Source organism: Musca autumnalis, unplaced genomic scaffold (assembly GCF_047663935.1).
Source record: "Musca autumnalis isolate F117 unplaced genomic scaffold, ASM4766393v1 scaffold_5, whole genome shotgun sequence".
Classification (NCBI taxonomy): Eukaryota; Metazoa; Arthropoda; class Insecta; order Diptera; family Muscidae; genus Musca; species Musca autumnalis.
This window is the reverse complement of record NW_027412088.1, coordinates 154,808,116-154,948,415: the sequence shown is the minus strand read 5'-3', so window position 1 is coordinate 154,948,415 and position 140,300 is coordinate 154,808,116. Positions and strand designations below refer to the sequence as shown.

Genomic DNA, 140,300 nt, shown 5'->3' with positions numbered 1-140,300 from the left:
AACCGGTGTCATAGGGGTTTTGTGCAACTTTCAGGCTATTTCATCAGGAAGTATGGACTTGCCCCTGATGAAACTTGTACCCTCGTATGGCGGGCAGTGAATACAAGTTACTAACACAAAAATCAAAGCGATTCGAGAGCAGGTCCTAAACTAAACTTATACGAAATTTTGTGTGGGAGGTACCCGAAGGAGTGGACCGATTGAGTCCATATTGGAACCTCATCTAAGTCCGGAAGACATTTCACGATGTGAAATGTATGGACCAAATCGGTTACTTCCTTCAAGAGTTATCATACGTACAAATTTTGCGAACATTTTCGAACTTTTGTGGGGGAGGTACCGGAAGGAGTGGACCGATAGCATAAATGCTGAGGGTATAAAAATCAGTCAGTTGGCGTCTTCTTTCAGAAAGGGTCTAACTTTCAGAAAGGGACTATAGAAGCAGCCATTCTTTCAGAAAGGGACTATAGAAGCAGCCTTTCTTTCAGAAAGGGACTATAGAAGCAGCCTTTCTTTCAGAAAGGGACTATAGAAGCAGCCTTTCTTTCAGAAAGTGTCTATCGAAGTACCCTTTCTTTCGGAAAGGGTCTATCGAAGCACCCATTCTTTCGGAAAGTGTCTATCGAAGCACCCTTTCTTTCGGAAAGTGTCTATCGAAACACCCTTTCTTTCAGAAATGATCTATTGAAGCACCCTTTCTTTCAGAAGGGTCTATAAAAGCACACTTTCAGGAAAGTCAATTGGTTCCTTAGGATCGACAATTTGGTAAAATGCTCTAGGATTTGGGGAAGTAAGCCCTCGGGTGTCTTTGCTATTGGTGAGAGCCAAGAGATCGGCCAGTAAGATTCTCCTTTATTCGCATCTTTCCCAGGTTTCTGTAGCGGGAATACCACTAATTTCTAAGCAGAAATCTTTGCAATCAGGAAGGCGGCAGGTCTGATAGAAAGTCTGGGTCCTGAGATCTTTGAGGCGATGGCAAACTTTTTTGAGATAGTCAAATGGCTCTTGAAGACTCCAAATCCATCAACATCACACCTGAAGAATTGTATATTGAAATTGGGGAAGCTGAAATGCCTTTCGACTATGTTGGATATCCAGACAGTGATATATCGCTGTAAACAAAGACGCTAACTAGCCACCCTCAGATAAACATGATAAAACAGCAGGGGCTATTACTGACCACTGTAATGGGCGTACGATGTAGACTCTGTGAAGATGTAGACGAGATTGAAACTATTGAACACCTACAATAACGGCGCCCAATGCCATGCTGCAAAAGGTAAAACATTTTGGAGTTACACTTCATTGAACGCTTATTTTTCTGTCCCAACGTTGATCCTACAACAGAATACCCTATTCGCCGTTAGATACTACTATAAAATAGGAGACCCCCGTAGGAGGCTCCTATAAAATGGGAGACTTCCGTTGGATACTACTATAAAATAGGAGGCTCTTATAACATAGACCTCTGTAGGAGGTTCCTATAGAATAGGAGACCACCGTAGGAAGCTCCTATAGAATAGGAGACCGCCGTAGGAAGCTCCTATAGAATAGGAGGCTGCTATAAAATAGGTGACCTCCGTAAGAGCCTCCTGTAAAATTGGAGAACACCGTAGGAGGCTGCTATAGAATAGGAGACCTCTGTAAGAGCCTCCTATAAAGTAGGAGACCACCGTAGGAAGATCCTATAGAATAGGAGACCGCCGTAGGAGACTCCTATAGAATAGGAGACCTTCGTAAGAGGCTCCAATAGAATAGCAGACCTTCGTAAGAGGCTCCTATAGAATAGGAGACCTCCTTAGGAAGTTCCTATAGAATAGGAAAACTGCAGGGGATGCTCCTATATTAGAGGAATTTCTTATGGAATAGGAAACCTCCGTGGGAGGATCCCTATTTTCCAATTACACTCAAACTTTATTTAACCCTCAATAAAATGTCAACATCCAACCCATTCCCATTTACCTACCTTAAGTTTTGTAAAGCATATCCACAGGCAAGCAGCGTGTAATCCCAAATATGATTCTCAGCTGTAATTCTATCCACTAGGTAGTTTTTATTTTATAATTTTTTTTCTTGTTGAAATCGAACACCAAACATCAAAAACATTTATTCACACATTAAAAAAGGCCACACAAATTTTGAAATTCTCAAAATGCCACTGACACACTAAGATAGCAGCAAAAAGCAGCAGTAGCACCAAAATCGGTTATTGCAAAAAAAATATTTTTTATATTTTTTTTCACTTTTTTCTATTCAAAAAACGTAACGTTCTGTTGACTCAAAAGAAGGTGTTGTTGTATTCAAGTAAAAAGAAAACCGAACAAATATTTCAGATATTTATTGTTGTATTGATTCTTGTTGTTGTCATTAATTTAAACAATAAAGGTAATATAATTAACTAGACGCACACACATACACTTTAGTAAACTAACATTCAAACATTCAAAAACTATTTTTTTTTGAATCATCAAATGTTTTGCAAGGCGCCCAATGTGAATGGGGGATATGGGGAACAGGGGGCAAACTACCAAATTATTGCATTGCTAAAGCTTATCAATTGTATTTTTTGTTTGTTTGTTTGTTAATAACAATTTTAAGGTTTATTATCACTTTTTTCTTTATGCTGCTATTTTTCGTGTATTTCAAATAGGTATTTTTTGAAATAATTTTTTTGTGCAATTATCTTAAAGATATTTTTTATTTTTCTTTGTAGGTGTTTTGAATTTATTTTTTTATTTGCATTCAAGTGTATTGTGCACTATTATTGTTGTTGTTATGTGATTATTTGTTGCTAAACAACCCAACAAAACAAACAAACGACGACGACTTGATTTTGTGTTAAAGCGACCGTAGTAACGTAGTAACGACCGTACTGAAATCTACTAAACAACTGAAGTTCGTTCATTATCTCCGTTCATCGTGCACATGGTACACATAAGGTGGTGAAGCGATTAGTCCAGCTGGTTTCACCCAATCTGTCAAATTCATTGTTATTGTGAATTAGTCGTATGAAAACATAAACAAAAATTATGACAACTTGAAGCACTTTCAATCAAAATAATCTTGTTGTTGTAGTTTCTGGTTCACATGGTCGTGTGCAAGCAACCAACGAACCAAACAACCAGCCAGTCCACTAGCAAGGTAACCAAACAACCAACATCTAACCACCAATATTGGTTAAAATAGTGTTGCCACAGTATGCAAGGTTTTTAACTAAACTAGGGGAATTGTTTGGCCAAGAATAATTGTAAAACTAAAAACACCTAAAAAGTCGACTTTGTCGACAGCTATAGAACAGAACCCTAGTTTTAAAAATAACTAGAATTTTCGTAGGTGACGGAAGGAAGATTCTAGCATAATTTATCGTAGGAGCCTCATATAGAATAGGAGACCTCCGCAGGAGGCTCACATAGACTAGGAGACATCCGTAGGAAGCTCCCATAGAATAGGAGACCTCCGTAGGAAGCTCCTATAGAATTGGAGACCTCCATTGGAGGGTCCTATACGAATAGGGGAAGTCCGTAGGAGGCTCCTATAGAATTGGAGAAGTCCTTAGGAAGCTCCTATAGTATAGCAGACTCCATAGGAGGCTTACATTGAATAGGAGACCTCCGCAGGAGGCCCCTATAGAATAGGAGACCTCTGTAGGAAACTCCTATCGAATAGGGGAAGCCCGTAGGAGGCTCCTATTTTATAGCAGACCTCCATAGGAGGCTACCATAGAATCGGAGACCTCCGTAGAAGGCTTCCATAGAATTGGAGACCCCCGTAGGAGTCTCCTATAGAATTGGAGACCCCCGTAGGAGTCTCCTATAGAATTGGAGACCTCCGAAGGAGACTGCTATAGAAAAGGAGACGTTAGCAGGAGGATCCTATAGAACAGGAGACCTCAGTAGGAGGCTCCTATAGAATTGGAGAACGCAGTTGGAGGCTCCTATAGAATTGGAGACCTCCATTGGAGGGTCCTATACGAGCCGTAGGAGCCTCCTATAGAATTGGAGAAGTCCGTAGGAAGCTCCTATAGTATAGCAGACCTCCATAGGAGGCTTACATTGAATAGGAGACCTCCGCAGGAGGCTCCTATAGAATAGGAGACCTCAATAGGAGGCTCCTATAGAATAGGAGACCTCAATAGGAGGCTCCTATAGAATAGGAGACCTCAATAGGAGGCTCCTATAAAATAGGAGAACTCTGTAGGAAACCCCTATCGAATAGGGGAAGCCCGTAGGAGGCTCCTATTTTATAGCAGACCTCCATAGGAGGCTACCATAGAATCGGAGACCTCCGTAGGAGGCTACAATAGAATCGGAGACCTCAGTAAAAGGCTTCTATAGAATTGGAGACCCCCGTAGGAGTCTCCTATAGAATTGGAGACCTCCGAAGGAGACTCCTATAGAAAAGGAGACGTCAGCAGGAGGATCCTATAGAACAGGAGACCTCCGCAGGAGGCTCCTATAGAATAGGAGACCTCAATAGGATGCTCCTATAAAATAGGAGACCTCTGTAGGAAACTCCTATCGAATAGGGGAAGCCCGTAGGAGGCTCCTATTTTATAGCAGACCTCCATAGGAGGCTACCATAGAATCGGAGACCTCCGTAGAAGGCTTCCATAGAATTGGAGACCCCCGTAGGAGTCTCCTATAGAATTGGAGACCCCCGTAGGAGTCTCCTATAGAATTGGAGACCTCCGAAGGAGACTGCTATAGAAAAGGAGACGTCAGCAGGAGGAACCTATAGAACAGGAGACCTCAGTAGGAGGCTCCTATAGAATTGGAGAACGCAGTTGGAGGCTCCTATAGAATTGGAGACCTCCATTGGAGGGTCCTATACGAATAGGGGAAGCCCGTAGGAGTCTCCTATAGAATTGGAGACCCCCGTAGGAGTCTCCTATAGAATTGGAGACCTCCGAAGGAGACTCCTATAGAAAAGGAGACGTCAGCAGGAGGATCCTATAGAACAGGAGACCTCCGCAGGAGGCTCCTATAGAATAGGAGACCTCAATAGGATGCTCCTATAAAATAGGAGACCTCTGTAGGAAACTCCTATCGAATAGGGGAAGCCCGTAGGAGGCTCCTATTTTATAGCAGACCTCCATAGGAGGCTACCATAGAATCGGAGACCTCCGTAGAAGGCTTCTATAGAATTGGAGACCCCCGTAGGAGTCTCCTATAGAATTGGAGACCTCCGAAGGAGACTCCTATAGAAAAGGAGACGTCAGCAGGAGGATCCTATAGAACAGGAGACATCAGTAGGAGGCTCCTATAGAATTGGAGAACTCAGTTGGAGGCTCCTATAGAATTGGAGACCTCCGTTGAAGGCTCCTATAGAATTGGAGACTTCCATTGGAGGGTCCTATACGAATAGGGGAAGTCCGTAGGAGCCTCCTATAGAATTGGAGAAGTCCGTAGGAAGCTCCTATAGTATAGCAGACCTCCATAGGAGGCTTACATTGAATAGGAGACCTCCGCAGGAGGCTCCTACAGAATAGGAGACCTCAATAGGAGGCTCCTATAAAATAGGAGACCTCTGTAGGAAACTCCTATCGAATAGGGGAAGCCCGTAGGAGGCTCCTATTTTATAGCAGACCTCCATAGGAGGCTACCATAGAATCGGAGACCTCCGTATGAGGCTACCATAGAATCGGAGACCTCCGTAGAAGGCTTCTATAGAATTGGAGACCCCCGTAGGAGTCTCCTATAGAATTGGAGACCTCCGAAGGAGACTCCTATAGAAAAGGAGACGTCAGCAAGAGGATCCTATAGAACAGGAGACCTCAGTAGGAGGCTCCTATAGAATTGGAGAATTGGAGACCTCCATTGGAGGGTCCTATAAAATAGGAGACTTCCGTAGGAGGCCCCTAAAGAATAAAATACCTCAATAGTAGGCTATTTTCGAATAGCAGACCTCAGTAGGAGGCTCCTATAGAATAGGAGATCAGTAGGAGGCTCCTATAGAATAGGAGACCTCCGTAGGGGGTTCATATAGAATAAAATACGTCCGTAGAAGGCTCCTATTGAATAGGAGACCTCCGTAGGAGGCTGCTATAGTATAGCAGACCTCCATAGGAGGCTCCTATAGAATAGGAAACCTCCGTAGGAGGCTACTATAGAAGAGGAGGCCTCCATTGGAGGGTCCTATAGAATTGGAGACCTCCATTGGAGGCTCCTATTAAATAGGAGACTTCCGTAGGAGGCCCCTAAAGAATAAAATACCTTAATAGTAGGCTCTTATCGAATAGCAGACCTCAGTAGGAGGCTCCAATAGAATAGGAGACCTTAGTAGGAGGCTCCTATAGAATAGGAGACCCCATTAGGAGGCTCCTATAGAATAGGAGACCTCAGTAGAAGGCTCCTAAAGAATTAGAGAGCTCCGTTGGAGGCTTCCATAGAATAGGAGAGCTCAGTATGAAGCTCTTAATGAATAGAACACCTCAATAGGAGGCTCCCATAGAATAGGAGACCTCTCGCTGCTATAGAATAGCAGCCATAATATGGAGGGTATAATTAAATTTGTCATTCCGTTTGTAACACATCGAAATATTCATCGGAGACCCTATAAAGTATATATATTCTTGATCAGGGTAAAATTTTAAGTTGATATAACAATGTCTGTCTGCCGCCCGTCCGTCTGTTGAAATCAAGAATTAGCTCTCAATTTTTGAGGTAGAGCTTTGTAATTTGGTATAGACGTTTCTATAGAACGGTACCTCCCGATTTGCGGTATTTTGAGGGTTGTGGCCTCAATATTCCTCCGAAAGGGCTGAAATTTGGTATTTAGTCTTCATTTGGGGTACACAATTTTTCTTATGAAATTTATCGGTATAGGTCCACGCCTTCATATAGCCTCCACAGAATGGTACCTCCCGATTTTCGGTATTTTGAGGGTTGTGGCCTCAATATTCCTCCAAAAGGGCTGACATTTGGTATTTAGTCTTCATTTGGGGTACACAATGTTTCTTATGAAATTTATCGGTATAGGTCCGCGCCTTCATATAGCCTCCACAGAATGGTACCTCCCGATTTTCGGTATTTTGAAGGTTGTGGCCTCAATATTCCTCCGAAAGGGCTGAAATTTGGTATTTTGTCTTCATTTGGGGTACAAAACTCTCCATATGGATTTACCGCAAAACAGGATGTACCTCATAAAACGGTACATCCTGATTTGCGGTATTTTGAACTTTGTGGCCTCAATATTCCACCGTACCTGGCGGTACTATCGCGAAGCGAAGCAAGAGAAAAAACCATTGTGTTTTGGCTTTTAGACCTCACATTTCTCAATTTCACAAACGATTGGCGTCTCCACATATCGACGCCTCCAAACAATAGTATGCTAAGTCGACTTAGCATGTTTTTAAGTTTTTTACATTTTTATATTTAAAGTACTTTAACTTAAATTCTGTAAAATTTTGGTAATAATCGGACAATCCGAACAGAAGTTATAAACAAATATTTACTTAGCATAGTATTGAAGGTCAAAGAAATTTCCAAACTTTTAGAGCTTGTCCTGCAAAACTCACTGTTCAGAATTAGCAAACTATTACCTGGAGGTGTCGAACGTCCTTTAACTTAAATTCTGTCAAATTTTGGTAATGATCGGTCAATCCGAACAGAAGTTATAAATAAATATTGGCTTAGCATAGTACTGAAGTTCAAAAAAAAGTCCACACTTTGAGAGCTCCTCCTGCAAAACTCACTTTTTAGACTTAGCATACTATTATTTGGAGGTGTCGATATATGTAGTTGATTGTCCAACGTTTCAAACGCGGCTGGAGGCAAATAGTTTGATTGAGGGTATCGAAGGTTAAAAGCCACTATGATTGTTCAGTCGTATGGTCGGTTCTGGTTCAATCCTCTACTCATATGTGTGGATATAGCGTGTTATGCTGTTGTAGTACTATGCATTTTCCAGAACGATGTTGATGTTGGGCAACTGGAAGACTGCTTCTCATCATGGGATAAATTGAGGACATTTATCAAATATTCAACTCCGTTTTCGTTTATACTTGTCCTCACCAGTCATTATACCCCCAGCTTTTAGGCTAACAACGAAACAGAGGTTTTAGACCCCTAGTAGGTTTGAACGAACGAAATCAGTTTCAGACAATTTTGAGTCGATTTACCCCGTCTGTCTGGCTGGAGCGCATGATCACCGGAGTAAATAAAATCACCCCTGCTTTCAACCTTTGGATATAACAGCTTTTAGACTTCGAGAGTCAGAATCAGTAACGTGGCAAATTTCACACATTGGACATGCGAAGGTCTTGAACTTAACTCATAGTCAGCTTGGGATTGGCGTGAAACCTCTTTCAGGTTTCTATTCTATGCCGATGCATTTGGGTTGAACGTAATTTATTAATCTGTTAAGCCACTTATGTGCTACTACATCAGCAACCTTCGTATAATATACCTTGAGAAGACCCACCGCAGATGGCTTAAGGAACCTGGATGCAGCATATCCAAAGCAATCTAGCCAGCGATCTTCCAACGTATAACCTTTTGCCTTCTTCCGCTTGATAAATTAGAAATGAAAATCACTGGAAGATGGTGTCGTCGACTAGTGTAGATTATAAAATGCAGAGGACCTTCAACAACAAATAACAATTAATGGGTCGATTCCGTATTGCGAGGCGAGTCATGTCGCGTCGTCTATCGTCTCTGTGACAAAATTTAAAAAATGCACTACATAAAGCGATGGAAAATAATCGTCGATAACAAGTTATCGGTATGTAACGGAGCGTTTTTTGTTTTGGTTTCAATAAATTAGAAGAAATATCAGAACAAGTTGTACACGAAAGTTATACAGGTATGTGATGGAAAACGATTCGACTCGTTTTGCTATAAATCGAAATCGTATATCTCTAATTTCGGTGAATATTTTAATGAAATTGAAAATGGATTTTAAAAATATTATTCAAATAAGGGGCGTTTGCGAAGAAAAACTATATATATCATTAACGACACTCCGATTATATACCATTTCGATTCTGCAAATCGAATCGAATCGGTTTTCATCACATACCCGATAGTTTTCTAAAATGATAAGCTCAGTGCATGGTACAATTTGAAAGGTAGATGCCTCAGCCCAGCTGATCGAATCTAAAACGTCAAAAAACTAGGAATTCGCCATGAAAAATCAAAACAAAAAACCATATGATTCGGTAAGTAAGAGATAGCATGTCTACACTTTATAGGCAAACACAAGCGATAAAAAGAGACAACAAGAGACCATTTGGCGAAAATTTTGACAGTTTACATTACAAAAAAAGTTGCTTTTTGTAGCAATTCGCCGATGCATCTACCTTTCTTATTGTACCATGGCTCAGTGGAACTATTTTTTGATGATAGTGAAGAAGATATAGTTAACGTAGCATCTATCAGACGACACTTAAGAGATAAATTTTCCCAATGAAGTGCTTACAGGAGTAGAGTGTTATGAATCCTTTCTTCGTTCGCTCGTTGGGCGCCATTTTTTCTTTGTGTGACAGGGTTGAAAAGCACAAAAATACTCCTTACGTACATCCAAATTTCTTTCGACTGGTAAGTTGAGGTCATTGTTGTCTTCTCGAATAGTTACCCCTTTTAGAATAAAGACTATTGTACGTTATTCTGTCCTTAGAAATCGAATGGTCCTTTTCGCATGATCTAATACCTTTTTCACTTGTCTAGTGTCTTCGTCCGATCTTTGAAGCTTTTGGCTGACCCTTACTCCTTTTATTCTTAGGTTAGGCACATTATCACTCGATTAACTAATTTGGGAGAGATGAATTCCATCCATCAACAGAATGTTGGGTTTCTTCTCCTTATTAAAAGAGATTATATCAAAACGCATTAATGCAAAAGATTTCAATTATTTTACATTCACTATTCAGGTATTTATGAAAAAATCGGTTTTGACAAATTTGGTAAGCCAATGTAAACCAGTCGTAAAATGAGCTCTAGACCCGACAATGCTCATGTGTTAGATGACGGGAGAGCACGTAAAACCAGTGGCGTTATTATGTCTGCTACGGATTTTGATTTGGATGTGCATCACACAACGTTAATCATCAATCAATGCTTGATTGGATTCTCTCTCGTTCTTTCTTAATGTGGATATTCAATTGCCAAAAATTACAAGCCAAGCCACCACATATGTAAATGGCGTGGGAGTTTCAAGTAAAACAAATGCTGCCATTCAAAAATTGAGTTCATTCATGTTTATGAAAAGTCGTAGTGGACGCAGCGAGCGGAACAACAAAATACGTGTCATACTTTAAATGGCAGCAACAGCTTTTGTTGTGGTAAGGCAAGTTTACAATATTCGTCGTCGTAAGAAATAATGACATAAATTTAATGAATGACATTTCATATTTATAGGGTTGTAATTTGAAAATATTATTTTTTTTAAATTGGTACATGTGTTAAAAATACTCTTCATAAAATCAGAATTGTAGCTCTACTGTCGCATCATAAATATTGCTAAAAATACTACACTTGACCTTCAAATTCTCTAAATTTCTACGATTTTAGTCTTTATAATCCTCCAAAAAATATTGTTGATCAGTACTCCAAAAATTCACATAAAACCCCTGTTTAATACTCAAAGAAAAACTCAGTTTTATTTTTAAATTTTACAAAAATATATATGGTAGTGTATGTATATTTGTTCAACAAACTTTCAAATACATTTAAAGAAAAAAAAAAAAACAAGACGCTTAAATACATTACATTAAGATAGGAAATAACAAAGACAAAAAATAGTAATAACTTCTTTTATAAAAAATAGGCATATGTTTTGTGTTCTTTTGCTTCTAATGAATCATCATCTCCCGTTAAATCACATTATCACATTCTTATTCATTTCTTCGATGGAATGGAATACATGCTGTTAAGATAACAACGGGTGACTTCGCCTACAACCGAACGGTCGGGGATAGCTTGAGCCATACCGTACAATGCCATTTTACCAGACACAGGTTGCTGAGGATCCTTCATAATTTCACCAACAGCTTCACGTACATCGGCAATAAAACGATCAGCAACACCGGGAGCTGTATGCATATCGGTAATGCAAATGTGAATGCTGAAATGAAGATAAAGATATATTAAGTGGTTTGTAAGGTAACAGGAAACATTATACAATATTAAGCAATTTTAAATGTGAAACTATTGGCGCTCTACAGAAAAATCTACTGGTGTTCTCTGAAAAGACCAATTGGAAAGAACCTATGTTCATCTATAGGAAAAAACCTCTTGTATTTTAAGGAAAACATCTTGGTCATCTGTGAGAAGAAACTTTCGTTCTTCGAGAAGAATCAATAAAAAATCTATAGACTAGTCTTCTACAATAAGACCTCTAGGTGTTCTATAACAATACCTCTAAGTCTTCTATAAAAGAACCCATCGGTATTTTCATCAATAAGAATACCCTTACGCTTTATTTAAGAAGGAGACTGTTTGACCTTCTGTAAGATTTCCCGTCAGTCTTCTATAAGAATACCCTTTTTTTATTAGAAGAAAGTTTTACTTTTCTGTAAGAAAATAAGAAGAAAATTTGGTCTTCTATAAGAAGACTTCTAGGTCTTTTTATAAGACGCGTAGTTCGTCTATAGGATTCCCTTTTGTCTTCTGTAAGAAGATCCTTTGATCTTCTATAAGGAGACCTCGAGGTCTACTATAAAAACATCCTTAGTTCTTCAATAAGAATGCCCGGTATGCTATAAGAATACTCGTAGGTTTTCTATAAGAAGACCCCTAGGTTTTCTATAAAGAGATACAAAGGTCTTCTTCTCTTCGCCTCTATAAGATTTCCTTTGATCTTCTGTAAGAAGATTCTTCGGTCTTTTATAAGAAGACCTCGAGGTCTACTATAAAACACCCAGAAGACCTATAGATTTTCTATAAGAAGAAACCTATGTCTTATATAAAAAAAAAACTTCCAAAAAACACACAGAACTCGTAGATCTTCTATAAGAAGACATATAAGTTTTCTATAATAAGGTCCATAGCTTTTTTATAAGAAGTCCCCTAGGTTTTTTGTTTTATAAGAAGACGCGTAGGTCTTCTAAAGAATTCCATTTGGCCTTCGAAGATCCTTTGATATTATATGTATAAGAAGACCTCGAGGTCTACTATAAAAAAATGCATAGCTCTTTTATAAGGGACTTTGATCTTCTATTTGAAGACCCTAAGGTCTTTTATAAGAACTCCAGTCGGGTTTCTATGAGAACTCCCATAGGTTTTTGTATAATAAAACCCTAGGTTTTTATAAGAAGACCCCTAGATTTTCTATAAAGAGATAAAGATCTTCTATAAGAAGGCCTGTGGGTGTTCTATAGGATTCCCTTTGAAGATTCTTCGATTTTCTATAAGAATTCCTCATGGTCTATAATAAAAACCTTAGGCCATCTTTAAAATGATCCATAGGTGTTCTATAAGACCATTGATCTTTCATAAGAAGACCCGTAGGTCTTCTATAGGATCCCCTTTGGTCTTCTGTAAGAAGATCCTTTTATTTTTTATAAGAAGACCCCGAGGTCTACTATAAGAAGACATATACATTTTCTATAAAAAGATCTTTAGGTCTTTTGTAAGAATATCCTTAGGTCTTCTTCTTTCGTTTAACCTTTCGTCTTCGTTGGCAGTTGTTTCTCAGGCAGTCCAACCACCTTAGCTTCCCTACAGCTTGTGGACATTCTGACGTCCGATTGTCCTGCAAGGGTAAAACTGTTCGTCGTCTCAGCCTTCTTAAAAACTTTGGCTTAAACTTGTCCATGTTCTGGAAAGAAGATGTGATCCACATGAAATCAAAGGACATGTCAATGTCTCGGTTGCATCCTGCCTCGGAAACTCTTTATCAGTACGAGCTGATATAGTTGTTCATCTGAGCCCATAACCCCGTCTTTCACATTACCCTCATCTCCATCAGCTGATCATCGGTCAAGATCAGAATATGTAACATGTCTTCTGAGAATATGACCTGTTCTGCTCTTTTTAAACCTTTCAAGATAGTTGAGCTCCCTACTCTGTTTTTCTATATTATACCCAATAGTTTTGAGAGTCGTGTGTACCTGCGCGTAGGTTCCTGTCATCCAAAACTGGTTTGCACCATTCTTGGTAACATAATTGCCCAAAAAATAGCCGGTTCGTAATCATCCTAAATGCGGCTATAGGTGCCAAGGCGTCCACACCTAATTCCGCCGGATCAAAATCGATTGATATCGACGACACATGGCTCGTAATCACACAAAGGGACACCGTCGAGTTATTTATGCCCTGCAGCGTAACCTTTTTCGTTTTAATAGGCTTTCCCATTATAGTTTTTGTAAAGGGGGTCGGAACTACCCCGATCCATTTTTTGGTCCACGGGGGTCTAAAATGTCACAGGTATTGAGGGAAATGTAGAGCAAACATTTTTTAGAAATTGCTCTCTGATACATCTGTTTACATCTACGACTGGAAGAGATCTAAAAAAACATTTCTGAAACTCGAAAGGAGAAACTTCTTTCCGATTATGTTATATCAAATTTTACATACATATGTATGTCCCTGACGAGTTTCCCAAAAATTCAATTTTACCTGTTTCTGATCTAACGCATAGTTTTCTTCATTTGCTATTAATCGAACAAAAGGTGTCATACTCTCTACAAACTCTTGCTACATTACGTACTGCTGAAGTGAGCGGGTAAATGAATTTACAAAATTTTCATTAATATTGCTGTATAAAGCTCCGTGCAGTGGAATTGGTTTCTACATATTCGAAAGAAACTGTAGTACAGATTTAACATAATTTGTTTTTGGCGAAGCCATTACCTATGACCTACGGTTGTGTCCAGCGCTGTCCACATCCAGCCCTCGAAAATAAATAATAAAACAAAAATATATTTATTAAAACATTGTTCTTACCCGGAGGGGAATTGCAGGGTATTCAAATTCCATCCTTTTTTACACAAAACATCGGACAGTCGGAATATATCGAATACAGTTGAGCCCATGGCAATAACGGAGGTAGCGGGTTTGCCAAAAATAAAAATGCCATCAATTTTACGGAGACTGAACAAAAGAAAAATACAGAAACAGAAACAATAGTTATCCCTCTCAATACTCAAAACCATTCGTGTTACAGCACTTACGCCATTTCAATATAACGTGAGGTATCCAAGATGCGTTTTGTAGCCTCCAAATAGCCATTGAAACCGAAATTCATCATGGTAGCCCAACAGGCGGCAATAATACCACCAGCTCTGGAACCATTAACGGTGGGTGAACCATAAACACCGCCGGGCCAATCGGTGGTAACGGTATATTGATGATTCAAATACTTGACATCGGAATATAATACTAATGAAGAACCTTTGGGAGCAAAGCCGTACTAAAAGAAGGAAAATGAGGTGGATATTAAAATAGTATTTAAATTTGTTTCCTTCAGCTACCACTTACTTTATGTGTATCTGCAGACATACTGGTAACACCTTTTACGGAGAAGTTAAAAGGCTTAACCGAGTAACCTGCGGTGCGGGCCAAGGCAACCACAAAACTGCCCAAACAAGCATCAACGTGAACAGGAATATCATATTTCAAGCCCAATTGAGCAATGGCCTCAATATCATCCATGGTGCCGTAGGGGAAATTGGGGGCAGAACCAGCAAGCTAAAAAACGATAAAGCAGAGAAAAGTCGAGGAAAAGTTTACACTTAAGCTATTATGTTATCTTACCATAATTGTATTTTTATTAATGGCCTTTTTGAAGGCTTTCATATCAACTTCATAGGTCTGGGGATCAACATCCACATAATTAATGTGGATATTGAAATATTGGCCAGCCTTGTCAAAGGCAGCATGAATCGTTTTGGGTACCACCATATTGGGCTGGGTAATACCTTTGTGCTCACGGGCATAATCACGATATGCCTTGCAGGCCATGACAATTGACTCGGTGCCACCAGTGGTCATCTGAAAGCAAAAAAACAAAAATTCATTAAATAAAAGGGATAAATGAAAATCCAAATCTCTACTCACCGTGCCACAACATTTCTCATTACCCTGGAACAGAGCCAAAGCCATTTTAACAACTTCTGCCTCCATTTTACAAACCCCGGGGAAAATATCAGGATGCAGGGGATTTGTATAGGATGCCTTGCCATATACTTGTGTCACAAGTTCAGCCAAATCTTCTTTGTAGCCGTAGACAGCACCCGATACATGACCATCACGCCAATTGTAGTGGCCCAACTTCAAATGTTCATCCATCAATTTAAGAATTTCTTCCTTGCTCAAGCCATTTTCAGGCAATTGTAAACAATATTCCAGAGTTCCAGTCAACTTGGCGATTTCACCCTCGAAATCTTGATTGGCTTTAGATAGTTCAGTTTCGATTTTGCGACGTACGGCAGGAACTTTTTTCAAATAACGGAAGAATTGCCTTTTGCCGCGGGTATAAATGCCTGCAAAAATAGAAAGGGGAATAACATGAGTTATTTGTCGTTCACCTAATGGATAGAATGGTACTGGAAATTTCTCTATAACACGGGTATTGCGAAAAGCCAAGATGTTCGATTTTTGATTTTTCAATTTACTTTGGTTTCCTATAAAAAGACATTTTGGCCTTCTACGAGAAGAACCATCGATCTTCTATGAGCAAATACTTTAGTTTTCACTTGGAGGGTGTATAATAAAGATAAGGTGTTGTTACGCAGTCTCTGGAGATATGACTGAACCTGGCGATCTCCCTATTTCAGTACACGTAGTTTTGAATTGTTCCGCATACGACTGACGTCCAAACAACCTTGCAAACATGGTATTATTTTTTATATATAGACATGGCCTGTTCTGGTTAATTCTTCTACTGGAATACAAGGGAGTGTTGTTTGTAATTTATACCCCAGCACAATTTCAGCGCATGTGAAATCATTGGATGGGGAAATATTTTTGAAGAGATACTCGTCGTATTATTTTCGTGTAACTCCAGGTTCAAAAAATGAACTCCAGGTAATAATCATCGCCAGGATTAACAATGTTGCGATGCGAGGTCTTAAGGTTACAATTTGAAGAAAATTCTGAGCAAACTTTAGGTTTTCATGGTCCTAGTGGCCATTGCTATTGGTGTACTATGCTGATTGCGGCATCCATGTTGGTGTGCGATAAGCGAACTGCCTCCTCCAATGCTGCGGAGAAGGATCTTCCCTAATGGCAACAAAAGTAAAATCTTCTACTTCTTATTTCTCATTTTTTAAGTTTAACTAATCTTTTCAATTTTCCATATTTCGCGTTGAGAAATTGAAAATCCCCCCTTGTTGACCCTCTCGAATATTTCTTTAATAACTCTTCAAAAAATTTCCTAAAAATATCTTTCACTGATAAAGAAATTCTCATGCACTGGAATTTTAGTTGCCATAAGAGGCATTTGTTCGATTTCTATTTGGTTTAATTGAAATTGTTGTCAAATTTTCTAATCTCTAATTAAATTCAATGCACTGCAATCCATCACAACGCGTATGTGCTGTTTTTTTTATCAGTTACGGTCATTGTAGTTCCACACCTTGAAATAATCTTCCAAAAAAAGTGGGCTAACAGATAACGATGAGTGTTTGCTAGTTATGATTAAGAAAAACTTTCTTCACACAAGCTTTGATAGGATTTCAAAATTAAACAACAATAAAAAATAACGTAAGAGTAGAGAAATTAAAATTTTATCTTTCAGCGTAATGAAACTGTGAAAAAAAAACAGTGAAATGACTCATTTTATTGGAACTTGGACTTTAAACAAAATTTTTATTAATTCAAGAGACCCGTGACTAGAGTTATCTTAAGTTAATAACCGGGCCTATTATGCAATATGCATATACAATTATTGAAAATAGAAAGCCGAATAGTGGCCAAATGTAGAATTATTCTTGAACTTTGCTTTTGTATCTTCATTATTCTGTACATAAAAATAACAATTTTAAAAATCCAGACAAAAAAAGGGGTTTTTGTTGCTCTTTTTTATCTAAATTATACTTCAAATGACGAAATTCTACTCGATAAACAACATATTAACATGACTCGGCTTGAATATATCTACACATCAACATGTACCTTCACCCAAATACCCATGCTAGTTCTGTTATTAGATCCTCTGTCGTTCTTATCATTTCTCCTGAATCATAAATCATTTGCTTATTACTTGGTTTTTGTTGTTATTGCATTTTAAACAATTTCAAGTTCGTCTAATTGATTAGATTTTGGTCAAGTACAACACTAAAAAATGGGCTACACCGGGAATAGCTAAATTTTTGCTATAGAACAACTTTAATATTTTTATGACAACCTGGTAATAATGATTAGTGTAGATTGACTAAATTTCGTACCTCGACAATTTGCCACAATGTGGTTTAACAAATGACCTAATATTGGTGCGGATTGCGCCTCGTTAGGATTCCTAACTTAAGAGGGGCTTATATTGGTGAAATTTTCTCATCATGATGGTAATACCCATCTATCTGGCTTTGCTGTACATATGCCAAAAGAGAAACTTAATTCGCTTTTCTCTATCTAAAAAGTATCTAAATATTTGAAATTATTGCCATGTGAAACAAAGTTAACCGAACCTGTTGAACTGAATTCATCAGACAAAAATAGATTTCTATTTATATTATGGATGCATCTGATCTGGATTTGACATATAAGAGTTCTTCATCAGTTGGCGGTTTCAAAAATGTCTATGGCCGTATGTCCGCGGGCATAGGAAAGTTGTTAAAGCTTATACAGTATGCAAAGTTCATATTCGTACAACCTTAACAAATGAATAAAATCGTTATTAATTTCAAAATTTATCTGCAAATATTAAACAGAAGAATAACAAAACAAAATTTTAATTTATTCTGTCATTTAGGTATAGATGGCGCCTTTGTGGGTGGCAAAGTTCGTATTCGTACACCTATGAGCACTATATATTTTTGGGGTTTTTAAGGACTTTAAAAGCAAAATACCGCCAATTTTTTTCTTTACTTCTTTTGGAATGCCTCTTCTATGGAAATATGTAAAAATATCGATAATTTAATTAAAAAATTTGCATGAATAACAATTCGGACGAATATTTCAAATACTTAAGAAAAATGTGATAGACATGATTAACTATGACAATTAATTCCCGAATTTTTTACGAATATAGCTAATAGCAGGGGACCCCAAAGTAATTACCCTTTAGCAGCTTTCGTAGTGGGTATATAAAATATTTTTTTCCAAAATCTGAATATGTTTAGAACTTTCTGAAAGATATAGGCTAGATGGACATTCGATATGTAAAAAGACACACCTATTATAACGAATTTAATAGTTTCATTCTTACAGACTGTTTCACTATGTCGAACGAAAATGAAAACGAAAGAAAAACAACAAAACTCGTGTATTGTTTTTTAATTTTGTAGTTGTTTTAAAGCAGACACAAAGTCAATATTGCCATGAAAACCAAAGTTTAGGTGTTTTTCGTTCGCAATAATTTTCTTTCGACATAGTGAAACAGGGCCTTAAATTAAATTTTGTCATTAAATTCCAATATAAATTTAGACTCAGCAGTGCTCTGTTAAGTCCTTAACAGAAATCTGTTAATCCCTTAACAGTACCCAGCAAAAATACTCATTACAAATTGGCCTACTTTCTCATTATTTTAACACGGGCATGTCATAGGGAGTAAGTACTTATTTTTTGGCACATAAAAGTAAATAAAAAAGTACTTAAATAAGTAGTTACGACTTGAAGTAACCAGGGAGTAACTACTTATTTATCTACTTTTTAGTGGCCAAAAAATAAGTACTTACTCCCTATGACATGCCCGTGTTAAAATAATGAGAAAGTAGGCCAATTTGTAATGAGTATTTTTGCTGGGTACACTGTTGTTGGTTCATATCTTTGCTAAAATTCAATTTTCCAATTTGAAACACAATTTATCTTAACACACACAGGTATCTGTTACAACATTAGGTTTGTCCTCGTACTTACTAAATGTTGCTGAAACACTCTTTTTAAATTTTATTCAATGTATTTTTCAACAAATTCCACAAATATTTGAAATTTTCATTCATAATTTTCGATTCATAATCAAAGACATAGAACTGTAAAGACTGGAAAAGATGCATAATGCACAAATGTTTATGAAACAAAGTATATAAACATTTTACCAACAACAGGGGAATGTTTATGATAAAAACCTTATTAAAGCGCAATTCGGCTTATAAAAATTGTAGGAAAGCAAAAAGTTGGACTCAGGATTGTATTCAATAGCAGTTTCCAGTTCATTGAATATGAACTTGGCGGTTAAAAACGCCTGAAATGGTTAACTACTTAACAGAATGTTGTTATGATATCGTAACAACAGAGCTTAACTCCATCTATTGACAAATGTTAACAATTGAGTTTTCCAATCTTTATGTATTTAAATCTTCGTCATTATCAAAAACGTAGAGAAGTAAAGACTAGAAGAAATGCATTTTCCAAAAACATATGCTAATAGTTCCACATTTTGGTTACAGATGGCTACACAACTCACTGGAATTGATAACAGCAATGCCAATCGTTTTTGATTCCCATTTCTCGCGGCAGAAAACATTAACGTCGTGTTTTGTGGCTGAAATTTATGTCTTCACTATTTTTTATTTAATAAAAAAAACAAAAGTCAACGCCGTAAAATTTCAGTTTTAATGTTTTTCTTGTCAATATTCCAATGAGTAACAGTTTTCGTTTAACAGAATGTTGTTATGATATCGTAGCAACAGAGGTTAACTCCACCTACAGTTAATTTTTAACAATTGACTTTTCCTATCTTATAATTGGTCTTTTCCTTTACTTTTGAAAGTGGTAAAACCGGCTAAAGTAGTATAAGTTGTAACCTGCACTCATATGAATTGTATGGTGTCTGAAGTAAAGGAACGCTTTTCGAGTAAAAAGTCGTAAAACTTGAAGATTCTTGCACGTAAAGGAACAGAGCTAATATTGACATCTTTGTCATTATATTTCATAGGTTTTCATAGTTCGATTATCGGTTACTCTCTAAACATTCGATCGGGATTTCGGTCGAATTTCGTCATGCCGCTTTTTTATCGTGTCGAAATCTTTTTCACGACCAAATACTCGATCGAATCACGTAATTAGGTCCAGGGTTCTCCTCAACCTCATCGAGAAGAAAGTCCCCAATGTTTCAGGGAAGATATAATCCGGCACGACATTTGGGCAAATTTATCACTGACAGAAGAAGAGGAAACTATGGGCACAACAACGGTAATACACATATTTCCATGGGGTGTATGTAAACTTATGTCCCTATCATTTTTTGTTTTTTTTTTTTTTTAAATTTACCGTTATTTGTATTATGGAATATACATTTGTTGTATGAAATATTGTTTATTAGTGAGAAGAAATAAAACTGCATACTTGGATTTTCATAAAAATCACTACATACCCTAAAACCCGAGATTTATGGGGTGTATGTAAACTTTTGTCCCTAACTGTAAGTACAAATTTTAGGATATGTTCATATATTTTTCATAATCTCAAGTTAAAAAGTTACAGAATAAGCCCACAGATGTGCATATGATGCCACCTTAATTGAGAGTAGTGAATCAGAACTACAATTTCTTCTGACTCGTCTAAATTCATATATTGAAAAATATGGCTTAAAGATTAATATTTAAAAAACTAACAGCCTGTTTATGTATGTCGAATCGAAAATGTGTGCGAATTTTGAAAGTTTATAGACAAATTGTCTACATTTTTACAGAATAGCACAATCGTTACTGCAAACAATTTTAGTGTCGACAAAAATTGTCGGATTGTTAAAAAGTTACAGGATAACCCTACTGATATTAGGTCTGTACGATAACCTAAAAATGTGTACAAATTCGTACAAATTTTTACAGAATGCTGTTCGATAACAAAACAATTATCCAGCAAATGAGAGCGCGTTGAGAAAGATTTTTTGACAGTTCTGTGACTGAGAACTTTTTGCTGGGAAATTAGAATATATCTTTGGTCTCTTCATATTTCTCCTCCGCCGGGGCATGTTCACGATAAGTTTGCTGCTGAATAACTTTGGAGTTTCACATTTTGTTTATTCATCGGAATGAATCTGGCCTTGAACAAGGTCTTGAATAGTCTGATTTACCATAAATCCAACACCTCGTTAGTTGTTTCGTTTTATGACATATAAAATACTGGATGTAATCTTCTGTGTTACTTAACGCAATAATATCAGCTTTGTACTTTTGAAGTAGATCGACTAAACGATCAGGACAATTGCTTGGTATCTTCCACCCTCTACGTTTTAATATCTACGATAAGAAAATTTACTTCTTTTTTCTTTGCTACTGCAATTCAGTTAACTTTTATCTAAAATTAAGAAATCGTGTTAAAAAATAGTCTTTGTTCAACAACAAAGGCTTTTATGGACTTTATTCACATCGTATTTTTTTTATTGCATTTGTTGTTTTTTAGAAAGGAGAATTGAATTTCTATATCAAGGAAATTTTACTGCACAAATTTTAAGCATTAGTAATTCGGTTACAAATTAAAAGCTTATTGACCTCTGTGTTGTTAACGAAATAAGACAAATACACTAATACATGAATCATTAAGCGTGTGTTAAAGTGGATAATTATTTAGTTTATTATAACCGATATACAGGTTTATACCTATATACCAGTGCCGCTCTGTTTTTGAAATAAAACTCTATCTCCAGGGCAATAGCCACAACAATATACCCATGGAATTGCGCCCTGGAGATCATATTCAAACGCATTCAGTTTGAAGTTTTATTTTAAACATAGAGATAGAAGTACTTCTAAATAAATTCTATTGCCACAATCTCTTTTAATGGTCATCTGAAGCTATATATGTACATATGTACGTGTTAAAAGGTCTCATTTTTAGTTTGATGAACATTTCGAGGTAGAAGGAAATTGCATGACTCTATAAAAGTTCAAATTTCAACCACTATGTACTATCTATCCGTTTTATAAGGTGAACTAGCAACAGAGCTGATAATAAATATTGATAAAGCAAACTAGTTTCCACTAGAACATTTTCTTTTAAATCCAAAATCTTGATTGATATATTCATTCATCCATTCGTTGTTCATCAACTTACTTTCATCCTGATTGATAAAACTCCATAACCATACAGAGCTAAGTACTGCAGTTGCAGTTATTGTGGCAACCTGCCAAGGTTCACGATTGGCAAATAAGCGATTAATGCTTTCCGTAATAAGTTTACTGCATTCCATGCTGCCACCACCGCCGCCACTAACCGTGAAAGGTTTCATTTTCGTTTAAATGCTAGTTTTGTGACGACTCAGGTACAAATAAATAATTATTTTAATAAAAAATCACGTTTGACAAACACCAAACACACCACACTCAATAAAAGCCGACGCGCGCTCTGAACACCGTAATGGAATGAAAACAACTGAAACGATAATTAAATATGAAAACATTGAAAGGGGTTAATACAAGTGTGTTATTTCTTCAACGCACTGTGTTTGTAATCTTGGTTCATTTTTTGCCGTCTTATCAGTGGAATATTGATAAAACTAATCGGTGAAAATTTTTTTTACTGACCAAGTAGTATTGAATATTTCAGTAAAAACTTCACATCCTTACATAAAACAAAACGCCGGTCACTTTATTCTCACGCATATCATCAATGGTAATGCTATTGGATTTGTGCAATTGTCGCCATTAATTATTATTGCATTTTATTTGTTTTATTAATTCTTATAATTATAACACTGTAAATTTTTATAAATATGTAAATACAAAGTGGAAAAGTCATTAATCAGCTGTTATGTGATGAAAGTGAGAGAGACTCTCTTTTAGACATAAAATTGAATAAAGGTTGCTTTACACTGTGTGATTAAATTGTAGCTTTGTTCCAGAACTAACAAGTTTTTACAATTTTTACGAATTTTACACATTTTACCCGAAAAACCGTTCCCGTACACAAAAAAGTTGTAATAGGTAGTTTACACTATCTATCAATGTCATATGACACCAAATAAAAACACATATCTACCCACGCAGGCAATGTGGAGACGTAATTTTATTACATGTTTGCTGGTGTGGACGCGCAAAGTAAATGACGTAAGGAAAATCCCCAATATTGCACATTTCTCGGGAAAGTAAATTGAGTTTTTAGGCAATCAAATTAAAAGAAAGTCATCAAATAAAATAATGTCGGCTTTGACACTAAAAGGCTCCCTTTTTACTATAGGCTGACAAACCGAACAAACCATCTAACATCAAACGGCAGTAATACATTTCATTTTTTTAATGACCTTACATGTTTTAGTTGTTTAGTTTAGGACAGAATCAATGCCTGTAGTGGGATTCTGAAACTCATTTTTGCTGTTACCGACAAAAATCGGTAAAATTAAATCGCAAAATTATGACAAAAAACATAAAGAAAAGTTGGTATCACTGTTTGTGTCGGTAGAGGCTAGCGACTACTTTTTATTCATCGTTAATTTACCGAAAATTTTCGATAATTATCGAAATTATAAACATTTTAATTTTACCGACAATTATCGATAACAGCAAAAATGAGTTACAGAATCCCACTACTGAAGGGCCTTTTATAGATTTTAAAAATGTTGCTAACAATTGGTCTGTTCCTTTACTTTTAAAAATGGTAACAGTGGCAGAAAATGGTAAAAGTGGCAAACTGATATCATATAAATTGTATGCTATTAAAAGTAAGGGAACACTTTACAGGTTAAAAATGGTAAGAAATGGTAACCTCAGGCACGTAAAGGAACAGAGCAAATTACATTTACATAGACAATAAGAACAAACTGCAATAAAAATTATTATTCACTGGACGTTTTCGAACTTCAGGGTGCGTTGCCAATTCTAAGGTGGCCATCACCGACCAAAAAACTCAATTTACTTTTCCGAGAAATTTGTGTGTCTAAACACAGACTTAGGGGTATTTTACACGATATGTTTTTTACATATGAGTTGTCACTTTTTATATACAAAATGTATACGCAAAGTGACAACACATATGTAAAATAACATATCGTGTAAAACACCCATTAGCGACTATATAATGATGGAAATTTTCATGTCATATGACATTTACATATAGTGTAAACTACCCCTAAAATGTTCACTTCTCTTTAAACAAAAATGATGCGGAATTATACTATGTTTACATTTACGAAATCCACTCGATTTCATCTGTCAATTCATTTGTGTATACGTCAAATGAAAACTCATATGAAATCGATTGGATTTCATTTGACGTTTGAGCAATGGATTTGACAGTTGAAATCGAGTGGATTTCGTAAATGTAAACATAGTATTACGCTCTCTTTAAAAACTTTTTACTCGACAAATTTGAGCGTGTAAAAAATAGTAACATGAGCTTTGTTTCTTTACTTTTTTAATGGTAAAAGTGGCAAAAGAGAAAAGTGTCAAAATTGCTCCCTCATGAAAATTTTTACCAGAAAAGTAAAGGAACGAAAAAATGGTAGATCTGGTAGCAATGTCAAAAAGAAACATAAAAAATCAAATTTCGTCTTTTATTTCACAGTTTTTAATTTAGTTTTGTCAGCGTTCGACTTTTTCTTGTTTTTCGTCCATTTTTTCTTCATTGTGAAATAATCGTAGGCCTGTTCGATAACCTTGCAGGTTAAAAGTATTTGCATGTTCTTGCAAGTACTTGCAAAGGCCGCTGCACATACGGCGCGTTGAGCGTTGCGTTACAACAACAACATGAAAACTTCAAGAACAAACTTGGCATCACTTACACATTTTTCATGTGGTTGTTGCTTTCAACGCGAAACGCGTGACACAACGGACCGTATGTATTTGCCCATAACACCTCCCAATTCTCTTTCACTGAACAGGTTTGTTGTCGAACAGCATTTTGTAAAAGTTTGTGCAAATTTGTACAAACTTTTGAGTTATCGTACAGACCTATTTTCTACCTGCAGAAATTTGTCTTGTAGCCTGTGGTAGAAGAGAAAGGCTTTTGTGCTCTCTCTCACTCTCTGCCAGTTTTACCACTTTTTGGGGTTAAGGAACGCTTTGCAGGTAAAAATGGTAACAAATGGTAAAAATGGTAACCTCAGGTAAATAAAGGAACACAGCTATGGTTGCCGGCATCTGATTGGCTGGTACACTTTGACTTTTGTTCCAGTTTTTTGACGTATTTACCATTTTTCTGTTCCCGAACTATTTCAAAAAACTTTTGTGTTAGAACAATTTTTTACAGTTCTCTCTTTTACGAGTTTTACTATTAAAAATGGGGCTCCTCAAAGGGCGCGCTTCTGCTGTCGGTGCGTGTCAATTTGCTCACTCACACAATTGAAAAAGAGAGCTTTTGTTTTTGAAATGAAGATTTTCAGTACACACATTTTCTTCCATTACACAAGACAAACCAACATTACTCTAAAAAAGCATTATACTTGAATTATAAGCTCTGTTCCTTTACGTGCAAGAATCTTACATTTTTACCACTTTTTACTCGAAAAACGTTCCTTTACTTCAGACACAACACAATTCATATGGGATCAGTTTACAACTTTTGCCGGTTTTACCATTTTCAAAAGTAAAGGAACAGACCAATAATTGTGTAGCGACTGGAGAATAAACGAAACTTGATTCTCTTGAAAATAATCAATGTGTATGCTAATTATTAGATTATCCGTGTAATTGAAGAATGTATTCATACGAATTGTTTGTCGTAAATGTTAGAAAATCAGACTGAACGGTATGTTGGGAAACTATTAACATGTTTGTGTTTCAAAACCAACACAATAACAAAACATTTTTGTAGTTGTATCAGCAGCCTTAATTAAAAAGTAAGGGAAAGAAGATTGTGTATGTAAGTTAGGGCTGCTCAATTGGGGGCACACGTGCTGTCGGTGTGTGTCAATTTGTTCACTCACACAATTAAAAAAGAGAGCTTTTGTTTTTGAAATGAACAATTTCAATACACAATTTTTCCATTACACAAGACAACCCAACAAAACAACACTACTCGAAAAAAAAGCATTATATATATTTGAATTATAAATTCTTGTGTAGCCACAATGAAACTTGATTCTCTTGAAAATAATGAATGTGTATGCTAATTATTAGCTTATCCGTGTAATTGTAGAATGTATTCCCAGCAAACCAATCGTACCGACATCGTAACGAAATCGGAACAAAATTCGGACGATACGTCCGATATCTGATCCGAAATCGTAACGATATCTTAACGAAAATTGTATGAAGTGGTTGACATAATTTCGGAACGAAATGTCTTAGCGACATCGGATCGATTTCGGTCCGATTTCGTAACGAAATCTGAAGAAAACCCTTGGGAAATTCGGAAAAGAAATTTCTTTCCGACATTCGTTCCGAAATCGGTACAAAATCTGAACTATTTCCTATCCGAAAAATCGTTTAGAAATCGGAACGAAATCTGAACGACTTTGCTTCCGAAATTGTTCAGACGTGTCGGACATCAGACATTTGGTTTGCTGGGTTTATACGAATCATTTCTCCTAAATTTTGTAAAATCTGAGTGAATGGTATGTTGGGAAGATATCAAAATGTTTGTGTTTCAAAACCAACACAATAACAAAATATTTTAGTATTTGTATGAGCAGCCCTAATGTAAATTATTCAAGTATACAACGAAAAAGGCCGCGAGATAAGCTTTGTTTCTTTACTTTTTTACTAGTAAAAGTATCAAAAGAGAGAACTGTCAAACTTCCTCTCAATTATCAAGTTTTGCCCAAAAATAAGGGAACGGAAAAATAGTATATCTGACTGCAATGTCAAAAATCAAACATGAGAGCCTAAAATAATAACAAACAAAAAAATTGCACTAGTTTTTATTTCTCTGGTTAAAATTTGTATTACTTATGCCCGTAATTTCAACGTCTGGGTAAACGGGTAGGTAGCTACCTATTAGTTACCTTTACCTACGCGTTTGGTAATTTCTACATGCCATTTACCGAGGCGTGTAAATTTTGAAATCATTTGGTAATATTGGTGATTTTCATTCATGATTTCGCAAAATCATTGCCACATAGAAGTGTTTTACAACTTTTAACACATTGGCAACGATTAACCAGGTAAAATCCTTGGTGTAAGTAACACGGCAGTTTTTGACTCGGTAACGTTACCTATGCGTTGAAATTATAAAATGTTGCTTACACGGGAGATATCTGTGAACTCATAGATAGCTACGTCTTGAAATTACGGGCATTATATATATTTTTTTTTTATTTTGCTCTGTTTTTTTTTTTTTTGCCTTAATTGTCAAATCAGCAGTTTGACAGACTTTCCTCTTTTTACACCACTAAAGCTCTGTTCCTTTACGTGCCTGAGGTTACCATTTCTTGCCATTTTTAACCTGCAAAGTGTTCCTTTACTTTAAAAAGCATACAATTTATATGAGACCAGTTCACCACTTTTACCATTTTTTGCCACTGTTACCATTTTTAAAAGTAAAGGAACAGACCATAAATTTGTCGAGTAGAAAGTAGTTGTTATGTTAACCTTGTATAACAACGGCGTAAGCCGCTGCGTATACGACGTCGTGATTGTGTGCAACACCACACAAACTTATCGTGTGTTCCCCTTCACACATTTTCGTTCCTTTTTCTTGACAATGTGGCATCACTGTCAATAGAAATGTCAAACTTCGGGCATGACAAGAACGCCGAATACGAATGCATTCATTTCAATTTTACCCGCAAACCGGCCAGTCGTCCAATAAGGAAAAATTTGCAAATTAAGAATTTGCTGTACAAATCCGCCATTTTGAATAGCTCCCGTTCGAGAATATCATAATTCTAATCTTCGGGAATAATTATTAAATATTTTCCGTACGGAACATTAAAATAAATGCGGAATTAAAAACCAACAATAAAAGGGTGAGTTTAGTGTGGAATTTTTAGTTTTGCCAAACCGGCATACTAACATTGGCGTGTGCAATTTTTTTTGCGTTTACCCAACAGGTTGACCAAAGGCACATAGCGGTTGGCATTAACAATTCGGTACAGCACTCCCCGCCAAATTCCACCACATTAGGCATGAGTGCAGTGCAAATAATTTCAACACCGATTTAAGGCTTTTCTCTTTGTAAAAGCCACCCGTGTTCACAGAACGAATTTATTGGGGAAATTTTTTTGCCCGGCCATAACACCTGCCCACACATACATTCCCTCTCAAATATTGGACAACAGCCGTAGCCACCGTCATTGCCTAAAATTTTCCGGAAATCATTACATTTTTGTGTGACACCTTAGCCTTGCCTATCGAATCTTTGTGCAGTTCGGAAGCTAAAATCATTGTCAGTCCTCATCATTCCTGTGGGGCAATACCAACTCAACTTTAGCCTGCTTTTAGATCAAGAACAACAGTTACCAGCAATTTTGGCCTACAACTACAACAACTTGGGCTATAACACGACAAGTAGCCGGCCAGGATAGTACAGATAAGTACAAAAGTGAAGAGTCTGAATATGTGTGTATCCTGAACATCGTGTTGTTTTTTAGCATTGCATATTTTTCTGCCACAGGCAGGGAAATATGAAATCTAAATTTTGTCTTCAATCATTCGACGGTCAGCCGAACTAATTTGTTATTTTTTTATATAACCTTATGTATTTCCTATATACATAAGGGTATATAATATTATATATGTACATGTGTGTATCCCTATATACAAGTAGTGGATTTTGTAACGGGTCAACATCACGTGCCGTAACGGTACCCAACGAAACTTGTACAGTCATCATATTCCTTACTTGTGATCCTTTTGGAATAAGAATTTATTCAGGACATTTTTGCCCATTTTTGCAAACCATAAAAAAAAAAGGAAAAATATATGAAATGTTTTGCGGATTTAAATTCATAGAAATATTTTCGCATCAATTTTTGTTTGTCCCGAATGAAATGGGTTCATGAATAATGGCGCGTTAATGATAAATTAATTATTGTAGAAACCTTAGGTGAGACCAGACGTCTATAACCCCAAAATAAAGCCTTTATTTCGGCACAATAATATCAAAGTTATTCTTTGAATTCATTTACCATAATTTTGAAGTGTAATTTTAACAACTACATTTTAAGAACGCCGAGGACCTAAAGACAAACAGATTTGATTTTTTTTTTCTACGAAATTATCTGGAATTTAAATCCATATTATTTTTGGTATTCCGACCCAGTAATTATACACACGTTTACAACACAATTTAGTTGAGGGTTGCTGCACGTGATTTGTCCAGTTTTGTGCACATTTTGTGTAATTATTATGAATATTTTTTTTGAGTAATTTATTTATACAAATATTTTAACCTTGTATGACCTTTAAAGTCAATTATAAATTATCTTGAAATTTCTTTATATAAAAATAATTGAACTAAAGTCAATTCCTTGTACTTAAACCTTTTGCAAATTGAAATAATTTATCTGAAATTAACAGCGCAACACATTGTTAATGTGTATCCCATGTTTTTTTTTATTAACCTTTTCAAAATTTTAAATCATTCTTTTAAGGAATGAATATGATCCTAATCAATTGAGCTCGATAGAATAGGACTTTTGATAGTTATAATCGAAGTGTGATTTAGCACTATTATATGTGGGATATACATCTTTTGAGTATAGCTATCTATATTCTTAGCCGTATACCTGTATGAACATTGATATATTTCTATACAACGTATATTTATATGATTTCTTAAATGAATTGGCTTCCATTTTGGAAGTAATAATTGTAATTCGATTTCCGAAACCATACCTTATCGAACCACCCTATCTTATAATTCGAATGTGCTATGAATAAATTAATGAATTCTGAATCTGAATAGTGTTGACCATTAGTCATTATGTGCTAGTTACTTGTATAAGGTAATGTAGGGGGTAATAAGGCAGCCGGTGGTTGATTTTTGGGAGTCATCATCATCGATGAGACTCATTGGGGATTTTGTAGAAAATCCATTGGGAGGGCATGGTATCCCAACAAACACCTTGGGTACCCATATCAACAACAGCAACATCATATCATTTTTCTTCTTTAAATAAAGCATCCTGTTTGTGATTGCGAATTAATAATGAATCAATTTTGTTTATGGCTAGTCAGGAGTGGCCACTGAGCTAGGCCGAATTTCTTCAATGGCAAGCGTATACCAGCGACATCTTGGTATGCCTCATTCCCCCTTTTCACTCCCGACATAGTTACATAACATAGTAAAAGAGAAAACTTTAACGTAAAGGATCAAAGAATCCATAGTTGCTTGCTCTAAACCAACACGTAGAAAATTTCATACGAAACTTGTACAGCTTTTGGGAGAAAGCGGAGATGAAGGAGCTCCTTCACCACCACTCTCTCCTAAAAGCTGCGAACGTTTCGTATGAAAGTTTTAACGTCGACTTACACATTGAGTTAATAGGTCTGTTCGATAACTCAAAAGTTTTTACAAATTTGTGCAAACTTTTACAAAATGCTGTTCGATAACAAACTTGTTCAATAAAAGAGAAACGAGAAGTAGTTGCAAGTACTTGAAAGAACTTGCAAATACTTTTTACTTGCGAAGTTATAGAACAGGCATAATGTTGCTTTATAGTACGTTTATATATAACACGATTTAACAAACCCACTGGGTTTCAAATGTCAATTCCTTGGCGTATACGTCAAATAAATCCTCATTAAGAAGGTTAACCCTGCAAAAGGATATAATATAAACATGACCTTACACTGTGTGATTAACAGTACGTTTATATATAACCAGATTTAACAAACCCACTGGGTTTCAAATGTCAATTCCATTGCTTATATTTCAAATAAATCCTCATAAAGAAGGTAATAGTACGTTTATATAAGCGGATTTAACAAACCCACTGGGTTTTTAAATGTCAATTCCTTTAAGGTAGAAACACAATGAAATAAGCCGCTTTTCCACGCTCAGTTTCATGTAAAAGACTAAAGGCCAAGTACTACCTAATTCAAATGAATTCGGCAACATTTGAATTAGGTAGTACTTGGCCTTTAATCTTCTACACGAAACTGAGCGTGAAAAAAGCGGTGTCATGGTACAATAATTCATAGGTAGGCCAGGTATGAGAATCGCCAAAAAAATACAACCCTGTCGCTATGGCTTAAAACGTCAAAATTGTTTTGATGAATGATAACAGATGAGTATACAAAGAAGAAGAACGAACGAAATGTTGAAATGAAAACAAAACAGAGTTGAATTTTTTTGATCAATAATAAATATCAACTCTGCATGTCAACACGGTTTTGACAGATTAAGCCATAACAAAAAAAAAATTGTAATCAGCTGTTAGCTGTGGCCTACCTAAGAATTATTGTACCATGAGCGGTGTATTTCATTGTGTTTCTATCTTTACGTATACTTCTATCTTGACTTATACTTTAATTAATAGACATCGGATTTTTACATATTTTTGAAATTTAAACCAATTGTAACTACGTTACTATATAGAATTATATCGTTCTAATAATATAAATTGGATGTCATATTTAATAAACCCAGTGGATTTTAAATAAAGATGTAGTCCGAAATCACTTGCACTCATTATTCTTCTACTTCTTTGGCTACAAACATTTGGGCATATGCGAAAAACAAGAATATAAAAATTTTATAATAATAACACAAATGAGCTTCGTTCCCGTACTTTTTAATGGTAAAACTCGTAAAAGAGAGAACTGCAAAAAATTTGTTCTGACACACAAGTTTTTTGAAATAGTTCGGGAACGGAAAAATGGAAAATACGTCAAAAAAACTGGAACAAATGTCAAAGTCGGCGTAACAGCCAATCAGACGCCGGCAACCATGTTACTATTTTTTTACTCGCCCAAATTTGTCGTGTAAAAAGTTTTTAACCCTTTCGGCCCCAACGTTGCTTATAAGCAACTTCGATTTTGACGTAATTTTATTTAAAACTAACGGAATTTTTTCCTCAAAGAACACATTGCTTTGGCTAATTGTAGTCCTAAGAATGCAAAAATTAAAAAAAGTGCCAGTTGTATCCCGATCAACAGAACTACGATGCATTATTCAATGTGAAGTCTGGAAAATCACGCCATGTTAAAAATCGATGTGTACAGTCCAAATTATTTAAATCGTTTCTAAATCAAAATGTATGAACTTTATGTTAAACTTTAGTTTTGATTCTTCAAAAGTAAGGTCAGAGGTATACTTCTATACGATTATAATATTTATATTTACATAATTGCACAAAATAATGAGCAAATAAATTTTAGATAAAATGTACTGTATCTTCCGAAATAGGTGGGGTAACGCCCACCAATTTATATTATGTCTTAGTTTTGACTTATACTTTAATTTTATGTTTTTAAAGCAGTGTTAATCACCACTGGGCTCGCGAGCCGTGTCTGTGTGAACACACACAATCTCAATTGTGGTGAGTTTGAACGTTACTCTCACCACCGATCATCTTCTTTGTTTTAGCAATGAATTAACGCACACGATGTTTATCTAGAGAGGGTGAGATAATCTCATGTGTGTGCCCAACACAAACGCAGCGGTTGAAATTGTTGTTGCTGGTGAACACTGTTTTAAAGTAACTACTAATGCGAGGAAAAAAGTTCGGGGCCGAAAGGGTTAAAGAGAGCGTCATTCAGCGCCATTTTTGATTAAAGAGAAGTGAACATTTTACAACTTTTTTGTGTACGGGAGCGCTTTTTCGAATAAAATGTGTAAAAGTCGTAAAAATTGTAAAAACTTTTTAGTTCTGGAACACAGCTATGATAAATTAATTATTTATTTTCATAATGTGACAACATAGCCTCATTAGGCCATAAAAATGTATTACATAAACAATTCAAATGCCTTCAAATTAACGTTAATAAATATTCCTATTTATAAGATCAATAATATTCCAAGATGCATATAAATAAAAATGTTAATTAATTTTAATAGAAACTGAATCTACTCACTCCTATTCCTCTGCATTTTATACAACCGCCACTGATTTTGCTTCCCATCACTAGTTCAGCTTTCGATATAGACTCAAACTTTACTCCATTAAGAATGTCGCTCTCGTGAATTACCACAAAAATGCTCGCAATTTTAGTTTGTATTTTTTTATTTTATAACAAAATGTTCGAAATGTATACACTCTTGTCTGTCATTTGAAGAAATGTGTCTGTGTGAATCAACCTACTGTTTTTTTGTATGGATCTCTAACCCTGCGTTTACAAATGACAGGACAGTTGACTTCATGTATTGATTGCCAAAATCCCACAACTTGCCTGTGTGACGTAGGCGTCCCGACAACTGCAAAAATAGTTGTAAAATTTTGAATGAAAATCGTCAATTTCTTTTTGTTTTCCATTCACATATTTTGTTTTTGTTCATGTTCTTTTGTTTTCAACCCATTTCAATTATTATCTCACTTATTTTTACAAAAATGCCAAAAATTTGTCTTCCTTACTGTCTGTGAAAAAATGATGGACAGCTGGGAGACAAACGACAAATGTATGTATGTGTTAGTAAATCAGAGTTGTATTTGAAGACAAACTGTCTGGTGTAAACGCTTAGTAAAGCAACTGCTTATAAAATGCAGTGAAATCCTCGACATTGTACCACTTCCAATTTATTTGCTGGGTTTTATTTTGCCGACCAGCCAGGAACTATTGCGATCAGCTGTTTTTATTTACCAATTTGTTTAAGTGTTGGGTTACTGCAATGAAAAGAGATTGCCGAAAGATATCTATAATAAAGAATATATACGGAAACTACAATGAAAATTAAACATGAATATAAAAAATAAGAATTAATATTGTATATTTCATATTTTGTATAATTATTTCTTAATTTAAAAGTATATTAAAAAGTATTTCTTCAGTATGTTAAGTACTTGAACCCTCTTTGCATTTCTCTCTCACTCTCCCACTATACTCTCTATTAAAATCAGTGACCAACTAATCTTGATACCTGTTGAAAATGTTTATTTACATATTTTCAGTTTAAGTAACTAGACTTTAAAACTTTTAGATAAAAATGCTGCGTCATTTGTTTTTATGGAATAAAGTAATAAATTGTGATAAAGTTTGTTCTTGCAAGGATTGTCTATAAAGATAGTTGTGATATAACTGTGACCTTGCTCAAATAAAATAAACAAAGGAAAACTATTTGCACCTATGAATTTATGGTGCCTTACAAGAACAAATTAAATGCAAAGTGAAAGTATTGATTAGATTATAGATTTAAAAATTTACTAATTCTGTTTTTATTTCTATTCAGCCCTCAGTACTAAGTGCAATAACCAGTAATTTGTGTGCCTTAAATTCGTGTTCTTCCACAATGCCACCATCATCAACGTCATCAATGTCAGCCAAACGAACTTTTTGTCAAATTTCAGAGACAAATGGAGTTCGAGAAATTTGCCTCAATGAACCCAAGACTCGTAATGCCCTGTCGCTGGGCATGATGAATGAAATTCTCAATGCCCTGACACGAACATGGGAAGACACAAATCTACGCTGTATTATAATTTCTTCAACAGGGCCAGTTTGGTCTTCAGGTCATGATCTAAAAGAATTAGTACCAGAGCGTAGTGAAGAACAGCAAAGGGCTGTATTTGAGAAACTAACAGAAATTATTTACAACATAAGAAAAGCCCCGGTCCCAGTATTGGCCAAAGTAGATGGTGTTGTGGCAGCTGGGGGTGTACAATTGGTGGCTTCATGTGATATTATTGTCTGTTCCGAGAAAAGTTCATTCATAACACCAAGGTAAGAGATGCCAATATTTTTTTATTTTTGTGTTTATTTTTTATTATTTTTTCCTTTATTTCAGTGCCAACTTCGGTGTCTTTGCTTCCACTCCTGCCGTTGCCATGACCCGTGTCATGTCTCACTCTAAATCTTTGGATATGTTAATGACCGGTCATCCCATAACTGCCAGAGATGCTTACATCCAAGGTATGGTAAGTCGTGTTGTACCCAATGAAGAATTGGATGCTGAGATTGTAAAAATCACCCAAGCCATTAAACAAAAGAGCCGCTCAGTATTGGCATTGGGCAAAGAATTTTTCTATCATCAATTAGAGTTAAGTTTAGAGGAGGCTTATAAACAAGGTGCTAAGGTAAGAAAGGAAGTTTGTACGACATATTTGAAAACAATTATGTTTAATTTGGCCTCACTTATTTTTTACAGAAAATGACGGAAAATCTTAAATTAAACGATTCAAAAGAAGGTGTACGTAGTTTTGTGGAAAAACGCAAACCGGTGTGGTCTCATCTTTAGTTGGTGTAATTTTTTAACAAATTGTAAATCACCTTTGTTCTCCTTTTTACACATGTGGTTGCGGTTTATTGCATTTAAATAGTTTTTAGATAGAAAAAAAAGATACAAACATACATATGTATATTTTTATAAAGTCTACATACATATGCTCTGTTCCAGAACCTGCAAGAAGTTACTATTTTTTACTACGATAACATTTTTTCCTTTATGTTATCGAAAAATATAGTAAAAATTAGTAGATTCTTGCAGTACTGGAACAGACCAATACATATATCCTTGAAAATAATGTATTTTCAATAAAAAGACATTTGTTCTACATTTCTCTCAATATCGTGGATCTTTTAGATCCTCTGTGGACCAAGTCATGTGCTGTCGAAATCAAGCGATTATGGCCCGGCTTAATAAGGTGTGTATGCCTTGGCACCTTCAGTCGTACATGATGCCACAAGTGTATAGCGATTTCCGGCAATTTCTTTGTATAATAATAAAGCCAAGAATCGTCCAAACCAGTCATCGGTTGACAAAACCGAAGCTATGGGCGTGGACGACCAACACGAAACTTTGTTGAGTATAGGTTAGAGAAGCAGAATAGTCAACTCCTCGACCAATTGAAAAGCTAGCATATTGCGCAGAGAACATGTCACTTAATCCGACCATGACTGAAGATAGACACAACGGTGATTTCGGCCAAATCTACGGAAGTCTAAGAAAAATGTGGAAGACGGAGTTATTGACCCATGTGCACAACTACAACTCCTTCACTCACTTAAACGTGATTTGCAGCCCATCTCCTTCACATCTGGAGAAGTTGAGAGAATTATTTCAAAGTCCAAAGCCCTGACCATGTTAAAGAAATTTCGAGCAGTGAGTTTGAGCTACTTGACAAAGGACTTGGAACTATCAAATTGCCCAATTGTTTATTCCGGACATCTGGAAGTTAGCTCGCATAATTCCCATACTAAGCCAGACAAATTCGCTACCAATGAAGAATCTTATTGTCCGATCTCCATTCACCTGCAACAAAGGGTTTAGGATCCCTTTTGCTTCCATCTCTGAAACGGCATTTCCATATTGTTTCACATAAACATAGTTTCAGGGTGCTATGAGCTATCCACGGCTTTGCAAGACATAACCACAAAGATTGTGAATGGACTCAATCAACGACGGCCATCCGAACGGACCATTGGGGCAGCATTCGATCTGACCAAGGCATTTCACACGGTCGACCACTGCATGCTGGTTTCTGACATCATAAATTCCACTCTTCCTAATGATGTCAACCGTTGGATTGTCATCTACCTAAATGGTAGAGAAGGCTTCTTTGAATTCCGGGGCCAAAAATTCAAGTTCGACAATCTTCTTCGCACGCCACCCACATCAAGCAGAAGGCGAAAGTCAGGAATAGTTCCAAAAACCTTTAGCTGGCTCATCCTGTGCAAATATTAGGAGACATAAATATCGACATATGTTTAAGGCCTTTGGTCGCTCTGCTAAGTGACACGCAATGAAGAACCCTGCAAGCGTCACAACACAATGCCCTTGGATTTGCTATGGGTTGCGTCCAGATGACAAATGTGGATCATCTGCTGTCAGATGTCAGACAGGTAACAGAATATGTTGCTGAGTAGACAGTTCCTGCTGGCATGTTATAAACTGAGTCACCCCAAGCATCACGTTGTAATGGAAAAATCCAATCCACCACCCAAACGCATCCATGAGGACATACAAGACGTCATTCCATCGGACGTTAACCTAGTGTCGATAGCGAACGAGAAGCCCTCTTCTCTTACCGTAAGAATTGTCATTGTTACTTCCACGGTAATTATCGGTAGCCATTTCAAGTATTTTCACACCTAGCACAGTGTGTTTATATTGGAAAAAATTCTTTTCTTATTCCGGACCTTACCTTATTTTAAAAATAACGTTTAATTTTTTGCACATCCCCAAACAGAGTTGTATTTTAGGTATTCAATTTAGCATATAAACTGAACAGCTGATCCAACACTTGTTGCTATATTGCCGAGTGATAAGGAAAAAACAGAAAAAACAGTATCCCAAGATGTTGAACACCTTAAAAACATTAACAAAAGTAAGTCAATTCTATTATATCTCCCACTTCCACACTTCATTACATTACCCCTACTTTCAGACTGTCACAATTGGCCTTACAAGATCGTCCTCCTTTCACACTACTTCCACTGCTGGCAATCGTTTTACTGAAGTTACACAATGTGATGGGGTACGAGAAATTTGCCTCAATGAACCAAAGACACGAAATTCCTTATCAATGGATATGATGAATTCTATTCTAGAGGGATTAACTGCAGATTGGCAAAATAAGGAGCTACGTGCAATTGTATTAACTGCCAAAGGTCCAATATGGTCGGCAGGTCATAATCTTAAAGAATTGGTACCCGAAAAAGGTGCTAAATATCAAACTGAAGTTTTTAATAAATTAAGTGAAATCATTATGAATATCTATAAGGCCCCCATACCGGTAATTGCCAAAGTTAATGGCTTTGCTGCTGCAGCTGGTTGTCAATTGGTTGCCTCTTGTGATATGGTCGTTGCTTCGGAGAGTAGTAAATTTTCAACACCTGGGGCAAATTTTGGTGTGTTCTGTTCAACACCTGGAATAGCTATATCTCGAGTTATGTCTAGACCTCAAGCTGCTTATATGGTTATGACCGGGTTGCCCTTGAGTGCCCAGGAAGCATTTACAGCAGGTAAATATTTATGTAAAATCTATAAAGTGTTGATAAGTCGAGAAAATCTAAATTGAATTGTCTGTTTTATAAGATTTTGTTTATTTACCATAACTGTTTGTTGGCGTATTTCCTTGCTTTCAGGCCTTGTAAGTCGTGTCGTTCCCGAAAAAAATTTAGATGCTGAAGTTGCTCACATTACTGATGCCATTAAACATAAAAGTCGTTCAGTTATTGCTTTGGGCAAAGAATTCTTTTATAAACAATTAAATATGCCTATAGAGGAGGCCTACAAGCTTGGTGCCGAGGTAAGTAGAAGTAGCAGAAGTTGTTAGTGCAATGAAGTTATTTACTTAAATTATTTATTTCTTCTTTAGAAAATGACGGAAAATCTTGGCCTAAGTGATTCCCAGGAAGGTCTAAGAAGTTTTGTAGAAAAACGTAAACCACAATGGAAGCATGAATGAAAATCAGGGGATACTTGGATAACAAAGAAAAACAATAAAGAAACATCCGTAATGCATTTATAGAGTTATTAAATAATACAATCCTGCGATTATTTTGAAAAATACTAACGGAACATATAAGCCGTAGAATCAATAAAAAGTCAAACCTGAATAGGAATAATATCTTATTCTGCGTCATCTATTATATATTTGAGTTTGGTGATAAGTGACTGACTGACTGACTCATCATCAACGCCCAGCTAAAACGGCTAAAGCTAGGAGCTTGACATTTTGCCAGTAGGTCACTGTTGGTGCAAATGTGCGAGATAAGGCCGGGTTTTGCAAAATTCGTCCTGGAACCACAACAAATAACAATAACAAAAATCCTTATTATTCACTGTTATCATTACTTATGTACTTAGTTGGCAACACATTTGTCAAATTAAATTCTATAATTTCTTAATACCGTAAAATATCACAAACAATTTCAATTTTTTTAGTTTACTTCTAGGCGCATTTATTTTGTCGTAAACCAATACATATTGGAAAGACAATGAAGGTTGTTATTTTCCATTGCAACAGATGTCGCAGTTGGTGACAATGGTATAAACTTTTTTTTTTTTTTTTTTTTTGTACTTCATACATTGTCAAGTATGTTGGTGGAACACATAGTGTTCATTCACCATTGCTGGTTACTGGTTACTTGCAACCGTATAAAGTACTCTCTTTATTTTTTTGTTTGTTCACATTACATATGATCAAGGTGTTAGTGTGTGCATTTACAAATAAATTGGTAGCAAAACAAAAATTCAAAAATAGAGAATGTAAGTCTAAAAAGCATAAGGTATAAACTTCATTCTGATTTACGAATGATTTACGTCTCTTAAATAATTTTGTTTTCACATAACAGGTGTCGCACAAAAGATTTTCTTTCTTTAAAATCCAGTTGGACAAAAAATGATTGCAAACGATGAATTTGTAAAAATTTTGATTTTCAAATTAAAACAAAAATTCTTTCAATAATGTTTGGTTTGTTGATCATATGAGATGCTGTTGAAGACAAATATTTAAATACATAAAGATTGGAAAACTCAATTGTTAACAGTTGTCAATAGATGGAGTTAAGCTCTGTTTTGCGATATCATAACAACATTTTGTTAAGTAGGTCACCATTTCAGGCGTTTTTAACCGCCAATGAACTGGAACTGCTATGGAATACAATCCTGAGTCCAACTTTTTGCTTTCCTACAATTTGTATAAGCCGAATTGCTCTTTAATTGGGTATTTAATCATTAACATACCCCTGTTGTTGGTAAAATGTTTATATACATTGTTTCAAAAACATTTGTGCATTATGCATCTTTTCCAGTCTTTACAGTTCTATGTCTTTGGTTGAAGACAAAATTAGGGTATTAAATTCAGAAATCGGTCAGAAATAACAAAAAATAATTTCTATTAAAAAAATAGTTTTAATGTTGAGATTTTCTTTATAATTGTGTCACTTCCGCTAACGAAGTAGCGGGCACATGCTAGTACTATATAAATGACCATTATTCCCGGATGCTTAAACACCTTAACTTATTTCTGATTTCATTTCCAGAGTATTACAGCTAAATAATGGAAATAGTAATGCTTCTTAGACCAATCTCGGGCTGTCTTAATGCAAAAAATATTTGGAGTAACATTGCACTATATTTTAATTTTCATGTCAAAGACATAAATACAACAAGATAAGACATTTCTTTTGCTATCATTCTTCAGTGAATGGCTTTTGAATTAAACATAATGTTATGTTACGATATGGTGATATAACATTTTTTTCTTTTATACATTTTTACGTATTTAACCGAATTTACCGATCCAATTGACATGGAATTATTCTTGAATAGATCTTTGAATTCATAAATTTCGTTTCGGATACCATTACATGAAATGTTCCTCCTTGGTTGCGATTTTGAGTTAACTGCAACCTGTTAAGGGTAATGTTTCTATACATAGTTTCGTAAACATTCTTTTGTTGCATGCATTTTGTCAGGTCTTTATTACTTTATGTCTTTGTTCATGTTCACTTAAGGGCTGTTTACACCATCTATCAATGTCATATGAGCTGTCATTTCTTTCAGCCATTCGACATTCTCTATGTTTGTCAAAATTGACGTCATCCATACAACTTTCAATTTGTGCGTTCATACCTACAAGTGTTATTTTCGTATGACATAACCTATAAATATAAAAACAGCTGTTTTTGTCATTGTTTACATTTATTGTTGAGTTGCAAATTTGCGCAAATTTTAATTTTGGTTAAAGGAAAATGAATATCTAGCATGTTTGTTGTGGTAGAATAGGTTTTTGGTGTTATAGAGGCATTTATGTTTTTGCCACAAAGCAATCATTTCCAAGACTGCTTCTTTCGACCAATCGATCTGAAAATTACATTATAAACACTCTTTGTTTACTTTTCTAAATATTTAAATATACATAACTTTCCATTTTCTTTTTTAAAAGATTTTGTTTTTCTTTTTTTTTTGAGAATGCCAGAAAACAGCTGATAAATTTATGTTTACATACAAGAATGCCGTATCAAATAGAGCGCTCCCTAAATGAAAAATTTACATATGAGTTGCCAAATCATTTTGATAGATGAAAATTTTCATAGTGGTCACACTATGTGTACAACATTCGCAGGTAGAAAATTTGACATCTCACACGACATTGATAGATGGTGTAAACAACCCTTTACCATTCCTTCGTACTCTTAAAAATATTGGAAATATTGGTATCTCTTGTGCTTTGTTTACATTTACGAAATGCACTCGATTTCAACTGTCAATTCCATTGCTTAAACGTCAAATGAAATCCAATCGATTTCAGATGAGTTTTCATTTGACGTGTACACAATCGAAATCGAGTGGATTTCGTAAATGTAAACATACCATTACCCCAGCAAAATGTTCAATGCCAACAATTATGGTTCAATCAGCAAGACATTTTTCGGATCCTAAGCATGTCATGTTCATCAACTATCTTCGCCAACCCCTTCACATTGCATCTTAACCAACCATTTTGGCATGACATTTTAAGTAATACTCTTAGCATGGATATTTTGTGAAATTTTTGGTTCTTGCACCACATTGAATTTATTTATTTATTCTCCACTAAATGCCATGATACTCACGATCTTCCATTGGTTTCTTATTATTCGTTTTTTAAGTTCATAGAAAATGCTGATCTGGAAAAAATAAGTTAAACAAAACAAAGACAAAAAATTTATTTATATAAGTCCATATTTACATTAGGCAATTTTCCTTGCGGCAATTGTCAGTTTGATGGAGAGAGAGGTGAGGCATATGGTAACCCTTTGCCTCTCTCAACACCCTCTCTCACCTACAAACTGACAACAGCCGCAAAGAAAAATTGTCTAATGTAAATATTGACTAACGTCTAATGCCCGTGTTAAACGCAGTACACATTAGAGCACTTTTGCCGGGTTAACCTTCTTTGTGAGGATTTATTTGACCTATAACCAAATGAATTGACATTTAAAACCCAGTGGGTTTGTTAAATCCGGTTATATATAAACGTACTATAAGCAAAATTTTATAATTTCAACTCATAGGTAACGTTACCGGGCCAAAAACGGCCAAGGATTTTACCTGGTTGATAGTTCCAAATGTGTAAAAAGTTAAAAAACACTTCCATGTGGCAATGATTTTGCGAAATCATGAATGAAAATCACCAATGTTACCACATGATTTCAAAAATTACACGCCTCTGTAAATGGCCTGTAGAAATTACCAAACGCGTAGGTAAAGATAACTAATAGGTAGCTACCTACCCGTTTACGTAGACGTTTAAATTACGGGCATAATGCCCGTAATTTCTACACGTAGTTATCTATGAGTTCATAGATATCTCCCGTGTATGCAAAATTTCATAATTTCAATCCATAGGTAACGTTACCGGGTCGAAAACGTATAAAACTTTCAACTCTTTTACATATATAAAATATTCTATTATTTTATTGTTTAGACATCATAAATATTACTATTGGTTTATTAAAATCAACTTTGTATATCAAAGCAAATTTAATTTGTTCGCCTTGTTTACAAATTTTGACAGTTTAAATTATTTTTGTTGTAGCAATTCACCGATGCATCTACCTTGTTTCTTGTGCCAGCTAGCAACTTTTTGTATTTTCTAGCAACATGTTGCAAAAAACAGAATTGTATACGCTGATTTATGCCGGATTTAAAAGAAATCCACTCAATACGAAGTATGGGAAATCTGGTAGATTATGGTCGGATTTAGCAAATAAAACCTGATAATGGGCTAAATCCGGCTAATGATGTCATATCTAAATGGGATATTACACCAGAGCTTTTTGCCGGGTTAACCCACTTCATGAGGATTTATTTGAAATGATATTTGATACCCAAATGGAAATGATATTTGATACCCAAACCCACTGGGTTAATCCGGTTAAGTGTAACCGGGGTATAAAATGCTCGATAATATGTCTGTCCGATAACTAAACTATAGTACTTGCAAAAACTTTTTTGTCTCAACTCGCTCTCTTGTACTGAACAAGTTTGTTATCGAAAAGTGTAGGTACACTATATGTTACTTTACAACAAATAATTTATATCGTAGTTCACATTGTTTTGACTTTTATAAGTTTTCAATTTGAATATGAAAATATGCATTGAGTTATTCATTCAAATTTTGTACATTAATAAAATACATTGTCTTTTTATAAAGAAATCGTGTGCCACAATTAATTGATATCATTGTGCATCAGATTGGGGCCACAATTGGCGATCCTGCTTTCGTCCTTTTTAAAAAGTAATCCTGTGAACATTTTAATAGTTTTGAATACCCAAATCATATGGAAAACAAATCGACGATATTGGATGCGATTTAAAATTGTGCTTTATAGAGAACGGATCGATAATTTTAAAATTGCATGTCCTGCGAAAATTCCAAAGGATACCCGACACATTCAACGTCAATTGGCGAAAGTCTATGAATGGTGAACGAACGATTGAAGAAATATAACCTTGTGAAGAAACCAATACACCTCTAAGGAATATCGCTTTGTAAAGAAGAATATTCTGTGGAAAATTCCAAGGATACTCGCTACATGTAGCATCAACTGAAGAAAGTTAATGAATTGTGAGAATTCCAGTTAAAGGAACATCATTCTGTGAACGAGTCATCAATACACCTCTTGGAAAGATATTTGAAAGCGGATAAGAATATTTATATCATTGGAATCGGACCACCAAGCGTATCAACCATCTACCATACGTAAGTTTGTAGAATCTGGAGGCAAGCACAGTATTACTAGTTATCATACGTAATAATTACTTGGATTATAATTATTATTAGTATCATTATTGTTTCTATTTTTTTTTTTTATTGGCATATTCAATTTGAACTTAGCCTACTCACAAGAAAATACATATTTTAAGCTATTTATCAATATAATATATGTTTTGAATGTTTCTTATTCTAGTTCTTTGATGTATTGTTTCCATTCTTCCCTATTTCGGGCTATGAATCTGAGTTCGTTTATTGATATGGACGTTTCTTTCTGGATTGTTCGCTTCCATGTAACTTTTGGTCTTCCTCTTCTTCTTGCACCTTGCGGATTCCATGATAGAGCTGATTGTGGTATATCATCGGTGTGTTTGCGCAGAGTATGCCCAAGCCAGCCATATTTCCTCATTCGAATGTCTTTTTCAATGCCATCTTGTTTTGTTACTTCCCATAATCTATCATTTGTTATGGTATTAGGCCACCATATTTTGAGAATTGCTCGAAGACATCTATTCACAAACGCTTGCATTTTGCTCGTCGTTGCCTTCGCACAAGCCATGTCTCGCATCCATACAATAGTACTGTTTTGACGGAACTATTAAATATTAGTATTTTGGTGTGCAGACGTAGACTGTTATTACGCCATACATTGTTTAGCATTCCGAAAGCATTTCTGGCTTTGCGTATTCTAACCTCCATATCCTTTCTTGCCCCACCATCGTAATTTGACTTCCTAGGTATTCGAATTCGCTAGTATTTTGTAGGGTCTCGTCGTCTAAAAATATGCTTGTGTTAACTGCAGAGTTGATGGGCATATTCTTTGTTTTGTTTATGTTGACTTTTAGTCCAACTTTACGTGCTTCATTTGCTAAACACGTAACTTTGGTTTGCATATCACTATGTCTGGCCGCAATTAATGCTACGTCGTCCGCGTATATTAGCTCTGAAAGCTTATTTGTAAGTCCCCAGGGAATTCCGAGTTGCTTGGCATTCCGAGTTGTTTTACACCACTTTTGGTACTAAATGGATCAGTCAAGTTTCCCTCATGAAGAACTCTGCAAACACTTCCTTCATATTTCTTTTTAATTAGTCGAATTATCTTACTCAGTATGCCTCTGGCTTCTAGTGCTTTCCATATAAAATCTCTCTTAAGGGCATCAAAAGCTTTTGTAAAATCGACAAACGTTATGTAGAGTGTTGAGTTGAACTCTACAGACTGTTCAATCAATATACGGATAGTGTTGATATGATCTATACAGCTTCTATGAGGCATGAATCCGGCTTGTGTTGGAGATATAAGTTTATTCAAGGGCTCCGCAATTCTATCTAAAATAATCTTATTAAAAATTTTTGTGACGGTGGGTGTTATTGATATTCCTCGCCAGTTGTCACATAAACTTAGATTTCCCTTCTTCGGTAGTTTTATAATGATGGATTCTTTCCATTGCGTAGGAATGTCCTCTGTTTCCCAAACATGCTCAAACAGGTTGTGAAGTATTGTTGCAGTAGCCTCTGGGTTGACTTTAAAACATTCAGCTGGCAGACCATCGCAGCCAGGTGCTTTACCATTTTTAAGAGCTAGTATTGCATTCTTTACTTCTATCAAGCTAGGCGGTCTATCACTTATGCCTCTATTGGTATTGTGTTGCCTCCGTATGAGGATATCATCGATATTTTCATCATGAATTATGTTGAGCGTCTTTTCGAAATGTTTTTTCCAGACCACGAGTTGTTCTTCTTTGTTGGTTTTCAACATTCCATCGTTATCTAAAATGGGCTTTGTTTTTTGCATTTTTGGCTTACTTAATTCCCTCATTATTTTATATAGATCCTTCATATTGCCCATATTAGCAGCCAACTGAGCCTCGCTTGACATTTTAATGTGGTGGTCATTTTTATCCTTTCTTAGTTGTTCCTTTATTTGTTTGGTAAGTAATTTATACTGGCCCGACAGTATCGCAGCTTTATCACCCCTAGGAGCTTTTAGTTGCTCGAGTTTTACTGGTGGTCATTTTTATCCTTTCTTAGTTGTTCCTTTATTTGTTTGGTAAGTAATTTATACTGGCCCGACAGTATCGCAGCTTTATCACCCCTAGGAGCTTTTAGTTGCTCGAGTTTTACTGTTCTTCTAGCAGAAATGAGATTCCAGCTAGACGGTGAAATCCACTTGCGTGATTTCCTCTGTTGCACTCCTAAGATTTCTTCACATGCACATTGAATGTTGTCTCGAATGTTACTCCATTTCGAATCGCTGGACATTTGGTTTTGACTCTGCGATCTATTTTCATCGAAATGTATTGCGGCGATTTTTTCAGAAAAAGTGTTTCGTATTTCTTCGTTTTGAAGTTTGTCAACGTCATATCTTCTTTGTGTTTGGCACCTTTTCTTTTTTAACCACATATCAAGTCGGAGTTCAGCCACTAACATGTAGTGGTCACTGCCTATTTCAGCGCTTCGTCTGTTTCTCACGTCGCAGCAAATATTAAAAAAGTTTCTGGATATACAAATATGGTCTATTTGCGAGTGAAAGTTTCCAGCTGGTGATTTCCATGTGTACTTATGGCAGTTTTTGTGTGGGAAAACTGATCCTGCTATCTTAAGGTCGTAGTTGCTGCATGTTTCTATAAATAGCTCGCCATTATCATTGCAAACACCTATCCCATGTTTGCCCATAATATTTTCATAATCGGTATTGTCCGGCCCAATTTGCGCATTAAAATCTCCCATTAATGTAGTTATGTGGTTATTTGGTATATCATGGAGTGTTCGGTTTAGAAGGCTGTAGAATTCCTCTTTCTGCTCAGGGTCGCTATCCTCTGTAGGTGCATAGCACTGCACAATTGATATGATAAACTTTTTATTTCTTATTTGGGCTGTTATTATTCTTTCTGAAATGGGCTGCCACTTAATAAGGGATTGAGCTAGTTGCCGCCTTAAGTAAATGCCAACCCCTCGTATATGTGGGTCATCTTCATTTGGCATACCTGAGTATAAAAGCAGTCCACCTTTGTCATCTCTCAATTCACTACTACCATTCCAACGTACTTCGCTCAAACCTATCAAGTCGATCTTCAATCTTTCACACTCGGCACTGAGCTGAGCAAAGTTGCCAAGTTGGTATAGTGTGCGAACATTCCACTGTGCAAATCGTGTCCTTTTCCGTAATTTCCTGGTCGTCATCTGATTTTCGGTTTTATTTTCATTTATTTTCCTTGTGAATACTCGAATCATTTAAATTTCGGCAGTTACAGGTGATTAGTCTCTAAGAGCCTAGCTTGGTGGCAGGTACGCTGCCTTTTCCACGATGCTTTGCATTTCACTTGACCTCCAAGCATGTCATGTGATATGCAATCTTTTACGGTGTCAATGTAAAAGCCATAATAGGTTATTTATTGGCGCCTATGACTCGCCACGACGCTTTGAGTATCGTTGGCACTCAGAATTTACTAGTGATACGGCGTGGCCCGTGTCCCCTCTGAGACCCTCCTCTCAAAACCGCTATATTGTCCGCGACTGCTTATTTTATTCGCAGCTGCCCCATATATCTATGGGGATTTCCACTATCCGCAACCTGTGGACGCGTCCGGTAGCACACAGCTATGCTCCCCTAAGGCGGGGGACATATTCATTTCCAAATTATTGTGTAAACTCCTTCTCCGAAGTATCAACATGTTAAGGTCACCACAACAAGTAGGTCGGGGTCCGAACGAAAATAATTCATCGGCTAACGACGGTACATTAGCTTCTAATTCGAATGCACAGTCGGTGTCATCGAATAGTTCTAGTATGACGAACCAATCGAGTGGGTTTGAGGTTTCTGCCGCTTCTATAAAACTTCCGGGGTTTTGGACAAATTGTCCAGAGGCATGGTTTATTCATGCTGAGATGCAATTCGCAACTAAAGGGATCACTTTGGATAAAACTAAATATGAGTATGTTGTTACAGCTTTACCTCAGGAAGTGATAATGTCTGTTTTAGATGTTATTCGCAACCCGAGCCATAACAACAGCTATGAAGATTTAAAAGAATGTATTGATAAAACGACATACTTTAAGCGAGAGTAAACGCATCGACAAGATTCTATCTGATTTAGAAATGGGAGACCAGAAGCCATCCGAATTGTATAGATCTATGTCACTAATGGCGGGCACACAGTTTAGTCAGGACGTTTTGAAAAGAATATGGATACGAAGATTGCCAAAAAATCTTAATGTTGCATTGATGGGATCAAATATTACTGACACGAATCAGCTTATTCAGACAGCGGATAATATTTGGGAAGTTCTACAGAGGGATGAATTATCTGCACTAGGAGTATCTGCATCGTCGGAAAAGACATTAATCCCAGACATGGGTAAAGTGGTAGAGGGTCTAGTTCAAGCCACTAGTAATATTTGCCAAGGATTTGACAAACTTTCATTGGAGGTTTCTGCAATGAAACGACAGTTTGAGGAGATGCAAGATCGAGATAGAAGAGAAAGATTTAGTGGAAGGATGTCACGATCGGGAAATAAAAAAAGGAATTGGCTGTGTAGGTTCCATTACAGATTCGGCAAGGATGCAAGAAGTTGTGAACAGCCTTGCTCGTATTATGAAAACAATGGTTCAAAAAACTAATTAGGCCCATTGTAAAAGCGACGGGCAATGGGTGCGCAGAAATATCAACACGTCGCCTATTTGTGTTCGACAAATCGAATAAATTAAAATTTTTAGTGGATAGCGGGGCTGATATATCAATTATGCCGGCATCGAAATTTAGAAATTATAAGAGAGTCTCAGATGTGGTCCTGACAGCTGCCAATGGGACAACAATCCAGACATATGGGAAAAAGTTGTTGAACGTCGATTTAGGTCTGCGTCGAGATTTTCAGTTCGCGTTCACATTAGCAAATATTAGTAGGCCGATAATAGGAGCAGACTTCCTTCACAAATACGGATTATTGGTAGATATTCGGAATAAGAGTTTGGTGGACCCTATAACAAACTTGAAAGTGTCTGCATGTTCACAACTATGTAGTATTCAGTTGCCAAAGATCTTTGCTTACCAAAATCAATATACTAACTTACTGAATGAATTCCCCTCATTGACGTCGGAACCAGATTACACGAAACCAGTGAAACATTCGACTGTACATAGAATAGTGACTAATGGTCCATTGCCCTATACAAAGCCTAGGTGTCTGGATCCTATGAAATATAAAGTGGCTAAATCAGAATTTGAATATTTAGTCAAATGCGGGATTTGCAGACCCTCGGACTCGAGCGTAGCATCTGCTCTGCATCTAGTCCCCAAAAAGGACCGAGATGATTGGCGGCCTTGTGGAGACTTTAGGCAGTTAAACGCTGTCACAGTCCCAGACAGGTATCCTATACCACACATACACGACTTAAATATGAATATGAAGGGGAAACGAGTGTTTTCAAAGTTAGACTTAGTTCGTGCTTATCATCAGATTCCAATGGCGCCAGAAGATGTACACAAGACAGGGATTACAACACCCTTCGGTATGTTTGAATTTGTTCGAATGCCCTTTGGGTTGAGGAACTCATCTCAAACCTTTCAACGTTTTATTAACGAGGTGTTCAAAGGTCTGGACTTTGTATTTGTTTACATAGACGATGTATTAGTTTTTAGCGAAAATGAAGAGGAACATGTACGTCACCTCAGAGTGATATTTACTAGGCTACAGGAATATGGGTTAAACATTAAGCCAGGGAAGTGTACATTCGGCGCAACAAATATTGATTTTCTTGGACATAATGTTTCAGAGGAAGGAATTAGACCAACAGATGATAAGGTCTCTGCCATTCGAGATTTTGAGAAGCCGACTACAGTTAAGCTTGTGCAAAAATTTATGGGTATGGTCAATTATTATCAAAGGTACATTCCCGGACTGGCGGAAATGTCGGGTCCTATAAATGATATGATAAATTGCGCTTTCAGTGATAAGAAGAAAATTGTAACCTGGGATGACAAGGCTGAAAAAGCCTTCGTCGACATTAAAAAAGCTTTCGCATCCCGAATTATGTTGAGTCACTTTGATGGTAAGTCAAAACTAACGTTGACGGTCGATGCGTCTTGTACTGCAATCGGAGGGGTCCTACAGCAGGTACGTGGTAGTGTAACGGAGCCGTTGGCGTTCTTTTCAAGGAAACTGTCCCCTACAGAGTCGAAATATAGTGCTTTTGATCGCGAGTTACTGGCGATTCATGACAACATAAAGCATTTTAGGTATATGCTTGAAGGAAGATGTTTTACAGTATTTACAGACCATAAACCACTGATACGTGCTATGGAGTCAAAGACAGAACGAAGTCCACGACAGATCCGACAATTAGAATACATTTCACAATTTACGAATGATATTCAATACGTTCGAGGAACATACAACGTCGTAGCTGATACGCTTTCAAGGTCGTTTGAGGTTGAGGTCCTGAATAGCTCGGAGTTGAATTTAAAATTATTGAGCGCAGAACAACAAAAAGATGACAGAGATCTTGCAAAATAAGGATACATTCCATAATTTAAAACTAATCGAAATTCCGTTGTTTAATATTAATCTTTGGTGCGAAGGGTCACAAGAGACACCGCGACCGTATATTCCACTAACAATGCGTAGAGTGGTGTTCGAAAAGTTGCATTCTGTTTTCCATCCAGGTGTTAGAACAAGCCGTCGGATGATTTGTAAGAGATATTACTGGCCAGGTATGAGCAAGGAAATTAATGTTTGGGCTAGAGATTGTATTGGTTGTCAGAAATCGAAGATAACTAGGCACACAAAATCTCCTGTAATGAAAATAGATATTCCGAAGGGCAGGTTTGAGCATATACATGTTGATATTGTAGGACCTTTGCCACCTTCACGCGGTCATCGATATCTACTGACTGTCATTGATAGGTACACACGTTGGCCAGAAGCATACCCACTTAGGGATATTACGGCTGAAACAGTCGCTCGGACTTTATTTACTAGATACGTGTCACGTTTTGGGGTGCCACTCACTATAACAACTGACAGAGGAACGCAGTTCACGTCAAAGATGTTTACGGAATTAACCCGGTTACTCGGCAGCCACAGAATTACAACTTCTGCATATCATCCCCAAGCAAATGGCATGGTTGAGCGGTTTCATAGGCAGCTTAAAACTGCAATTATGGCAAGCAATCAGCAAGCAAATTGGTTCGAGGTGCTTCCGATGGTGTTGTTAGGGCTAAGGTGTACATTAAAGGAGGATTTAGGCCATACTCCTGCTCAGAAGGTGTATGGACAGGACGTACGTTTACCTGGTGAGTTAGTAGTTCCAAGTACAATCGATTACAACTCTGATTTGGTGGATAAATTGAAGGGTTATTTCAAAGACATTCGATCCAATTTATCGCATCACAAGAACACTACTAAAGGGGTATATATATCCAAAGATCTTTCTAGTTGTAAATATGCATTTGTACGCATAGAAAATGGGCGATCTTTGCAGCAACCATATGAGGGCCCATACAAAGTTATAGAAAGAGATAAGAAATTTTTCAAGCTAGAAATCGATGGAAATATTAGAACTATTTCGATAGATAGAATTAAACCTGCATTTGTCGAGACCACCGAGTCCCAAAATGAGGACAAAAGAGTAAAGCGAGTAACTTTTAATTTGTTGGACATTGATGCTTCAGGAGGGGGAGTGATGTAGGTACACTATATGTTACTTTACAACAAATTATTTATATCGTAGTTCACATTGTTTTGACTTTTATAAGTTTTCAGTTTGAATATGAAAATATGTATTGAGTTATTCATTCAAATTTTGTACATTAATAAAATACATTGTCTTTTTATAAAGAAATCGTGTGCCACAATTAATTGATATCATTGTGCATCAGATTGGGGCCACAAAAGGATTTTTCAAAAATTTGTACAACGCTTATAAAAAAAATCTCATTAATTGTGGTAGGCATTTGTCATGGGGTCACATCTCAATTGAACAGCTCAAAACAACGAAGATGTTGTTTTTTATACCCTCCACCCTAATATGGAGGGTATAATTAAATTTGTCATTCCGTTTGTAACACATCGAAATATTCATCGGAGATCCTATAAAGTATATAAATTCTTTATAAGGGTAAAATTCTAAGTCGATATAACCATGTCCGTCTGTCCGTCCTTCTGTTGAAACCAAGATACAGCTCGCAATTTAAAAAAAGCTTTGTAATTTGGTATAGAAGTTTCTATTACCCCTAGGATGTTTGGTATTGCAAATGGGCTATATCGGTCCACGTTTACATATAGCCCCCATGGTACGGCAACACCCAATTTTCGGTATTTCGAATATTTTGGCTTCATTATCTCACCGAAATGGCTGAAAATTGGTACTTAGTCTTCGATGGGCGTATAAAACTCTTCTACAGAATTTTGTCAGTAAAGGCCCACGCCTTTATACAGCCCCCACAGAACGGTACCGCCTGATTTGAGGTATTTTGAAGGTTTTGGCATCAATATTCCTCCGAAATATCTGAAATTTGGTATTTCGTCTCCATTTGGGGTACAAAAATTTCCATATGAAATTTGTCGGTATAGGTGCACGCCGTCATATAGCCCCCATAGAACGGTACCTCCCGATTTTCGGTATTTTGAAAGTTGTGACCTCAATATTCCTCCGAAATGGCCGAAATTTTTTATTTAGTCTTCATTTGGGGTATAAAACTTTCCTCCAGAAATGTGTTGGTATAGGCCTACACCTTATGCCCGTAATTTCTAGCCCTAGGTAACCGGGTAGGTAGCTACCCGGTAACCGGGTAGGCCTACACCTTATGCCCGTAATTTCTAGCCCTAGGTAACCGGGTAGGTAGCTAACTATTAGTTATCATTACCTACGCGTTTGGTAATTTCTACGTGCCATTTACCGAGGCGTGTAAATTTTGAAAACATTTGGTAACATTGGTGATTTTCATTCATGATTTCGTAAAAACATTGCCACATATAAGTGTTTTACTATTTTTAACACATTGGCAACAATCAACCAGGCAAAATCCTTGGTGTAAGTAACACGGCCGTTTTCGACCGGGTGCGTTACCTATGGATTGAAATTATAAAATTTTGCTTACACGGGGGATATCTATGAACTCATAGATAACTACGCGTAGAAATTAAGGGCATTAATGTAGCCCCCATAGAACAGTTCCCCCCGATGTTCAGTATTTTCAAGATTATGGCCACAATAATCCATCGAAATAGCTGCAATTTGGTACTTGGTCTTCGTTGGGGGTATTCACTTTCCCATCTTCGTTCGGGGTGCAAAACTTCCCACCTGAAATTTTTAGGTACAGGTTTACGACTTTACATTTGTCGGTAAAGGTTTACGCGTTTATATTGCCCCCATAGAACTGTACCTCCCGATTTGCGGTATTTTGAAGTTTGGGGCCTAAATATTCCTCCGAAATGCCTGACATTTACAGCCTGTTTCTGTATAGCGAAAGAAGAATGCGTGCGAAAGAGACACGTCCAAACTCTTGTGTGTTTTTCAAATTTGTTTTTTGTTTTGAAGCAAAGGTAAAATTATTTCGTTTGTTCTGTTTTAGTTGAAGATTCAATCATATGATTGTTTAAGTCTGGAGTATTCCCCCATTGCCTTAACTTCATTACTCTGCAAAGAGGAAAGTGATGAAGTTAAGCCAATGGGGGAATACTCCCGACTTAAACAATCATATGATTTAATCTTCAACTAAAACAGAACAAACAAAAAACAGCGAAGGAACGCGCAAAAAGGAATTTTGTAAATAAAATTCCAACAACATACTCACAGGTAACTGTGCTGATGTTATTTCAACTTAACAGAAATCTATGATTTCTTAGTTGAATCGTGCTGTCAGCTTGCAAATATTTTGTTCTGGTGTTTTTTTTTTTTTTTTTTGGAAAGCCGAAAAGTGAGCATCATTCTCATTAACATGAGAACACTCGATGCTTAAAGAGTTCAGGTTTTCACTAAAAAATCATCATTTCAAAAACTTAAAAGCCAATTGATAATTCCCTTCGCCGGGATGAAATCATGATATTGGTAGCGATCAGTAAATTTTGCAAGCTGTCAGTGCGTTTTGTAAACATTTTTCTCTGCAAAGAGGAAAGTGATAAAGTTAAGCCAATGGGTGAATACTCCAGACTTAAACAATCGTAAAATTATTTCGAAAACTAAAGTTCGGGCGTGTTTCATTCGCACACATTCGTCCTTCGACGTACAGAAACTGGCTGTCAATCTCCATTTGGGGTATAAAACTTTCCATATGAAATTTGTCGGTATAGGTTTACGCCTTTATATTGCCCCCATAGAACTGTACCTCCCGATTTTCGGTATTTTGATGGTTGTGGCTTTAATATTTCACCGAAATGGCTGAAATTTGGTATTTAGTCTTCATTGGGCGTATTCATCTTTCTCCTCTCAATTTTCGGTATAGTCCTTGCCTTTGGGAGTGCAGAACTCTCCACCTGAAATTTGTAGGTATAGCTTTACGCCTTTATATTGCCCCCATAGAACGGTACCTCCCGATTTTCGGTATTTTGAAGGTTGTGGCCTCAATATTCCGCCAAAATGGCTGAAATTTGGTTTAAGTCTTCCTTGGGAGTAAACAACTTTCCACCTAAAATTTGTCGGTTTAGGTTCAGGCCTTCATATAGCCCCCATAGAACGATACCTCACGATTTTCGATATTTTGAAGGTTGAGGCTGTGGTTATACATTTCTCTATTTTATTGACTTGTCTGAAAAGAATTTTAAACAGAAAAATTGTACATATAAAATTGTTTGTACCTATTATTGAAATATTTGTTGCATAAGAAAATATGTAAAATGCATAAATTTTGCATATGCAAAAATTTATGCATTGTGCATAATTTTGCATATGACATACTAGCATGTGCCCGCTACTTCGTTAGCGGAAGTGACACAATTATAAAGCAAATCTCAACATTAAAACTATTTTTTAATAGAAATTATTTTTGTTATTTCTGACCGATTTTTGAATTTAATTACCTTAATTTTGTCTTCAACAGCAACTCATATGTACAACAAACCAAACATCATTGAAAGAATTTTTGTTTTAATTTGAAATTGAAAATAAAAATTTTTACAAATTCATCGTTTGTAATCATTTTTTGTCTAACTGGATTTTAACGAAAGAAAATCTTTTTTGCGACACCTGTTATGTGAAAACACAATTATATAGCTTATAGCAAAATTTTATAGCTTACTTGAAGTTTATACCATTATCACCAACTGCGACATCTGTTGCAATGGAAAATAACAACCTTCATTGTCTTTCCAATATATATTGGTTTACGATAAAATAAATGCGCCTAGAAGTAAACTACAAAATTTGAAATTGTTTGTGATATTTTACGGTATTAAGAAATTATAGCATTTAATTTGATAAATATGTTGCCAACTAAGTACATACATAAGTAAGTAATAACAGTGAATAATAAGGATTTTTGTTATTGTTATTTTTGTGGTTCCAGGACGAATTTTGCAAAACTCGGCCTTATCTCGCACATTTGCACCAACAGTGATCTACTGGTAAAATTTCAAGTTCCTAGCTTTAGCCGTTTTAGCTGAGCGTTGATGATGAGTCAGTCAGTCAGTCACTTATCACCAAACTCAAATATATAATAGATGTTTCGATTGCAATTTAATCAAAATCCAAAAATATGCCCAAAGCCAAAATTTGACATGAATCGGACCAAAAATAGGGGTTGAATAAATTTCCGCTGTCTAATAACACTGTGCAACATTTTTAAGGTGATCTTGTGCAAACAATTCGAACTGAGGATTTTTTGAAAGTACAGACCCAAACGACAAGAAACCCTAGTTGGGTTTTGCTGTGTCAGATCCAGCTCGGATTTTATGGCCCCATCTAAACATGGTTAAATATTGAGTTTTTAAAGAAATTCGGGGCTATATCTCTGAAACCAATGCGAATCTTCTTCTGACCTCTGAAGCAAATTTGTAGATAAGGACAAGAATACAATATTTGGAGAAATAATGAACTCGAAAAACTACATTTATTGCCTCAAATTTCAAAATATATGTAATACAAATATGTAATACATAATATGTAATACACAACTCTACAGAACATGTCATTGTTGTAAAATGCCTCTATCCCGTTGTTTTCAGTACATTTTTCTACGACGATTTAATAAAAATTTCAATAATGAAGTGAAATCCGAAATGCGAGAATAAACTGTTGGTGTGAACTGTGTTTGAAATACGTGTTGTAAAAGATAAGATGCAAAATACCGCTGAAACAACATGAAGTAAGCATTTTAGAGTTCCAGAATGTTCTAAAGAATTGTAAAGAACTTTATTTGGAAGATTTTGCAAAAGTTACTTGGTTCAACTCCCAATAGTTTAGCAGATACTGACCAGAATTTCAGCAATTATGTAAAATTTTCCATATTTTATAGATTTTGATGCCCTAGATGGAGTTTTTTTATGTGGTTTCTTCAAAAGATAAGTTCTACTAGTTTAGGACTACAATATTGCTAAAGACAGCAAGGCCAAATTCCTATTCGTTTCTAAGATAAAGGCCTGATAAATGCTAAAAAGTGTAGATTTAGCCCGGTTTAGATGAGGCCATAAAATCCGAACTGGATCTGACAGGACAAAACCCAACTAGGGATTTTGTAGTCTAAATATGTACTTTCAAAAAATCCATACTAGGAGTTGTTTGCATTTTCAGTGTTGCATAGTGTAATGATAAACGTCATCCATGGTTGGGGTACATTGCATAGAAGCAGCCTACAACTTTGGACGATATTCGAATGATATTTGGCGGAGACAAAGGATCTAACTTTTGCAACGAAAATGTATACATGAAAGCTATTTTGCTTTATAAGCACACTAATTATGAAGGGTGGACACCTGGCCTCATTGATGCCAATTGCGATGATGTACATATGTATGTATTCAAATAACACGCATATTGCAAAATTTGTAAAAAAAACAATTTTTTATTGGGTTTTTTTTCGTACATCTTACTTTAAATTATATGTGGTACTTATATTTAATACGTGTGTTTTTGTAAAATAAAAAGCTTGATATTTCCGCTGATTATATAGGTATTTGCAAAGCAGATGTATCATCATACATTTGTGTGCATTTCAATCATACATTTTTTAAAGTTTTAAAAACGTTCCATTCCTTAAAAATATTCGATCTGGTCGATTATGCAAAAGTGACATATCTGTGCCGTTTTAAATACATGCCAGATTGAGATCAATGGTTAATAATCGATAGATAATGCATCAATGGAAAGGTCAAACGTTTTTTCTATAAATTTTTAAGCAACTTTACCGAAATATGTCCTGCATAAATTAAAATATGCACCAAAAATTAAACTTGGCTATTTTTAACGCCATGTGATTATTTTCACTATCCAAGTACCATCCGATCATCTTCCACAATAATTAGCATCTTCCTTTGTGGGAAATGTTGTCGATATTAAACTACAAATGCGCCCTCTAGCGTGATTATGGTTACACTACAAACAAATAAAACTGCGGATCCCGGTATATATTTGGCTGAAATTCTGTTATCTGATCCCCATATTTGACATCAATGGAAAGGTCAAGAGTTCCTCTTCTAAATACATATAATTTATGGGATGGTATATACATATGTTCCAGGAGTAAAGATAAGGCCATTATACTAAAAATTCCCAATTTTTACACAAAAGTTTTGGTCCATTTTACCCGCTATTATCTGATCATCATGTTAAATTGCAAGCTTCTTCTTTGTCGTGAACCCAAACTTTACTTAAAATTTCGCGCTGATTAAACCATCATTGCGATAAAAAATTTGTTTTTGGTCCATTTTACGATCATCACCAACAAATAATGGGGCCACTTCGGGTCGAAACTTGACCTCCCCACAAAATTTCGTTACGTTCGGTCCATAATTGAGGCCTAGAGTTTTTATAACAATTTTTAATGGACGGACATACATACATATTTATTTCGCTTTATCTCGTCGAAATATGAAAAATGGCAAGGGGGGTCTGCGACGAATATTTCGTGATGTTACATGAATATTTGGCAAAAGAAACTTACAATACCATTGCCACATTGTTGAGTAAAGTAAAATCTGTAAATTGAAGGAAAAGGTCGTAAGTCCCAACAAAAATTCAAAACTATAAGAGGAAAAGGTCGTAAGTCCAAAGATATCCAACTATCTGTTAAAAGTCACGTAATTTGATCAAACATAATACAGGTATTGAAGCGAAAACAAGTAAAAAAGCGTTAAGTTCGGCAGGACCGAACTTTTTATACCCTCCACCATAAAATATTCTGAACTAAAAAGGAATTATTATTTTCTATCCTGTCCACAATTTGAGGCGGAGATATTCTGTGACCACTGATACCTAAATAAGGTAAAAAATATATATAGAAATGTCTTCAATCGGCTGACAACCTTATATGCGGATAAATCAAAGTGTGGACACAATCAAAGTATGGACCTATGTTGATAATGTCGAATTACAAATAGTTCGGTTAAACATTGTTGTCAAATTACAGGTAGTTCGATTAAAAATTATAGCTAAAATTCTCAAAACACCGAAAATCGGGAGGTACGGTTATATGGGAGCTATACCAAAACATGGACCTATGTTGACGGTTTTTGGTGGAAATGTTTTTTGACCACTGGGAACCTCAAACGTCAAATTACAGGTAGTTCGGTTAAAAATTGTAGCTAAAATCTCCAAAATACCGGAAATCGGGAGATACCGTGGAGGCTGCACCAAAACGTGGACCTATGTTGACAGTTTTCGGTGGAGATGTTTTGTGACCACTGGAAACCTCAATCGTCAAATTACAGGTAGTTCGATTAAAAATTGTAGCTAAAATCCTCAAAATACCGAAAATCGGGAGGTACGGTTATATGGGGGCTATACCAAAACATGGACCTATGTTGACGGTTTTTGGTGCAGATATTTGTGACCACTGGGAACCTCAAACGTCAAATTACAGGTAGTTCGATTAAAAATTTTAGCTAAAATCCTCAAAATACCGAAAATCGGGAGTTACCGTTATATGGGGGCTATGCCAAAAAATGGACCTACGGTGACGGTTTTTGGTGGAGATGTTTTGTGAAATTACAAGTAGTTTGGTCAAAAAATGTAGCTAAAATCGCCAAAATTCCGAAAATTGGGAGGTACCGTTATATGGGGGCTATACCAAAACGTAGATCGATATAGCCCATCTTCGAACTTGACCTGCCTATGGAGAAAAGATACTCGGTTGCAAAAATATAGGGCTCTAGCTCAATTATTGTGAACGCTACAACAGACGTATAGACGGACATGGTTAGATTGTCTTAAAATTTGATACTGATCAAGAATATACATACATACACGCAAAAAAAAATCGGCCTCTCTAACATATGTCCCAAACATATTTTGCAGCAAACATATATATGTTTGCAACAGTCCCAAACATAATATATGTTTGGGTCTGCAAACATATATATGTTTGGGTGGAAACAAATATATGTTTGGGTGCAAACATATATATGTTTGGGTGCAAAGATATTTATGTTTGGGTGCGAATATATATATGTTTGGGTGCAAACAAAGATATGTTTGGGTGGAAACAATTTTATGTTTGGGTGCAAACATTTTATATGTTTGGGTGCAAAAAAATACAAACCCAAAAGGCACAAAAAAAACAAACACATGCACCAGTGGGCGCTTACTGAGAGCAAGGGAGCGTAAAATTCAATGTAAAACACTTTAAAATGTGTGCTCACTTGCTCTCAGTAAGAGCTCACTGGCTATCTCTATAGTATACACACAAATGTTGTGGTTTTTTTATTAAAAGGCAAAAGAACAACAAACACATAGGTACATACAAAATTCCAAAGAAATACATAACACACTTTAATAAAAGAAAAACTGATTGAAATAATTTGTAGTCACACTTTTAAAAAGGAAAAATATATAGAAACGTAGTTGAACGCTTCTCCTTAGTTGTGAAATAAAACAAATTGTCCTCTTAGTTGAAATCATCAGCGGGGAATCGGCATCTAGAATCAAATGATTATGTAATGAAATAAATAAATATGGATATGCCATATTTCAAATATACATAAGTATGTATGTAATTACCAATATTAAATGCGATTTCTTCCTTGTCTAATAAAATAATTCCATTCAACTTTCCGATTCAATTATAAAATGTATTGGGCATTTAATTTACTAAAAAGCACAATTTCTTTAAGAAAACACAAAACACTGATTTATTCACTCACTTTACCGTCTTGGCTCTACAAAGGCAACTAAAACACTGAAGAAAGAAAAAAAATATAATTCATATAATTTCTTCTTTTCTTCTTCGTTGGTTAACAACAACAAAACAAGAAACACACGAGTTTGACGCATACATGCCACCAAAGCCCCCTTCTTCGCTTCTACGTCTTCTATTATACAATACACACAACTCTTTATTATAAAGCAGCATTCCACAGCCGCGAGAGCACTGTTATTACTCTCGTTGACAAACATCCTCTCTCCACCCATGAAAAAAATGTTCTAACATAAAAATTATGTTTTACCCAAACATATCAAATTGAGATATGTTACAAAATGTTGCAAACATATATTTGTTTGGACCCAAACATATTATGTTTGGATCCAAACATATATTTGTTTGCAACCGGTCCCAAACATATATTTGTTTGGATCCAAACATATTTCTAACATAAATTTTTCTGCGTGTATATACTTTATATGGTCGCAAATGATTACACTGCACCCCGGTTAACTACCTCACATAAAATTCCAAAAGAATGAGGCAGTTATGCGGGGAAGGCAGTTACGAAAATCCCGCATAGCTACCTCATATGAGTAGTTATAAAAATCTCATCTCAACCTTACGAAAATGACAACAATTACAACCCAGCAAAATGTGAATGAAGGGGTTCCATGCGATGACGTGATTTCATGGCATCTTTTGCATTGGTTCAAACCAGGTCGTGAAAAATCCGATCTTTTCATTAGCATTTGAACCAATGCAAAGGAAGTCGTTAAAGATCCGATCTTTTCATTAGCATTTGAACCCATGCAAAGGAAGCCGTGAAAGCTCTTATTTTTTTATCAGCATTTGAACCCATTCCATCGATCCAATAGAGATGAATTTTGTGTTTTTATTTATACACATTTTTCTAAATATATAAGATTAGTTCTTTAGAATAGGTTTGATGTTGTCGGAGACTCGAAATCACAACCAACGTTGTTAAAACTCTCGTCGTAATGATAATGTCATTGCAAAGGGTTGGTGAAAATGACATGCCAAAGCATTGGGGGAAATGACACGCCAAAGCATTGATGGAAATGATATGTCAAAGCATTGGTGTAAATGACATGATTTGGATCCAAAAATGAATAGCATCTTTTGGGGTCCACGCTCATATAAAATTCATCGATGAAGATGCTAAAAAAATGACATGCCAGATCTCTTGCACCCATGATTGAATGGCATCTTTGGCATCGAACATTTTGCTGGGAACATAATCGTCAAGAAACAAAACCATGTATAGTATAATAGTTCATTTAAGTCTAAAAATATATAAGTTGTATTATTTAACCAATAAGAAATTTAGTCATTAGTGAGCATAACATAGCACTGGACATCTTCATCACAATTCAGGTACACCAGTGCGGGTAATAAACCGATAAAAGTATTATTAAATGTTCCTTTTGGAGAAAATATTTGACGGGCAAATATCCGAATTGGGTACTTATACAAAAGTAGTTAACCGGGACAGTTTGAACTCATTTATATGAAAAACTTTGGGGATTTAGGTTGTGAGGCAACTAAACGGGAAAGGTAGTTAAGCAGAGAGGTAGATAACCGGGGTGAAGAGTAGTTCGATGTGTTACAAACAGAAAAACAAACTTAATATACCCTCCATACTATGGTGGAGGGTATAAAAATAAACGAAGAACACTATGCCTGTTCGATAACCCATAAGTTTGTACAAACTTTTACAAAATGCTGTTCGATAACAAACTTTTTCAGTAAATGAGAAATGAGAGGTAGTTGCAAGTACTTTTTACTTGCGAAGTTATCGAACAGACCTATTGTTTTTACCACCATAATAAAATCTTTAATACGGAAAGCGGGACAATTTATTTTCTTAATCCTGAAAAATTTCTAGAAATGGACTTAGGCCATGTTTATATTATAGCGTTTTACAGGGTTAACCTTCTTTATGAGGATTTATTTGAAACATAAGCAATGGAATTGACATTTGAGGGTTTGTTAAATCTGGTTATATACATATAAACATACTATTACGACCTTTTCGTGTGTAGCAGACGATATATACTTTATAGGGTCGCAAATAATTATTTCAATTAGTTACTAACGGAAAAAACATATTTATATTTTTTTAAAAAAGTTTTGTAATGTATTCATATCATTATTTGTTGGCATTTTAATATTTGTTTTAGCATTCTTTTAATGCTGATTTAGCTGAAACGCTTTTTTAGATCTGGTCACACTGTATACATGTCAAGTGCATTTCGGGGAAATCCCGGACTTGTTCGTGTTGTATTAATTGTTCTTGAAGAATTGCAGTATAAAATTTGCTTTTCACCCAGCTGGTTGGTTGTAAAACAATCAATTGTTTATTAGGCAAAATAAAAAAGCACATACTTGCTCATTAAGAGCAATATTGTTTTAGTTGGACCTCCGGTTACCAATTCAAATGTGTATGTGTTTATTAGTTTTTAAACAAGAGGCTATTGAGCTACTTCCAAGCTGTGTAATAAACAATTTATTCGCTTATTTTTGCAGGTCAGCATTTATTTTGATCTAACATGACGAATAATAAAAAACCAATGGAGGATCATAATTTAAGAACGGTGTCGATGACTTGTAAAAATACAACAATGAATTCCGCAAAAATTACAAAATCACAAGGTGGGTGGGTGAAATACACTTCCCGGTCATCACAAAGTGTTTCGGTCTTTAAAATATTTACAGATATCTAAAAGTAGGTTCTTTTTTAATAATATGTTTTGTTTTCTAGAAATTGAATTTGTTGGCGATTTTTTGCTTAAACTCTATCATTGCCAAATAATTGGAAACCACAATGATTGGTCTTGCAATGAGAAGGAAGTTAAACAGGAATTTAAAAATTTCTTAACACCAAAATGGAAGGAGTTCCTTAATAACCATCTGGACAATGTAATATACATAGATTAGTTTAAAGCATTTATAAAATTCATACATATAATTTTTTTCTTACCTTAAGCTATGTGCCTTATTTAATCGCTGTGGTTTTTTGAACGACATAACCTCAAATATATATAAATTTCAAAAGGACTTTATATTAAAATTTCATCGTAAAAAATTGAATGAATACGATCAACTTAGAAAGAAGGCCGTTGCTGTAATCTGGAAGGGCAAAAAAAGATTACAAGGTATGTCTAAATAACCGTATGTAAAATGGGAATTCGCTCCCAAAAAAAACCAGACTTGAAAAAAAAACTATTTGGTTTTGTTCTAATTTACTTTTTGTTTTTCTTCATAGTAACCTATATAGTTGATGAAAATTCTCCCAAGTACAATTTAGTATACCAGGGCACCACAAACCAGTCATTCTCATCTAACATCCAATCCTCCAATATGAGTTGTTACATATGTCAGAAACAATTTGCCGACATGGAAGAGTATGCAGGACACCTTGAATATCACAATATTAAAAGTGAGTTTAAATATCTGGATAATTTAAGTAAAAGGTAAAAATATTAGTTTTAGAAGAAATTATGTTCTGGTACTCATATAAAGTTCATTTTGGGTTTTTCTAGAGAAACTTCAAAATTTTCTTTGTCATACCAGCTATGCTTCAATTCACGTCGTTTTTGTTTTACTCTAAAAACCACGTCCACAGAAACTGATGACCCTTTAATAATTGATAAGATAATTCTTATAACAACGAAATCTATGGTCTATATTTTCCAAGATGAGATTCCAGTCGAAGATTGTATTGTTTTCTATGCTAATTCTCATCTATTTCCCCGTTGTGAAGAACATGCTATCGTTGTTATATGCCGTTACAAATATTTTAAAAATGAACGTTTAATTGAACAGCATCATATCGTGGTGAGTTGTAATTTGATCAGTTCCATAGGAAAATGAACTATTTATATGAATATATATGTTTCAACTACTACTTAGGTTGAGCATGAATATCCACGTCTACAATTGGGCAAAAAACCATATAGTCTACCATCCTATACGTAAGTAGAAAAATATTAACCAACATCAACAGAGAGGCTTCTATGTAATGAAAGGATTCAGTAGGTTTCTTATGAGTAGAGAGAGATGGTCCACCTCACTATTAAACCAGTAAGGAAAGGATCAAAGTCGGGCGGGGCCTACTATATGATACCCTACGCCACTGTGAATATGTAAAATATAAATCGGAGCTATATCCAGATCTTAACCGATTTTGATATAATTTGGCACATTTATTTCCAGACCGAATTCAGTCACACATTCCAAATATCATTGAAATCGGACTTATATAGCGTGTTTGGAGCAGCAAATACGCGAAATCGGCTATATCCAAATCTGAACCGATTTCGATATAATTTGGCACATTTATTTCTACACTGAATTGAGTCACACATTCCAAATTTCATCAAAATTGGACGTATATAGCGTGTTTGGTGCAGCAAATACGTGAAATCGGGCGAAAATATATATGGGAGCTATATCCAAATCTGAACCGATTTTCACCAAAAGCAATAGCGTTCTTTCTATGGCTAAAAAAGTTGTAGTCCCCAATTTTCAGCTGAATCGGACAAAAAATGCGACCTGGACAGACGGACAGACAGACAGACGGACGGACATGCATAAATCGACTCAGAAAGTGATTATATGTATGTATATCGCCAAATGGAACTATGGGTCTATTTCGTTTCCTTTTGTATGTTACATACAAATGCACAAAGACATAATACCCCTTACCACTGTGTGGTGTAGGGTATAAAAACGTATTGAACGTGCAGAATGAAAAATATCCTTTAACAATACACAATCTATATAACAAATTTTATTAATGGAAAGCCCTCTGTGTCAAGAAAATCTCTAGAATATTTTTTTCTGAATATTAGATTTAAGTTAATTTTTAATATTTTTTTTTTAATAAATATGTTTCATTGGAAAGGCTCTTCAAGGAACTATTCCCATTACGTAATTATTATCCCCCAGAGTCAATACACAGAGCACTAAAGAAAAACTTTATTACATTCAATACTGTTATTCTATTATTAGCCGCAAAAGTTATAAAAATGCATAATGACCGCAAAAATTTGCAAAAATTTTATAGTTTTATAGTACTGATTTTCCCTTTGCAATACTTTTATTGTCACCCCCAAATAGTAGTTAATTCTTATTTTTGACCGCATTTGTTATAAATCGCAAATAACCTTTGCATGTTTTGACGGAATATTGTTGTTAGGACCTATAGCAAGAAATTTGCACAAAAAACCGTATAGATTTTACATAACTTGTTGCCATAAACGAACAAGAAATATGAAATTTTCTACAATTTTTGTTTTTGCAATACATTTCTTGCCTAACTGTATATTATTTCTATTACACTATGCAACACGAAAATTATTAACCATATTCTGACACCGCATCGTTATTGGCCTCCAAAGGTTTGAGGCTTTGATGTCAAAAGGGTTCATTTCGACAGGACTATATTTTCCAACCCTTTAGAAATTTGAATTAATCTCAGAGGCAAAGTTTTAGCACTTCTCAAAAAGAACAAAATTTGTGAACATATAAACTCCATCAAACTTCATCTTCTAGGTCATAATCGTTAAGAAGTAATTTCTTTTTATATTTTTCTCTGGTTTTGGTTTACAGATATCAAACCGATCAAATTTCAAGCAACCAACTAACTACAAAAATGTACCTAAGAACTCAATATACATCTTTTTAGAACATATGTACTCTGTATAAACGGTTCTTAAAGGTCAAAATAGCAAAGCAAATGGAATTTGTATGCTGTTTTCTTTGGTTCTGGTCCACAGATACTAAACCGTTCAGTATTCAAGACAACAATCAAGTACAATAATGTAGCAAAGATATCAGTAAACTATTTTCTGGGACATACGAACTGTCTGTGAATGGTTCTTATATGTCAAAATAGCAAAACACTTTAGAAAATATTCGATTTTTACACTTTTTTCTCCGATTCTGGTCCACAGATACCCAACCGTCCAAAATTTAAGAATACAGTCAACAACAAAAAAATGTACCTAAGACTTCAATAAACAACTTTTTAGACCATATGAACATTCTCGGAATGACGCTTTAAGCTGAAATCCACAAATAAATCAATTATTGATTACGTTTTCGCCTACTCAGGTCTGTAATAACAATCTCTTCAAAATTCAAGAAAATGTATTTACGGACCTGAACAGGAAAGAATGGGCAAATATAATCGAACATTGAGCTTGAAGAACCTTTCCTAGAAAGTTCATCTGTTCTAGACAGGGTTTAAAAATCCAGCACCTAAAAACATTAGCATTAGCTGTACACTTCAACTGCTACACAATATTCACACACACGCAACCGAACGCATATTTATTTTTGTACATTTTTGCTTATTTCGTTTTTTACACCTAATCTTTTTTTCGTTAGGCATAATCGACAACCACGCTAAATATTTAGCAGTCGGCTGACCATTCATCGCATCGAATTAGCCCAGAGGGTGGTTTTTGTGATTAGAGTTGCCAACGCAGTAATAAAAAATATGTCATTTAATGTCAAAATGCTCCTGTCATATGGTAGAACCTAAAGAATACTAATTATTATTGTTTAAAAATAAAAAAATATATTTAGAACAGCTTCACCAAAAATTCACATGTCCTTTGTACGAAAAAGTGGAATTAATTATATCGTAATTTTTAATGCATTACACTGGTAACCCTGATCTCAAAAACAATTGTTTGCTGAAAACATGGCTAAGCCGTTGAAACTTTGTTGCTTATTCTCTTTTCTGATATGTGTTGATCATGTGTGCTGCAAAATATGAGTATGCGTCTCTGATGCTTTTTTATTAGAGCAACAATATCAAATAGCATCAGCATCGCTAGCAATATTTTTGTGAAATTTGTTGCTACATGTTGCCGTTGTTCATTGTTGCTAAACATATTTCGAAGAAATTTTAGCAGGCAAAGCTGCAAATATTCGGTGCTTTTGCTAATATGGCGTTAGCATTTTAAACCCTGGTTCTAGAAAGTAGTTTACTGAGATCTTATGTACAATTTTGTAGTTGACTCTATTCATCAATTTTGGACGGTTTGGTATCTATGGACCCGAATCGGAGAAAAAAGTATAAAAATCGAATATTTCTAAAGTATTTTGCTATTTTGACCATTAAGAACCTTTCACTGACAGTTCGCATTTTCCTGAAAGTTGTTTCTAATATCAACATTATTGTAGTTGATAGTTTTCTTCAATATTGAACGGTTTAGTATCTGTGGACCAGAAACAGAGCAAACTAGACTTTGTTTTGCTATTTTGACCTTTAAAAACCGTTTCTACAGAGTTCGTATGCTCTAGAAAGTTGTTTATTGAGATCTAAGATACATATTTGTAGTTGGTTGTTTGCTTCAATTTTGATCGGTTTGATATCACCACAACCCGAGCATAAATTTTTAAATAAATTGACCTTTCCGATTTTGACCTTTCAGATGAAGTTTGGTGAATTTTATGTGTTCACAATTTTTGTACTTTAAGACAAGAGCTACAATTTTGCCTCTTAGAGTAAATCAAATTTCTTAACCGTTTGGTAGATATGATCCTGACAAAATGATCCCTTTTGACATCAAAGCCTCAAACCTTTGGAGGACTATAACCGCAAAAGTTGATGAGATAGGAAAAAACCTATCTCCTATAACACTACGGTATCAGAATGTGGTTAATAAAACATGACTCAAAAAAATACACACAATGTTAGTTATTTTATGTTTTTTACAATCTTCTTCTTTATTTACTCATCCGTTATCCGGATATAACTGATCGTACAATTAATTTTGTTTTTTTTTTATATTTATCGCATTATATTTATCTTATAGTATAGTGGTTGACAGCTCTCTGTGTCTTGCAGCATTCAGCAGATCAGTTTCGTCGGTATAACCTGTCCAGTCCATGATGTTTTTGAGCCAAGATGTTTCTTTTCTTCCTCTAGCAGGCCTTCCATCAATTTTTCCTTTTAAAATTGCTTGTAAAATGTTGTATTTGTTGTTCCTTAATACGTGTCCAAGATATGCTATTTTGCTACTTTTTATAGTTTTTATTAACTGCCGGCTTACATTCATCCTTCTTAGTACTTCGTCATTAGAAATTTTTGCAGTCCATGGTATTTTCAGTACTCGCCGGTAAATCCACACTTCGAAGGCTTCCAATTTTCTTTCATCAGAGGATTTAAGCGTCCAAACTTCTGTTCCATATAGCAGCAGCACCGACCAAACATAGCATTTTATAAAACGTACTTTCGTTGTTACGTTTATGTCATGGCTTTTCATAAGTTTGTTGTATTTACAAAAAGCATCTCGCGCCATCTCTATACGACTTTTAATCTCTTTCGAGGGATCCCATTGGTCGTTTATTAGTATCCCTAGATATTTAAAAGATCGCACTCTTTCTATTTCTGTACCTTGTACTTTTAAGGTCACATCTGCATGGGAATTTTTTCTGCTTATGACCCTATATTTTTCTATCTTATTTTAAGGCCATATTTCTCACTTACACGTGCCAGTTTCTGGAGACCGGATATGCTTCCAGCCAGTAACGTGGCATCGCACAATGTCGCGAGTTCATATTAACTGTGGCCAAAAATAGAAGGAGCTGTCGTAGGTGCATCAATTTTGGCACACGTACCTATTATTGACTGGCAATCTTCAGGACAAAAAATTGGGTTGGTCGGTCCACGTTTTGATATAGCCCCCATAGAACCGTACCTCCCGATTTTCGGTATTTTGAATTTTTTAGACACAATGACCAACCGAAAGTATTCAAATTTTGCGGTTAGCCTTTGGCAGAGGTATCAAACATTCCAACAGAGAATTGTGGGCTTAGGTCCACGTTTTGATATAGCCCCCATACAACGGTACCTCCCGATTATCGGTATTTTGAACATTTTAGCCTCATTATTACACCAAAATTGCTGAAATTTGGAATTTAGTCTTCGTAGTGGGCATTATACCTTCACCTTGAAATTTGTCTGCATAGGTCCACCCCTTCATATAGCCCCCATAGGACGGTACCTCCCGATTTTCGGTATTTTGGAGGTTTTAGCCTGATTATCACACCGAAATGGCTGAAAATTGGTATTAAGTCTCCGTTGGGGGACTTATAACCTTCCACTAGAAATATGTCGGTATAGGTCCTCGTCTTCCTATAGCCCCCATAGAACCGTGCCTCCTCATTTTCGATATTTTGAGTGTTTTGGCCTCAATATCCACCCGATATGACTGAAATTTGGTGTTTAGTCTTCATATTGTTTGTAAGCATATTGAATACATCAAACTCTTGTCTTTATATATGAGAAATTTCCTTTAAAAAAATTTTCTGACCGATTAGTGGTCAAAAAACGGTCAATTTTTTTTAAAAATTCGAATTTTGATATTCGCTGCTCACAATTTTTTTTAAAAATTGTTTTTTTTTTTTAATTTTCTCGTTTGAAAGCAAGACTATTAGGAACCTAATAAGCCCACAAAAATATATGATGATCGGTTCATTCGTTTTCGCGCTATAGCCAACACCGCAAAACGATTTGTCCTCCTCTCAGTGAGGTGGTCGCTGGAAAAGAGAAATGACACATTCGTCTGCAAACCTCTGCAGCTGGGACCTTTATATATTTAAAGTACTCACTTTTTACTACTCATACAGCAAAAAATATCGATATACACTTTTATACAATTTTTTTCCCACTCCACTCAATTTAAAATTTGCTTCAGAAAATTAATAAACTTAGTAATAAATGTTTGGGTAAATGTAAACACCATATGATTAATATTTACATGCAAACAAAAACAAAGCCAAGTTTATTACATCCCAGGAGAACTTAGGAACAATTTTTGCAGCGACCGTTACTTTTAAATTTTAAATATTAACGCATAATATAATTTATTAATTTCAGAAAAAAACAAAAATACGTATTAAATAAAATTGTCGGATTTAAATCCTCATATAGCAAAAACTACTTCACGTATTAGTACCAAAATTCAGATTCTTCTTAATTAATATGTTTTCTATCACTCTCCATCAATAAATTTGTTCAACAAAGTATTTAGTTTTTACCATTTTTGGCCACGGTCGTGACACTGTGCATCGTCCGCATACCTTATGTTATTAATTATTTTCCCATGAATTTTTATTCCGACGTTTTCTCCTTCTAGCGTTTCTTGGAATATTTTCTCTGAATATACATTAAATAATAAGGGAGATAGAAGACAGCCCTGTCTAACACCCCTTGAGATGTCAATTTCTCCACTTACTTCAATTCTTGCCGACTGATTCCAATAGAGACTTTTTATGTACATAAGTTCATTGTCTTGCATTCCTATATCATGAAATATTTCCATTAATTTATCGTGTTTGACGGTATCGAATGCTTTTTCGTAGTCTATAAAACACATGAATACATCTTTCTGGGCATCCCTACATTTTTGTGTTATAATTTGGATGCAGTATTTCCCATGTGTGCTTCACATATTTTGTACATTCTACTATGAATAATCTTTAGAAGTATCTTCAAGGCATGACTCATTAAGCTGATGAGTCTGAAGTCACTGCATTGTTTTGCATTATTTTTCTTGGGTATTGCGATGAAGGTTGATTTTAGCCATTCTTCTGGATAGTTTCCAGTGTTGTATATGTAGTTAAAAAGGTTGACTAGTAGGTGTATATTGTTGGAATCAATAAGTTTCAGTAATTCTGATGGGATTTCGTCCGGTCCTGTAGCCTTTCTGTCTTTCAATGATTTTATAGCGCGTTCTACTTCGCTCTGCGTTATAGGCGTCCCTCTTCTTGGAATTTCCGAAACATCCTCATAAGATGATCGTTCGCTATCAGTAAAAAGATTGGTAATATATTCCTCCCATATCTGCTTCCTTCCCTCCAAGTCAAATACAGCTTCATTGTTTTTGTTCATTAGAACTGGATTGGTTATTTTCTTTCCATATACTCCGTTGGCTTCCTTTAGCTTCTTGTGGAGGTTAAAATCATCGTGTATACTTTGTAGAAATTCAATTTCCTGGCATTTGGCATTCAAATTCGCATTTTTGGCTGTTCGGGTCGCAGATCGTATCTGCTTATTTATCTCCCAGTATTTTTCATAGTTTTTATTTCTGTACTTGCTTCGCTCATTCCATAGTTCTCGAATCTCGTCGGTAATCCATTCTTCTGTTCTTGATGATGTTCGCTTTCCCAGAGTGTTCTTTGCAGTCGTGTTTATAACATCTTTCACCTTGTTCCACAATGCGTGCATATTTTCTTCATTCAACTGTTGTAGTTGTCCATTTATATTGTTTTGCAGCTCATGTTTAGTTGACGAGTCTTTAAGTTTTTCAATATTCATTTTATTTTGAGGCTGTTTTGTCCGATTTGATGCGAGCTTAATTCGTATATTTGCGACCAGTAAGTTGTGATCCGATGGCACATCTGCTCCTGGGTAGGTCGAACATTTTGTAACACTGGAGAAATATCTTTTATTTACAATAACAATAACAAGTTTTAAGTTTGATTAATATACAACTTATTCTTTATTTGCAGATTAAGCGACGTCGTGACATTCAATATGACATTTTATCGGTTTTCGATGAAGTTCTTATAACCCAAAGCCGTATCAAATTAGATGAGGATTCGGTAATTAAGTTAATTTTAAACGGAAGTCCAGTGTTAAATGATGTGAATATATTTGTTTGTCGTATTCAAAACATGGAAAATGATCGAGTGTCATTCCAATGTTATGATAGAATACTTGATGTTCATGGTTGCTATACCGTTATATTTCGTCCAACACGCTTACAACTGCGATACCAATATCGTGGTTTAGAACTGTTGCCACATGTTATGCCTTACCTGCAGAAATTTTTGTTTCCAACACAAGTAATAGAGAAGCCACTTGCTTTGGCACCCAAGTATGTAAATATATTTAATTATTCTAATTTATTTATTTCATTTAAATATACCACTTAAAATTAGTTTAATTTTGATTAAATTTCTCTTTAAATTACAGTTTGGAACTTTATAATCAATCCATTGCCAATAACCCAGAACAGTTGCAGGCGGTTCGCAATATTTCTGTGGGTCCCCGTAACGATGCAACTTATATTATTTTTGGTCCGCCTGGTATGTTCTGTGCATGAATGTTGATTGCATATTGAAAATGTCATCATTCCCGTTTCCATTTCTTTATCTTGCTATCTTCTAGGCACTGGCAAAACCACAACACTTGTCGAAGCAATATTACAAGTTTTAAATCGTAATTCAAATACCAAAATCCTTATAACCGCCTCATCGAATAGTGCCTGTGATGAGTTAGCCTTACGTCTGTGTAAAGTACTGCCCGACATAGATTTGCCACGTACAATTGTCAGAATCTATTCGAAGTCATCTGAAGCACGTATAGAGACAATTGATAATTTACTTCTAGATCATTCAAATATGTATGGTACACAATTTTATCCAGATATTGATATTTTACATGAATATCGTATTGTTATTTGCACCATGTCAATTGTTGCCAAACTTTCTACTGGAGGCTTTGGTCGTGGCGGCGCTAAATTTAGTCATATTTTCATTGATGAAGTGGCTGCCTCTACAGAATGTGAAGTTTTGTCGGTCATGTCGGTTATTCTTTGTCCCGAAACGTGTTTAATTATTGCTGGCGATCACAAACAATTGGGACCAATACTACAATCAAAACTTGCCGAGCAATTACAATTGGGTGTCTCGTTAATGGAACGCCTTTTGAAATATGATTGTTATCGTGTCAATGAAGAGACCGGAGATTATGATCAATCAATTCAAACACGTTTGAGAAAAAATTTCCGTTCTCATCCGGCAATTGTAAACTTGTACAGTGATATGTATTACAACGGTGAATTGGAGGCAAGAGCTAATATTGGTAAGAAGCTATTATTTATTAAATATCCGAATATTTGTCCTTTTTTAGATTAAGACAGACTTAATATTGCGAATTCTTTGCAAAAATTTTGATTAAGCAACATTTTTTATACCCTACACCACTATGTGGGGAGGGTATTATAAGTTGGTTTTGGTTCCGCTCGTCACCAAATTTGGGTGTTGATGAAGGTCCCGGTGTGGAAGAAGCCTATTGATTTTGGCGATGGTGGGATATTATTCAGGGGTCGGAATAAGCAAAAAACTTATTTGGAGAAAAAGTCAACGTTTTATTTCAAAGCGAATATCTCCGGTTCTATAAGGGATATATGAAAAGAAAACCTGCTAATGAAAGTAGAAAATATCACCTTTGCAAAGATGTAACGTAGATTGTCGTAGGTGGTCAAACAACAAAGATATCGCAATAGCCGCTAATAGAACAAAACTTTTAATTTTTGCGATTTTAATAATAATGACGAATATCACAGCTTTTGTTGCTGACCTTCCAAAAGCAAAGTCTGACTATGAAAGTAGAAAATTCCATCTTTACAATGATGCAAAGTAGGTTGGCGTAGGTGACAAAATAACGGAGATATCGCAATAGTCGGTAATATATCCCATTTTTCAGTTCGCAATTTTGATCGGATCGTCACGAAATTTTGGTGGTTAAGGGGGGTCCTATAGAAGAAGAAGATTATTGATTTTGGTGATGGTCGAAATGGACAAAAAACTTATTTGGAGAAAAAGTCAACGTTTTATTTCAAAGCGAATATCTCTCTTCTGTAAGAGGTATATCGAAAGCAAAACCTGGCAAGGAAAGTAGAAAATATCACGATGTGAAGTAGATTGTCATAGGTGGTCAAATAACAGAGATATCGCAATAGTCGGTAATGCATCCCTTTTTCCATTTTTTGTGCAATCACACTACAGGTCGGAATTTTGATCGGATCCTCACGAAATTTTGGGGGTTGATGGGATTCACACAGAGAAAGAAACCTATTGATGGTTGGCGTACATCCCACTTTTCCATTTTCATACCCTCCACCATATGGAGGGTATAATTAAATTTGTAATTCCGTTTGTAACACATCGAAATATTGGTCGGAGACCCTACAAAGTATATATATTATTGATCAGCATAAAATTCTATATCGATCTACCGTCTGTCCGTCCGTCCGTCTATCTGCCTGTTGAAATCAAGATACAGCTCGCAATATTAAAGATAGAGAGTCAATATTTGGTACAGAAGTTTTTAGTACTTGCAAGATGGTTGGTATTGAAAATGGGCTATATCGGTCCACGTTTTGATATAGCCCCCATAGAACGGTACCACCCGATTTTCGGTATTTTGAAGGTATTAGCTTCATTATCACACCGAAATGGCTGAAATTTGGCACTTAGCCTTCTTTAAGGATATAAAACTTTCTCCCAGACTTTTGTCGGTATCGGTCTACGCCTTCATATAGCCCACATAGAACGGTACCACCCGATTTTCGGTATTTTGAAGGTTTTAGATTCATTATCACACCGAAATGGGTAAAATTTGGTACTTAGTCTTCGTTGGTGGTATATAACTATCTCCCAAAATTTTGTCGGTATCGGGCCATGCCTTCATATAGCCCCAATATAACGGTACATCCCGATTTCCGGTATTTTGAAGGTTTTATCTTCATTTTCATACTGATATGGCTGAAATTTGGTACTTAGTCTACGTTCCCTCAGAATTTTGTCGGTATCGGTCCATGCCTTTATATAGCCCCCATAGAACGGTACCTCCCGATTTTCGGTATTTTGAACGTTGTGGCCTCAATATTCTACCGAATGAAGGCGGTCCACGCCTTCATATATTGAAGGTTTTAGATTCATTATCACACCGAAATGGCTGAAATTTGGTACTTAGTCTTCGTTGGTGGTATATAACTTTCTCCCAAAATTTTGTCGGTATCGGGCCATGCCTTCATATAGCCCCCATAGAACGGTATATCCCGATTTCCGGTATTTTGAAGATTTTATCTTCATTTTCATACTGATATGGCTGAAATTTGGTACTTAGTCTACGTTGGGGGTATAAAACATTCCCCCAGAATTTTGGCGGTATCGGTCCATGACTTCATATAGCCCCCATAGAACGGTACCTACCGATTTTCGGTATTTTGAAGGTTGTGGCCTTAACATTCCTCGGAAATGACTGAAATTTAGACATCGTTTGGGGGTTCTCATCGTTCCTCTTTAAATTTGTCGTATAGCTCCACGCCTTCATATAGTCCCCATAGAACGGTACCTCCCGATTTTCGGTATTTTGAAGATTGTGGCCTCAATTTTCCTCCGAAATGGCTGAAATTTAGTATTTAAACTTGGTTGAGGGTACTTAAACTTCCCCTTTAAATATGTCAGTATAGGTCCAGGCCTCCACTACCTTCCCATGGGGGGTATGGTACCTCCCGATTTTCGGTATTTTGAAGACTTAACGCCATTCTTACTTGTTTTACTTGAGTTGCACTTGAGTTACACAGAAAAACAAAATTCATTCAATTTATGAATAGTGTTCAAAAATTGTTTCCAATGATCAGATTTTTATGTGTCTATTTTTTCGCAAAATATGAACCAATTCATTCATTTCAAAATAATTTTCTTTAAGGCAAGAAAAAGTTACTTATATTCAAAACTCTGTTTATATTTTTTATAAATTTATTTTTTCTATAAAAATTTTGTTTTTATTTTATTTGTTTTTTTAGTTTTTTTATTTATATTTTGAAATTAGTTTTTATACCCTACACCACCTTGTGGTAAGGGGTATTATGTCTTTGTGCATTAGTTTGTAACATGCAAAAGGAAACGAGATAGACCCATAGTTCCTTTTAGGGATATACATAGAATCACTTTCTGAGTCGATTTACGCATGTCCGTCTGTCCATGTATTTTTGTAAACAAAGTACAGGTCGCATGAAAATTGGGGAAGATAGTTTTTTTGACCCAAGGACGAACGCAATTTATTTTGGTGAAAATCGGTTCAGATTTGGATATAGCCCCCATATATATCGTCGCCCGATTTAAGGCATTTGGTGCACGAAACACGCTATATGGGCAAATCCCAGAAACAGTCTACCAGCCAAAAATTTTTTTATTTTATCCAAATTAATTTATTTTTTCACAGAAGATTAGACTGGATATCTAATTTTAGAAATATGTTAAACACTTTTTTTCTATCATTATTAACACAAAAATTATTACAAAATTCTACCCTACCTCAGGTTTTTTAATTTTATACAAAAATTGTACATTTTTTAAATGTTCATATTATTACTTTAGTGTTAACATAAGTGGTAAACTCAAAAGCTATATTGTTATTCACTCAATTCTCTTAGATTTTGACAGAAAATATTATCTTTTACTATTTTGGAAAAAGTGAAATTAGGTATGAAAAGACAGATCCAAGTGGTGTAGCGTTCGTCACGAAAAATTATGTTTTTTTTATACTGTGGGCAGAAATTTTTTTTTTTTTTTAATTCATCTATAAATTTAAATTAAATTAATATCCTGCTTTTAAGGAAACAGAAAAAAAAATCTACAATAATAAAAAATAAAAAAATTACAGTGCATTAATTTCTGTAGCGTTCGTCACGATTTGAGTTCTCCCAAAAAATAAAAAAAAAAATTTTGCCTTTTAATTCTGTTTTCACTTTCTCTTGTATTCTATTTTTGTTTTATTCTGTTTTCGTAGCGATTTGAGTTCAGTTAATTGTTAAGAAATTAAAAAAATGAAATGATATTTCAAAGTTATATTTATTTTCTGATGGATGTGCAAGTCGATTTAAAAACAAATTCATTTTAAGTAGTATACACTTTTTCAAAGAAAAATTTGAGTGGAATTTTTTGCAACTGCTCACGGAAAGGGTGCAGTAGACGGAATCGGAGCTGTCGTAAAGAAAAAAAATTAGAAAATGGTAAAAGCTCCGAATATTGTTCTTAATAACGCCCATGATTTTTTTTTTTAAATTGGCAAAAATGAATACAAATGGTATTTTCATTTTATATATAAGCAGAAGTTATATACAAAAATCAGCTGGAATTCTTTCGGAGAGATGGGCTAACGTTAAGAGCATTCCCGGAATTAAAAGCAAACATTATTTTTCGTCATATAACAAAAATGTGCTCAAAATCGCACTAACGTCAGATTCATTAAACATAAAATTTATTTATAGACATATACGCATTGATAAACTTATTTATGAACATAAAATATGACTTAAATAACGTTATTTACAAGAAATATACATTGTTTCGTTAAAATAAATACACTGGTTTTTATTTACTATATACTGGAAAAAATGTAGCGTGCATCACGTAGCGTGCGTCACATTAGGTTCGCTGATTTTGGAAAAAAAATACAAAATTGTTTGCCTAAAAATTAATTGTTTTAGAATTCTCTTATATTCATCTTTCTTTTAAAATTTTCATTTTGTGTGCTTTATTATGCAAAATTTGCTAAAAATTATGAAAACATAGCACAAGGTCGGAAGCTACTTCCACTTTTTGTGGCGTGCGTCACAATAACTTATAATCAATTTTTTCCGCTAATTATACTTGTTAAAAAAATTTGTTTTATGGCATTTGAAAGTGCTCTCAAATTCTATTAAATACCATGTATAGATTCAATGCATCTATCTGGAAAGTTCAAAAAATGTTAATATTTTTGCCCGAAAACGCGTACAAATGTAGCGTTCGTCACGCAGGATTTACCCATATATGTCCGATTTCAATGAAATTTGGAATGTGCGACGGAATTTAGTCTAGAAATAAGTGTGCCAAATTATATAGTAATCGGTTCAGATTTGGATATAGCCCCCATATATATTTTCGCCCGATTTAAGGCATTTGGTGCACGAAACACGCTATATATGTCCGATTTCAATGAAATTCGGAATGTGCTACGGAATTTAGTCTGGAAACAAGTGTGCCAAATTATATAGAAATCGGTTCAAATTTGGATATAGCTCCCATATATATTCTCGGCCGATTTTAGGTATTTGATGCACGAAACGCGCTATATATGTATAATTTCAATAAAATTTGGAATGCTTACCGGGATTTGGCCTACAAATAAGTGTGCTAAATTATATAGAAATCGGTTCAGATTTGGATATAATTCCCATATATATTCTCGGCCGATTTTAGGTATTTGATGCACGAAACGCGCTATATATGTCCGATTTCAATAAAATTTGGAATGTTTGCCGGGATTTGGCCTAGAAATAAGTGTGCCAATTTATATCGAAATCGGTTCAGATTTGGATATAGCTCCCATATACATATATTTTAGGCAAATTTGAGGTATTTGATGCACGAAACACGCTATATTTGTCCGATTTCAATGCAATTTGGAATGTGTGACTGTGATTAGTCTAGAAACAACAGTGCCAAATCATATCGAAATCGGTTCAAATTTGAATATAGCTCCCATATATATTCTCGGCCGATTTGAGGTATTTGATGCACGAAACACGCTATATATGTCCAATTTTGATGAAATTTGGACAATGTGACGGAATTTGGTCTACAAATAAATGTGAAAAATTATATCGAAATCTGTTCTGATTTGGATTTAGCTCCCATATATATTTTACATATTTACGGTGGGTGTAGGGTATTATATAGTCGGCCCCGCCCGACTTTGATCCTCTTTCCTTACTGGTTTTATTTAATTTTGTGATTATTGTTCTTTAACGTTTCTCTTCTAATTGATTTTTCCTAATGAATTATGTATCTTGCAAATCAGAACAATGTGAACCATATTTACATACATATTGAGTCCATCAGCACTAGTTTCAGTTATTATATGTTGCATTTACATATATTAAAGAAATTCAAAAATTGTATATGCGAAATAATGCTATTGATATAGTTAGTGAGTGTTTTCCGACAACACACGAAATCTATCCGTGTTGTGTTTGTTAGTGTGGTAGGTTTGATTTGTTAGGGGTGGTTATTTAGGCTATTGTGCTTTGTCGACACCGAGTCAATGTGCGTGTAGATACGATGGAGGGGAGGAAAGACAAAAACAATAAAAGCAAAAACACAACACCTTTACACCGGTTTTTGCCAGAAAAAAAATAATGGTGAATGTAGGGGAGACTAAAAAAATTATTTTTGTATTTTAGAAAAGCTTTCATACTTTTGAAAAAATAGTATTGTGTACCTGAATACAAACATTTGTCCATTCACTTTAAAAGAGGTGCGTTCAAATCATGGACAAAAAAATTATGAACGGAATTAGTAAAAAATTCATACTTTTGTTTTTTCTGTGTACAAAACGCACTGACAGCCTGCAAAATTTACTGATCGCTACCAATATCATGATTTCATCCCGGCGAAGGGAATTATCAATTGGCTTTTCAGTTTTTGATGATGATGATGATGATGATTTTTCTAGTGAAAACCTGAACTCTTTAAGCATCGAGTATTCTCATGTTAATGAGAATGATGCTCACTTTTCGGCTTTCCCAAAAAAACATATATATATTGAAAATAATATAATATTTGTTAATTATTTTATACATAAGTTATATAAAGAATTGAAACTGTGTGCATATGTATCTATTGTAGTATACTAGCCGCATAAATAATAAAATTTAGGATTTTTATAAAAAACAAGTGAGAAAAGGCTATAGTCGGCACGGGGCCGACTATGTGATACCCTCCACTACCTCTGTGCATAATCTTTTCACTCGAAAACATTTCTTTTAGGAAGATACGAAAGTTTTCACCTATCTGTCTTTTATACCAAATCTCCGTGGTCACCTACGCCGACCTACTTTGCATGATTTTAAATATTGGGTTTTCTACTTTCTTAGCCAGGCTTTGCTTTTCGATGGTCCCCAACCAAAGGTGTGATATCCGTCATTATTATCAAAATCGCAAAAATGAAAAGTTGGGTTCTATTAGCGACAATTGAGATATCTTCGTTGTTTGACCACCTATGACAAACTACGTTACATCGTTTTAAAGGTGATATCTACTACTTACTACTACTTTCCTTATTTGCTGTGGAATAAAATGTTGACATTTTCTCCAAATACATTTTTTGCTCATTGCGACCCCTAAATATTATCCGAACATCACCAAAATCAATAGGCTTCTTCCTATGTGAGACCTCCATTAACCCACGAAATTTCGTGACGATCCGATCAAAATTGCGACCTGTAGCGTGATTTCCAAAAAAAAAAATGAAAAATGGGATGTATTACCGACTATTGCGATATCTCCGTTATTTGGTCACCTACGCCGACCTAGTTTGCATCATTATAAAGATGGAATCTTCTACTTTCATAGTCAGGCTTTGCTTTTGGAAAGTCCTCAACCAAAGCTGTGATATTCGTCATTATAATTAAAATCGCAAAAATGAAAATTTGGGTTTTGTTTGCGACTATTGTGATATCTTCGTTGTTTGATCACCTACGAGAACAGACAGACGGACGGACACACATAGCCAGATCGACTCAGCTCGTCGAAACCAGGGTTTCGGAGTCGGAGTCGGAGTCGGAGTCTACGAGTCGGAGTCGAGCAATTTTGCTGGAGTCGGAGTCGGAGTCTGAGTCGAAAAAAATAACTCGACTCCGACTCCGGGCAAAATTTTTTCCACGTTATAGAAATATAACATTCAATTTGGAACAAGAACATTTTTTTTAAATCATCATACATATATTTTAAAAGAAAGGTATAAGAAAACATATATTCAAACGGTATATTATACTAAGTTAAAGGACCATTCACAGGGTATTTACTATCCTCTGAAGTGTAGTCTATTCAACCCTATTTTGTTGATCCAATTGATTCCTTTGCAAACAAGAGTAAAGTTCTATGACAATAGAATTTAGATTGGACCTTTAACCTCTTTCGTCAGAAGTCTTAGTTGTCTTCTCACAAAGGTCTATTGGTATTCTCATCTCGTTTTTTATGAGAAGTCATCCTTGTCTTCTATTAAAGACATTATGGTCTCTATGGGACATCTTACTGAATACCCTGTGACACAAAATGGAAGTCAAAAAAGCACGAATTGAGAGCCCCAAATGATCTCATAGCTGAAATTTCTGAGTTATGACATAATGAATTTTTTGATCGACACCCATCAATCATTGAGATATTGTTTCATAATGTTTAGATTACATGTTTTCAGTTAAATAGAATGAGGAACCTTTCTCTCGAATATGCTGTCCTTCTAGCTCAGTTCCTTCCACGTCCTTCTTGTTCTTGAACTCAAAAAGTAAAACAAAATGAAATTTTCTGCAAAAACGTTCCACCGAAAATTATATTTAGGTTTCCCTTATCCAAGAAATCGATATTGTCACGTTTTCAAAGCCCTTTATCAGTTTTACTCGTTACTTTCTCAAAAAACCGTATGTTTATGTATTTCGGTAAATTTCGCAAAATATATTAACTATATATGAAATTCGGATGGTTACGCCTCTGAATTAGAGCATCATAAATTAGTTGTTGGTCAACGACAGATTCATCTCGCCATAACTCAGAAGTCTGACAAACGGCGATTCTTTCTTCTAGGATTCATTCATGAGGGCTTTAGATGCAGACATTCAAATAACCGGATCCGCCCGCCAGCATGAACGAAATTCAATTAAATACATAATCATAAAGTTTTCATAAGAAAGGATCGGGTAAAAGTGATAAAGGACAATGAAAACATGACAATATCGATTTCTCGTCCTACATAAAATTTTCCTAGCAACATTTTTGTAGAATATTTTCATGCACGAAATCTCATCATCATTTTTCAGTTCCAGAAAACATCCATCTGCCTTCGTGCTGGATGGTGTACACAAATATTTCAATGAAATATCCACAACACACCAACGCTTAAAATGCAAGAGCTGAATTTTAGTTTAAGGGGTGATGATCCCTACTTATAAATTTCAAATTTTTAAGCCGATCGGAACAATATTGCCATAGTATGAGCGTTGGTTGGGAACAATTTATTTTATTTTGTATGAGGCATATAAACGGTGTTTTTCTCGAAATCGGCTGCAAAAATATATCACAAGTGGTTTATTAGTTTTCAAGCTAGAATTGGCACCGCAAAATGTTTTAATAAAAATAGGGATTCGTAGACGGACTCAGAACTTCGTAATATTATTCTATTTTAGATGAAGAAAATAATCTGCCAAAAAGTTAAGTAGTTTTCTCAAAAAAAAAAAAAAAAAAAATCATGAAAAATGGCTTTTATTGAGCTTTATAATGGGAGTCTCCTTTTAAGGCTAAGCACACTAAAATGTTGGCTTACATCCATTCTGAAACTCGGTCATAAATTGTTTATAATTTTTATTGCATGTAGTCCTTATGATTTGTATTGCCCCTCCATTTTCAGATATTTTGAAAGTTTAAAGATTTTCTCACTCGGAAGAATTCCGTCCAGAATATACTCTTGCAAAAAAAGGAAAACCGACAAAACCTTTCTAACTTTGCTTTTTTCAATGTAATATTCGAATGCATTCCAATGAATGCCCTTTCCAATGAATATATAACGAAAAACTAACGCATTAGCCTATATAGGCCAATATAAAATTTGTGAACATTTTATTCATTTTTAGTGGTATACGAATTCAGGAATTCACACTCGGAGTCGACCCGGAGTCTGAGTCGGAGTCGGAGTCGTGAAAAAAACTCGTCTGGAGTCGGAGTCGGAGTCGAGCCAAAAATACCTCGACTCCGAAACCCTGGTCGAAACATTCATTTTGGAATATATAAGTATGGGTCTACGACCATTATTTCGATGCGTTACAAACTTTTTGGCCAAAACCAACTTATAACACCCTCCCCACATAGTGGTGTAGGGTATAAATATTGCGGTTTTTATTATTATTATTATTATTATTATTTTTTTTTTTTTTTGAGAAAAATTTTTAATATCGTGGATTTTTTAAGATTCTTCTTAATAAGTTTAATACATGTACAGAATTTTTGAAGAATGTTTTAGAAAAGTTCGAGGGTTTATTAAGATTTTTTAAATGGCTTGGATTTTGTAAGAATGTTTTTAATGACGTGAATATTTAAACAATTACACTGGTACTGAGCTTATATTCAGTTTTGTGAGGAATGAGGAAAACCAATGAAATCGGTTGAAAAATAGATGAGTTATGACATTTTTTGAGTTTTAACTTTTTGGGTTTTCATTTATAAAAGTTGGTACCTTAGTGCGTAATTATTAAGTAGACAAATTCAAATTACAACCATACGCACTAAGGTACCAACTTTTATGAAGGAAACCCCAAAAAGGTATAACACAAAAAATGTCATAACTCATCTATTTTTCAACCGATTTCATTGGTTTTCCCCATATTGTAAAGCTATGTAAATTTCCTTCTTCACAAAGGTAAATAATTATAGTAAAGGGGTAATGACAGTTCCAAATTAAGAAGCGCCTTTTTTGACTATTCGGCCCACTGTGCAGGCTATGTGTGTGTGTGTGTGAGAGAGAGAGCAAGATAGAGAGAGATCGCTAGATCGAGAGAGTATTTGGTGAGCAGAGCTTAAATGTAAAAATAGCTTAAATATATAGAAAATATTAGGGTGCCCCAAAAATATTAGGGTTGCCATATTTACCGATTAAGTTAAAAAATATTACGTTGAATCGTGAAATATTAGGTCCCCAATGAGAGAGAGAGACCAGCCCTAAGAGGCAATTCTTACCCGAACAGACCTATTGTGCGAGAGAGTTTTATTCAAACAAATGTATGGAATTAGAGAACATATGAGAAAACTATAATAAGAGAGAGAGAGAGAGAGAGAGATTAAACTAATAAAATGTTGTATATTTACCCTCATGTATGTATCTCCAGATAGTTAGGATAAAGACCAGCCAAAAGATGCAATTTTTGTCGATTTGAACCACTGTGCGAGTCAGTTGGAATTAAACAAATGATTGAGTGGAGTATATCTAGAGCAGAGCTGAGCAAAATCGAGAGAGAGGCAAATTTAAGAGAGAATTAATATTTAATTTTTCTTGATGTTTCATTACTTATTTCAACATTTTGAATTTTTAATCTTGTCTAAAATCATCCACAATTGAAATTATTAAAAAATATAAATAAAAAATTGCATAAACTTTTAATTATTTATGGTTCACAAAAAACTAAGAGTACGTTTTCATAATTTGTCTGTGTGCTAGCACACAGGCGTGCTCACCCCTAATCTAGAGAATCACATTTTTCCTGTATATGTGTAGGAAGCCAAATCGAGAAGTTGAGAGAGAACCACATTTAACCTGTATATGTGTGGGAGGGAGCCAGACCTCGATTTCGGGAGAGAAACACATTTATCCTGTATATGCGTGGGAGGGAGCCAGACCGAAAAGTTGAGAGAGAACCGCATTTGATCGCTAATGTAAACAAAATACATTTCAATATATGTTTGTCAGTAAGAATGCCGAATCATGATCGTAATCAAAGAGGATTTTTCCGTCCGCCAATCTGTCCATGAGCATGTCCAATCAAGTTCATAACTTAACATTTGTATGCATAATTAATTTCACAATATTTTGAAGTTATTGATGACTGATTTCATAACGCGGCTATGAGTTGAGATGAATGTCAGAGTTCCTCATATTGCAACAACAACCCAAGAGTAAACATTAAGTGACCATAAAATGATTCGTACAAATTCTTTCCATTGTTTTAATCCATGTTAGCGGACTGGTGATCAATACATTGACCAAAAATTTGATTTTTTGTCAACGAGCATTTAGGCAATTTGTTTACATTTAACAAATGTAAACAAATCTGTAGTATTCAATGCTACAAGAATATTTCTTTGTTCATAGGAATTCTTGCCCTTTGTGGTTATTACCCAGTTTGAGTCTGCAATGCATGTGTTTATGTTGACCATCATGTGGAGGGGGATAGGGGGTCAAGTGTGATGTGGGCATTGGGTTGAAGGCGGATTTTGATGCTGGAATACAATCAATACTTTGATTGTATTCAATCAATACTTGGATTGTATTCCAGCATCAAAATCCGCCTTCAAACCAATCCCCACATCACACTTGTCCCCCTATCCCCCTCCACATGATGGTCAACATAAACACATGCATTGCAGACTCAAACTGGGTAATAACCACAAAGGGCAAGAATTTCTATGAACAAAGAAATATTCTTGTAGCATTGAATACTACAGATTTGTTTACATTTGTTAAATGGAAACAAATTGCCTAAATGCTCGTTGACAAAAAATCAAATTTTTGGTCAATGTATTGATCACCAGTCCGCTAACATGGATTAAAACAATGGAAAGAATTTGTACGAATCATTTCATGGTCACTTAATGTTTACTCTTGGGTTTTTGTTGCAATATGAGGAACTCTGACATTCATCTCAACTCATAGCCGCGTTATGAAATTCAAAAGACGAACGAACCTGACCATCATCAATAATTTCAAAATATTGTGAAATTAATTATGCATACACATGTTAAGTTATGAACTTGATTGGACATGCTCATGGACAGATTGGCGGACGGAAAAATTCTCTTTGATTACGATCATGATTCGGCATGCTTACGGACAGACATATATTGAAATGTATTTTGTTTACATTAGCGATCAAATGTGGTTCTCTCTCAACTTCTTGGTCTGGCTCCCTCCCACACATTTATAGGATAAATGTTTTTCTCTCCCGAAATCGAGGTCTGGCTCCCTCCCACACATATACAGGTTATATGTGGTTCTCTCTCAACTTCTCGGTTTGGCTTCCTACACATATACAGGAAAAATGTGATTCTCTAGATATACTCCACTCAATCATTTAATTCCAACTGACTCAACCAGTGGTTCAAATCGACAAAAATTGCATCTTTTGGCTGGTCTTTATCCTAACTATCTGGAATACATACATGAGGGTTGTGACTACTTTGTATCATAAATACTTCTATAGAAAAGTATTTCTAAAATACGGAATGCTTTGGATTTGTTTTTAAGTCAGGAAAAGTTTTCAATGGAAGACAGAAAATTTTCATTCATTCGATTTCTGGTTTTCGAGCTGACAAAAAGTTATTACAATACGTAAAATATTATTAACAATTTTGGAAATTGGAAGAAAATTTATTTGCTGAAAAGAAGCAGATTGGCTGAAGATTATAAATCTTGCTATAAACGTGCAAATTGGATATATCGCTATTTATTATTGTCTCAATTATGGAATTTTATACCGTTTGCTAAATATTATATATGGACCAAATATGAAGTTTCTAATTGCCCAAACGCTCGTAAATCCTTTGAAAATCTCTTTAACGCAAATTTAATCCGAACAACCCCTGCAAATCTATCTCATCTATTGCCTAATATTATCATTGATTCTGATTTGGGAGTTTTATTTGTATATATTTAATATTTTGTATATATTTAAGCTATCTTTACATTTAAGCTCTGCTCTCCAAATACTCTCTCGATCTAGCGATCTCTCTCTCTATCTTGCTCTCTCACACACACACACACTCTCTCTCTTACACCCAACATACCAAATAAAAATAAAAAGTAATAGGACTTGAGAATAATATTATAAAAATAGAAAATTCACAATCAATTTTAACAATGCTTGAACAACTATTACATGCACAATGTTTTCTTAAGTCCCAATTTACATTAGGCGAGTTTACTTGCGGCAATTGTCAGTTTGTAGGTGAGAGAGGGTGCTGAGAGGCAAAAGGTTACCATATGCCTCACCTCTCTCTCCTACAAAATGACAATTGCCGCAAGTAAACTCGCCCAATGTAAATTGGGACTAAGTCTGCCTGAAAAGTATTTTGTTAATTGACATTTGTTGATAAAAAATTTTTGTAGAAACTTTTTTTGTGATCTTTTAGTTTTTATGTAATTAAATGTATATCCGCGTTGTGTTAACAAATAAATATCCGTGTTGTGCTAAAATATAATTGCAATGCCAAAAAATATAAAAAGGCACGGGCGAATTGGAGCTTTGTTAAAAACAAAAAAACAAAATTCCAATAAACAACCTCACAGGCAACTGTGTTGGTGTTCTTTTCAACTCACAGAATTCGAAGAATTCTTAGTTGATACGTGCTGACATGTTGCAAAATATTTTGATTTTGGTGTTTCTTTGGAAAAGCCGAAAAGTGAGTGTGATTCTCATTCATATGGGAATACTAGACACTTAAAGAGTTCGGTTTTTCGCTAAAAAAGGCATCATTTCAAAAACTGAGAAGCCAATTGATAATTCCCTTCGCCGGGATGAAATCATGATATTGGTAGCGATCAGTAAAAATTTTGCAACACTGTCAGTTCGTTTTGAAAATCATTACTCTCTGTAATAGAGGGTAATAAATGAAGTTGAGCCAATGGGGGAATACTCCACTCAAACAATCGAAAATGAGATTGAACTTCAACAAAAAACAAAACAAACAAAAAACAGCCGAGGCACGGGCGAATTGGAGCTTTGTTAAAAACAAAAAAACAAAATTCCAATAAACAACCTCACAGGCAACTGTGTTGGTGTTCTTTTCAACTCACAGAATTCGAAGAATTCTTAGTTGATACGTGCTGACATGTTGCAAAATATTTTGATTTTGGTGTTTCTTTGGAAAAGCCGAAAAGTGAGTGTGATTCTCATTCATATGGGAATACTAGACACTTAAAGAGTTCGGTTTTTCGCTAAAAAAGGCATCATTTCAAAAACTGAGAAGCCAATTGATAATTCCCTTCGCCGGGATGAAATCATGATATTGGTAGCGATCAGTAAAATTTTGCAACACTGTCAGTTCGTTTTGAAAATCATTACTCTCTGTAATAGAGGGTAATAAATGAAGTTGAGCCAATGGGGGAATACTCCACTCAAACAATCGAAAAAAAAAAAAAAGTGTTGAAAGACAAAAAAGTCTTCTTCATTGGTTGAATTCTTAAAAACAAAAAAATTACGAATCCGAAGATGTTTACAGGATTGGTGACATAAATAGCGGTTGTGGTGAAAGTAGAAGTGAATGCGAACAAAGTGAAAGTGATGAAAATTTGAATAATTATATAATTGACATTCATACATACATATGTATGTTCCCATACACATCCCCTAATAGACACGGGAGATTTATCTCATATCAATCAGTGCACGCCGCTTCATATTGACTTAATTATATGGGCCCAACTTGTTATCGCTGAATCCGAACGGGGTGTTTTACGACACCACTTGTATAAAAGTTTTTCATGGTTGATCAGGAAATGTCGTCTACATTACGCTGAGGGATATTTTGCCACTGTTGGAGAGTATGATGTTTTTGACCGACCTGTGAATCGAAACCGTGCATACAGAGTGTAAGGCGCACAACTATTGTACAAGAACGCCTATATAAAGGAAGTTTAATTTACAAAATTAACTGAAAAAATTATCACTAAATTTCTACTTTTTATAGATGCCGCAACTCCAACGACACATTCATTCAAGACGGTTCGCGAAAAATCGCATAAAGATGCGAAACAATTATAAAACCAAAAAACGTAACTATAAATATAATCATTTTAATTACATCATAGAGTGAAAACTTAAATCACTAAGCAACTTAATTTAAATTAAAAAATAACAATGATAAAATACACTACACACATTGTTAATTTATAACTAACTCTCAAAATATGAACTGAATTTATAAAATTTTAATAAAAAATTAAAAAAAAAAATATATGTAAGCTTGTTTTACTATTACAAGGGTAAGCTTAAGATAATATTAATTGCATAAGCTTGTTCTACAATTACAAGGGTAAGCTTATAAACAAGGGTTCCGTTTCGATTTTTCTACAATTATGACATAAGCTTTTAACAACTGATTTCTCAAGTCTTTTGTAAGCTTAAGGCTTATGTTGGTAAGCTTATTATAATATAATTCTCAAGCTTTTTTGGTATGTTGGGCACACACACTCTCTCTCACACACTCTCTCTCTCTCTCTTACACACACACATACTCTCTCTCTCACACACACATAGCCTGCACAGTGGGCCGAATAGGCAAAAAAGGCGCTTTTAATTTGGAACTGTCATTACCCCTCTACTAATTATGCAGTTTGGTGTCTTCTTCGCAGCCTAGAGCACGAGAAAAAACATTTTCCTGTTTTTTATTGCGTTTTTGTCACACTTAAATCACTAACTCAACGAAGCTATGTCCGTTTTAAGTTGAAAATCCAAGAAACCCCGTTTTTCACTACATTTACCGTTATAAAATCAAAAAACGAAGTAACCCAAAGAAACCAAAGGAGTCTTCCATGGACTCCCACAATACCCAATTTATGCATCAGAACCCCTGCAAATTTTCACTGTAGCACAGTGTCGTTATTATTTATTTTTTTGGGTGCCATCGTGGTGCATTGGTATGCGCACCCGCCTTGCACGCTGAAGGTCGTAAGCTCGATTCCCCGGCCAGACAACATCAAAAATTTCAACGGTGACAAAATGCCCCTCAGTGATGTTGGCGCCATTTGCTGAGTATTTCAGCCATGTAAAACTTCTCTACAAGTAGTGTCTTAAGACACGCCGTTCGGACTCGGCAATAGAAAGTAGGTCCCATATCATTGAGCTAATGTCCCGTATGGAATGTTTGTGGAACAATTATTATTATTATTATTATTATTATTATTATTATTATTATTATTATTATTATTATTATTATTATTATTATTATTATTATTATTATTATTATTATTATTATTATTATTATTATTATTATTATTATTATTATTATTATTATTATTATTATCATTATTATTATTATTATTATTATTATTATTATTATTATTATTATTATTATTATTATTATTATTATTATTATTATTATTATTATTATTTTTATTATTATTATTATTATTATTGTTATTATTATTATTATTATTATTATTATTATTATTATTATTATTATTATTATTATTATTATTATTATTATTACTGTTATTATTATTATTATTATTTATTTGAATATTTATTACAATTAAAGATTATAATAAACTTATAGCTTAAAGCACTAAGCGACTACGGCTATCGCCGTTGATTTTTAATAACATTTTTTTAACATGGTGGATTTTTTTTTTTGAAATATTGTGAATTTTTTATGATTTGTTAATATCGTGAATTTTTAAGAATTTTTTATAATATCGTTGATTCTTAAGATCTTTTTTAAATAGGGATTTTTTAAGAATATTTTTTAAAATATAATGGATTTTTTAACAATATTTTATGAAAATATAGGGGATTTATAACCACATTTTAAATAAAGATATGCTTTGTTCTTACCAGGGTTTCGGAGTCAAGCAATTTTGCTGGAATCGGAATCTGAGTCGAAAAAAATAACTCGACTCCGGGCAATTTTTTTTCTACGTTAAGAAATATAATATATTCAGGACACCACAATTTTTTCAAAAAATCATTATTTATTTTAAAAGAAAAATATAAGAAAACAATTAAGAAAACGGTATATTATATTAAGTTAGAGGGCGATGCAAAGGATATATACTATCCTTTGAAGTCAAATCTTTTCATCTCTATTTTGATTACAAAGTGCATGTTGAGAATATTTTATGGTCCAATTGATGCTTTAATGTTTTGCAAACAAAGATAAAGTTCTATGATAATCGAATTATAATTGGGTATTTAACGTCTTCTGTACAAGTTCTACAAGTCTTCTGTCAGAAGACCTACTGGTCTTCTCACAAAGGTCTATTTTGAAGAGCTTTTACATAAAATTAGATAAAATCTTAATTATTAGATGATTGTATAAAAATCTAGAAAAGACATCAGAATCTAGAAATTCATCGATCGATTTTATTTGTCATATTTTGTTGGGTCGTTTTATGACAAAAACGTCAGTTTTTTTAAGCCAAACATTAATATGTTGACTTTTTCTGTCCACCATTTCCGTAAAATCTAATATTTTTTTTAAAAAATCGATCAATGAAGAACTAGATTTTGAGATTCTTAATAAGCCCACAGAAATATAGAGCAATCGGTTTTGTTTTCGAGTTGGCACCGCAAAACGCTTTTATAAAAAGTGGGGTTTCGTATGCGGCCATTTGCCACAAAACTTCGTGGTATTTTTCAAACTAAAATTCAGAAAACAGATTTTGTTATGTTCTTTGAGATGAAGAAAATCTACAAAATGTTTCATAGTTTTCTTGGATAAAATTCATGAATAATGGCTTTTTAAGGCTCTCGAAAATGCTGGCTTACATCTATTTTAAAAACGTTTCATGAATTGCTTATAATTTTTACCGCATGTAGTTTTTATGATTTGTATTGCCCCTTAATTTTCACATATTTTGAAACCAAAATTTACTCGTGCGAAGAAAAAAAAACGCCAAAACCGACAAAAACTTTCTAAATTGTATGTTGTTGCCCTTTCAATAGAAATAATATATGTATATATGAATGTTTTTTCATATATATGTTCCATAGTTGAGTACTAATGCTCTTTCTAAAGAATATGTTAGGAAAAGCCAACAAATTGGCCTATATCGGCAAAATATAGGAAAAAGTTAAACATTTGTGCAAATTTTATTAATTTTAGTGGTAAAGGAATTTACCCTCGGAGTCGGAGTCGTGAAAAAAACTGGTCCGAAGTCGGAGTCGAGCCCAAAATACCTCGACTCCGTAACCCTGGTTCCTACAATGTTAAACAAATAATAAAAAATATAGTAGATATTATTTTATTAAAATGTCGTGGATTATTGTTTTTTTTAAATATCGTGGAATTTTTTGCGAATATTTTTTGAATTTTGTGGATTTTTTAAGAATGTATATTTTAAATATCATAGATTTTTTTAAGAATATTTTTCTAAATACCGTAGAGTTTTTGAAGATTTTTTAAAGATCAGAAAATTTTTAAGAATATAATTTTAACAAGTGAAAAGTCGTTAAGTTCGGCCGGGCCGAACTTGTTATACCCTCCACCGCGAGTTGTATGGAAGTAAAGTGGAACAATTAGTTTCCTTTCGTTTATGAAGAAGACTAAAACTATAGGTCTAACTTTCAAAGACCGAAAATTCAATTTTTTTAGCCATTGGAAGAACGCTATTGCTTTTAGTGAAAATCTTTTCAGATTTGGATATAGCTCCCATATATATTTTCGCCCGATTTCACGTATTTGCTGCACCAAACACGCTATATACGTCCAATTTTGAAGAAATTTTGAATGTGTGACTGAATTTGGTCTAGAAATAAGAGTGCCAAAGTATATCGAAATCGGTTCAGATTTGGATATAGCTTCCATATATATGTTCGGCCGATTTCACGTATTTTCTGTACCAAACACGCTTTATATGTCCGATTTCGATGAAATTTGGAATGTTTGACTGAATTCGGTCTAGAAATAAGTGTGGTTAATTCTATTGAAATCAGTTCAGATTTGGATATAGCTCCCACATATATTTTCTGCCGATTTCACATATTTTCTGTACCAAACACGCTATATTTTTCCGATTTCGATAAAATTTGGAGTGTGTGACTGAATTTGGTCTAGAAATAAATGTGCCAAATTATATCGAAATCGGTGAAGATTTGGTTATAGCTCCGATTTATATTTTACATATTCACAGTGGTGTAGGGTATCATATAGTCGGCACCGCCCGACTTTGATCCTTTCCTTACTAGTTTTAATATATAGTAGATTTGTTAACAATATTTTATTAAAATATTGTGGATTTTTAAACATCGTAATCATAATAAATGTGAAAAATATTTTTATCTGTACGGAAAAAAATTGGGAGTTTAAGGGATTTTTTTAACATATTTTTCAAATATCGTGGATTTTTTACGAATATTTTTTTAACGTCATAAATTTTTTTAAGAATATTATTTTAAATATCGTGAATTTTTTAATATAATGTTTTTAAATATCGAGAATTTTTAATTATATTGTTTTAAACAATAAATTGAAAAAAATATATATTCAACTTTTAACAATATTTTGTTTTTATTAAAATATCGTGGATTTTTTAAGAATATTTTTTTAACGTCATAAATTTTTTAAGAATATTATTTTAAATATCGTGAATTTTTTAATATAATGTTTTTAAATATCGAGAATTTTTTAATTATATTGTTTTAAACAATAAATTGAAAAAAATATATATTCAACATTTAACAATATTTTGTTTTTATTAAAATATCGTGGATTTTTTAAGAATATTTTTAAAATATCGTCGATTTTTCAGAATATTTTTTTTATATCGTCGATTTTTTAAGAATATTTTTTTCTTAATATCGTAGATTTTTTAAGAATATTCTTTCTAAATGCCGCTGATTTTTTAGGAGTATTTATTTTTAAATATTGGGGCTACGTCGATCTGGCTATGTGTCCGTCCGTCCAGAGATATCGCAAAGGTCGGCAATGCATCCCATTTTTTGTAATCACGCTACAGGTCGCAATGGAAAAAAAACTTATGTGGACAAAAATTCAAAGCTTTTTTCTTATACGAATATCTCTGTTCTTAGTAGTCGTATTCCAAAAGGAAAGTCCGTCAATGGATGAGGAAAATATCACCTTTATTATGATGCAAAATAGGTTGGCGCACATCCCACTTACCAATTTTTTTATTTGAATTATACTCAGCTTTGGTTGGATGCGTTTCAACAATGAAGACATTCAGAGCTTTAAAATGTTCCCAACTGCGTTACCAAAATTGGTGAAATGCTTGCTGTGATGTTGAAAAAGACGCTAGGATATCCCAATTTCCAATTTGTGGAATTTTATTTCCATGTCAGATATTTATGCTTCTGTTGGACATATTTCAAGCAGAGAGCTTGATAATGGAACTAAATCATTTAATACAAAATGTGGCATTGATGGTAAAAAAATACATCTGCTTCTGTTTGGTGTATTAAAGACATGTAAAATGCTTATCAAGAAGACCAACAAGCTTTCAATCAGTGCCAAGTAGTGTACACAGTAGTGACATACTTACTTACTTAGTTGGCCCATTACAGAACATTTGTTCTGTAGGCCGAACTAAGAAAAGATCTCCAATTCTCTCTATTTGTTGCTTCGCATTCTGGAATACCGCGCCTTTTCATCTCATCATCCACTGTTTTGTAGAGCGTTATTTTTGTTTGACGAGATGTGGCTTTGTTTTTAAACTGCTTACTTAAACCAAAGTAGCATCTGTTGGCCAATACAATTCTTCTTTTTATTTCACAACTGATGTCGTTTGTTGTGTTTACGGAGGTGCCGAGGTAGACGAAGTCTTTTACTACCTCAATATTATAGGAATCAACTTCCACAGTCGGTCCGAGCTCAATGGACGCATTGCGCGTCGACACCATCAACTTGGTCTTTTCACCGTTTACCGCCAGACCCACTTTAGCAGATTCTCCTTCGACCTTCATAAAGGTATCAGTTACTTCTTTTACTGATCGGCCTATGATGTCTATATCATCAGCATAAGCAAGTAACATGACTATTGGTGTAGATTGTGCCACTTCTTTTGACGTTTGCCTCTCGTATAACCTTTTCCAGCAGGATGTTAAAGAGATCACACTAAAGGCTGTCTCCTTGTCTGAAACCTCTTTTGGTACCAAACTCTTCGGAGAGGTTCTTTCCTATTTTAACTGAGGACCTCGTGTCAGTTAAAGTCATTTTGCAAAGCCGGATGAGCTTTGCGGGGATACCAAATTCAGACATGGCTTGGAATACCTTTGAACGCAGCGGGCTGTCGAAGGCTGCTTTATAATCGACAAAAAGGTGGTAGGTGTCGATCTGCATCTCTTGGGTCTTCTCCAGGATTTGCCGCAGGGTAAATATCTGGTCAATGGTGGACTCGTTGACCATTGGCTTTAGTCGTTCGCACAATATCCCTGACACGATCTTGTAGGCAATAGGGAGTAGACTTATGCCCCTATAGTTAGAGCATACAGTCTTATCTTCCTTCTTGTGGACGGGGCACAGGATACTCAGGTTCCAATCGTCGGGTACTCGTTCTTCCTGCCAGATAGTGCTAACTAGCTGATGAATACACCTTATCAGCGTGTCGCCTCCGGTTTTGAACAGCTCGGCTGGTAAGCCATCGGCTCCTGCTGCTTTATTATTCTTCAGCCGATTTATTGCTGTCTTTACCTCATCTTGGCTGGGCGGTATACATTCAATACCATCTTCTGGGATTGGGACTGTGGTATCTTCGTCGTCTTCGCTGCTATTGGATACCAACAGTTTTGAAAAATGTTCTTTCCATATCCTGAGTACACTATCTGTATCAGTTACCAAATTACCTTGCTGGTCTCTACAGGAGGATGTGCCTGTACCAAAGCCATCAGTTTGATGCTTGACTCTTTGGTAGAATTTTCGGACTTCATTCTGGCTCCTGTACATCTCGAGTTTTTCACACTCCCGCTTTTCCATCTCTCTCTTTTTCCTGCGGAAAAGACGTTTCTCCTCTCTCCTTTTCTCCCTGTATCTCTCTCGTGCGCTACGCGTTGCTACGGATTGTAAAGTATATGCCGCATTTTTCTCTTCGGTGGCAGCTCGACACTCTTGATCATACCATGGATTCCTTGGTGGAGGCCTCTGGTATCCAAGTATGGATTTTGCGGCTGTTTGCATGGAGTGGGCAATGCTTTGCCATTGCGCTGATATGTTATCGGGATGAGGAGTGCTTTGATTAAGCAATTGGGCTAGTTGAGTGGAATATGCTGTGGCTATCTGTTGTGATTGCAGCTTACCGATGTCTAACTTTCGTGTTGTGTCTGTTCGTACTTTGTTTGCTACGTTTAAGCGGGTGCGTACCTTTGCTGCAACAAAGTAGTGGTCCGAATCAATGTTTGCGCCTCGAAACGATCGTACATCCAACACGCTCGATGAATGTCTTCCATCTATCACAACATGATCAATTTGGTTTCTTGTTTTCTGATCTGGAGACAGCCAGGTGCCCTTAAGAATATCGAGATGATTAAATCTGGTACTGCTAACTACCATGTTTTTTGCAGCTGCAAAGTCTATCAGCCTCATACCATTGTCAGATGTTTCACTGTGGAGGCTTAATTTCCCGACTGTTGGGCCAAAGATATTCTCCTTTCCAATTTTGGCATTAAAATCGCCTAGAATGATTTTAATGTCATGGGCAGGGCAACGGTCATATGTTTCTTCTAAGCGCTCGTAAAATATATCTTTGGTCTGTTCGTCCTTTTCTTCAGTGGGAGCATGAGCGCAAATAAAGCTGATGTCGAAGAATTTAGCTTTTATTCGAATTGCAGCAAGTCTTTCATTCACTGGAGTGAAGCTGGATACCAGATGTTTTAGTCTCCGACTAACTACAAATCCGCAACCAAACTCATGCTTTACGTCATGGCAGCTATAATACGGTGCGGCACCTTTAGGTGTTGCTGTGACGCCTTTCCCAATCCATCGTATTTCCTGTAGGGCAGTAATATCGGCCTTGTACTTTTGAAGTACGTCTTCCAATGCGAAGACTGCACCTTCTCTATAGAGAGTGCGAACATTCCAGGTGCAGATTCGCAGATCATGTTCCTTAAAACGTTTGCGGGGTTCGTCAACTTTAGAGGGGTTGTTTTTCTTTTCTTTCGTTTTTTCATAGTATGCTGTTTTTTTTTTTTTCTAGGAGAGGGTTACTAGCCCAACGCCCAAACCCAAGTTTTTAACGTTCTTATGGGAGAACGCGCGGCACATGTTAGCTCACTACCTTTAACGGGTGTTAAAGGCAGTTCCCCAGGTGACACCACGGGGAGGTCAGTGTCCACTTGAGATGAAAGAGGGACCAAGATAAATTCTGGGCTTTGCCATGTTAAAACCGGTCAGGACCGTTGCTTGGTATCATCCATCCCCTACGTCACCCACACAGTCGTGAAATATAAAAATAAATATTAATTATTTTGGTTCAGTTCACCTTAAGTAATTTGCTATAAAAGCCAGATAAGTGAAAACTTTAGTCTCTCCCTGAAAGAAATGTTTACGAGTGAAAAGCTTATACACAGGGGTAGTGGTGTAGGGTACCACATAGTCGGCCCCGCCCTGACTATAGCCTTTACTTACTTTTTAAGAATATGTTTGTAAATATCGTGGATTTTTTCATGAATATTTTTTAAAGTCGTGAATTATTAAGAATATTTTTTTAATTATCATCTTTTTAATATCGTGTATGTTTTTAAGAATATATTTTTTGAGTCGTCGATTTTTTAAGAATATTTTTTTTTAAATATCGAGGATTTTTTAAAATTATTTTTCTAAATATCGTTTTTTAATATCTTGGATTTTTTAAGAATATTTATTATTAATATATAGTTTTAAAAACATGTTTTTTATAAATATCGTGGATTTTTAAACATATTTTTTAAAATAGTGAAACATTATTTTAAAAAATATGTTTGAAAATAATAATAATATCCTTTTCCTAAATCTTTCAGATGACGTGTCGCTAACAAAGCATTGGCATTTAGCACCCAACAAGAATTATCCAATTATCTTTCATTCCATTGAGGGTGTATCATTATCGGATAAGAAATCGCCTAGGTATGTGTGCATGTGAAATAAAGATAATTTTGCAATCTAATTTATCCTTAATTCGCCTAGTTTATACAATCCCGTTGAAGTTGAAATCGTTATGGAATATGTAAAGGATCTCATGTATTTTGGTATTAATGGCAAGCCCCTGAAACAAACTGATATTGGTATAATATCGCCATATAAAAAACAGTATCTAAATATACGCGATGAATTAAATTTACGCAAATGGCATGACATTGCAACCGGTTCGGTGGAAATATTTCAAGGTCAAGAAAAGGATGTAATCATAACATCGTTTGTTCGTTCCGGTACAGAATCGTTGGGTTTTTTGGAAAGTAAAAGGGTAAGTAAACGATGCAAAAAATCTCTTTAGAAAATTAAATTTCCAAAGTTCTTGTTCTTCTATTCCTTGTTTTAGCGTTTAAATGTAACTCTATCTCGACCTAAATCTTTACTTATTTTAATTGGCAATGCTAAAACTTTGCGCCGAAATGCAGATTTTGATCACATTATTAGTGAATGCGAACGAAATGGCACATTTATTGATGGAGGAGCTGTTGCTCAAAAAGATCAAAAACTATCACGCAAAGAACGCAGAGTTCAAGCTAGACAAAAGCAAAAGAATGGCGTTGATAACGGTACATCATCACAAAGTGGACAAATATCAAAGCAAACGTGTAAGGAGCGTAAAGATCTGAAAAGTCATTATGCACTTCGCCGACTAAAAAAAATTATAATGAAGGAAGAAAATCCGACGATTCCTAATAAAGGTAAATTTAATTGGATTTGCATACACGTTACTGGATAAATTAATTATGCAACTTGAATAACTCATTTTTTAGAGAATCATAAACAAATTTGGAAACCCTTGGGAGAAGACCGTACAAATAATATTAAAAAACATACACGTGGCCGCCGTGGGCGTAAATCCAATAAGCTGGAAAACAGTAACAATAACAGTGAACATCCTATACCTAAGGCATCTGTTTCTTTACCTCCATCCATCCATCAAAGGGCCGATTTAAAAGAAACCCTAAAACCAACGATTACTGAAAACGTCCATGCAATATTGCCAAGTGACAACAGCGTAAACAAAACTCAAGAACAACTACAAAATGTTATAAATAAACTTAACTGTCTAATTTTTAAGCACAAAGATAATGCCGATGATTGAATGCCTTGATGTCCAATAACAATGTTACCTCAAGATGTCATTAAAAATGATTTAAACAGTAAATAAATTGTAAAATTTGATATATCATAGATATTTTCTTTTTAAAATATGTGGGATTTTTTAAACATCGTGAAATTTGAAAGACTTTTAATGTGGTATTTTAAGATTTTTTTAAATATGTTTATTTTTTACGATTTTTTTTTTAAAAATATCGTAAATTTTTAAGTCACTTTTTTAATGTCGTGGAATTTTTAAGATTTTTTTAAATATAGTGGAATTTTTATGAATATTTTTTTTAAAATATCGTTGAATTATTAAGAATATTTTTTAAATTTCGTGGATGTTTAAGTATATTTTTTTTAATTTCATGGATTTTAACGAATATTTTTTTAAATATAGTGGAATTTTTAAGACTTTTCCTAAAATTTGGAATTTTTTAAAATATCGCGAATTTTTAAGGAAATCTGGATTTTTGAGAATAATTTTTAACCGTTGTGTATTTTTAAAAATTATTTTTTATTACTGTAAAATAAATCAGCTTAATCTCGGGTTTTGTTGTTTTTAATTTTTAAAACAACAAGTTTTATTTAAAGTGGGATGTAGTTAAAATTGATTTAATTTCGGGAAAGGCAAAGAATACTAGTTTCGTCCAACGCCACTTGGACTCATCAGTTCTCTTAGTTCTTTGTATTGAAACAAAGAAATCTTCCCCAATTTTATGACGACCAGAGTTCAAGAATAAACGAATTCATCAGAAACATTTTTAAAATCTCGTAGCCGCATATGTAAACCAAGTAACTACTTCCCACTGTTTTTTTATGGACTTTGCATTGCAAAGAAACGCATAACAACTTTTGATGGTTTGTTGTAAACAACAACAAACTATCGTCACCTTGCTGTGTGTCTATTGTAGCATGCAAACAAAAGATTTTTTCCCCTTACGAGGTCATGAATGAGCCTCGTACAACTCCTAGCACAGAACAAAGTGGCGGTGGCATGCTCATATACTCGGCCTTATAACTCGTCGGTGGGATTGGGAACTTACCACAGTCTGTGGGAGATTTGCTACAGTAAACGTTTTAATAGATTGTTAAAGCATGCATTTGTTGTTAGATGAGAAGATGGAAACATTTTTATTTCTTTAAAGCTTAATTTGCGTTGTGCTGATGAAGTTGCACAAACGACTGCCCACCCAACCATGTTACCGGGTGCCCACTGCACATTCCAAGGTAACCCATATTCCGTACCCCCTTACACCAACCCTTGGTTCCTTGTTAATACCCCGTATATATATATATATAACCGGATTTAACAAACCGACAGGGTTTTAAATGTCAATTCCATTGCTTATATTTCAAATAAATCTTCATAAAGAAGGTTAACCCTGCAAAAAGCTCTAATATAAACAGCATATAAGTCAAACAAAAGTAGAGATTCAGTTCATTTTTGATTTAATGACTAAATTACAAAAAAAATAACATTTTTAACCTTATACGGTAAATATGGAGATTGTTCAAGACGATGTAGATTTTGAATTATAATAAGTCAATTTAAAAATAAATCATCTTCCTAGTTTTAAACATAATAGCTTGGATTAACTAATATACTGTTACGGAATTAGGTTTAGCTAATCTCCGTGTAGACGTTGTTTTATTTCCCAGTTCGATTTGTACCAAATAAAACAGGGTTCGTTTTAGATTACGTTTCTACAATGCTTTATTTACTTTATTACACTTATTCGGAACCGACTTTAATTACTAAGCACACAGCAAGTCTCTAGTTAGCACACAGCTATTCTTTTACCGATCTGTTCAATTCAACGCTTAAAACACAACTCAACTCGTCATTGCCAGTTCCCCTGTATTTATACCCCAAAGTCTCCTTGGTCTAGAATTATCCAGAAAGTCTGGCAACACCTCGAGTCTGTGCAACGAACACACAGACGCACATTCGCACTAAGCGAACAACCATACTCACATACATACATGGGGGAATACAGGCGGACGACAAGCACAGTAATGACGTAATTACAACAACAAACAAATGCAAGAAAGAAGTAGCAACTAAACGATAATTACATGATTATGGCAAAACAGACAAAAGCACATTAATAAAAGGTAAAGTAACATCTAGAATAATGAAGAGAGTTCTACATGGTAGTTGTTGTTGCTTAAATAAAGTAACTGCGTAATAAAAACTTTACGTTACAATTCAAATTTTTAAATTAACGGAAATTAAACTAAATTAACCTAAACCTATCAGTTACATTCGTAACAATACAATAAAAGAATATGTGTGTACGTTTCAGCACAGAATCTAGAGGTAACTATAAAACTGTAACAGCTGGTGCTTAAGCTAGGTCAATGACCTTTAGTGGAATTCTGTAACTCATTTTTCGAGTTACCGACAAATATCGGTAAAATTAAAATGCTTATAATTTCGGTAATTAACGAAATTTTTCGTTAAGTTAACAACCAAAATATAGCTGTTGATAAATTCTACAGATAGCAACAGTGCTCTCAACTTTTATTGATACTTTTCATTCATAATTTTGCGTTTTAATGTTACCGATTTTTGTCGGTAACTCAAAAAATGAGTTACAGAATTCCACTACTGGTAACATGTATTAACAAATTGGAACAAAAAATAAATGGTGGAGAAGCACAAAAAGACTAGACAAAATAAGTTCCAAAGGGAGAACAAGAAAAAAACAACTATGTCTAGAGATTAAGGGCGACCCACAGTTTATACAGTTGGCCATTCAGCCCAAACTAGTTAGCCCTGACTATTAAGTTTGCTGTCAAATACATAAAATACAAAGGAAATCAAATCACAATAATGAACAATCTATTATGTTTGTTGTCAAATGTTGTTAACAGAACTCTGAATGGCCAACTGTATAAACTGTGGGGCGACCCAATTCTCAGAGCAAATATGATAATAACACTATAACATAACAGTTTCTGTTCGAATGCGCTCTGGACTATGGCAATGATTTTCAAACTGTTGCCATCAACAGCACACCGCAGGTTGGTAATGCCTATACAAATACAATGACAGCATTCAAAAAGAAAATGTCAACCTTCTTTCCGGGAAAAGGATAATGCAAATATCTTCAACTTAACCAAAAAAATTTTAGTTTTTTATATATGGCCAAAATAATAAGTACAAACATATGCATATTTTCCGTTCAATTCAGAAAATGTATTCACTGTAGGACAAAGTTCAGTTTAAATTTAAGTTTTGCAACATAAATGACACTTAAAAAAATAGATAATAGATAAACTTCTAAATGCGATATTAAGAAAAAAGTCATAAAAATTGATGGACAAAATAATAAGTACATTTTGGAAATCATTAATTAGTATTAGTATATTCAACTGTTTTAGGATAGATTGTAATTTAGGATGTTTATATTATTAATATTTGTTGCTTCCACCTTTATTTTGACCTACTTTTTGTATTCTTTTTGGCATATTGCTTAGAAGTTTGCTGAAATATTCAAAAGTTATTTAATACCACATTTTTTTAATAAAATTCTAAATTTGATGTTTATTTTGAACGACGGTGTACCAATGCGCTATTTTAAGTGTCCGCAAAGGTTTACTACTGCACTCATGTCCGATTACTGCATAGGCGAGTAAGTAACGTTATTATATTGTCTTGGAACCCATCCTTGACATATATGTCAAGAGTCTTATAAGAGTTGCTAGGATATATAACTCCCTCCCACTTTGTTTAAAAGCATTTAATTCATCTCAACTCTCATACCGTCAAAATCTTCTCCAACACATTATTCTTGATCTTTTCCATGCTGTACAATTTTGTTTTACAAGACTTTAACTAGCAATTTTGTGTTTCTTGTTTGTGAAATATGTTATATGTCGATATTAAAGGAAAGTTTATGAGTTTTAATAAAAGTCATCTCTAAGGGGTCTCTATATGCGAATGTCATATGACATGAAATTTTCCATCATTATATAGTCGCTAATATGTGCAATTTTCCTATATGATATGGAATGTTTTTATTTTGTGTCATACGACATTGAGAGATAGTGTAAACTACCTCTAAATATATTATAGTTTTCTCCCAAAATATCATTTAATTGTTTTTTTATTTGTGAGTAGTTGAATTTTACACAATTTTAAATGAATTTTACACAATGCAAAGGAAATTTTTAATTATTCATACTTTAAATTGTATTAACCCTTTCCGACCTATAGCCTTTCCTAGTGACCGATTTAATTGATTTTTTGAATTTTGTTGTTTCTCTGTACACAAAACATTTTAAGTTAATAAGTTTTGTCACTAATAGCCCGTTTAGACTATACCCTTATACGATGATTAAGGACATTATCTCGATTTAAGTGCTTAATCCACCCAAATTCACCCTGATTTACCATACAAAATTAAATCAACTCAAAACTTGGATTTGTTTTAAATCAAATGTTAAATCGAAATATTTTGATATACAACACTGCTTTTTGTTCCTAAAAATACAACTACTGGCAACTATGTTCATGTGCAGTTTATTTACTAGGGTTATGACTTTTTGACCTTTTTTCTCAAAAATGATTTCCTGTAGCGAGAGTGAATGAACTTTTGCCTATTAATGCCAAAAATAAGAACGTTCATTGCATTTAATTACTAAAAAGGTCACGCACAAACCACTTTGAAAAAAATTTTTTTGGAAAATCCTATGAAATGAAAAAGAAATTTGCTCCATTTTTTTCCTGTTGCACGAATAAATCATTTTGCCTATTAATGACTAAAATAATTTTTATTCCATTTAAACATTGAAAAAAGTCCCGCACAGACCACTTTCAATATATGTGATACATGGAATGAAGCTATATATGATATAAAATGATATACAGTCGGACCTCGATTATCCGTGATGATCGGGACCGGGGGTGTTTGCGTAGCAATATGAAAAGAAAATTAGAGAAAAATAAAACACGATGTGAAAGTATTTTTTCTAATCGCAGTGAACTGTATTTTTATTGATTTAACGTTCGTGGAACGGTATTACCTTTGTACAAAGGGTTTGACAAGTAGGACGTGATCCTATCGTTGGTGTTAGTTTTAAAAAACTCTAGCGTAGATACTGAGAGGCGGGCTTTTCTCAAACGTCACTCATTAGATTCTGTCATTACCTTTCATTTTATGTACGAAGTACATAGTCGTATTTTAAGGTAGTAGACAGACTCCAATGAGGAGAAAAAGCATCCTTGAAACAAATTTAAAAATTAAAATGGGTTTAATAAAACCTCATAGCAAATTGTTCAGGGGACATTACGGATAATCGATTTTCCCGGATAATGGAGGCAATGCTTTTATGTAGTTTTTGAACATATTTTTAAGTAAAAATGGCATAATATTGTACAATAATATGAAAATCTGCAATTTTTATTAAATTTGTTACGGTAATCCACCAAATTTTATCATCATCAGGTTCATCTGAGTTGACTTTGTCCCGTGGTTTTTGTGATACCATAAATACACAAATTGTGTAATACGGGAGAATTTCCAGTTTTCGTTTTTTACCTTTTGTTTGCTTAATCCAATTAATTGGAAAGTCTGTTTTTACTCCCGGGTAATGAAGTTTATAACGAAAAATAGAAGAAATGGAAAAAAGCCCAACATTTCTTTTCTATCACGGATAATGGAGGTTCCCGGATAATCGATTCACGGATAATCGAGGTTCAACTGTATATGTAATAATAAAATTGGTGAGAAAAAAAGCTTATGTCATTCTGGATATCATGGTACAATAATACAGGTAGCATTATCAAGCCAGCTGATGGTAACATAATGTGTCAATTGCATTGAATTGATGTCAAATTTTGACATCTTATGTTACCAACAATTGCCGATGCGGCTACCTGTGTATTTGTACCATGCTGGATATGTCGTGTAGCTTTAACGATTGTTTTGAGTTATTTATGTGCTTAAAGTGACTCCAAATTTTTTTTCCAAAAAGCTCATATATAAAAACTATAGAAGCTTTTTGTGCATGAGCTTTTTCTATCGAATCGCCTTGTAATTAAGATTTTATCTAATCTTATGCAAAAGTTCATCAAAATATGACACAGGGATATGAGGTTGTCAAAAAGTCATAACCCTATTATTTACATTTTTCAAATAACTGTAAACACAAACACACAAAAACAAACAGAAGCGGAAAAATAGAAAAAAATATTAAATAACAAGTAAAAAGTTGTTATGTTCGGCCGGGCCGATCTTTTTTATACCCTCCACCATAAAATAGTCTTAATTAAAATGGAATAATTAGGGTCCTTTCACAATTTTAGGTGTAACAACTTTTCGACAATGGATAGACTCCTACTGCCTCCCACTATTGCTTAAATTACACGTGCTCTGTTCCTTTACGTGCCTGAGGTTACCATTTCTTCCCATTTTTAACCTGCAAAGCGTTCCTTTACCTTAAAAAGCATACAATTTATATGAGAGCAGTTTACCACTTTTAACATTTTTTGCCACTGTTACCATTTTTAAAAGTAAAGGAACAGACCAACGGTGAACACAAATGTTGGGGCAGAGATAATTCCTTTTGGAGTCGAACTTCCGCGTTATGGCGTGATGAAGTTTTTGCAAGAGACCCTGTAAGCCGTCATGAATTAGCATTATATCTTTGTTTGTTGTTTTTGTAGAGCACTTAAGCAACAGTGAACAAAGATATAACGCTAATTCCTGATGGCCCACAGGGTCTCTAACAAAAATTTCATCACGCCATAACGCAGAAGTTCGACTCACTGCGGATCTGTCCTTCGGGGTTCATAATATACTCACCTAGGCCTTTCTTCCCCAAGAGGAATTTTCCGTGCCCCAGACTTTCACCTCCATTTTGTTGCACAGTGTTATCTAATCTAATCTAAAAAAATGTGTTCAGCTCTTTAAATTTTTGGCGGAAAAGTTTTATAGCTGCAGTGAACTTCAAGAGTCAAATTGAGGGTAGTTTCATCAAAACAATGTAGACCCTCAAAAATGGACCCATGTTGACGAATTTTAGTGAAGAAATTTCGTGACCACTGAAAATTCCCGAAAATTCGGGAGGTACAGTTATATGGGTGGATATACCAAAACATGGACATATGTATATTGACGATTATTTTTGAAAAGACAAAATTGTAGCTAAAATTCTCAAAATACCGATCATTACAGCTAGTTCGGTTAAAAATTGCAGATAAAATTCACAAAATACCGAAAATCGGGAGATACCGTTATATGGGGGCTATACCAAAACATGGACCTATGTTGACGATGTTTCTTTGGAGATGTTTTATGACCACTGAGATCTTCAAATGTCTAATTACAGCTATTTCGGTTAAAAACTGTAGCTAAAATTCTCAAAATACCGAAAATCGGGAGGTACCGTTACATGGGGGCTATACCAAAACATGGACCTATGTTGACGATGTTTCGTGGAGATGTTTCATGACCATTGAGAACCTCAAATGTCAAATTACAGCTAGTTCGGTTAAAAATTGTAACTAAAATGCTCAAAATATCGAAAATCGGGAGGTACGGTTATAAGGGGGCCATACCAAAACATGGACCTATGTTGACGATGTTTGGTGGAGATGTTTCATGACCACTGAGAACCTCAAATGTCAAATTGCAGATAGTTCGGTTACAAATTGTGGCTTAAATTCTCAAAATACCGAAAATCGGGAGGTACCGATATATTGGGGCTATACCAAAACATGGACCTATGTTGACGATGTTTCGTGGAGATGTTTCATGAGCACTGAGAACCTCAAATGTCAAATTGCAGATAGTTCGGTTAAAAATTGTGGGTAAAATTCTCAAAATACCGAAAATCGGGAGGTAATCGGGAGGTACCCATATCCTTTGGGATATAAGTTTGTTGATCACTAGGAACCCTAAGTGCCAAATTATAGCTAATTCGTTCTGCAAATGTGGCGAAGAACGTCAAAATACCTCAAATCCGGAGGTACCGTTATATAGGGGCTATACCAAAGAGTGGACCGATATAGCCCATCTTCGAACTTGACCTGCCTATGGAAAAAAGACCCTCGGGTGCAAAATTTCAGCACTCTATATCAATTATTGCGGACGCTAGAGTGATTACAACATACGGACATGGCTAGATCGTCTTAGAATTTTGTCCAGATCAAGAATATACATATATACGTTATAGGGTCGCAAATGATGTGTTGATGTGTTACAAACGGAATCACAAACTTAATATACCCTCCATACTATGGTGGAGGGTATAAAAACAAAATGGATGTACATAGCTTAAATTTAATATAAATTGTAAACAACATATTTACTAGCAATTTGTCAAATTATTTTGTGCAGTATTCCATTCCATTTTTAATTTTCAAGCAATTCTTTTGCAAATTCGCGTATTTATACGTAAACAAAGATCAGCTGACTGGCATCTTATATCGTTTTAGACTAGTCTAAACAACTAGGATTTGAAAATTGGATTTAGAAATCGAGTTGATTTAAAATGACTAGTCTAAACGGGCTATAAGACCCTTTATCCTTATTTTTCGGGATACGCACAATTGTTGCAGTCCGGTTAATTTTAAAATAAAAAAGTCAATTTCTTTGAAACAATATTATTTATTTTTCATTATAATACCTTAAGAAACAGCTCTGTGTTTTACTTAAACATAAATACAACTTACACTATGAGTAATAAGTTCACCATCTTGATTTCCATCCTACACGTCGGCAGCATCTTGCTGACGGTAAAATCATGTTCAAGGGGTCAGACTTTGACGGATAGTTAAGTCTTTTGTCTTCACGTGGCTGTTTGGATGAACAGTATTTTGGGCAACATTCTTCTTCATCCTCGCCTTCAGATTTATACTCAAATTTCTTTTTTATCGATAGGTTTTAGTTGTTTAGGTATCGCCACTCTAAAACTTAGTAAAGTCATGGGTATCTTTCTGAAGTTGGGAGTTCATTTTGCAACTATGACGATATTACATCCATGCATTGCAGCAAGTAAGGACAATGAAATGGATAAATGCTTTTAAAGTCAATTTTTGGGTTTTAAGGACTGATCTATATGATTCCATTAATTGATAGCAAATATCAATGTCACCCATACAATTATTGTATTCCTTGTCGATTCTGTGACGTAGAACTTCAATATAAATTTTCTCTTTTTTGCCAGCGCTTCTTCTTTCGGCGGTTAACGTGTTGTTTTCAGTCCTAAGCTGAATATGCAAGAACTACGGACTTGAATCCTTCCACTGAACAACGACAATATTACAATATTTTATTCACTATGACAGAATACCTCCATATCACATCTCTTCTGGTCTGTTCTAGAGTTGTATAGTTCACGAACGAACTAGTTCAATTGAACGATTCATTGAAAAGAGCGTACGAACTAGATCAGTCCAAGGCATATTTATACAAGGTAGAAGTGACAATCAGCTGTATTCTTACTTTTTTTGTAAATTTAGTTTTCAAAATATAATAGGGTCTACTCATGAAATTTGAAACATTAAAATTTGCTGCCATAAAATTCTTCTATTCACCGTAAACGTGTAATAACAATGACCTACGACAGTTATGTGTGCTTTATATTTACATTTTGATTCAAATTTGTACTATTTTAGAGAATTTTCAAAATGTATTTATGTTTTTCCTGAACAAATTTTTGGAACGACCCTATTATTCAATATTTATCTTTGACAATTAATTTTCAATAACAACAATGTTGTTTTTGTAAATTTGTTAGTTGTTGTAATTCATGCATTTACCTTATATGAATATGCCTTGGATCAGTCGATATACATAGTTCATTATAGTTCAGTAGCTCACTGAGCACTGACCGAAAGATAAAAGAACGATCAAATCAAAGAACGAACGATTCAGCACGTCATTCACGTATCATAATGTGACGCCGTCGTTAGAGTTAACTGTTGCCTTTGTAAAGGTAATAGTTTTGTTTACATTTTGAATTTTACACAGATACCCACACACATCTTTATTCATTGTAATTTTATAATTTTAATATTTTCATTTATTTTTAACTTAATTACAAATTTAAAGTCTAAAAAAACTCCAAATTTGCTTTTTAATCACACCAAACCTATTTCGTTGCTAGGTTCTTTAAGTCCATATTTACATTAGGCAATTTTCCTTGCGGCAATTGTCAGTTTGTCGGTGAGAGAAGGTGTTGAGAGGAAAAGGGTTACCATATTCCTCACCCCTCTCTCCATCAAACTGACAATTGCCGCAAGGAAAATTGCCTAATGTAAATATGGACTAAAATATTCTTCTGTTATTTGTTCTTTTACGATCTGCATACGTATGTGTGTTTGTATATAAATGAACGAACTTGCAAGCGAACGAGTCAGAGCCGGTGAACGATAGAACGAAAAGACAGCTGACTGACAGAGCTTTTCGACGAACGATTGAACTACTGAACTAAAAGAACGACCTAGTTCGTTGAAAAGAGCTGAACTAAAAAGAGCGATCAGCTAAAAGAGCTTAAAAGTACAACTCTAGTCTGTTCCTTTACTTTTAAAAATGGTAACAGTGGCAGAAAATGGCAAAAGTGGTAAACTGCTATCATATAAATTATATGCTATTAAAAGTAAATCTTGGACCAGACTATGAAAATTTTCATGAAAATGTTTTGAGCTTATGGGTAAGAAGGGAGAAAGGGAGCTCCTTCACCTCCGCTCTCTCCTAAAAGCTAAAATATTTTCATGTGTTATTTTCAGTGTCTGGCACAAGAGTAAGGGAACACTTTACAGGTTAAAAATGGTAAGAAATGGTAACCTCAGGCACGTAAAGGAACAGAGCATTCATGTGCTTTTCATTCGAGTACATTTTTATTAAGTTCTTCTTTATTGTACCAGTAGCAAAGATTCCACGATTCAACTGATCTTTTGTAGTGGTATTGTCGTCAACTAAGGGAGTTTTAGGAAGTGTTAAAAAAAACGTAAAACAAAGCCTGATCCTAAGACTAAATTCATATTTGAAACTGTTGCAGTTTTGCCCTGTTAAATCGTTAAATCAAATCGTTGTTAAAACTTCGTTTATTCTACTCCTCTAGAGTTATTTGGAAGATTTTATCTAACAGGGCACGACCAGTAAATGGTATCATTTGTTCGTCTATTAATGGCTATTCTACACGATATGTTTTTTACATATGTGTTGTCACTTTGTGTATATATTATGTATACCCAAAGTGACAACACATATGTAAAACATTTAAAAAAAAACATATCGTGTAGAATAGCCTAAGGCGGCCATCATACCATATGCTTTTTCACATGTATTTTGTCACTTTGGGTATACTAATACTACAGAACAGCTGATGTCATACAAGTGAAAAAGCAGATGGTCTGATGGCGGCCTAAGTAAATAGCATAACATTTTTCTTACTCATGGTTCACACATTCGCAACAGTTGCTGCAATTTTACAATTCCGTTTTGACCGTTTTTCTTATGTTTAACAGAAGGGTTGCATTTTTTAGGATTTTTGTAACAAACGTACTTTGTGAACAAAAAAGTACTATTCATGTACCAAAACAACTTGAATTGCCTGTAATAAAAAAGTTGTATGTTTTTATGAAATAAAAATGGATGAATTCGGATGAAAATCAATCATTCAGGTAAAAATTGCTCAAAAAATGCGTGATGCCAGAATTTACATAATTTCATTGTACGTTTTCTACCGCTGCAGAATGTGAAAATAAAGGTCAAGACGGAATTGTAAAATTGCAGCAACTGTTGCGTATGTGTGAACCATGAGTTAGAATATCCCGTCTCATGGTTCACACATACGCAACAGTTGCTGCAATTTTACAATTCCGTTTTGACCGTTTTTCTTATGTTTAACAGAAGGGTTGCATTTTTTAGCATTTTTGTAACAAACGTACTTTGTGAACAAAAATGTACTATTCATGTACCAAAACAATTTGATTTGCCTGTAATAAAAAATAAAATTGTGTGTTTTTATGAAATAAAGAGCCTGAAAGCTATGGGTGTGGCATTTTACAAATATATGAATTGGGATGAAAATCAACCATACAGGTAAAAATTAGAATCATCATAATTAGAATCACCATAATTTCAATGTACGTTTTCTACCCATGTTTGCTACTTTTTTTCTACCCCTGCAGAATGTGAAAATGAAGGTCAAAACGGAATTGTAAAATCGCATCAACTGTTGCGTATGTCTGAACCATGGTGGAATAAGAAGGTGTTACATCAAATCATGCCAAACGTCAAATTTGCTCACAATAATGCATTACTGTGAATTTGTTGTTTACATTTTGTATGTGATCTTATAGGGCGTTTATACTATTGAAGATTAACCCAGTGGGATTAAAAGATCCAGTGAGTTAATCTATACCGTTTATATATAGCTTTTTTGAAGATACAAATGACAGCAGACAGCTGATTTTGTGTATACATACAAAATAGCAAAACATAAAGAAATCAATATAAATTTAATGATATAAATGAAAAATTAGAAAATAAATATAGGATGGGAATCCCATCTAAAAGAACGCGTAAATGTGATTCATACCTAACATGAATTCTCCAAATAGAAGATGTTGCATAAAAGATTATCGTCCAAGCCATAGCCGAATAAAAAGGCGAACATACCAAAGAAACATTTTGTGAGTTTCCTGAAAGAGGATATAACCCTAGTTGTGACCAAGAAATTGAAACTGTTCAAGCTATACTAATGCCAATATTGAATGAATAGCTTTGGGTCAACTATTGGAAAATTCTCGGAAAACAAAGTTTTTGTCAGCACCAGAATGTAATACCATATAGCCGCAGCCATCAGCTATTCACAAGAAATGAAAAATAATATGCTAAATGGAAGATGTCCGTCAAGTGTGTTGGAAGTACGACAGAGATTACTACCATCTTGCAGCAGAGCTTCGCACAAAAGAGCTGCAAATATTCTATTGCCCATGCATGCATAATTCGCAAGAAAACGATGACCAGACCGAAAAAAGTGTGCGGCATATGGAGCTACTATTCATTCAGTAACAGCAATAAGTAGCTCACGCAAGAACAAGAGAGTCATGGAATAACCAAAGTACCAGTGAATCGAAATTAACTGGAGTCGGAATAAAGAGGAAGAGTGTACAAGGATTATGGAAAGAAGACTTTTCCAAACTAGATAATAAACCACTAGAAGCGATGTTCAAGATGCCAAAGATCAACCCAGAGGATTGCATTGAATTAACTCCGTTTGAACTTTATATGCAACAACCTTTAAAAAGCAAAAAAAAATATATATATATATTCAGCTAATGTCCCTGCAGTAAAGGGAAGTACCCAGTTGATGGAAAACTCTCTTCCGTTAGTAGCTTATAATACGTGAAATCCGCTAAATTTTAAATGTCTATTCCATTTCATATACATATGTCAAACCGTTGTCATAAACCCATTGGGTATCATTTGACGAATACGCTATGAATTTGATATTTGAAATCCACTGGAGATCGTAATTCTGTCTAATTTTTTGAGTTTCTCTATAAACTTGGTATTTTCCGTTTGCTGCAGGACACACTTTAACAGACCATTTTGGCTACAGCAGCTAAACGGTGTATATTCAATGCAACCATCTGGGGTTGATCTAGTGCATCTTCAATTTTAATCACCATCAACATCAGTTTTGATATAAAATGGTGTCATACTGATCAATAAAAACCATACTACACTGCACAAGCTGATCAAGGGCAAAAGTACTTCTCACTCTTTGAGCAAATAGCATGTGTGTATGTCCCAATTTACATTAGGCGAGTTTACTTGCGGCAATTGTCAGTTTGTGGGTGAGAGAGGGTGTTGAGAGGCAAAGGGTTACCATATGCCTCACCTCTCTCTCCATCAAACTGACAATTGCCGCAAGTAAACTCGCCTAATGTAAATTGGGACTAAGACTGGCTGTCTTCCGAAACGTCAGTTGCTTTGTATTCGTGCATGAAACTAGGAGTTCCCCACTACTGCAATTTCATAAAATTACTCTAGTATGGAACTCGATCTAAAAGCCACTAGTTTGATGCATGAATACAAAGCATGAATAGTTGGACGTTGATGATGCCTAGATAATCGATACTAAAGCGGTATTAGTAACAAACCTTATGTTATATCAGCATCTTAATCTCATCTTTTTACATTTATCTCTTGCTATAAATAATAAAAAAACGCAAAAATAGAGTATCATTGAAAAAATATGTATTTATTTCAAATGTTAGTTGTAGATACAGACAGGCATGTCACAGATTCGATCGTTTTTGTTTTAGCTTCTTCAGATTCCGTTCGATTTGTTGATTTTTTCAAAGTGTTTAAAAGTCACAAATTAAAAAAATAAATATACAATTCCGCTTGAAAAATCAAAAGTGGTTTCATTCCGAAAAATTCTTCGTTATTCGTTTACTGAAGAAGCTACGGAAATCAATTCCACATTCGATCGGAATTCGTTTCCGTGACATGCCTGATATTCCGATTTTTCAGAGTCTCTAGAACCAGTTATCTGATTCTGAATCAGATATTCTGCAACCTGAACTGGTTGCCTCCATAAAGAATCAGGAATCAATTCGTGCCCCCATACGAATTCAGGCAGCTGCATCGCTAGAGTTCTTCTGCCGCGATGGATACGGGATGGTCCCGCAGTATGGCATTCACGCTGTATCTCTATACTGCCTGCGCGACTGCATCAATATGAATGCTCTCCAAGCATGCCTGATAGGCTCGTTGATATAGAACTTCCCGTTTTCACCTTGGACCTCATGATTTAGAAGATCTTTCCGGACGTGCCTGGGTGGAAGAAGCCTGTCCATTAAGTCGTGGGGATGCTCACTTTGATAACACCCAAACGTTATGCTGATGATTTGTAAGAGGACAACAATTTTTCTTTTTTGAGCGCCTTGTTCCTACTTTTGATCCTAGCTGTAGCTTGCGCGGAGGGCTTAAACATGATATCGAACAGCCAATGTTTTGGGGTAGTTAGTTGTCGAAATCAGGACACCATCGACCAATATGTTCAGTGGAATTCATTTCAGTCGTCGAAGTGGTGAACGGCGGATTTCGTGGCTGATATTTTCATATTCCTCAGATGTAAGAACTGCACATATGTCATCATCAATAGGACCCGAAGCCAAGATTGTACAATCATTCGCATGCATTACGATTTCTATGCCGTGTGGGGGGTGTGGAATTTAGGAAAGTTCCGGAGATATTACCCAGCCTTTGGGAACATCCTGTTTCACTCTACTGGTTTTGGACTTCTTGTTTCTAAATTCTACAAACGACTTGCGCACACAAATATAATTATACTATATCCTCAGCTTGATTATATCCTCAACAGCCACCATGACGTCGCTCGGCCTGTTTTGGTTCAGTCCTCTACTGATATGTATGGATATGGCATGTAATGTTTTAGGTAGAATTATGCATAGTTTCTGCTAGTTGTTGAATGCCGTAGTCGCTGTTTGTTGACAACTTTCTTTTATGTTATGCGTGTAGACTTTCCCTGAAAAAAATGGAATTGTTATTTTATGTTGTTATTCAAATCAATATTTACTTACCTTTTTGCGAATTTATCCAATTTTTTATTTGTAATCCAATATTCTAAAATTTCATTTTGTTTGACAATGGAACAAAATGTAAACAAATAACGTGGGATAACACTTGCAACTTTTCGTACTTAGGGGAAACGAGTTGCATTTTTTTGTACAAAAACAGCATTGTATGAAATTAGTATCCAGATTTTGTGCAGGATCTCAAACAAATCCGGTCATGAGAAGATTTAAATTTGTGTGGTAAATCTTGATGAAGTTGACCGGATTAAGCTCATAAATCCTGATAATGAGGGTTAACCCTGCAAAAAGCAATAGTATAAACAGCATATTATAGGGCGTTTATACTATTGAAGATTAACCCAGTGGGATTAAAAGATCCAGTGAGTTAATCTATACCGTTTATATATAGCTTTTTTGAAGATACAAATGACAGCAGACAGCTGATTTTGTGTATACATACAAAATAGCAAAACATAAAGAAATCAATATAAATTTAATGATATAAATGAAAAATTAGAAAATAAATATAGGATGGGAATCCCATCTAAAAGAACGCGTAAATGTGATTCATACCTAACATGAATTCTCCAAATAGAAGATGTTGCATAAAAGATTATCGTCCAAGCCATAGCCGAATAAAAAGGCGAACATACCAAAGAAACATTTTGTGAGTTTCCTGAAAGAGGATATAACCCTAGTTGTGACCAAGAAATTGAAACTGTTCAAGCTATACTAATGCCAATATTGAATGAATAGCTTTGGGTCAACTATTGGAAAATTCTCGGAAAACAAAGTTTTTGTCAGCACCAGAATGTAATACCATATAGCCGCAGCCATCAGCTATTCACAAGAAATGAAAAATAATATGCTAAATGGAAGATGTCCGTCAAGTGTGTTGGAAGTACGACAGAGATTACTACCATCTTGCAGCAGAGCTTCGCACAAAAGAGCTGCAAATATTCTATTGCCCATGCATGCATAATTCGCAAGAAAACGATGACCAGACCGAAAAAAGTGTGCGGCATATGGAGCTACTATTCATTCAGTAACAGCAATAAGTAGCTCACGCAAGAACAAGAGAGTCATGGAATAACCAAAGTACCAGTGAATCGAAATTAACTGGAGTCGGAATAAAGAGGAAGAGTGTACAAGGATTATGGAAAGAAGACTTTTCCAAACTAGATAATAAACCACTAGAAGCGATGTTCAAGATGCCAAAGATCAACCCAGAGGATTGCATTGAATTAACTCCGTTTGAACTTTATATGCAACAACCTTTAAAAAGCAAAAAAAAATATATATATATATTCAGCTAATGTCCCTGCAGTAAAGGGAAGTACCCAGTTGATGGAAAACTCTCTTCCGTTAGTAGCTTATAATACGTGAAATCCGCTAAATTTTAAATGTCTATTCCATTTCATATACATATGTCAAACCGTTGTCATAAACCCATTGGGTATCATTTGACGAATACGCTATGAATTTGATATTTGAAATCCACTGGAGATCGTAATTCTGTCTAATTTTTTGAGTTTCTCTATAAACTTGGTATTTTCCGTTTGCTGCAGGACACACTTTAACAGACCATTTTGGCTACAGCAGCTAAACGGTGTATATTCAATGCAACCATCTGGGGTTGATCTAGTGCATCTTCAATTTTAATCACCATCAACATCAGTTTTGATATAAAATGGTGTCATACTGATCAATAAAAACCATACTACACTGCACAAGCTGATCAAGGGCAAAAGTACTTCTCACTCTTTGAGCAAATAGCATGTGTGTATGTCCCAATTTACATTAGGCGAGTTTACTTGCGGCAATTGTCAGTTTGTGGGTGAGAGAGGGTGTTGAGAGGCAAAGGGTTACCATATGCCTCACCTCTCTCTCCATCAAACTGACAATTGCCGCAAGTAAACTCGCCTAATGTAAATTGGGACTAAGACTGGCTGTCTTCCGAAACGTCAGTTGCTTTGTATTCGTGCATGAAACTAGGAGTTCCCCACTACTGCAATTTCATAAAATTACTCTAGTATGGAACTCGATCTAAAAGCCACTAGTTTGATGCATGAATACAAAGCATGAATAGTTGGACGTTGATGATGCCTAGATAATCGATACTAAAGCGGTATTAGTAACAAACCTTATGTTATATCAGCATCTTAATCTCATCTTTTTACATTTATCTCTTGCTATAAATAATAAAAAAACGCAAAAATAGAGTATCATTGAAAAAATATGTATTTATTTCAAATGTTAGTTGTAGATACAGACAGGCATGTCACAGATTCGATCGTTTTTGTTTTAGCTTCTTCAGATTCCGTTCGATTTGTTGATTTTTTCAAAGTGTTTAAAAGTCACAAATTAAAAAAATAAATATACAATTCCGCTTGAAAAATCAAAAGTGGTTTCATTCCGAAAAATTCTTCGTTATTCGTTTACTGAAGAAGCTACGGAAATCAATTCCACATTCGATCGGAATTCGTTTCCGTGACATGCCTGATATTCCGATTTTTCAGAGTCTCTAGAACCAGTTATCTGATTCTGAATCAGATATTCTGCAACCTGAACTGGTTGCCTCCATAAAGAATCAGGAATCAATTCGTGCCCCCATACGAATTCAGGCAGCTGCATCGCTAGAGTTCTTCTGCCGCGATGGATACGGGATGGTCCCGCAGTATGGCATTCACGCTGTATCTCTATACTGCCTGCGCGACTGCATCAATATGAATGCTCTCCAAGCATGCCTGATAGGCTCGTTGATATAGAACTTCCCGTTTTCACCTTGGACCTCATGATTTAGAAGATCTTTCCGGACGTGCCTGGGTGGAAGAAGCCTGTCCATTAAGTCGTGGGGATGCTCACTTTGATAACACCCAAACGTTATGCTGATGATTTGTAAGAGGACAACAATTTTTCTTTTTTGAGCGCCTTGTTCCTACTTTTGATCCTAGCTGTAGCTTGCGCGGAGGGCTTAAACATGATATCGAACAGCCAATGTTTTGGGGTAGTTAGTTGTCGAAATCAGGACACCATCGACCAATATGTTCAGTGGAATTCATTTCAGTCGTCGAAGTGGTGAACGGCGGATTTCGTGGCTGATATTTTCATATTCCTCAGATGTAAGAACTGCACATATGTCATCATCAATAGGACCCGAAGCCAAGATTGTACAATCATTCGCATGCATTACGATTTCTATGCCGTGTGGGGGGTGTGGAATTTAGGAAAGTTCCGGAGATATTACCCAGCCTTTGGGAACATCCTGTTTCACTCTACTGGTTTTGGACTTCTTGTTTCTAAATTCTACAAACGACTTGCGCACACAAATATAATTATACTATATCCTCAGCTTGATTATATCCTCAACAGCCACCATGACGTCGCTCGGCCTGTTTTGGTTCAGTCCTCTACTGATATGTATGGATATGGCATGTAATGTTTTAGGTAGAATTATGCATAGTTTCTGCTAGTTGTTGAATGCCGTAGTCGCTGTTTGTTGACAACTTTCTTTTATGTTATGCGTGTAGACTTTCCCTGAAAAAAATGGAATTGTTATTTTATGTTGTTATTCAAATCAATATTTACTTACCTTTTTGCGAATTTATCCAATTTTTTATTTGTAATCCAATATTCTAAAATTTCATTTTGTTTGACAATGGAACAAAATGTAAACAAATAACGTGGGATAACACTTGCAACTTTTCGTACTTAGGGGAAACGAGTTGCATTTTTTTGTACAAAAACAGCATTGTATGAAATTAGTATCCAGATTTTGTGCAGGATCTCAAACAAATCCGGTCATGAGAAGATTTAAATTTGTGTGGTAAATCTTGATGAAGTTGACCGGATTAAGCTCATAAATCCTGATAATGAGGGTTAACCCTGCAAAAAGCAATAGTATAAACAGCATATTATTCACAATAACGCAGTTTGACAACTGGTATGAAGATCAGCTGTTTTTGGCGTTACACCTTATTATTCCACCATCATGCATCACCATTTTTTAACGGTGTTGCAAAAAATGGTAGTGATTGAGGGAATGAAAATGTATGAAATGTACAATTTCATGATTCATTAAATGGTATGTTACAATTATTTAATAATGTAATTAATAAATAATACAAGGACTAAACTTGCTCTTTTATTTGATAAGTATGCTAGTTTTTTATTACCTTCATAGTTGAAATTGAATTTCTTATGTTCTAAATATGTTTTTTAAAACATCAAAATGCGAAATGCAAAAAAAAAGAATTTAATTTTTTGAATCGATTCGATTAATATTGATGCCGTACATTGTCCAACATTTCGTAAAAATATTTCAATATTTATAATTGTGTGAACACCCATATCAATACAAAGTAAAATGGAATAACCCGAATGTTGGAAAACACATTTTACCTAAAAATGTTTTTTCCAATAATTTTCAAAAACATGGTTGTTATTTACATTCAATAATTTTTTCACAATAATTTTGCTTTAACAAATTATACCTACATGTATTCAACAATCATAACATGTATGTAAAATCGTACGTGTTTGTCACAAAAAGTACGCTTCTTACAATATTACGAAAAAATGCAACCATACAAGTATGAAAATGGTGATGCATGCATCAGAACTCACACTTATGCTAAGTTTACATTTACGAAATCCACTCGATTTCAACTGTCAATTCCATAGCTCAAACGTCAAATGAAATCTCATCTGGATTTCATTTGAAAAAAAAAATTCCAAAGTTTTTGGTAATCCGGCGGTCTTATTGAGGTCACTAGAGATGACTTCATCCAAATCTCTGTTTCCCAATTGGTGTGTTGCGTCCACTAACTGTTCTTGTGCTTTGAAAGTATATATTTTAACATTTCGATTTTTGAACCATTGCAGCACAGCTGTGTTGTCGGGTGGAATCTCTCAAGTATAGCCCCCATATTACGGGTGGAGCCGTAATATGGGGGCTATACCAACACCTGGACCTATGTCACAATTTTTGGTGGAGAAATTTCTGTACCACTGGGATCTCCAAATGCCAAGTTACACGCGATTCTGTATAAAAATGCAGATAAAATCCTTAAAACACTTGAAATCGGGCGGTACCGCTATATGGGGGCTATACCAAAACCTGGACCTATGTCCATAATTTTTAATGGATACGTTTCTGTACCATTGGAAAACTTAGTTGTCAAAAAACAGCCAAAACGGGCTTTAAATTACGACAAAATACCTTAAATCGAGTGGTACCACTGCATGGGTGCAACAGGAAAAAATGGACCCATATTGGTTTTGGTTCCATATTCATGTATTGTCATCCAAATCTGAAAAGTGTACAAAGTTTTAGTTCGATTGGTCAACTACAACTGTGTGAAAAATGAGTTACCAGATTTGAAAAGCAAATTAGATAAAAAACTGTAAAACAGTGTAAAAATGGACCAATATTGGTTTTGATTTCATATTCATGTATTGTCATCCATATCTGAAAAGTATGCAAAGTTTTAGTTCGCATGGTCAATTACAACTATGTTAAAAATGAGTTTCCAGATCTGAAAAGCATGTAAAATTGAACACTGTAAAAATGGACCAATATTGGTTTTGATTTCATATTCATGCATTGTCATCCAAATCTGAAAAGTTTGCAAAGTTTTAGTTCGATTGGTCAACTGCAACTGTGTGAAAAATGAGTTACCAGATTTGAAAAGCAAAATACCGGAAATCGGGTGGTACCGTTATATGAGGGCTATAGGAAAAAATGGACCCATATTGATTTTGGTTTCATATTCACGTATTGTCATCTTAATCTGAAAAGTGTGCAAAGTTTTAGTTCGATTGGTCAACTGCAACCGTTTTAAAAATCAGTTACCAGATTTGAAAAGGGGGTTAAGTTAGACACCGTAAAAACACTGCAAGAATGGACCAATATTGGTTTTGATTTCATATTCATGTATTGTCATCCAAATCTGAAATGTGTGCAAATTTTAAGTTCGATTGGTCAACTGCAACTGTGTGAAAAATTAGTTACCAGATTTGAAAAGCAAATTTGATAAAACAGTGTAAAAATGGACCAATATTGGTTTTGATTTCATATTCGTGTATTGTCATCCTAATCTAAAAAGTGTCCAATGTTTTAGTTCGATTGGTCAACTGCAACCGTGTTAAAAATTAGTAACCAGATTTGAACTAAACACACACCAAAGCAAGTTAAATAAAACACTGTAATAATAAAAACAAAGTAAGAGCTGGTTTACATTACGAAATCGAGTCGATTTCAAACTGTCAATTCCTTTGCGTATACGTCAAATGAAAACTCAAATGAAATCAATTCGATTTCATTTGACGTTTGAGCAAAGGAATTGACAGTTTGAAATCGACTCGATTTCGTAATGTAAACCAGCTATAAATGTATTTCAAATTGAAGTACATGTATTTTGTTTTTGTATTTTGAACGCACACGCAAGACGCAGAGTTATAGGTTTGGGCATAACAGACAATTCAAATTGTTTTAGTACATTAATAGAAAGCACACAAAAAGTCTGTCTGGTTACTTTCCCAGCAAGAACTTTCTCAGAGAGTAAGGGGTTTTTATTCTCTTTTGCTAGAAAATTGTAAAAAGTAAACAGACACCTTCCCTGCAAAAACCAGCAAGCAATCAGCTGACTTGCCAAAACAGAACAATTTGTCCGCCAACAAAGGAAGCAAACACGTTGTATTTTATTAAAAATAAAAAAGAAAATGAAACAAAAAAGTATTTTTCAACTTTACAAATTTGTTCTCCATAAAACAATACAATTAGACTATGTTATTTCCACAATAAAATTGTTTTTAATGTTCACAAACATAAATCAACAAAAAACGGCTGATTGATTGTTTTCAGGAAGAAGAAGAGCTTGCAAGTGTTTGCTAGAAGAAATTTGTCCAGCAAGAATTTGCAAGCTCTCAGTGAAAGAACTGTCAAAATGTCTCTCTCGAATCGCTCTCTTTTGCTGGTTTTTTGTGTTAACAGCAGGGCTGCCAGATTATTTTTATGGAAAATCGTCAAAATGACGATTTTTATTTTAGAAATCGTCAAATCTATTTTATAAAGCATAGTACACACGGTCCAACAAAACTGACAGTCATCGAGGTCTATTTCGTTAATATCAAAGTCTAGCTGAATAATTACTTTCCTAATCACTAAATTATACCTTAAATGTTGTATTTCAATAATTTTAGCTAACAAAAAGTTTTTATTTGCCAGAAAATTGCCGTAAAAGTACGTTGACTGTCAGTTTTGTTGGACCGTGTGTACTATGCTTAATACCGTCAAAAAAATCGTCGAAAATTAAAATACGCACTTTTAGATATATTTTACTATATTTCTTATTAAAAGAAACATAAAATGGATATTCAAGAATGTGAACAAACATTTCGCCATTAAGTTATTTATTTTTGTAAATAAATATTTTAGTTTATCATTTTTAAGAGATCGGCTTAATAAATATGGCATAACAATTGCTCTGTTCCAGAACCTGCAAGAAGCTACTATTTTTTACTACGATAACATTTGCTCCTTTATGTTATCATAAAAAATAGTAAAAATTAGCAGATTCTTACAGTACTGGAACAGACCAATTATGTTTTGTTAAGTTTTAAATAATCTTTGGTATAAAGTATACCCTCCATTGAATCATTATGAAGAGAATTTTGATATTTTATTTTTTAAGATTTACTTGGCTGAGAACACATTCAACATTTTCTGACGAATGAGTTAATACCTATCATTAACTCCCAGCAAAACTACCCCTTACAAAACCCCTTATTAACCCTTTATTTTAACAAGGGCCTGTCGCGCCAATTATTGTTATTGTTTGACCATTGAAATAAGTAATTAAGAAAGTAGTCGCTTAAAATCGTGACTACTTATGTAATTACTTATTTTAGTGGACACAAATAACCACTTATCTCGCGCGACATGCCCTTCTTAAAATAAAGGGTTGTTAAGGGGTATTTTTGGTGGGTTTCTTTACAAATTTTGTTCTAATAGGAAATGCATATGAGACATCACCACGTTTTAAACTGAATATTGCATTCCGAACGCGAAGTAAATCCTTTTCATTATTTTCAAACATTTCCGTAATATCCACAAATCTTAGTTCACGAAATTTTGAATCCATTTTTTGTTTTTCCATGTTTACGAAATTTGAAAATTCTTTAAAGATTTCGAAAAACTAATAAAATTGCTTTCACAATCAGATTTATTTCAATTTTAAAACAAGAGTCTACTATTATTGAAACTTTGACCAATTTTTTTTATAATTTTTCCAAAAAATTCAAAAATAATATATTTTTGCAGGCTCTGAAGCCTAGCAATTGTAATTTTGCTTGGTTCACTTGAATCCTGTTTTGTTTTTTGTTAACAATTCCTTTGTGTATACACATAACTATATTTAATTATTGTCTACGAATTAATTATTAAAATCAACTATGAATATTTGAGCAGTTTTTAGAAAATCGAGTTTTAACAAATTAATTATGACCTAATTAGCAAAATAACCAAAAATCGTCAAATCGTCATTTATCAATTTTTGACCAAAAAATCGTCAAAATGACGATAAATCGTCAAATCTGGCAGCCATGGTTAACAGACGACTTCCAGCAACAATTGGTACAAATTAGCTCTGTTCCAGAACTAAAAAGTTTTTACAATTTTTACCACTTTTACACATTTTTCGTTCCCGTACACAAAATTTATATGAAAATCGTTTACGACTTTTACAACTTTTACGACTTTTACCACTTTATAAAGTACGGGAACAGGCCAATTGTTACAAATTTTAGGGTAACCAGACACAGCTGAAGTACGTTTGTTACAAAAATGTTAAATAATGCAACCCTTTTGTTAAACATAAGAAAAACGTTCAGAACGGAATTGAAAAATTGCAGCAACTGTTGCGTATGTGTGAACCATGAGTATATTTGCTACTTTTTTTCCACCCCTGCAGAATGTGAAAATGAAGGTCAAAACGGAACTGTAAATTTGCAGCAATTGTTGCGATTGTGTGAACCATGAATCAGTATATAAGTCAAATGCATTTCGGGGAAATACCGACTTTGTTCGTGTTGTTGCACATCAGTATATAATACTAGGTGTTCTTTTCTGAGAATTTCAGTATATAATTTACTTTTCACCCAGCTGGTTGTTTGTGAAACAATCAGTTCTAAATTAAGCAAAATAAAAAACGCTTGTTTGCTCGTTAAAAGTAATACTATCGTCGTTGGACCTCCAAATGTGTGTGTGTTCATTTACTTTTTAAACAAGAGGCTATTGAGCTATTTCCAATCAGTGTAATAAACATTTTTTGCCTTATTTTTGCAGATCAGCATTTCTTTTGATCTCTAACATGACAAATAACAAAAAACCAATAGAGGATCACAATTTAACAACAGAGTCGGTGTCTTGTAAAATAACAAGAATGAATGGTGAAAAAATTACAAAATCACAAGGTGGGTAATGTAAGACAGCATCTTGTATTTGTACATGAAAGAATGTATGTTTTATATGGTAAAAGTTGCAAATAAAGTTAAAGTAGTAGTTAACTGCTTTCATATTTTGCTGTCTTCTGATGTAAGAGAACGCCGTTCGAGTAAAAGTAGCTAAATTTAAAAATTCTTGTATGTAAGGGCGAAACCTATAGCTCTGCGTGTTGCGTGTGCGTTCAAAAATACACAAACAAAATACAAGTATTTCAAATTAAAGCTCAGGAGCATATATTATCCATAAGAACAGTTTCAAAGCGCTCTAGGATCTCAAAATAATTAGTCCCATAGGAAATATTCCTGGGGTTTCATAAACTACCAGACTGATAAACTCAAAGAAATCTGCAAGAGTCAGCCTTAACGAGCTATACGCGAAGTCTGACCTTAAATAACGTCAATTAAAGCACAAATATGTTCCTATTTTGTCTAAAAGATATCATAGACAACCAGAGACATTCGATAAAGCAATAAAATGTAAAATTTGTATTGCTTATTCCATAAATTTTACGGTAATCTTAGTCGATGGTCAGACTAGCAAGGTTTCTTGAAACCAATTTCGTTAAAGTTTCTTTTTAAGTTTCGTTAGTGTCCACACACGTTAACGTAAAAATTAAGATTTTTGCGTGTCCTCTTTATTTTACCATTCGCATTTGTTGTGTTTCTCATACCAATAAAAACAAAACAAACATAAATAAAATAAAAAACAACACAAAATAATTAACATTAATAATTAAATTAATATTAATAGTTAAATTTTCACTATTTCATTAATTAAATGTTATTATTAAATATATTTATGTTTGTTTTGTTGTTAACGTTTGCTTGAGAAAATAAAAATGAAAGAAAATTGAAGGAAAAAATCTTTGCACGAAGAACAAGAAGAGGCAACACAACAAAGAGGGTTTTCAGACGATAGGGTTTGTGCGTTTTCAGACGATGCGGTTTGACTGCTCAAAAACGCATTGTTCGTTTTGGTTCTCATTCGCAAATTGTGCCAGTGTTGAAACAAAATGTGGAATTAATTGAACGAAAACGTACATAAGTACTTTTTTAATAAATTAGTTAATGAAATAAATTTTTGTAAAAATTTGTTCATGTACATGTTATGATTTTGTAAAATTTATTTATTTTTTATTTTATCGTGATTGAAATTATGTTAAATGTTTTGAAATAAAAAATATATGAATTTTACGCCGGTAACGCAGGAATCTTCTTACCCTCAGGTGTTAACAATTATTACGGAATTCGTTATTAACAATTTTAACCCATTCGTTTTTCCTGATTTTGTGGAATTTACAAGAATTACTCTATTTTAAAATGTTAAAATACAATACACACATAAATATTTTTGGTACATTTATGTAAAACCGTACTTCTTTTTGTTCAAAAAGTACGCTTGTATAAAATGACTTCAAAAGCGCAACACTAGATGTGAAAATTACGAATGAGGGTCAAAACGGAAACCACGTTTTTGAGCAGTCAAACCCTATCGTCTGAAAACGCTCAAACACAGAAAACCATGTACATGGGTTTCACTGCTTCATACCCCTCGCCTATAAACTTGACGTAGCCATGTTGAAATCGTGCTAGTCTGACCATCGACTTAATATTTCATTGGGGTGTACCTATGTACACTTTTTCCCTATTAATTTTTTAATTTTTATCGAATTTACCGTTATTCGTATTATGGAATATATTTTTGTTGTATGTAATATTGTTTATTAGGGATATGATATTGAACTATGTACTTTGATTTTCATAAAAATGCTTCCTTACCCTTAAAACTCAAGATATATAGGGTGTATTTAGACTTTTTTGGTTGACTGTAGGTATATGTGTATGACTCAGGATATATCATCGGCTGAGGGGTATTTTTGTTACTGTTAAAAATGTGATACTGTTCTGGCCTGGAATCGAAAGGAATATAGAAGTGTATCTTTAAAATTAACGTAATGTCTCATTCCACCAATAACTTGAACACATTTTTAATGGCCATCCGAGAAATAATCGTGCATTTATTTAAGAATGCAGTGGAAGCTCGATTAACCGGGATTTTTTTTATTTTATTTTTGTGCATTCAACAATGATTAAAAACAAAGCCGTTATTGTGCGCAATTATAGAATAGAAACAACTGATAAAAAACTCATATCAGCGAGGAAATACAATAATCTTTACAATAATAATTACGACAATCGAACTATGAAAACCTATTTGCGCGACCAACCGTACATTTACTAAGGTAGGCATTAGCAATTTGTTACACCAATGTCAAAAAGTTTTACATAAATAAATCATTTTCATTCCGAAAATATTGCCCAAAGTACCCAAAGTATTATTCAATGATTTCAAAAAATATTTATATTTGGAATTAATAATTCTGTTTTTTTTTTTAGTTTTTGCTTTAAAATAAACACATCTTTTACCTTCTACTTTCTTAATGTTCTTTGAAGAACACATTGGTTGGTCGATTTTTTCATTCACGAGCAAATGCTCGATCGATTCGAATGTCGCAATTAGGCCCCTGGAGTTCACTTCAGGTGTCAACAAGTATATTCTTTTTACAGTGTTTTTTGTAACCATTTGTTTTGTATTCTAGAAGTCGAATTTGTTGGCGATTTTTTCCTTAAACTCTATCATTGCCAAATAATTGGCAAGCACAATGACTGGTCTTTGAAAGAGGAAGAAATTCAAGACGAATTTCGAAACGTCTTAACACCAAAATGGAAGGAGTGTCTTAATAACCACCTGGACAATGTAAAGCAGATTTGTTTAAATCATATATAATATTCATACATATATCTTCTTTTTTACCATAGCTATGTGTCTTATTTAATCGCTGCGGTTTTTTGACCACCATAACCTCAAATATTTATAAATTTCAAAAAGAATCCATATTAAAATTTCATCGTAAAAAATTGAATGAACACGATCAACTAAGACTAAAGCCGGTTGTTCCTGTTAGTAAAGACAACAAGACGGACACCAATAATAACAACGAAATAAGTAAATCTGATGTGTCTTCCATATTACAAGGTAGGTGTAAATAGCTGTCTGTAAAATGGGCTTGCTAAAACAAAAATAAATGCTAGTTTTTGTCTTTACGGTTATGTACCTAAACACAGATTTTAATTTCCTTTTTGCGTTTCTTCATAGCAACCTACAAAGTTGATGAAAATTCTCCCCAGTACTATTTAGTATACCAAGGCACCACAAATCAGCCATTCTCATCTAACTTTCAATCCTCCAATATGAGTTGTTATATATGTCAGAAACAGTTTCCCGACATGGAAGAGTATGCAGAACACATTGAATATCACAATATTGAAAGTGATTTTAAATATCTGGAAATTTTATGTAAAAGGTAGAAATATATGCTCTGTTCAATAACCTGCAAGAAGCTACAATTTTTTACTACGATAACAATAAATAATAATAAAAATATAGTAGTAGTAGTAAAATATATTAGTATTAGTAGATTTTTGCAGTTCTTTAACAGGCCAATATCTTTCTTAGAAGAAAATACTACTTGGTACTCATATAAAATAATTTGTTGTTGTTTTTCTAGAGAGACTCCTAAATTTACCTTGTCATACCAGCTATGCTCCAATACACATCATTTTTGTTTTACTCTAAAAAACACGTCCACAGAATCGCGAGGCCGTTTTATAATTGATAAAATAATTCTTATAAAATCAAATTCTATGGTCCATATTTTTCAACAAGAGATTCCCGTGGAAGATTGTATAGTTTTCTATGTAGATTCTCATCTATTTCCGCGTTATGAAGAACATGCTATCGTTATAATTTGCCGTTATAAAAACTTTGAAAATGAACGTTTAATTGAACAGCATAACATAATGGTGAGTATTAATTTGATTCCATGTGATTCCTTAATGAAATGTTTACCTACATAATTATTGTTCAAATATACTTAGGTGGAGCACGAATATCCTCGTGTACAATTGGCCATAAAACCATATAGACTACCATCCCATACGTAAGTAGAATATTAACCACCATCAGTAGAGATGCTTCTATGAATAGTATGGTTTTCGCATAAGAAAACTCAAAAAAGGGTTTCATAACGAACATAACCTTTAACAGAAGCGAAAGTTATCCCTTGTCTCTTCATGGATGTTGTGAAAACATATGTATGTTTGTAGATCCTGCAACAATAAACATGTCATGAATCACATTTTATCAACGAAAATCCCTCTATCAAGAAAATCTCTAGAAAAACGTTAACAACAGCAGATTTAAATTCACATTATATTCCATATATATTTTTTAAAGGGGCTTCGAGTCCATTTTTCCATTAGATGATTATTTCCCCCCAACATCAATGTACAAAGCATTAAAGAAAAGTGGAAATGTGGAGGAAATCGGAAATCTATCCCATGCCCTTTATGAGTATCAACAAAACGATCGAAACTTGCGGCCACACACAATAGAAAAAGTATTTGAAACCTTGTTGCAAATTGAAGATGTTGAAGTAATAAAACAATATTTGTTGTTGCCTCAAAGAAATGTCAAATTACGAAATTTCGGTGACGATTACAGTTTTAAGGTAAGCCTAAATATAATAAATATTTGGATCGTATACTGTACCTATTATTTATTTAATGTTGTTTTTTTACAATAAAAATGATATATTTTGTTAATGTACCTTTTCCTTTCTTAGATTAATCGGCGTCGTGATATTCAATACGATAATATATTATCACCTATTGACGAAGTTCTTATAACCGAAAATCATATCAAATTAGATGAGGATTCGGTAAATAAGTTGATTTTACTCGATAATAAAGCATTAAAAGATATGGATATATTAGTTTGCCGTATTCAAAATTTGAGAAATGGTCGGGTGTCATTCAAATGTACTGGAAAAAAACTCGATATTCATGCTAACTATACCATTATATTTCGTCCATCACGCTTACAATTGCGATATCAATATCGTGGTTTAGAACTCTTGCCACATGTTATGCCTTACCTGCAGAAATTCTTGTTTCCAACACAAGTAATGGAGAAGCCACTTGATTTGGCACCCAAGTATGCAAATAATTAGCTTTAATTTTGTTTGGATTTACTATTACATTTCTTTTAATCACAGTTTGGAACTTTATAATCAATCCATTGCCAATAATCCAGAACAATTACAAGCGGTTCGCAATATTTCGGTGGGTCCCCGTAACGATGCCACTTATATTATTTTTGGTCCGCCTGGTATGTTCTGTGCATAAATGTTGATTGCATATTGAAAATGTCACATTCCCGTTTCCATTTCTTTATCTTGCTATCTTCTAGGCACTGGCAAAACCACAACACTTGTCGAAGCAGTTTTACAAGTTTTAAATCGTAATTCAAATACCAAAATCCTTATAACCGCCTCATCGAATAGTGCCTGTGATGAGTTAGCCTTACGTCTGTGTAAAGTACTGCCCGACATAGATTTGCCACGTACAATTGTCAGAATCTATTCGAAATCATCTGAAGTGCGTATGGAGACAATTGACGATTTACTCCTAGATCATTCCAATATGTATAGTACACAATTTTATCCAGCTATTGATATTTTACATCAGTATCGTATTGTTATTTGCACCATGTCAATTGTTGCGAAATTGGCCACTGGTGGTTTTGGTCGTCTTGGCGGCACTAAATTTAGTCATATGTTCATTGATGAAGTGGCTGCCTCTACAGAATGTGAAGCCTTGTCAGCCATGTCCGTTATTCTTTGTCCTGAAACGTGTTTAATTATTGCCGGCGATCACAAACAATTGGGACCAATACTACAATCAAAACTTGCCGAGCAATTACAATTGGGTGTTTCGTTAATGGAACGCCTGTTGAAATATGATTGTTATCGTGTCAATGAAGAGACCGGAGACTATGATCAATCAATTCAAACGCGTTTGAGAAAAAATTTCCGCTCCCATCCGGCAATTGTAAATTTGTACAGTGATATGTATTACAACAGTGAATTGGAAGCACGAGCTAATATTGGTAAGATGTACTTATTTATTAAATATCCGAATACATATGTATTTTTTAAATATCGGAATATGTGTATTTTTTTATGACAGACTTAATATTGTAATATTTTTTTCCCCCAATTTTTCCTTCCCATCTAATACGACAAAGTTCTTTAAAAATCTTTAGAGAATTTTTAATTTTTTAAGATGTTTTTTAAATAATTTTGGACTTTTTTTGAAAATCAACTAAAAAATATCGCTGATTTTTTAAGAATGCTTTTCTAAAGCATCGTGGATTTTTTTTTTTTAAATTTTTTAATACATATACAGAATTTTTGACAATTTTTTTAGAATGGATTTAAAAATATCATTGGTTTGTTAAGAATATTTTTTTAACTAACTTGGATTCTGTAAGAATGTTTTTAATGTCGTGGTTTTGTAAAGAATATTTTATTTTAAATATCGTCTATTTTTAAGAATATTTTTTTAATATTATGGATATTTTAAGAATATCTTTTTTTTTAAATATCCTCGATTTTTTAAGAATATTTTTCTTAAATATCGTGGATTTTTTTAAAGAATATTTATTAAAACATCGTTGATTTTTTAAGAGTATTTTTTTTAAATATCATTTGTTAAGAATATTTTTTTAAATATCGTAGGTTAGAACATTTTTTGAAATATCATTGATTTAAAAAAATAAAAAATCGTGAATTTTTTAGGAATATTTTTTGTCGTGGATTTTTGCAAAAATATTTTTTAAAATATCGAGAATATTTTAAAAATATTTTTTAAATATAGTGGATTTTTTATGAATATTTTTTATATATCATCGAATTTTTAGGAATGTTTTTCTAAAATACAGTGGATTTTTTAGAATATATTTTTTAATGTAGTGCGATTCTTTCTTATTATACTTTTAAAATATCGTTGATTTTTAAGATTATTTTTTTTAATATTCTGGACTTTTTATACCCTATACCACAATGTGGAAAAGGGTATAATAAGTTTGTTTTCCCAAAAATTCATGTAACGCCGCGAAATATTCGTCGTAGACCCCTCATGTGGTATACCAAACTTCATATCTCGACGAGATAAAGCGATTTAGCGATGTGTGTCCGTCCGTCCGTCCGTCCGTCTGTCCGTCCATTAAAAATTGTAATCAAGCTAGAGGCCGCAATTATGGACCGATTGTCACGAAATTTAGTATGGAGGTCGGGTTTGGACCAGAATAGAACTGATTAGTTTTTGGCGATGATCGTGAAATGTTAAAGGGATGAAATGGACCAAAAACAAAATTTTTGCTCGATTTTGTAGCCGCTCTGTAGGTCGCAATAATAGTCCGATCGGCGCGAAATTTTAAACGTAGTTTTGGTTTGAGATGAAGAAGTAGCGTGCAAGTCAACGGTATGATCGGATAATATTTAGCGGGTTAAATTGATCAAAACTTTTGTGTGAAAATTGGTAAAATTTCTAATGCACATCTTATAACAGCTAGCCCGGAAAGCTAGTGCACAGGGATAGTGGTATAGGGTATCACATGGTCGGCCCCGTCCGACTATAGTCTGTTCTTACTTGTTTAAAAATATTTTTTTAAAATACCGAGGAGGATTTTGAATTTTTTTATATCGTAGACTTTTTAGAACATCGTGGATTTTTTATAATTTTTTTAACACTCATTAGTTTTAATATTAATTTCGGATGATGCCTTCTTCCTCCCTCCATCTTTCAGATGATGTATCACTAACAAAGCATTGGCATTTAGCACCCAACAAGAATTATCCCATTATCTTTCATTCCATTGAGGGTGAATCATTATCGGACAAGAAATCTCCCAGGTATGTGTGCATATAAAATAAACATAATTTTGCAATCTAATTCATCCTCAATTCGTCTAGTTTATACAATCCCGATGAAGTTGAAATCGTTATGGAATATGTAAAGGACCTCATGTATTTTGGTATTGATGGCAAGCCCCTGAAACAAACTGATATTGGTATTATTTCACCGTATAAAAAACAATATCTAAGTATACGCGATGAATTAAATTTACGCAAATGGCATGACATTGCAACCGGCTCTGTGGAGATATTTCAAGGTCAAGAAAAGGATGTAATCATAACATCGTTTGTTCGTTCCGGTACAGAATCGTTGGGTTTTTTGGAAAGTAAAAGGGTAAGTAAAAGATGCGAAAAATCTCTTTAAAAATGTCAATTTCCAAAGTTCTTGTTCTTCTATTCCTTGTTTTAGCGTTTAAATGTTACTCTATCTCGACCAAAATCTCTACTTATTTTAATCGGCAATGCTAAAACTTTGCGGCGAAATGCAGATTTTGATTACATTATTAGTGAATGCGAACGAAATGGCACATTTATTGATGGAGGAGCTGTTGCTCAAAAAGTTCAAAAACTATCACGCAAAGAACGTAGAGCTCAAGCTAGACAAAAGCAAAAGAATGGTGTTGATGAGTCTGCTACTCCAGATACGATTACCGGTACATCATCACAAAGTGGAAAATATTCAAAGCGATCGAATAACGAGCGTGCAAATCTGAACAGTCATTATGCACTTCGTCGGCTTCAAAAAAAGATGATGGAGGAAAAAAGTCCAACGATTCATAATAAAGGTAAATTTAATTGGTTTTACATAAACACATATATATGTACATACACATTGTTGGACAAAATTGTGCAATTTTTTTTTCCTTCAGAAAATCAAAAACAAATTTTAAAACTCCTAGGAGAAGACTGTACAAATAATATTAAAAAACGCACACGTGGCCGCCGTGGACGTAAATCCAAAAATCCTCAGGAAAATAGTAACAAAAACAGTGAACATCCTATACCAAAGGCATCTGTTTCTTTATCTCCATCCACAAAACTGTTGACAGGTAAGTTTGTTAAAATATGTTGTGCTTCTACAACAGTTTAACCCCTTGGTCTGTATAAAGATAAATCAAAACAAGGAACGACAACTTCAAGCCCAGGCTTTAGTTTCGAAAGAAACCAGCTAAGCGGCGCGTTAATGCCAAAGGTGGCTGGAAACACCAATGCATTATATCCAAAGGTCAATTCTTCTTCTGTTTTAACTCCATCGAAAAGTGTGCAACGTAAGTTTTTTGAAATCTACAATTATATTTTTCAAATTTTAAAAATATCTTTTAAAAAACAGTTCAACCCCTTGGTCTGCAAAAAGATAAATCAAAACAAGGAACGACAACTTCAAGCCCAGGCTTTAGTTTCGAAAGAAACCAGCTAAGCGGCACGTTAATGCCAAAGATGGCTGGAAACACCAATGCATTATATCCAAAGGTCAACTCTTCTTCTGTTTTAACTCCATCGAAAAGTGTGCAACGTAAGTTTTTTGAAATCTACAATTATATTTCAAATTTCAAAAATATCTTTTAAAAAACAGTTCATCCCCTTGATCTGCATAAAGATAAAGCAAAACAAGGAACTTCAATTTCAAGCTCAGCTTTTAGTTTTGAAAGAAACCAACTACGTGGCACCGCAACGCCAAAGGTAACTGGAAACAGCAATGCATTATATTCAAACGCCAATTCTTCTTCTGTTTTAACTCCATTGAAAAGTGTGCAAAGTAAGTTTTGAAATTATTATGATTATATTTTACAGATTTATTACAACAAGGCAATTTCAGCATCAAATCAAAATATACCAAAGAAAGAAATGTCAACTTTACGCAAATCTCTTATTTTTGAAAGGGCCGCTTTAAAAGAAACCCTAAAACCAAAGGCAAAGCCGAGTGACAGCCGCATAAACAAAACCCAACAACAGCTAAAAAATGTTATAAATAAACTTAACAGTCTAATTTTTAAGCACAAAGGTAATGCCGACGATTGAATGCCTTGATGTCCAATAACCATGTCACCTAAAGACCTCTTTTAATGTCCTATATCAAAAATTATTTAAAGAGTAAATAAATTGTAAAATTTGAAATATCATATGTATGTGGTTTTTATGGTATTCTTTATAAAATATCTAGAAATTTTTAAAACACCGTCAATTCGTAAAGAATATTTTTCGTGCCTATTTTAAGAATATTTTTTTTTAAATAGGATAGATTTTTTAAAAAAATTTCTTTCGAAATATTGTGGACTTTCTACACCATTTTTTTAATTTCGTGGATATTGTATTAACGCCATTGTTTTTTAAGAATATTTATATTTTTTAAATATCTCGGATTTTATAAGATTTATTTTTAGGCATCTTATTTTTAGGCATTGAGAACTTGTTAATATTTTTTAAATATCGTGGAATTTTTAAGAATACTTTTTTAATATTGTGGATTTTTAAAGATTAATATCTTTTAAAATATCGTGGATTTTTATGAATACTTTCTTAAAATATTATGAATTTTTTGAAATATCGTTTTTTAGGAAATATATTTTTAAATCGCCGATTTTTTTAAAAAATTTTCAAATAGTTTTGCCTATCGATATTATCGGAACAAAAATCCGCAACCTAAAATTCATTGAAATAAATAAAAATTTCGCTGCTTTTCGGTTTTGTGTGTGTGAGAAAGTAAGTCCGTAGTTACACGTACACATTTTTCGGAAAAGTAAAATGCATTTTTATAAAATAAAAGCAATTGTTTATTCTCCTTTACATTTCTGTGAACTACTTGTACAAAATGTCAAGAAAAGCATTGACATTTCCGCCATTTTCATTTCAAAATTAATGGTGTTGACAACTTAACGATAATATCGATTTTTTTTAAACTATTATATCGAAAATATCTATGCTCTGTTCCAGAACCTGCAAGAAGCTACTTTTTTACCACGATAACATTTTTTCCTTTATGTTATAGTAAAAATTAGTAGATTCTTGCAGTACTGGAACAGACCACTAATGTTGGTAGACCCATCCCACCATACCATTTCTATCTAAAACGATATCGTTCGATAACAGGAAAACCTTCGATTTTGAATATTGGCAATAACATTTGGTCTGTTCCAGAACTGCAAGAATCTACTAATTTTTACTATTTTTTCCGATAACATAAAGGAAAAAATGCTATCGTAGTAAAAACTAGTAGCTTATTGCAGGTTCTGGAACAGAGCAATTATTAGCTAAAGTGGGGTACACACAATCAGTTTTGACTGTCAGTTTTGCTCAAATAATCGGTTGCTTGCCAGTGTGGCCGTTCACTTTGGTTAGTCATCAGGCAACCACAAAATATTTTGTGGTTGCTGGACGGTTGGACAGTTATCGATAATTCCGAAAAATCGACAGTCAAAACTGTACGATAACCCAAAAATTTGTACAAATTTTAAGTCCCGGTCCACACTGGCGTGAATTTCATTAAAAAATTTCATGAAATTAGGCGTTCTTAAATACAGCAATTTTATGCATAGACGCATGGTAGAATAAGAAAAGGTAGCAGCAATACACAGCTGACTAAACTGGGTTGTAACGTTAGTGTCAAATTTCATATGACATTTTATACATTTATTTCTATTTCGATGTACATTAGGGACATATATTTTTTGAGAAAAAAAAATATTTCATTCGGAAAAAACCATTTTCCAGAAAGACTTCTTCATATCAATGATATGTAACCTACTCCAAGTTCGAACGATAAGCCGCGCAGTAAATCCCCGCTTGTAGAGGCGATACAACGTTTGTTAATATGTGAGGTATTTTGTTAAAATTTAAAAAAATTAAGCCCTAATAAACATGTGCTTCTTTGATTTCTAAAACAAAACATTGAAACAGCTTCTCCTTTTTCTATGAATTTCCAGCGACGCCAAACTTTTCTGCAAGAGTTCTACTTTCTGCGAGAATTTATGCATTTAGTGGAATGATGTGGAAACATAAAAATTGAAAATGTAACGAATTTTCATTAATGTTTTCCAAAATATTCAACCAAATGTGAAAAATTATTAGTTTTTTAAATTCCAATAATTTATAGACATTTCCTTGTTTTGTTTACAAATACAACTGGCAGTAACGTTACAAACAAAAACAAATTCCTTTGTGGTTGTTGTTCGAGTTGTATTTGTTGTAGTATTAACTTTACCTTCTATTTGTTCTACCATGGCATAGACGCATAATTTCATATCAAAATTTCAGTGAAATTACTGTAGTGTGGCCCGGGACTTACTGAATGCTGTTCGAATTATCCCGCAAAAGGGAGAGTTTTGTGACTGAGAACTTGCAAATTTTTGCTGGGAAAATTTGTCCCGCAAAAATTTGCAAACCAGATCAGCTGACTTTTAATCACCTGTTCAATGTAAACAACTCGAAATGTTAACATTTTTGACCAAAAATTTCACAATTGCACTTTTTTTACATTCTAAAGCGTTGTGGATAGGATTAAAGCATTACATAAGTAAACTGCAATTTTAAAATTTATGTTTTTATTCCGTTTGGTTTAAAATATAAAAAAAAAAAACAAAAACAAATTTCATACATTTTGTCCCGGTCCACACTAGCGTGAATTTCATTAAAAAATTTCATGAAATTAGGTGTTCTTAAATCGAATTCCCCACTACAGCAATTTTATGATTTTACTCTACTATGGACGTCGATCTAGAGACGCATAATTTCATATCAAAATTTCAGTGAAATTACTGTAGTGTGGCCCGGGACTTACTGAATGCTGTTCGAATTATCCCGCAAAAGGGAGAGTTTTGTGACTGAGAACTTGCAAATTTTTGCTGGGAAAATTTGTCCCGCAAAAATTTGCAAACCAGATCAGTTGACTTTTAATCACCTGTTCAATGTAAACAACTCGAAATGTTAACATTTTTGACCAAAAATTTCACAATTGCACTTTTTTTACATTCTAAAGCGTTGTGGATAGGATTAAAGCATTACATAAGTAAACTGCAATTTTAAAATTTATGTTTTTATTCCGTTTGGTTTAAAATATAAAAAAAAAACAAAAACAAATATCATACATTTTGTCCCGGTCCACACTAGCGTGAATTTCATTAAAAAATTTCATGAAATTAGGTGTTCTTAAATCGAATTCCCCACTACAGCAATTTTATGATTTTACTCTACTATGGACGTCGATCTAGAGACGCATAATTTCATATCAAAATTTCAGTGAAATTACTGTAGTGTGGCCCGGGACTTTCGGAAATAGCTGACTTTCTTGCAAGGTTTTTGCAAAATGTTGTTCGATAACTTCCTGCAATTTTTCTTGCCTGAGAGGGTAAAATTCGCTGAGATAGGTTGCTGGAACTGATTGAGTAATTAATAATTACTGTTATCTTGCGTTTGGCAAGCTGCCCATATGTTGTCTTTATTAACACTTAAGTATAGTACACATTGACAAGCAAAACTGACAGTCATCGAGGTCTATTTCGTGAATATCAAAGCCTAACTGAAAAATTTCTTTTGTAATATCTAAATAATACCGTATATATTGTATTTAAAAGATTTTTTTGCTAAATAAAAGTTGTTATTTGCCGGAAAATTGTCCTAAAAGTACGTTGTTGTCATTTTTGATTGATAGTGTGTACTCCCCTTTACTGTTTATAGGTTTGTCCTCTTACTTAGTCCCGGTCCACACTAGCGTGAATTTCATTAAAAAATTTCATGAAATTAGGCGTTTTAGGTCGTGTGCGTTAATGCATGGTATAAGTAAAGAGGTAGATTTAAATGAAAAAATCTATACAACCCTTGTTTTTCTTGAATTCCTAAAACTTCAAAATAAAAGCAACAAGTGGGTTTGTTTACAATGCATTTTTGAGCATTTTATAAAAAACGCGAAAAATGAATGACAAGTTAAGTTTTCTCCACATAATCGAGTTGTGAATACGATAAACTGATTGTTTCAATGCAAATCTCACCAATTTCTTCCATACAAATGGTCTAAAAACAATTTTAAAAATCATTGAATTCGATTGTTTTTAAAATTGTTTGGCATATTATTCAAACACCACACACACATACACAGTTCGTTTATATTGTTTTGAAGTTTTAGGCATACTCGAATGAAAAAATTTAAATTGACATAAAGCTTTGGCTAACCTTTCTTATTAAACCATGCGTTAATGCATTGCTAAAATTAAAAATCATTGAAACAAGCGACAGCAGAACCTTCTTAATTGACTTCTGAACGAAGACTGAGTGGTGGTTGTTCTGTTGTTATTCTCATCAAGGGCACGTGTGCTCCTTTTTGCATGATACTGTTATAGAAGGTCGGTCATTCAGAGTTCTGTTAACATCTTTTGACAACATAATAGATTTTATATTATTGTGATTTGAATTTCATTGTATTTTAAATCACAATAATGTTTTTGACAACATAACAGTCAGGTGGGCTTATGGGTACTTTACACGATATATTTTTAACATATGGGTTGCCACTTTTTAAATACAAAATGTATATGGAAAGTGACAACCCATATGTAAAAAACATATCGTGTAAAGTACCCATTAGTGTCCAACTGTATAAACTGTGATTACTGCTTCAAATAAGTCAAACACAATTTTAACATTAATGTTTTTGTTCCCTTTGGTTTAAAATATCAGAATTCAACTGAAACCATTCCTAGTATTTTAGCTAATTTAATTTTTTTAACAATGTAAACGGGTTGATTATTTTCTTATATCGTGTTTCTAAATTGTCGGCCGAATGCACTAAAAACTGCGTAAATACTTTCTTAATATGAGCGTTTTCAGACGATAGGGTTTCACTGCTCAAAAACGTGATTTCCGTTTTGACTCTAATTCGTAATTTCCACATCTAGTGTTGCGTTTTTGAAATCATTTTATACAAGCGTACTTTTTGAACAAAAAGAAGTACGGTTTTACAAAAATGTACCAAAAAGGTTTGTGTGTATTGTACATGAACATTTAAAAAAAGTAATTCTTGTGAATCCCATAAAATTGGGTAAAATGTATGGGTTGCTAAAGTTGTTGCCTCATGTCGCATGTCATGTAAAAAATAACGTAATAATTTAGGTAAGATGATACTTTAGATGCCGAACTTTGTATAGGTTTTCGTTTTCTTGATATTTATTAATTAAAATCTCTATTAAATTTTTATCCCACATGTCACTTCTTACAGCATTTAACACAAAAATGTTTATTTGTTTACATTTTTATTCCTACACATTTCGCACACACATTCACACATTCTTCATTTTATAAAAATATGTGAGGAAACAGTTATTACCCTGTAGGAAATGTCAATAGTGAATCTATACTGACTTACTACTGACATTGTCAGCAGTACTACTGACAAACTGTAGACAACTAATGTAATTTCCTATAGACATTTTGTATGAACGTGTCATTCGAAAGTCAGTACTGACAATGGAACTAGTATGTCAATAGTAAGTCAGTAGTTCCTGAGGAACCATGTGTTGACATTGGAGGTAGTGAGTCAGTATAGACATTGGAGGTAGTGAGTCAGTATAGACATTGGAGGTAGTAAGTCAGTATAGACATTGGAGGTAGTAAGTCAGTATAGACATTGGAGGTAGTGAGTCAATAGTACCAGATTTTCAATACTAAATTTTTTAGCTTATTTGGAACTTTTCATAGATAAAACAGCTATATAGTACGTTTAATAAGAAGATAAAGCTACACATTTGTTTAAATACTATATTTCATTAAAGAATAAAAGAAATAATATTGAAAATGCTAAAAATGTACAAATTGCGTATTACAGTATTTTTCCACATAAGTAAAGATTCCACATAAGATTCCACATAAGTAAAAATTAGTAAATAAAGACAATGTTTTCAAGGCTGCTTAAACATTTTAATAATAAAAATAATAAAAAACATTTTCGTTTTATTTTCTTGGCCAAGTCGTACCAATGACTTGTCTGCTTAAAATAGTTCTTCTTCTGTTGCACTTAACGTTTTATCAGGCGATTCGCTGAATGTTGATATAACATCTAGGAATTGAAAAGAATAAACATGTATAAACATAAATAAAAAATATGTTCTTAAATTTGCTTGCCTATTACAGCTGTATAACATTGGAAAAATCTCACAATCGATTTTTGCCAAATAATTTTTCAACATTGTAATTCATTATTATGTTTAGTTGCATTCAGCATTTCCCGCGAGACGGGCCAATATATACATCAGGTTCCACAATCTTCTCTAAAGGTTCCACATAATGTCTAATTGTCGAAATTTCACCACAAATGTTGTTAGTCGCCTCAGAATTCGTACTTTGCTATAGAATTGTTTATTTTTCACATGTCTTTTATATTTTCTTTTGCTCATACTTGTTATTGAAATTATATGCTTTAAGTTTTCACGATATTTTATTGATTTTTACAAAAACAATTTTTCACCAACCGCAAAAATTATTTTACGCCAAACAATTAAGAAAATTAAAAAAAGATGCTTCGTTGGGCTATCATCTGTCAATATACACAATGCTTCTTCTTATTAAGGTAAAGGTATCAATAGTTGACAACCTGGTGACAAAGTGTTGACTTTGTCACCATATTAGTAGACAAAGTGACGACATGTCAACACATGACCCCACACTTCCTACAGGGTACTTATACCATGATGATATTTACATTAGGCAATTTTCCTTGACGGATTTTTCTTCTTTTATACAAACAATTCTGTTCGAACATTTTTTTATTTCAAAACATTTAAAATAATCTCAATTACGAATACTATAAAAGAAATTAATTAAAAATCATAATAT

At 34.5% G+C, this 140,300-nt stretch overlaps 6 protein-coding genes and 3 long non-coding RNA genes across 25 annotated transcripts in view; 6 read left to right on the top strand and 3 right to left on the bottom strand.

The window, feature by feature from the left end:
• Positions 1–3,038, bottom strand: part of LOC141387072 (uncharacterized) — a 201,316-nt gene extending 198,278 nt beyond the window's left edge. For all 3 annotated transcript variants that reach the window (XM_073956198.1, XM_073956201.1, XM_073956205.1), the window contains exon 1: positions 1,967–3,038. The gene's annotated coding sequence lies outside the window, so the exon portion shown is untranslated. The remainder of the gene's footprint in view (positions 1–1,966) is intronic.
• Positions 3,039–10,594: 7,556 nt separating this feature from the next.
• Sply (Sphingosine-1-phosphate lyase) lies at positions 10,595–22,885 on the bottom strand. 3 transcript variants are annotated; one of them, XM_073957789.1, is made up of 8 exons: positions 22,607–22,885; positions 22,095–22,412; positions 14,997–15,421; positions 14,694–14,930; positions 14,418–14,627; positions 14,111–14,349; positions 13,884–14,030; positions 10,595–11,061 (listed from the first exon to the last, which is right to left on the bottom strand). In XM_073957789.1, exons 2-8 carry the CDS (start codon positions 22,267–22,269, stop codon positions 10,836–10,838), a joined length of 1,659 nt encoding a protein of 552 aa, XP_073813890.1. In that variant the 5' UTR covers positions 22,270–22,412; positions 22,607–22,885; the 3' UTR covers positions 10,595–10,835. The 3 variants fall into 3 exon arrangements, with proteins under 3 accessions (XP_073813890.1, XP_073813892.1, XP_073813891.1); XM_073957791.1 differs by having other exon boundaries at positions 22,481–22,797; XM_073957790.1 differs by having other exon boundaries at positions 22,565–22,794.
• Positions 22,886–27,660: 4,775 nt separating this feature from the next.
• Positions 27,661–29,819, top strand: LOC141405276 (uncharacterized). The gene is made up of 2 exons (XR_012413174.1): positions 27,661–27,882; positions 27,967–29,819. It is a non-coding gene; the product is annotated as an uncharacterized lncRNA (long non-coding RNA).
• Positions 29,820–33,567: 3,748 nt separating this feature from the next.
• On the top strand, positions 33,568–35,577 carry LOC141405467 (enoyl-CoA hydratase domain-containing protein 3, mitochondrial-like). Of its 8 annotated transcripts, none has more exons than XR_012413205.1 (5): positions 33,897–34,031; positions 34,245–34,735; positions 34,800–35,088; positions 35,160–35,396; positions 35,510–35,577. XR_012413205.1 is itself a non-coding variant. In XM_073989846.1 (4 exons), the coding sequence occupies exons 2-4, from the start codon at positions 34,305–34,307 to the stop codon at positions 35,247–35,249; spliced, it is 810 nt and encodes a 269-aa protein (XP_073845947.1). In that variant the 5' UTR covers positions 33,568–33,798; positions 34,245–34,304; the 3' UTR covers positions 35,250–35,577. The 8 variants fall into 8 exon arrangements, 6 of the variants coding, with proteins under 6 accessions (XP_073845947.1, XP_073845942.1, XP_073845945.1 ...); XR_012413206.1 differs by having other exon boundaries at positions 34,024–34,187; XM_073989846.1 differs by lacking the exon at positions 33,897–34,031 and adding an exon at positions 33,568–33,798 and having other exon boundaries at positions 35,160–35,577.
• A 1,614-nt stretch (positions 35,578–37,191) lies between these two features.
• On the top strand, positions 37,192–38,605 carry LOC141405468 (enoyl-CoA hydratase domain-containing protein 3, mitochondrial-like). Its single transcript, XM_073989847.1, has 4 exons — positions 37,192–37,338; positions 37,399–37,975; positions 38,099–38,262; positions 38,332–38,605. Exons 1-4 carry the CDS (start codon positions 37,309–37,311, stop codon positions 38,419–38,421), a joined length of 861 nt encoding a protein of 286 aa, XP_073845948.1. The 5' UTR covers positions 37,192–37,308; the 3' UTR covers positions 38,422–38,605.
• A 23,738-nt stretch (positions 38,606–62,343) lies between these two features.
• Positions 62,344–98,675, top strand: LOC141386803 (putative helicase mov-10-B.2). Its single transcript, XM_073955714.1, has 15 exons — positions 62,344–62,470; positions 62,556–62,681; positions 62,791–62,948; positions 63,016–63,184; positions 63,295–63,502; positions 63,572–63,866; positions 63,942–64,003; positions 64,936–65,026; positions 71,562–71,929; positions 72,028–72,140; positions 72,223–72,918; positions 97,313–97,418; positions 97,479–97,755; positions 97,831–98,182; positions 98,255–98,675. The coding sequence occupies exons 2-15, from the start codon at positions 62,579–62,581 to the stop codon at positions 98,584–98,586; spliced, it is 3,330 nt and encodes a 1,109-aa protein (XP_073811815.1). The 5' UTR covers positions 62,344–62,470; positions 62,556–62,578; the 3' UTR covers positions 98,587–98,675.
• An 11,849-nt stretch (positions 98,676–110,524) lies between these two features.
• On the top strand, positions 110,525–112,971 carry LOC141405743 (uncharacterized). The gene is made up of 2 exons (XR_012413259.1): positions 110,525–110,647; positions 110,737–112,971. It is a non-coding gene; the product is annotated as an uncharacterized lncRNA (long non-coding RNA).
• On the bottom strand, positions 112,792–118,052 carry LOC141405742 (uncharacterized). The gene is made up of 3 exons (XR_012413258.1): positions 117,752–118,052; positions 114,166–117,696; positions 112,792–114,110 (listed from the first exon to the last, which is right to left on the bottom strand). It is a non-coding gene; the product is annotated as an uncharacterized lncRNA (long non-coding RNA).
• Positions 118,053–123,149: 5,097 nt separating this feature from the next.
• On the top strand, positions 123,150–133,603 carry LOC141387626 (uncharacterized). 6 transcript variants are annotated; one of them, XM_073957554.1, is made up of 19 exons: positions 123,150–123,389; positions 123,506–123,633; positions 126,264–126,421; positions 126,484–126,700; positions 126,821–127,028; positions 127,233–127,527; positions 127,603–127,664; positions 127,961–128,234; positions 128,349–128,719; positions 128,781–128,893; positions 128,975–129,673; positions 131,375–131,480; positions 131,541–131,817; positions 131,893–132,268; positions 132,383–132,532; positions 132,593–132,751; positions 132,814–132,996; positions 133,057–133,239; positions 133,300–133,603. In XM_073957554.1, exons 2-19 carry the CDS (start codon positions 123,531–123,533, stop codon positions 133,500–133,502), a joined length of 4,137 nt encoding a protein of 1,378 aa, XP_073813655.1. In that variant the 5' UTR covers positions 123,150–123,389; positions 123,506–123,530; the 3' UTR covers positions 133,503–133,603. The 6 variants fall into 6 exon arrangements, with proteins under 6 accessions (XP_073813655.1, XP_073813651.1, XP_073813654.1 ...); XM_073957550.1 differs by having other exon boundaries at positions 132,353–132,532; XM_073957553.1 differs by having other exon boundaries at positions 123,187–123,418.
• The last annotated feature ends 6,697 nt before the right edge of the window (positions 133,604–140,300 follow it).

What these genes read in the sequence shown, in the direction of transcription:
- Sply (XM_073957789.1), bottom strand. Translation starts at nt 22,269, where the DNA reads ATGAAACCTTTCACGGTTAGTGGCGGCGGTGGTGGCAGCATGGAATGC. An exon ending in TTTTATCAATCAGGATGAAA is followed by an intron (nt 15,422 to 22,094) that starts GTAAGTTGATGA and finishes CTATTTTTGCAG; the next exon opens with GCATTTATACCCGCGGCAAA. An exon ending in TTAATAAAAATACAATTATG is followed by an intron (nt 14,628 to 14,693) that starts GTAAGATAACAT and finishes ATCGTTTTTTAG; the next exon opens with CTTGCTGGTTCTGCCCCCAA.
- LOC141405467 (XM_073989840.1), top strand. Translation starts at nt 34,002, where the DNA reads ATGCTGCGTCATTTGTTTTTATGGAATAAA. An exon ending in AGTTCATTCATAACACCAAG is followed by an intron (nt 34,736 to 34,799) that starts GTAAGAGATGCC and finishes CCTTTATTTCAG; the next exon opens with TGCCAACTTCGGTGTCTTTG. An exon ending in CTTATAAACAAGGTGCTAAG is followed by an intron (nt 35,089 to 35,159) that starts GTAAGAAAGGAA and finishes TATTTTTTACAG; the next exon opens with AAAATGACGGAAAATCTTAA.
- LOC141405468 (XM_073989847.1), top strand. Translation starts at nt 37,309, where the DNA reads ATGTTGAACACCTTAAAAACATTAACAAAA. An exon ending in CCTTAAAAACATTAACAAAA is followed by an intron (nt 37,339 to 37,398) that starts GTAAGTCAATTC and finishes CCCTACTTTCAG; the next exon opens with ACTGTCACAATTGGCCTTAC. An exon ending in CCTACAAGCTTGGTGCCGAG is followed by an intron (nt 38,263 to 38,331) that starts GTAAGTAGAAGT and finishes TTTCTTCTTTAG; the next exon opens with AAAATGACGGAAAATCTTGG.
- LOC141386803 (XM_073955714.1), top strand. Translation starts at nt 62,579, where the DNA reads ATGACGAATAATAAAAAACCAATGGAGGATCATAATTTAAGAACGGTG. An exon ending in TTGAACAGCATCATATCGTG is followed by an intron (nt 63,867 to 63,941) that starts GTGAGTTGTAAT and finishes ACTACTACTTAG; the next exon opens with GTTGAGCATGAATATCCACG. An exon ending in TCGGATAAGAAATCGCCTAG is followed by an intron (nt 97,419 to 97,478) that starts GTATGTGTGCAT and finishes TAATTCGCCTAG; the next exon opens with TTTATACAATCCCGTTGAAG.
- LOC141387626 (XM_073957550.1), top strand. Translation starts at nt 123,531, where the DNA reads ATGACAAATAACAAAAAACCAATAGAGGATCACAATTTAACAACAGAG. An exon ending in TGTGTCTTCCATATTACAAG is followed by an intron (nt 126,701 to 126,820) that starts GTAGGTGTAAAT and finishes GTTTCTTCATAG; the next exon opens with CAACCTACAAAGTTGATGAA. An exon ending in TATTATTTTTGGTCCGCCTG is followed by an intron (nt 128,894 to 128,974) that starts GTATGTTCTGTG and finishes GCTATCTTCTAG; the next exon opens with GCACTGGCAAAACCACAACA.